We start from the raw sequence: 127,722 nt of genomic DNA, 5'->3' as shown, positions 1-127,722 counted from the left end.
CACAACATAGTGTTTCTTGTCGAATATATTTTTTTTAAAAAAATCACTTTCTTGCAACTAGCAGAAATAAAAACACAGTTTACAACCCATTGTTACCAAGTCATAGCAAAAACAATCGGTCAACATTTTTTAATTTGCGATATAAGTTTCCGTTAAAGTTTAAAAATTAAACGTGACTCCCGACTAAGAGTTTGGTGCAGATAAACCATGTCGCATAGCTTATTACACTTCAAAAAAACTTCATTTTAAATAAAAACACAGGAAACAGTCAGTTAACACCGGGCTGAGCGCTCAGTACAGGCAAACTATGTCGCACATGTGTATAGGCGTGATACACTATTCCAAAAAGACTTTTTTGCAACTTCGGTTTTAAAAAAAAACACAGGAAAACAGCCTGTTGTTACTTCGCAAAGAAAGTTTACATAAAAATAATAAAATGTGTAGCTACCTAACTGCATTTAGCATAAGATTTATTGATTAAGAATATTGTTTTAGCGAAACGGCATTTGGCTACTTTCTTCTTTAACCGGAGATAGCTAAAGAGCTAGCGAGATGTTCACAAACATAAAAATAAATATCTGCTAGGATAAAAGTTCTTATATAAAACTGAATAACACCCTTAAAAGAATAGGAATAAATAAGGCTAGCTAGCTACCCGGCCTTGGGATGTTCCCTGAAATCTACGTTCGTAGCCAAAATCTTAAAATTCGTGATTTAAGATTTATACGTGGTGAAAAAATATCTTTACCTTTTAAATGTAAAAACATAAAGTAAACAAATATTACAAAAATAAAAAGCTTTTAAAAGATAAAAAGGTCAAACAGGAAATCTAACACTGACCACCAACCTCGATCCCAGGGCCTGTAGCATTTTTTTTATATGAGGATGAAACGCGTACGCGTTTCATCTTCATATCAAAAAACGCTACAGGCATTGGGTTCGAGGTTGACTAACCACACCACTATCAATATCAAAATGACCTTTTTGGCTCTGCTTTACACGTTCCTTCGTCGGTTTGTCGAGGCCGCAAAAATCTCGGATTGGTTTTTGAAAAAAATGGGGGGTTGTGATTGGATGCTACACGCGAGCGACTAAAACAAGGTTGGTGAAAATATATCGTATTTCGTGCATATATAAAAATTTAGTGCGGCTGTGACACAACGCGTGTTTTGCAGACAGACAGACAAAATACGGCTTTTATAATAGGGATAAATTTACCCGTCGCAACAAAGTGGATAAAAATATAGCGCATTTGATATTCGTGCGTATTTTAAAAATTTCATGTTTCCTGTAACAGGATGCATCTTTCCCGGACACACGGACAAAATACGTCTATTATTAAAGAGACTAGCCGGGAGACCCGGCGTGGAAACGCTGAGTTAAGCCCAAGTAACTGTTGTTGGATACCCTGAGGAGCGCTCAATAAGAAATGGAGGTCAGGTGGAGCGCTTTAGTATGGGTATACAGTATGTCGTAAAACGAGTGAAGCGCCCACACCATTATAGTGTTTCGAGTGAAATAACTTTCTTGCAACTTTAGCTGAAAAAAATAAAAAGTTATAACCTGTTGTTACCCCATCATAGCAAAAACAATTTGCCGATACTTTTTAATTTGCGGAATAAATTTCTATGAAAGTTCAAAACTTAATCATGACAGCGGGCCGAGAACGCATAATACCCTTTTCCAAAAACTTTTTTGCAACTTCGGTTTTAATAAAAACACAGAATAAAGCGAGTCGTTACCCCATCCAGCTGAAAAAAGTCTATAATTGACGCGCGCTAGTACATTTATGCAGTATGCAGTGAAGCGCACACAACATGGTGTTTTGGGTATAATATATTTTTCAAAAAAAACTTTCTTGCACATTGACTGAAATAAAAACACAGTTTACAACCAGTTGTTACACTGTCATAGCAAAAACAGCTGGCCAAGCTTTTTTATTTTTCGAAAAATGTTGCCGGTTAGAGTTCAAAAATAAATGTTACTCTGGGCTGAGCGCTTAGTACAAGTAAACATCGTGCCATCAGGTCGCACATCCATATCCAAAAACTATATTATAACTTCAGTGTGCAGCTAACACAATCACTCAGCAATTTTATTTTGTAGAAAAGTTTCGCAAAATTTAAAAATAAAAACACAATTTACATACAACCTGTTTCCGTGTATGTTGAAAAATAAATTGTGACACTTGACTGAGCGCTTACTACATGTAAACCATGTTGTATGTCATTATAAGCGTAATACCCTTTTCCAAAACAACTTTTTCGCAACTAAATAAAAACACAGAAAACAACCTGTTATCACCGTCCAGCTAAAACAATTACATAGCAATTTTATTTTGTAGAATAAGTTTACATGACAGTAACAAAAGGTGTAGCTACCTAACTTATAGCATATAGCATAGGAATTATAAATAAGAATTTTGTTGTAGCTAGCAAAACTGCATTTGGCTACTTTCACTCTTCAGCCAGAGGTGGCTAAAATGCTACCTAGAGAGCTACAACCTTAACATAAAAATAAATAATGATATACCAAACTTCAAAAGAATAAGAAGTAAGGCTAGCTAGCTGGCTTCTTTAGCAGGATGCTTCCTTGAAATCTACGTGTGTAGCCAAAATTTATACATGGCTAGAAAACGTGATCATATATTCATTTTAACATGTAAAAACATACAGAAAAAAAATAAATATAGGTGCAACGTATTTAGAAGAGAAAAAAGTAAAGAGGAACAGACTTCAACGCCACAGCTTTCAAAATGGCCTTATATCTATTTCAAATTTCTTCGTCCGTAGAAATCGGGTTCTGCGGGGTTTTGCCAGGATTTTTCGAAAAAGCTGCGCGCAACCATTTTGAACACACGCCCGATGGCTTGAAGATTTCCGCCATCGGCAATAGTCTCAGACTATCCTCAGAGAACAAAACGTCATGCATGTTATCTGCAACCAAAGTTTACCAAGTTTAAAAACAAAAAGAAAACAATAAAATGAACCCAGCGTAAATATCTTTCGTTCTGAGGACGAAATTGATTTGAAGTAGCCCTTCTAGAAGATTCCGTAAACATCATGTTAAAGAAAGTCTGCCTGACTGCGTCATGATCATTGAAATATACATTTTTGATGGACATTTTTTCATGGACATAGATGTGGTCAATAAGTGAACCAGATATATGAGTTGGAGAGGTTACAACTTGTTTATATTCAGTGAGAAAATCATGGAAATAGTTTTCGTCACTAAATTCATACACATTAAAATCTCTGAGTATAACATCAACGATTTCGTTTCCTAAAAAATGTTTAATAAGGTATAATGACTCATCTCGATATAAAAGTAGAAAACTAAGAGCATTCTTTTGAAATGTTTTCTTCGTCATTTTAATAAATATTGTACCTGCAATTTTACAATATCAAACAATTCTATAGCTTCATTATGACCAACTAAAAGACTAGAAAACCTATCCACATTGTTGTTTGGAATTAAAGTAAAGTAATCTAGTTTTGTGTCGCAGTATGAATTAAATAGTATGTGAGTTTCTGTTAGGCATAATAAATCACTTTCCATGAGAACGCGGTCGGACTTAATATCATTTTTATGTTTGTAGTAGGATCTGTACTAAGCGAAATTACTATTATAGAATTTTCTCTAATTACGCCAGTATCTTTTGATATCAATTTTGGGTGTTCTCGCATGTAACTGTATTGCTCGGTTGCTCTTATGTCTGATTTAATAGCTGATATGGAAAATGTCCCCGTTATTTATAAACCCTCTAAGCTTGTAACTCGACTTAATGCAATACAGATTTGTCCTGAGTAAAAGGCTCGAACAAACAACAATTTTATCAAACTTTTTTCCTTGAATCTTGTGAAAAGTACAGGCCCATGACAGCATTAGTGGGAATTGCATTCGTTTCATAGTAGGTGAAGTTAGATTCTGTTTATTAAATTTAGTTTCCTTTTCTATCCTGCTTATTTGAAAAACATTTTCTTGCATAGCATATGGATCTGTTCTCATAGCTTTAACTCCTGTACTTTTGTCTTCCATTCTCAAATATATTTTTATTACTTTTCCTAATCCATCGGTTTTTATATGATGAACAGTCCCAATCTGTTCATTAATAAGTTTACCTGATATGTCGATATTTAATGTCAACATGACTCTCGCGTTAAGTTTTAAAAGAAGGTTTTAAGCTAGTCCACCTGTCTCCATTTGAGTGCGGCTATGGAGTTTTGCACCATTGACACAGGAATATTTTCGCGAATTTTGTCAATGGTCTCGATTTTTATTTCATCCGATGCTATACTGTTTAGCATCTTTTTGTTGTGTTCAGAGGCAGGTTGGTTTTCAGCAAAGATACGAATCGCATCTTTGGGGTAGTTTGGGTCATTTTAAAAAATAAATTTTGATTTTTAGTAAATCTTCGTGTTGCGTTTTTAAGTTTCCTACTCTGATATTGTTTATTAATTCAATCAAACTTTGATCACCACGCTGCCTCATAACATTCTGTTAGTGCAGCAATCTTAAAATATGTCCAGCAATGCGAGCGATTTGACAGTACATCTTTGTAGGCTGCATAAATTGGTCTTGCTTGAATTGGTGGAAGTTGGTGGAAATCCCCACATGCTATAACAGATATTCCTGAAAATGGAATGTCATCTGCGCATCCAAATATTTCAGTTAGCCGTTGATGAATGCCGTGGTCTTCCTTGACAGCCTTCCTCTGATTGCGTAGTCTCTCCAGGTCCTCCTTAGCATCCATGAGATCCTTATCCCAGATTTTTTGTTGTTCCCTGAACACTCCAGGTGTTGCTTTCTTCGCCTCCAACCTATTCAACTTCGCTTCTCTCTCGGAGATCTGAGAGTCATAAAAAATCATTTTGCTTTTTACATTCTTGAGATTGCCGTGGAGAGTCTGAAGTTCGCGATTAAGCCCCCTTCTTTCGCGTTCATCGAAGACTTCGATAAAAGAAGTATCTTCCATGAGGCTCTTAGTTTCATCAAGCACATTTTCGAGCAATGGCAGCATCTCAATATCATCCGTGTTATTATCGATTGTATCAAGATCATTCAATAGCTTTTGGGCCATCTTCCTACTACCCTTGTTTGGCGTTGCGTAATCATCAAATCGCCCTGCACCTAGCCTCCATTGTATTTCGAAAACGCTCCGCAATTCACCATTCTTTTTCGTAAGTTCTACACCATCGTGGGGAAGCTGGTTCCCGTCTACTTTAAAGCCATCGTAATGTCTTGCATTAGGCTGACCCAGCCCCTCACCAAGAGCTTCGTAAAGATCGTCTACTTTCAATCTTAGTACTTCCTCCCTTACCGTGAGAGTGGTGTCGCCGGTTTTTGAAGGCGTAGTGCTTGTATCAGGGATATCCTCGGGTCGAATGATCTCGCTAGTAAACTTTTCAGGTTCGTCTTGGATATCTTCCTCTGGTGTAAAATCATCATCTTCATATATAGGATTAATGGGCATTTATTTCAAACCAAAACCGTCCTAAATAAATGAGTGTTTTTGGAAATTTAGATCCTTTTTAGATCCACAAGGGTATAAAAACGATGTATGCAATAAAGGGCAAGAGACAGCGAGTAAAAGTCTCCCATGTCCCCAGCACGATTAATCAAAGCAAAGATCTATACGTGGATGTACCTAGCATGGGACAGAATGATACAATTTTTCCAGGCAGTTTAAAGCTCTTGTTTGACCTTGAGCTGACTGGTACAAACACCAAACGAACCATCGTTTAAATCGGAAAAGCGTTGGTACAAAACCACCGCATAAGTCTGAATGGTAACGAGATCCAAAACATTTCAGATTACAATATACTCGCGGTATATCAAGATCTCTAGCTACCGAAATTTCAACGAGATAACAATCTAATATCACAGGGTATAAATCCAAATGATGGGACAATTCGAGCCCTACAGGTAAAAGCGTCTGATCATGTTTGAACGGATGAAGAGAAAGCTATAGCCGCAGCGTACGGGAACACATTTTCCATACCACTAGGTCAGATGTTCGAGTTGACTCGGGATATACCCTTATATCAAGCTGGACTCCATGATAGACTCCAGTTTTTCATTCACTTCGCACCGTATGGTGACGTTATAAAGGATGCTGGTACAGCGGCTTCAGGGTCTACAGCAGCCAAGGCCGCGGGTTCTTCCTACAGAATTTCCAATAATCTGCATGGAATTCGACAAAATAATGAATGAAGAATTGGCGAGTGCGATGATGTTCAGAAACTCTAGGCTAGCTTTGCCGTACGAACGTGTACTCCGCAGCAAGGTTATGACAATGAAGAAAGCTGATACTAGCTACAACCTCCAAATAGATACACCAAGCAAGAGCCTGAAAGGCGCTTTACTACTATTCGTGGATCCCACCAAGGTCAAAGCTTACTCGGGTGCTAACGAGGTACTTTACAATCCCAAGATCGAAAAAATTTCTATTACTATTGAGGGCGAACCCAACGAACTATATTCGCATGCGATGCTGCCGAAAGATCATCTCGAGAAAATCTTTGAACTTTTTGGTAGCCACGACTCGGAGGTGACCATCGGCCAGTTTTTCACAGAACGGTATGCATTATTCATTGATTTCCGTAGCAGTCCTGATCACACTCTGCACTGTTCTGGCAGACCCTTGCAAAGGCTCAGCGATGGGATCACCCTGCATATTACCAAGAAAGCAGATGGAACTGGAGATATACGCTGCTATGTATACTTACTCCAAGACGCCCAGCTAAATATCCTGGATGGGAGTTTTCACTCAGTGGAGTATTGATCAATGTGCTCAGTCTTAGTACCACGCGTTATTCTATGATATATCATAGAATAAACAATGGCAACCTTAGCGATTATGGCAGGAGGTGCATTAATCAACGCTCTCGCGTTCTCAGGAAGTAACTCCCTTTTTTCAAAGCTTTCGCTGCACGGCGAAAAAGAAAGGAAGCGTCATGACAAAGCGGTTGAAGCAGCTCAGGCTGCCTGGGTCCGTGAAAGACAAGCTCGCATCGATTGGTACAATAAGAGACGAGAAGAACAGCGTGAGGCAGGGCAGAGTCTGAAAGAGCTGGACGAAGGAATGCGAGACTATTTCATCGCAACCATTGAGAAAGCACCAAAATTATCCGATTACTATGTCCCATCCAAGCAACAACAAGACGGTGAGCTGACATTCATAATCGGCTCCTTAGCTCTCCTCGGTTTTGCGGCATGTAAGTGGGCGTAACCGTTTTTTGATATGTATAATAAAAATGTCAAAAACGAAGCATATTGTTACTCAGGAAGAAGCGAAAAAACCAAGCAGCATCTATTACCAGCCTTCACATCTATGGGATGGGAGGAAAGCCATCACAGCTCGTTGAAAAATCTGGTCTCTCAAAGAAGAAAATTATACATTGGCTTAGTCGACAGCTGCTCTGGCTCAGGCATACTCGAGGGCCAAAAAGAATAGATTATCCGCATTTCAATATTACAAAGCCTAATCAAATGCACATGTTCGATCTCCTTTATATGCCCCATGATAAAGTGTATGGTAATACGTATAAGTATATCCTCACAGGCATTGACGTAGCATCTCGCTACAAAGTGGCTCGGCCATTACGTACCAAGAAAGCCAGTGAAGTTACGGAGATGCTCCGAGATATTTACAAAGCAGGGCCCCTCAAATATCCTCAGACTTTCCAATGCGATAATGGTTCGGAATTCAAGTCTGATGTGAGTAAGCTGCTTGCAAGCAAAGGTGTCGAGATAAAGCGTGCAACTACCAAGTACCATCACACCTTCACGGTTTTTGTCGAGAGCTACAACAAGGTGCTCGCACAAAAGCTTTTCAAACCTCAAGATGCGCAAGAATTGGCCAGTGACGAACAGAGTACCACCTGGGTTAAACACCTTTACACTATCATCAAGAGTTTGAACAACACCAAGACGGCTATGATCGGCATGAAACCTTTGAAGGCTATCAAACTCGATGAAGCACCGCTTGCAAAAAGTGAGAAATATCCCGATGAAAAGCCTTTACTTGACGACGGCTTATATCTGTATCTGCTGCAACCCGGAGAGGAACATGGAGATGCTCAAAGACGCGCAACTGATGCTTGGTGGAGTAAGAAAACGTATAGGCTTGATCGTATCGTTGCTGCTCCTCGTCTATTATACTACTTGGCAGGTGGACCCTCGCGTAGTTTCGTGTCAGAGGAGCTCATGCTAGTACCCGAAGGTATTGAGATACCTCCTTCACATGTGAACAATTGGTAAATTTCTCGGGTCTGAGGGCCATTTCACCGGTTCCCCCGCTACGGGGGAACCACTCAGTTGAAACTTAATGTGAACCAATGGTTCACATTAACACCTACCGAGCAAGATCCCTTTAATCATCAATAGGGGCGAAGTCGTGTATAATCAGAAGGATGTAGTGTATAGAATGGATAACCATAGACTATACCTCACATTTACTCTCTTTCACTGAGACAATATGCAGACCCCTGCAATCCTCAATATCGTATTCAGGCTCTTCCTCCTCATCCTCTTTGCACACAATTGTTGCCCAGGGCTTTTTTCCTGATTGCACTCTATCTAAAAGTAATATCCATTTCGATAACTAAAATTCTCCTTACACTGTGAACAGTAACCGGTAGTGGAGCCTGCATTGATACAGCATCGTAGAACCGGTACTTTCACATCGTAAATTTTTGTAAGTTGCCAACTCTGTAAGTACTTTTCCATTTTTTTTTCTTTAAGTGTTAAAAGATAGTTAACAGTTGAAGTGGTCACGAAAGCATCGTCTCCGGTTACTTCCTTGGACGGTGCGTCTAACGCACCCCCTGTTATGAACACACAAAACCACGCGTCTCTAATCTTCTAATGCCGGATCACCCAGGTCGTATAAGTCGTCTCTGGTAAGGTCAATAAGCCGGAAGTGGCAGATATAGACCTCCATATGTCTTTCCTCTTCAAACCGATTAAAGGCATGCATGCCATTTGCATTATCAATAACAACGATTTCTTCCGAATCAGGAAATTGAACACTGATCCATCTCCTTTTCTTTAAAATACCACGCCTTTGAACACGGGCGCAATAGTATGGAAGATGGTAATATTTATCATCGTCATGTGTTGTATGTTTGCGAAAAATCATAATAACATTATCCTTACCCGCATCATTGGCATGTGGTACATATCTCTGACGGAGTCCTGCCATTTCTAAGATCCGGAGATCAAGTTGGTTTTCTCTCTCCTGAAGATCATCACTGAGTATTGCCAGAGTCATATCCCTTTCCTCGATGGCCTCCTCTAATTTTTTAATACCTTTTAGCGCCAACCTTTTCATGACATCAAGTGCCTTTGGTTTTCTTGAACGCGCACAAATCTCAAGAGCAGCATCCAATGTTATGAAAGCATCATGAGGATTTTTAATTTTTCCAAGGGGTTGGTTTGAAACCAACCCTATTTCATCACGGAAGATGGTGGGAATATCCCGATATGACTCTGCAATCTTCTCAATCCCAAGAAACTTCACGAGATCAGTACGTTTAAAAAAAGGGTGATTTTCAATGGCTCAATGGCTCCAGGCTCCAGGCTCCAGGTGTTTAACGCAAGTGAGGACATTTTTATTATTTACATTACCCAAACCAGGCTCCATATCATTAGGATAGATATGAAAAAATACTTAGTATTCCTTTCCCTATATAGTGAATCACGAAGCTCCTCCTGAAGGGCCTCTAATTGAGATTCCAGATAAGGGATGCGATCAAGCTCTTCATGACAAGCTTTTAACTGATTTTCTAAATTATGATGTATGACACTTATATAAGAATTTTCCAAGCCCTAGGATGTTCCAACCTGATCCACGTAATGGCATGCTTGGATTTTTTGAGTTGATTTTTGATCACATCCCACTCGGTAGGTTCTATCATGTTCGTTTCCTCATCAATCAATTTGAGGTCTGACATAAAAAGCTGCTTTTTCTGTCGGCGGAGGTTCTTCGGGATTGCTGTATAGCTTTGGGTGAGAAGCCATAGGCTATGTTTTCTGTGCCGCCCGCTGATGGCGAGCTCAAGTAAGGGTTGCCTGCAATAACGTCATCTACAACGAACAATGTTTCTTCCCCCGCCAACATCGACGACAGTTTCTCGATCCAGTAATAGAGCTGGTCACCTGGTTCTACCATGAACACGTGGTCATCTCTCCAGGGACAAACGATATTATGAAAGTGCCCCCTATATTCATTCTCCAGAAGCTCGAGTACGCGCTGCGTTTTACCACACGAGGTAGGCCCTGTAAATATTGTTGTGCACGGGTCTTTAACAATGTCTAGAGTCATTTATTCAACTTGTGTATACCCTCGGGTATACACAAACCCACACATTCCCACTTACTTGGGTTTTGGAACAATAGACGCTGGTAACCAACCTTTTGAGACGGCCATTTCACGTGATCCTCGTCCTGCGGTGAAATACGATCATCTTAATAACGTCATTCGTGTCGAGTTTTGTGCTAGGGCTCGAGATTCCTAAAGATCTTTTACCGAGCATTGCGTATGCAAATGTGAAACTGAGGTCCACAACACTTTTGTACACCATGTCGATTATTTCCTTCTGTTGAGGGATAACATTCGATGTTTTTTTATAGGCTTATCGCATGTGAAAAATGTCAATATCTTTAGGCTCCTTCCTCACGCTTGGTTGCTGAGCCGCTGGTGCAGGCTGCTGGGTACCCGCGGTTTTTTTACGGAGGAGGTATATAACACCTCCCACACAAGCAAACGCGAGTAGGCTTCCACCAATGTATACTTTACTTCCCATCGACTTGGAGGTACCTTCTGCAGGTTCTTGACCATCCTGCGAAGTACTTTTGCCCACGTTCTTCATCAACTCAGCCTTGTTCTTCCTATTCCACTGGGCCAACTTTTTGCCAGCAGCAACACGACCTTCATTCTTCTTCTTAGTGATTACTTGATTAGGTTCTTCACTCATTTGTTATAGGTAATAACACCTTTAACAAATCACTTTCTTTTTAAATTAAGAACGAGGGATAGCCCCTCTTCCTCAAGGATCTTCATAGTCTCTTTTATCCCCGTGATTATAGCCTCGGGAGTATTTAAATCTCTCTCAAAATATCTCATGAATTCCCTAAACGTCATTGGTTCTTTCTTGGGTGGAGCTTTCCCAAGCCTCCTCTCCCTCATCAGTGCAGCTAGTCTGTGACCTTGCGCAACCCTTCCCGGATGTTTTTTGTTTACTTCAACAATTTTTTCAACGGTCTCGGTTTCTTGTTTTTGCTGGTTTATAATAATACTACACGCGTTACTCATCTTTTTGTTGCTCTCCATTAACCTTCTCATAAACACCTTGGACATTGAGACCCGCCGCACACATACAAATCTGATATAGGACAATAGCTGACTGTTGTTCCAACCATGATCCACGTACTGACATAGCGTAATCTCGTATTTACCATCATCGTCACCATTAAAGCGGATCGCTATTTTATAATCGGAAGAATCAAACAATATAATCCCCGGATTAGAATTTTGCACCTTTGATTTGACCCAGCTTGGGAATAACATGCCTCAATGTAAAATACACGCTTGCTATACACTCACCGTCGCTGGGGTCAATAGTAACGTCTCCAATATCCACATCCGAAATACTCAATCCAATACCTAGGATGTGGGAAGGCGTGTCTATATACATCTGTCGTAGCTGGGTATAAACATACCCTATTATTTTTTCAAGACACGAAGGTGAAATAACAATATTTTCAAAGAGCCTTGTTTCCAATTCTTCAAACATTCTTATCTATCTCTCCCTCTTCCTTTTCATCTATCTATCTGTGCGCGGCAACTAAAAGAGGCGCCAAGAATTGACCAAATGTATGAGTATCTACAACATCGAAAATTTCAGTAATATCCTGTACCATATTTATTATATGGCGATAACGGAAAAATATAATTAGTATACGGAAGAATTATTGCAAAACATAGTAGGCATATTTCGCTCGGCATGTTTTTTTTAAAAACAAAACCCTCGTAAGGGAACCCTCTGTTGTTTTTTTGTTTGTTTTTGAACCCAGAGGGTTTTTGTTTCTTCTGCGAGTATACCACTCAAAGCCTTTGGTTTCCCATATCCAAGGTGTTTTCAGTGCTTTAGACTCAGCGTACTTGCTCTTTATACTCTATGCAGATTTCCTATATTCATATTTACATATTTACATATTTACATATTTACAAGCGCGGGAGAAACCGGGGCGAGACGGCCGCTTCCAGTTAGAATTGCTCTCGCCCGCGCACTTCTAACCTTCAGCCAAGACTAGGAGTGAATTACGGTCACAGTTTTGTATCTCAAATTTTCAGCCTTCTGATTGGCTAGAGATGCAGTACGGGTTGTGGTGTACGTAACGTCCGTGAAAGTAAAAAGGCAAACAAAGATGGCAGAAAAGATGTAGCGTATCTGCAAAATTCCACTGGCATCAGGCACAAAAAACGCGAAGTAAGCCGTCTATAGCTAACACACCTGAAGATAGGAATGTAAGCCTTTGTTATTATCGCCTTTAGCTATAACTTTCGAAGTTGATGAAGCTAAATGTGTCGAGAACTGACTAGCCCAATCAACTTCCAGCACCTTCAAATGGCCCACATCCTCCACATCAGTTAGGTTAACCTATCATCATCATCATCATTCTTGGCTTAACGTCCGTTTTCCATGCTAGCATGGGTTGGACGAGGTATATTAATGACCCTCTTCCAATCTGATCTAGACTGTGTTAGATCTAAACTCAACTTCTGCTGTATCAAGTCTGTCCTTATAACCTCCTGCCAAGTCTTTCTCAGTCTGCCTCTGGGCTTTGCCCCAGGAACTATCAAGTCTCCACACTTTCTTACCCAATTATCCTCCTCCATTCTTTCCAAGAGCCCCAGCCAATTCAATCTTCTTATCTGGATAACATCTTTAATTCTACGGATACTTATCCTGCTTCTTAGCTCATCTGAACTCTTTCTGTCTCTCAGACTGGCGTTACACATCCACCTAACCATTCTTATATCATTCCTTTTTAAAAGGTCAAGATCTTCCTGCTTCACTGCCCATGCCTCACTACCATACAACATAACACTTCTTACACAGGGCAATGGTAATATTTACTTACACATATGGAATCAACGCCAATATATATCTATATCCATCGACAGCAAAAAGTAATACCAACATCTTGTGGATAGTTCATGTGTATGAAATCTGTACAATAAATGAATTTCCAAAATTACTCAAAATTTATGAATTTTTGTACACACGCTATTTAGTAGGTAAAAAAGCGAAACCACAGAGGGCTAAATGAAATGTAAATCGTAGATTTTTTAGAGGCAAGATCTAAAAGGCACTGGAATTAATCTTTTTAGTAAATAGTTTTTTTTTGATTTATTTCTATGATTACTTCAATTTTTTGCTTTTATGTGTTTATTGTGCTTAATGCGAAATCAAAATAATGAGTTGCACAGAAAGTCATTTAAACAATATATACTCTATTTAATTTTTGGACTACTTATTATTATTGAGATACAAAAGGGTAGAATCTGAACCGAATAAAGGAAAAAAAGTTTTTGGAACCTAGGGGTCATGGACCTGATCCTCACATTATATAGGATAACCTCTATTTGCACATCAATAATTTATATTTTGTTATTTTTGTTTTAGTCTAACATCAGGCACCAGTAGGTATGTGTGAATATGCAGTTCGTGATGGAATTTATTGATTACAACCCGATTGGAAGAAAAACAACCGATTAAAACGTTATGATGGAAGAACAGCAAAATAGCATATTATAAACATGAAAGTCGTTTTTGTTCTATGGTAATAGTTGTTGTGATTGTTATAAATATATATATATAAAAATGAGTAAAATTTGAAAAACCAGAAAAAGACGATTGCTGTAATAATATCTCCTATATAATTTGAAAAAAGTCCGTCTGGGTGTGAGGCAAGGTAAATTATATTTTCTACAATTTTCTTTGCCTAAAGAAACATCTTCTAAAACTATGTTCTGTATTTTGAAACTTCTTTAATTGTCTAAAACAAATCACATGATAAAAGGAAATAATTTCATTAGCTGGGAATTTTGGCAGTTTTACCCTAATTTAAATTTGCTAAAGGTTTTTTAAAATGGACTCTTATTATACGAATTTATGTTTTGCGTTTGAATGACGTTTTTATATGTCGAATATCCCAAATAGAAATTACTATCTGCAAGGAATCTTTTTACTCCTTGATGGTTACTCATGTTTCTAATCAAATATTGGTAGAGCTTAGAGATATTTTATAATTTTGTTGTTTTGTACAACCTATACTCAATTTATTTTGTTTTGTAATTATCTAAAAAATAGAAAGTAACGAGCTGTGACTATTGAAGACTGTTTACTTTTTGTTCTCATTTTCTTGTAATTTGAGTTATTGTCGTGAGTTTTGTGAAAAATAATACCTTAAAATTTTGTTTTATGGTAAAGAAATATTGTACACGAATTCGTTTTTTTATTCTTAACACCAGCAGGTTTAATGTAGTTATATTTCCGTTTATTAATTCGACCTGTTATCCCCTTTCACAGATATAGTTATTTTTTTAATTTCATAGTTAGTAAGTTAAGTATGGACGCCATAAGTACGGATGAAGTAGAATATAATGCAATGCTGACATCATTAGAAGAAGTTCCAGAGGTGTTAGTTAAAGACATGGAGGTTGCTTCCAATGTTATTATTGACAGTGGTTTAGAAGATACTAATTTCAGTATCACGTCAACAGATCTTGCCAACTCGTGTAGGTGATTAATATACTGTCAACTCCCGAAACTCTAAACAACTCGAAATTTTATGACCTCCAACACTAGCGTCGTTATCATGAGTATTCCTTAAAGATAATACTTACCCGTTAACTCTGACCTCGGGTACCTTGCAAACCGCTCTTAAGCCTACTCTTAGTTATAATGTTCAGTAAATCGAACTGTTCACTGAGGAAGGTAAAATTTACTAAAACGACGAAAAGAAATTATTGTAAACATACATAAAGTGTTAACTTTTCGGTTGGATATAATATATTACATACTTACGCAAAGTTAGTACGCTTTAAGATTATCATGCTAAACTGTATCAAGAATGCATTACCATACATAAAATTGAAGTATGTCCCACTCGACAGTAAAAAGATTAGAGTTAGAGGGAGTTGACTGTAGTTTACATTTTCTTCAAAGGAAGCAATATATATATAAATATTTTTCATATTTTCCCACTTCATATCTTGCGACTAAAAGATGGCAGATTTAAGAATGTTGATACATATTGTCAGTAATGTTAACCCATCGTTCACTACTTTGCTAACGTGATAACAGCTAAACTTTGCGTTGTCACCATATTAAAAGAATTACTGAGTATTGTGTTCTATATCATATTTACCTTGTCATATTTAGCCTATTCAGTGGAGGCAGAGACAGATAAAAAGAAAATCGCATTGGCAAATTTAAATAAATGCCACGAAGCGTTAGATTTGGAGACTTCAATAACAACGGCAATGCTTTCATCTTGTTTTAAAGCGAGCAACTCGATAATAAAAGCAGAGGACACTTGCTTGACAATGACAGCATCTGGTTATTATGATGATGTGTTTTATTGCTCTGTTTTGCAAATAGAAGTACCAGTTCGAAGAGTTTATGTGTGCCGCCTTTTTGAATCTGGTGGATTTCAAGGGTATTTTCATAACGAAGGGCAGTGTTTTATTCAGCAACGCTTAGGTTTAACGAATGACCTGTTACCCTACCATGTCTATACAATGGATGATGTCAACATGGAAAAAATCAGATCTATAAAATTATACCAAACAATGCGCAATTCTGGTAATTCGTATTAAGTAATCGTTATTATAATCTGGTAGAAGAGTGTTTTAAATTTAAGCTAGAATAAAAGAAAGTTGCAAGGCTTTTTTTATTTCCCAATCCATTTTAGAAGTTGATGTATCGCTGCAGTTTCTGCGTATCTTGGACGAATGTGCTTTTCTTAACGCATCATACTTTCCAATAACCAAGTTGCGATTGCTTTGTCAGATTATTGAAATTAGAAACAAACTTTTGCTCTCGTAAATTATAATTTAAAGAGCCGTATCTTTATTTCTTTAGAAAATTGCAACGAAAAAAAGAAGAATGTAACTTCAAGGAATATAAAAGGCAACAAAAATAGTTTTTACAATACTATGAGCTCGATTATGCCAACCATACAATCAGAAAAAGTGAAATGTCTATTTGTTTTTGGTATTACGTTGCACAACAGCCAAAAGTTTGAGGCAAATGAAAATAAAATTGAGAATCGGTACGTATGTAACCTTGCGCGCATGCGATGAAATGATTATACTGAATTATCCTTCTGTTTCCTATTATTTCTGTGTTTTTTTTTTTTGTATTTTAGTCACGTTATATGCGATAATAAAGAAATTTGTTCAACACTCCAACCTCAAATTGTCAAATATCGTTCCAAGTCAACATTTTCACAAAGCATACGGAGATGTCTCCTTCAGCAATATCCCTCTGTGATTTCTCTGAACGATCAGTTTTCTATTATTTCATCTTTATCAAACCACCATCGGTGGGACTGGCCTGCTAGTTCCTTACAATTGAAGTATGAACAACGGTTTTCCACATCTATGAAGTACTATCCCGGGTCACCAAGAAACCGGATCATACAAGCATGGTGTTACAGAAATGACCCAGGAAATATAATTGACGCGTGCCTGAACAATTTGTTCGGTTCCAAATGCGAAATTCCGTATTCAAAAAAGAGGTCTGGAGAACCTTATCGGAAACGATATCCTGTTGCAGTAAGGTCAAAACAAGCGGCAACTATAACACCAGCCATTTATCCAAACTTGGCAGATGATTGCGGAACAAATCTTTATAAATATTTCTGTGGTGAATTATTCCGTCATAACCGTCTTCACTGGAGATTAAGAAACGAAAATAAACAAGTTGTTGCTATGGGTGGTTACGACATCTACAGTGGAGACTTTATGGTAACCTTTTCTTTCTCTTAACGTTCAAATTAATTTCAATTTGTTTAAATTTAGCTGTTTTCAACTCTCTATGTAATCGCTATGTACATTTTTCAGCTTCTTGCAATCATTACATAACAATATACGCCAGACATAGACGGACGGTAACAACAGACACGGTTACGAGCTATTAATTTTTTTCCAACTTTTATTTATACTGATTTTTTGCCTTAAAATGTTCTCCATCTATAAATAACATTTTAATGTCCGTTATATTTCTCGAATTTTTAGAATTATGAATACGTTCATGTTACTGCGGTAAAAACGGAAACGACACCGATAATTACATGCCAATGTAAAATCTTTAGTACGTTGCAAGCCTCAATCGATGTTGATCATGGACATTATGCAAATGCGAGAGAGAGGGTCACGTGTTGCCATTGTCGCTTAATGAAGGAATTAATGATATTTGTAGATTTTGACGGTTTAAACGAATCAGCGATTATTCCAGAACATATTAACAAACAGGTGTGTTTTGTTATATTCATTTGTAACTACATTTGTAAGAAATACCGGACAAATTATTGGGTAGCATAAGGGGTCAAATTTTGAAAATAATCTCCTTAATTAACTATATGTGTTGTGTCAATAAGAAACTCTGACAGAAAGGGTTGTTATAAATCTGTGTAAGTCTGTTTTAATTTTTTTTATTTTAAATCTTAGATTGTTCTGGAAGCTCTTGAATGTACGAACGATCAAGTCATTTCACTTCCCGCCAAAACAGGCGTTAAACGTTTTTCTATTGTTGCAGATCAAGTTGAATTTGTTACAGTGTGTAATGTTGACAAGACTCACAAACAAATCGCAACATGTCACTCAACTCAATGTCGTTTATCAAAGAACCAATCAACAAAACGAAATGTAAGAAATTTAACTGATTGTTCATCACTTTGTCAACATCTTAAATTACTAAAAGAAAGTTTTGACGAAGTGCCAACGAGGATGGAGATGGATATCGAGGTTGATGATGGCAACTATGGTGATAGCAGTGATGAAGATGATACTTTACCCTCTGAAAAGGTTGTTAGTTTTACTTATTACAGCCAAACCTATGTACTTATAAAAGCATACTTAAAAAATAATTTTTTGAGGAAACAAAGCAACGTTAAAAATTGAGAAAAAAGTAAAAAAAAAATCCTTTAAAGTTTAAGCTTGACTTTAGAAAGTAAACATTTTTTGTCAGAATTATTTTGAATCTATGGACATTCGGCATTTTACACACATCTTTTCTTCGTAGTGGGAAGATATATTTGATGTTGCATGTGGGTTATGGACCTTTGGCAAGAATTGTCCTTCTACTCAAATTGTTGATTCCAATCCAGATTCAAACAACTTAAGTATACAATTCTATCAACGAAGTAGAATAGATATTAAAGAACCAGAAGCTTTCCCATTGTTCGTTCCTAGTGCTAATGGAACGTGTACTTGCCAGGTAAATGTTTCAACCATTTAGAAAAACTATTACTCTCTTAGAATTAGTTGATTAAGGTTAATATGTTTTGATACTTAGGCCGGATGGACGTCTGACGAAAATCCAGATGGTCTATTGGAAGAAGTCGGAAAGACTACGCTGTTTTTAAGCTTAGGTAAAAGATTATCAATTTTGAGAAGCCTTTTTCCAAAACGAAGCCATTTTCCATCAAAATAGCCAGATTTACCAATCCAATCTTTTTAGGCGCCGTAGGAGCAAAAGTCTGGAAAAGAAAATGTCTTCAAGGTACATGCATAAGATCATGGGCTGGAGAGGATGAGTGTATATTCAGGCTTTCCGCTCACACGTGTGCCGGATATGAAATTGGTTGGATGTTTGTTGATGCTGTAAATAGCGGAAAACAAACATTTTCAGGATTTACCATGTCCATGAATAAAACGTACAAGCGCCTGTTTCCGACAGGCAAATCTTTTATGTCCAGTCGATCTTTATTGCGTGGTGGTTTGCATGGGCATCGCATATGAAAATCGACTTTCGTATGTCCTGCTCTTGGTGCGGCGGAAAATGCAATTCACTTGCTTGTGATGGAACGAAAATTGGATTAAATTTTAAACAAGCATTTGTTTCACCCATTGAACGCTCCAACGAATCTGAAATTTTGGAAACGAAACTGAGACGATTGGATCGGTGCTTTATTCCCACATCCATGAATAACACTGCAGCATTTTGCAAATTGGCGCGAGACACTTTTCAACAAATGTGTCGATTTATAATTGATGGGGATTATAACCAGATTTCGTCACTTATGTTCAAAGAATATGTGCAGTTACTTGATGATCGAGTTGTACCTTTTATTTCTCGCGTTTTTAACATACAACAGGAAGGTATAGATCGAAACGAACAACTGGCCGCCGCCAAGTTGTTATAGATGCTGTTTACTGATTGTTCCGTTGATGTCATATGTCCTATCGCTTTAGCAAAAAAGCTGAACAGTTTTTTTAGCACTAGCAGTATGGACACTTTGGCGTTTGCCGAAGATGTTAAGACATATTGTCCTGAGATGGCATGGTTAATGATACAATCATTCCTCGTTCATAATGGGACGATTCCCGAGGACACGCTTAGCTTTTTCGTACACGTATGCGAGCGTGTAAAATCTATACATTCTTTTAATACTCCACCTGCACCAACTCAGAAATTAGAAGGTACTTATAACCCGGCGAAGTACGGTCGAGCGTACTACTTTACTGAGAATGGAGAGCAAATAAGAAAAATGCGAAGTTTTTCCATGGATAAAAGGGAAATAAAAGACACCGCAAATGATGACACCCCAGATGTTAGATGTCGGAAGGTGTACCCGGACGTGTCAAAAAAGGGACAACATATCTTTTTTGTGGTTTTGTCCTTATCATGGTCACTGTCTTGGGTTTCACATTATAACAGGAAGTGAAGGAAGAAAAGACGCACTGGCATCATTGTATACCCATTTGGAAAAAGGGCCCAAAACCAGTTTTTACGATTTTGCTTGTGGCTTAAGCGAGTACGCCAAAAATCGAGAATCTGGGTATTTTCAAGACACGCGTTTTTTTCATGACGTGCTCCACGGATTCAGCCATAAATGCTCTCAAGCCTACAACAGTAGCAGGTTAAGTGGAATGAACTCACCGAACACAAGTATCTGTGAACAATTTAACAGCTTTCTGCAAAGAATTAAAGCCTCGGCAAAATTAATGGGACAAGCGCATTTTACGTTTTACGTTCAATTCTTCATACACCAGTGGAACATTAAAGTTTTTAATAGTAGCCGGACTAGAATGAAGATTGGTTACTACGGTGCGTTTGAGTAGACACTGACTAAGAAGATTGTGCAAAACGATATAAAGTAACATTATCAGGTTACAAAAGTGCTAAGCCTAAAATCTATTATTAAATATGGTGCGTGATTTTATATAGAAGCCTGAATATTTACAAAAGTAAAAAGTATCCACGTATATTATAATACAATCACTGTACTGGGGCTTCTATCATTGTTTGTTTCATAATTTTGTTGACATAATATCTAACTGTCATGAAATTGTTATTGTCACTGATCTTATCGCCTTGTTCACACTAAGGAGCTAACATCGTTACGACTTTACCAAGATATGTAGTGTGTGTAGGTGTAAAAGGTGTTAATAACTTTTTCTATATATAATGTCAAAGTTCAGGTAACAAAGCTCTTGATATTTAACACAGACTTCTTACTGACTTCAATCAAAGCTGTGTTTAAATACTTAATAAATTCTATTTGAAAATCTGCCTTAGGAATAGAAAAGAAGTGCTTTCAATAAAATTATTTTATATACATAAAATAAAGCAAATATGTTTTTGGTTTACATATATACATGCTTGACTGCATTGGAACAAACATTAATTTAAGTTTTTATAAGTTTCATGTCTAGCTTTTTCATATTCAGTGTTCATGCTGCTACCGAGTATAAGATATATAACAAATAAAAAAATATATATAACTAAGGTAACATATTGTCTTCCTCTATGACCATAGAATGTGCTGCTAAATTTGTATGCCAATCTTTTCGTAGATCCATTTCATGTCTCATTATTCACATCGCAAATGTCATTTCTTCCCAAGCTATATAAATAAGGAAAATATATTATCTAATAATAAATACACAGTTTTACATTGTCAATCACCAAATATGTAAATAATTATTGTGGCGCCGTAGGTTAGTGGTTTTAACTCTCACAATTTGTGTGGGAGACTGGGGCTCAATTTCTCTTGGTAGCGATTTAATTTTGGCAAGAAAATGTTATCACAACTCAAGCCATGTGAGGGAAATTGGGGCATGGCTGCTTTTCCTAAAGTAGGAACCAGCAGTAACCAGCAGTATTTTGAAGTAACCAACAGAGAACCAGCAGTTTTTTAATTAACCACAAGAGAACGTTTAGTTAAGTAGATAAAAACGAAATGAATGCAACTACCGCTTCGAATGCGCAACATGTTAAAATGTATACAACAGTTCATGACACGTTTTTTCTGAAATGTTTATGTCTGGTGGGAGTCAGGCTTTATGCAACAGTTGATTAAAAGGGTGAAGGCTTTTTTTAAAAAAGTCTGCGTAACTCAAAATGAGCATTAAATAGATAGATAGATGTGCATATTTTACATGGCTAGCCTCACAAATATCGAGGGATATACCCTGTCTATTATTTCCAGGAGGGGCCATGGCTTAGATGGGGAGTCCTCGAGTATAGTAGTCCTCAAGCCCACGCTCTACCAGACAACTCCTGGCAACATCCAACGGCCCACACAGTGTGCCATCTCTCCAAATTCCCTCGCATGGCTTGGGTTAACCCGGGGCTATGGTAACATTCACTTGCCCATGTTGAATCGCTGTCAAGAGGAATCGAAGCCCGGTCTCCCGCACAGCTATAACCACTAATCTACGGCACCACAAATACTTTAGGACTCCGCATCTATATTACTTCCAGGCCTTTCCTGGAAGTAATAGACAGGGTATATCCCTTAAATTTGTGAGGCAAACCATGTAAAATAAGCGCATTTATCTAGTAGGATTAAGTAACACTCATACTTAATAACACCTATGTGTACAAAGTACATGTCCTTTTGAAGTGCATTAGAAAGGCTTTGGAGTACTCTACACTAGAGTGCGTATCATCAGTGAGTGCTGATATTGTAGCTGCAGAGCTACAATAGCACTGATGGCAACATAGCAGCTACATTTTTATGCAAATTGCCATTAAGCTAGCCAAAAGAAAAAGGAAAGTTGGGTTACTATACCCTGTATTGTGTCATCAGCTAGGCTAGAGTAAAGCTAGCTAGCTATAGATTTTGTGTTGTAATTACCTCAACAAAAAATGTTTAGCTACCAAAAAAGGTAAAAAGTAAAGGTACATACATCCTGTTGTATATAGTTAGCATTCCTTGTGACTCCCATAATATTCAGTTTTTTCAGCAAGAACGTTTAAAATCCGAGCCAGAACTGCCTTTACATTCTGCTGCAGCTGTCGCGCCATTATTTTTTCCTAGACGAAAACATTTGCCTTATATGGACACAATTTCACCATATATGGGACAAATCTTGAGATACGAAACTGTGACTGTAACGGTGTGTTTATTAAAAAATAAATTGGCAAGAGAAATGTTTGCTCTTTTAGCAAAATTATTTTAAGCCAGACTTTTTAAGGAATTATTTTTCTTGCTATTATATGAGAATGGAATAGTCACAGTGTTTCTGTCCCACCTGTATATTTTAAAGAATCGATCCAAAAACCAATCTCGTAAAAACTTAAATTAAGCGAAACATTTCAAATTCCACTCTCCACTTTCTGTCTGATTTAGTATAAACTGTGGAAGAGACCAGGCTGGTACTTTTTTCAAGTTTTTGACAAAATCCAGCCTAAATTTTTTTTAAATACAGGTTCTTAAGACACACTTATTTCCAATATTGCTAGCTAAATATTTTTTATGAACATAAATTTGTATTTTAATATGCTAGCTTTATGGGTGTATATAATATGTTTTTATTTTTAAATCCCTTACTTGTTTAGAAGTAACACTAACAGAATTTTTGCTACATGTAAAATCTGTGAAATTAGGATGGCAAATCCATGAAATCCTTCATCTGTATTTTTGTTTATTTATTTACGCTTACTAATAATAATAAGTAGATATACAATAGGTAAACATAGGTTATTGAGATTTATTAACCCGAGGTGATTTATATTCAACGACGCGCAGCGGAGTTGAATATAATATCACCGAGGGTTAATAAATATAATAACCTATGTTTACCTATTGTATATATGTTTTATTATATACCCAAAAGAGATTGTTATAATTAATATTACTTATTTTGTTTTGTGTTTGTTTCGTTTTCGTTTCATTTTATAGTGAATTTTTCAATTCTTGCATCATCTATGTCCCCGAAGCGATTCATTTTTGTTTCGATTTCTTTGTTTTGATGTTTTTGTAAAAAGAATTTTCTCGACAAAAAAGTTCCCGCCATTTCACGTGTTTGGAAATCGACCAATCAGAAAACGGACCACTAAGAAACAACCAATCACAGTTAATTACGATAAAAATTAATGAGGCGGAAAGGATAAAATCAAAACATGCGTTTACTGATGTTTTGTCAAAACTATTGTTACGTCACAAGCATTGAATAATACAGGTGGAATACGATTATTTATTCAATGGCTGTTTTTGCTTACGGGTATATAATAATAATAATAAAGCCATAAAAATCTGCCAAAATGTGTTCTCCAAATACTTTTCTCTTAAGCACATGTATGCACAGTGTGTGCCAGATATTTCACGGACCGAGTGGCGTATTATCTTACGCATTATTAGATGAAAAGACTGTACCAATCACGGCACGGAATAAAACCAGCCTCCTCCAGGACCTTTTTCGTCAGACCTATCAATAAGCGTAGCGCCGATGAGAGACAAAAAGCCCTGGGAACGAGGTTGGTCTATTCCACATGTTCTGAATATTTTTGTGCTGTTAAGATTTATCCTTTCCACTTTTTGAAAAAATTCTGGTCAAGTGATGATGTGCAGATTTTCTTCAGCACAAATTTGACACACTCCTTTTCCCCTTTTATAAACTATTTTAGGCGTAGATGGCAACATATACGGCGCCGTAGCTTAGTGGTTATAACTCTCGTACTTTGTGCGGGTGACCGGGGTTTCGATTCCCCTAAAGCGGCGATTCAATATGGGCGAATAAGTGTTACTATCGCCCGGGTTAACCCAAGCCATGTGAGGAAATTGCAGAGATGGCACAATGTGTGGGCTGTTGGATTTTGCAGGGAGTTGTCTGGTAGAGCGCGGACCCTCATTTACGAAGACTTTACAGGCATATGTGCCATAACATGTGTTAACATGTAGGCAAAAAACCCTGGGGACGAGAGTGGTTTCTTCTTCTTTCCTACCCTTGAACGCTGGGACGATTCGTTAATTAAAAAAAGATAAGATATAGCATCACTACCTTTAATGTGTTAGCGTTGTTGATTCAATTTATTCTCTTATATCAAAAAAGGCAAAAAAAACCTGGGGACGAGGGTGGTTTCTTCTTCTTTCCTACCCCTTGATCGCTGGGACGATTCGTTAATCATAGAAAGATAAGGTCAAATTTTCTTTGTTATAGCTGCGCAAATTCCTAGAGGAGCTAAGGAACAAGGACTTTTCAGAGAAATACGGAGAAATCTAAAAAAAAGGAAAAAAATTGACGAAAGAAAGAAAACAGGATTTCCTTAGAGCGCACCCCACGCTAACGAGGAGGCCTAATTATTGGTGCATAAATTATGAAGGACGTGGCTAGTGCACCGGTACCGGTTCTTTAAGCTCAGGATCGCTTAAAGAACCGGTAAATTTAAAAATGGCATGTGCGCAACAATATTTAAGAAATTAACATGATATTTGTTAACTGAATAAAGTATTACACCTTCTGGATCTCAACAATGCAGTTTTTTTGCTAAATAATCAACGTGAATGGCGTATAAGAGCTACCTGTGCTTTAAGCTGAAAGCGTTCTGAAGCTTAAAGTGCCGGTTTTCTTCGTAAAAATTGGAGTGCCGGTTTTTTTGCAGTGATACTTAGAGAACGGGTTTTTTTCGTAAAAATATGTGGCAAAATAAGCTGGTATAACACTACCAAATTGGCTAGCTAGCAGCATAAACTAGGTAGTTAACCAGCACAAAACTGTTTTTCTCACTAGCTACTTATCTGACATAAAACTGGCTACTTGGCTGGCATAAAATTAGCTATGTAGCTAGATTTAAATGATCCTTAAGACATATTTTCCAGTCATACACATACTGCACAATGAGTTAATTATGCTCTGATTAGGAAAGTACCATCAAATATCTACAATTATCCACAAAATATGTTGGTTCTAACAATTTTAGACAAAAAACTAAGAACCAAAAGTTTAGCCAAATCAGCAAAAGAACATTGGTATAGATATATTCTTTTTAGCAGAAGAGCCTGGACTTTTTTATAAATAAAAGAATAAATGCAACCTCCATAATGTGTTTTTTGCAACCTTGTCCATAGTATTTATTTTGAAAGATATAGTGAAAATGGAAGGTTATGTAGAGCTATCACTATTTTTCACTTTTAGGTCATTCACACCCTTAAAAAGCAAGGAGGGGCTCATTTGAAATAAAATTTGAAAATTGTTAACACAATACTTTAGCAATCTTTTTTGTAAATGAGACATAAAACACTTCTTTAGTTAGATTTATTGCTTTTATTGTTTAGTTGAGGATAAAAGTTAAAGCTATATTTGTTGTTGATTTTATTTAATATAAAACTCCCTTTAATTAGCACCCCCTTAGAAATTAATGAGAGCCGCAGCAAATACGGTACATTTGAATTTTATAAATTTGTTAATTTTTTTTAAAAGAATATTAGTCCATAAAATGTTGGCATTGCTTTTTGAGAAGTCGTTCTCTATTTCATTTTTATAGATGTCATTTATATATCTCAAAATCATAGTTCTAACGACGAAAAGAAAATTTGAGAAACTAATGATTTGAGCCTGAATCTGTTCTTATTTTTCGCAAATTTGACGGCTCATCTCTTATGAAATTGTTCTTATAAAAAAGCGTAACTTTTTCTCCAGATATATATGCCTTTTTTACTCACTAAAAACACTCAATAATTTTATGCCCTGTTGGTCTAATGGCTATGGCACTCATGCAAATGAGAGATCCGGGTTCAAATCCTGGACGGGGCTAGGAAAAACAATTATGCATCTAACAACAGCCAGGTAATCCGTGGTCACACATTATCGAGGTGATTTTTTTATCTGAATCCTTATATATGTGAGAAAACGTGCCAATTTTATAAAATCAATTACTTAGTGCATGTGTTACTTTGCACCAAGTTGGCTTTAAATCTCAAAAATATAAAAAAATCCTATTTTTAGCCTTTTTACCGTGTATTTTTGATTATATTCGACTATATTTTGTATTTTTACTCAAAACTGCCTATCATTTTTCTTTTTCTAAAACTTTGAATGAAACTAACACTTTTTGGTGAACAAGAAACCAAAATAGGCGTTTTTAAAAAATGACTCTCGTTGACTTCTGCGATCATTTCTGTATCTTGACTTTTATTGTTGTTAGAGTTATTAAAAACCAATATTGTCAAATTCATTCGAACCAAGTTGACTTTTAATCTTTAATTTAAAAAAAAGGTTTAACTTCTTGTATTGACACACAATTCTGATGATTCGCTGTATATGGACCTTATATAAATGTAATATCCTGTTTTTAGGTACTGAATTTGAAATTTGCAACTTAATATTTAGATATATTGAGAATACGTAATATTTGAGTTGTAGAGGGGAGAGTTTCTATTAAGGTCCCTGCCTGCCTTGCCATCACTCACCGTGCCTTTGCCTACCCTTCCCATGCCTTTTCTGGTGCCTGCCATGCCCTTTTCTGGTATCCTGCCTTGCTGATTCCTCTTCATGTTTCCTTGCCTGCCTATGCCGTGCCTTTTCCTTGCCTTCATTAATGCCTTTGCCTTGCCTGTGCCTTGCCTACCCCTGCCTTACTGATTCCTCTTCCTGTTTCCTTGTCTGCCTTTGCCGTGCCCTGTTTCCTTGCCTGCATATGCCGTGCCTTTTCCTTGCCGTGCTCAATGCCTTTGCCTTGCTTGTGCCTACCATGCCTTGTCTACCCCTGCCTTACTGTTTCCTTGTCTGCCTCTTTGCCGTGCCCTGTTTCCTTGCCTGCCTTTGCCGTGCCCTTTCCTTGCCGTGCTTAATGCCTTTGCCTTGGCAACCTCTCCGCAACACTTTCTATACTAGTTTATTTATTGAAATTTGGTTCAAAATATTTATTTTATCGAAAAGGAAAAAGTTTAAGATAAATTTGGTAGGTAACTACAACATTTTTTTTCTTTTCGAAATAGTGAATAGATTATTCTTCGGATTATTCCTAACATTGTTGAGAATATTTTTCACTGATTATTATTTCTTTCTTCTCCTAGTTTACCTGTGATATGGAATCTATTAGGGAAGAAAAGTCGATTGATAATATTAAAAACGAGCTCCCAAACAAGAAAGAAGAAGCTACAGGTATATTTTTACTATTATGCATAGTTGATTAGCTAAGTAGAAAAAGAAACGAAAAACATTGACATTATTAAGTGATTTCTTTTAGATTTTGAAACATTTAAGTCATATGAAGAGTTTAGAGCGGAACTAGGGAAGTATGAGTATGAACATCGTTCAAAGTTTTCCATCACAAGATGCTCCAAAGGTTTCACAGAAAAAGGTAATTTATTTTGTAAATACTTATCAGTTAGCTGAAGTTCAAAAAGCTTACTTACTGGAAGAGGTCTTTCCTGGAACAAGTGTATTCCTCTGTGATTTCCCTCGTGAGCAAGCATGGACACGATGGACGTCGAAAGCAGACAACGGTGTGGCTGCGTACGCCGACGATGTAAAAGTCCGTTTAAGACGCATTGCTCACGCATCCGAAAAAAATGAACTAGAAACAGCTTCATCGGACTTTATGCGGTGGGAACGGTACACAGGAAAATTGCGCAATTGGTTTTCGAACACGTGGCGACCAGAGATCAAAAGATGGGCTGTTTACTACAGACCAATTGACTTAATGTTAACAAATACTAACAACGGGACAGATAGATTGAATCGAGAACTGAAATCTGAACAGCTAAATGATTATAGAAAGTGTTCTTTAAGCGAAATGCTGACTGTCGTCATTGATGATTTCTTGCCAGATTTGTATAACCGATATGTGGAATTGAAAGTACGCTACTCGAATAAACACAAAAATAACGTTACTGGATTGCCGGCTTATTTAGAAAATCGGCCAAAGAATATCGTCAACCACATCTTGGCTCGTCAGGGGGCTGTGGATCATGAAATGGTCGAATCAGTACGTCATGTAAGTAACAGCGTTTTTACAGTGCGAAGCTCTGTGCAATATACTGTCGAGAAGAAAACCTATCGAGTAGATTTCGGTGACGAAAACACAACATGTAGCTGCACTTTTCCGGACTTCAAACGTAATGGCATGCTCTGCAAACATTTCTGCAGTGTTATATCCAGTAACGCAATCCAGTAACATACTTTTTGAAAACATCTTCTTTCATGCTTGGTTGAAGAAAAGTTTTCGCCGTTTCCTCGCACAGAAAAAAGGTGCAAGACCAACAGAGCGTTGGTCAGTTACCAGGATGTTTTTTGTGTTTGTCGTCGACCATTTTTCACTAGAGACGCCGAAGCTGACAGCAAGATGTTCATGGCTGTTTGCAGTAAATGCGAGGAATGGTATCACAGAAAGTGTGTGTCCATTCCTTTAAAAGTATTTAAAAACGATGACGAGGCTGTTAAATGGAAGTGTGGAAAGTGTTAATGTTCATTCAAAACAGTGTATTTCTCTTTCTTATCATTATGATTTCACTAAGCGTTTTTTATATATTGTTTTTTTATTTACATTTTACATACTTTTTTTTAAAAAAAAAAAAGATAAAATGATGATTTAATTTAAGTTTCATCTATCCGCTCGAACTTCTCCACAAAAATCATTGATGGAGGGTGACCTCCGAGATGAAGTGTATTTGAAAAAAATATGATGGTTCTGAGTCGCGCTGCATCTAGCCACTACCAATTATGAGGGTAACCCGCGAAATCAGAACAAAACATTCAAAAGGAAAAACAAACAGGCATTTTGCTGTAGGAAGAAAAGAAAAACCTTTCTCGGATAGTTTATGTCACAGATAACAGCAAGTTTTCCTTTTTAACATACAGTTTTTTCACGGGACAAGCAAAACCACGCTTCTTGATGTTGGTCCAATGAAATGAGTTCAACAACACCTGAAAAAGAAAAATACATTCAACTTGAAAGTTCTCCAGGTAACTAGCTGGCTAGCTATATCTGTATTTCTATTTTTTTTATAACTTTAAACTCTCTTTTCTTCTTCTTCTTTTTCATTTTTTGTTACTTTTTCAAGTGAGCGCTATTATTTTGTTATACACCCTTTTCGAAAAAAATTAACATACATATTTTTTTTATTAATTTCAAAGTTCAAACGGAGTTATGCCTTTCCTGAAAATTTGAGGATATAAAACTTACTAGAAATGGAAATAATGATACTTTTATAGACGTATTTCACTATGGCGCAAGTGGCTCCCAGACTTCTGCGCATTTCGACAGGCAAAAGATGGCAGCAGAAATGGTAAACAACATGCAAAAAGAGCATAAAATATTACTATGATTACTCAAAAAACTGAAAAAGGAAAGTCGTTTTGCTTATTGATCGAAGCTCTTGTTGCCATCTTATAATGTCTGCTTACTCAACAAAAAAGTCCTTACCCGTGGGGTATTTACTCGTTTATTATACATCCCTTCTGTTAGTATTTAAAAATCATGTTAATGAAAGCGAGAACAGCTGTCAATCATATTTTTTAAGCTATGGATGACTATATACAACAAAGTTAAGCCGAGCCACGGACTACGTACGTTTCCGATAAGACATAACAGTTTAAATAAACCAACATATAAACGTAGTCAAAAATGTACTGATTGTGTGAAGCACTTCCTCTTTGCTGATAAAAACAAACATTTAGAAGGCACATGCGTTTATTTATATTTCAACATGTCGAAAAATGCTGACTATTTTCAAAATCTTTTAAATGCATATAAATCCCACTGTACTGGAAAACTTACACTCGCAGATGGGACTATGCTTGCAGATCCTTACTCGCAGCAGACTAGCGACTGATGATGCTTTACTACTTCCAGATATAATTTATGTTGATCTGTATGTGTATTTGGTTCACACTCCTGGCGAGTTCACACACAAGTCGCTTAAAGTTTACCTCCCGCTAAAAATCAAGTTGAGCTCATATGAAAGATCTTTGAAAGTTGTTTAGAAATCTTTTTATTTTTTTCAAAAATCTTTATCTGTTCTCGAGATATTTGTCTTAAAAGTAGCGCTAATTATGCGAAATTGTGCCGTCATGAGTATGCATTGAGCATAATTATGGTAACTAAATAAAAAACATGTAAAATGTTCAAAACCCGTCAAAGTGAACGGCCAGAAAATATTTTTAACTCTATATGGCTTTTCAAAAATGTTAAATTAACTCCCTTGCAGAGCATACTCATGACATCATGCATAATTAGTTAATCTTCTTAGTCCAAATTCTAAAGAACCAATCAAGGATTTTTAAAAAAATATTCAAATTCCTAGACAACCTTTCAAGCTCTTTCATTTGAGCTCAACTTGATTTTTCACAGGAGGTAACCTTTAAAGCACACAAAAAAGTGAGATTTGTGAGAATATGCAAAATTAAATCCACACCAAATTTATTCTTATAAGGCAATATAAAAGATATATATAAAAAGTTAGTAAAACAAAGTCAGTAAAATATATATTAAGTTTGAATTATGTTTAAAGTTTGTAAAAAATGTTTGAAGCTAGTAAAATGTACAACTAAAGTATATGCACTACATATAATTTATACATTGCCTTTGCTTATGTTGACTAGCGCATAAACAACCACCATTACTTTATCCATTCGGTCGAATCGGAATAGTGGTATTCAGAATCATGAATTTTCTTAATCGTCCAATCACTCTCTCAATATGTATTCGAACATTTGCAATTTGCCTTGATCGATCAACATCTGCAGCAGACATTTGGTCTTCTCCCCTAGTAAATTTGGGTATCTTCAAAAATGCTCCCCTTGTGGCTAATTCTTGTTCAATAAGAAAACCTCTATCTGCCAAAACCATATCACCATACTCTACTAAGTCTAGAAAGCCACTTTTGATCGTTATTTTTTTATCTGATACTCTTCCACCCCATCCTCTAGATAAAAAACTGCCAGAACCGGATGGAGAACAAGCTATCAAATATTTTATTGTATTGGTATTTTTGTAATTGGACCAAGTCTGTGCCCTGGCATTCAAGTTTAATGGTCACTGAATAAAAATTTCTCTGCAGTCAATTATACAGCAACAGCTTTTATAGCAGCAAATTTTTTCTTAAAGCTTGTTTTTCAGGCCATATCAGTGTAAACAATAATGACTTTGCTAGTTGTGGTAACAACTGTCAATAAATACGAGAAATCACAGGTGGTTGAACTTTAAGTCTATATGCAATGTCCCTATTAAGAAGTCCAAGTTTTAATTTCACGAGGACTACAAGAACATGATCTTTTTGTGTCAACAATTTTGTTACTGGCTTAATTTTATGTTTTACAATATTGACCACCCAATTAAATCTACCTTTGTTTAAGCCAGTATAAAAATAAAACATTTCAGGAGATTGTTTCAATGAAAGTGTTTTGTTTTTGTTTCTAAGTCCATGAATTTCATTTAATCTATTTGCATTTCGCTATTCAATCCAGTCTATTTGTTTGAAATGTTCTGTTTTTCATCCACCTCATTTTTTAAATCCTTTTCTAAGCATTTAACTTTCTCCTCAAGTTCTTGTTCTTTCTGACATAATTCTGACATGGAAGGACCTTGATCTTCTGGGGGTTTAAAATCATCGTCAGATTCACTTTTAGCTACTAATTCAGATGTTAATTTCCTTCGTTTTGTGAGTCGAGAATGTCATGTTGCTTTTCAAGCTTTCTTTTTTCACTCACTTGGTTTCCACAACGTTCAAATACTGAGGGTACCCATTCTGGATGAGAAGAATCTTTGGACTTTGTTCCTAAAAAAGCAAACAATAAAAAATTTATAAACTTTTAAAAATTCCAGAGAAAAAGTTCATGTGGGTGAGGGGACACAAAACACAATATGGCTCACACTATTTTACAAAATAACTTTTAAAAATGAGTGAACAAAGTCACTTATCAGACACAAAATGTAAATGACACACTTTGGCATTCTTTATTAACTCTTCTGACCATTCAATTCTGCCAAATGCAGTCAGCCATCTCTCCCTCAACACAGGATGCTTCTTGTTAGGATTTTGTAAAATCCCCCTTCTTCACCTGTCTTCCGACGATTTGTACAATTAGGTACGCAGCAGCTATCAGGCATTGTTATGAAAATAAGTTTTTTAAAGTATTTAAAAAATAAATATATCCAAACAGTACAACACGTCTCTTCTCTTCAATAATCTCTAAGAAATGACACTGGGCGCCCCCAATGTTTTGCCTGTCCATTTTTTCGCAAGTTTGTGCATGCGCAAAAGTGCCGTAAAACATAAACATTGAAATACGTCTATATCTTTAATTTATTGTTGTTTTTTTCTAGCCGCCATAAGATCTCTTATTCCTGTCTAATAAGCAGGCCATCGCAAAATGTTTGTGTGAAACTAGGTAAACAAACAGCCTTAACTTTAAATGAGCACTGAGATGGAGTTCGATAATATCGATATTATGGTACGCCCTGTTCACGCTGTATTTTTGGCTTGTTTTTTCTTTGTAAAACATGGCATCAAAAATTGGAAAGAAATTTTATCCCAGGAGTTTCTATTGGAAAGACACAAAATAATTTTCTATTTATTCTATTCACCATTGTTTTTGGAGACCACAGACAAAAGGAAGCAGAAAGAAGAAATCGCAATATTGTCTTAATAATTATGATAATTAATGCTCTGTCTTTTTTATTAGCATGACTGGGATTATTGCATATTATAAGCAAAAAAACCAACAGGGGAGAATGCACATTGTGATAGTTGAAGATAGTTGAAGCATTATGGAGATAATTAAATTTAGAGCATAAAAGGGGAAATTCTAAAACTATAGGTATTCTAATTGTCTAGATCTGATAATTTGTCATGGCATGAATCCAGCAACCATGTGATCGATTTTGCCATGCGTTTATTTTGGCATGATTCGTGCAATGAAATGTAATGGCGGTTCTGTACGCTAAGAGAAATTAGGGTGAGTTTGCTACATTTTGAAACATTTAAACATGTTCTGGTTTTCAGTTTTCAATAAAATTTTCAGGATAATGTTTTCTCATGTATATCTTTCAATTTTTACTATAAAAGAGGTACCTCAAAAAAAGTTGCCTACAGGGTGATTACGCGCCTTTAACAATATCAAATTTTGAAAAAGAAAACAATGAACTTTTAAGAAAACTGAGTGGCATATTTGGATTTATCAGCAAAAATTATATAACAAAGGAAATTTAGAATACCAAAAGATTATTAGAACAGGATTTATTGTAATTTAAAGTTTTTAAATTTTATAAGAGTTTGACCATATATCTAACTGTAGTGAAAAATTTTTACTGAAGTTAATTTGTGTGGTCATTTCTTCATACAACATCAAAAGTTTGGCTACCAAATAGAGGCAGTTGTACTTAGTGTATAAACTTGAAAATTTGCATGTTTTCGTAAATTTTTGTTATAAATGAACAGAAAATTTCAAGAATGTTAACACGGATACGAGAATAATGTGCAAGGTTATTATTTCGTCTGCCAAACTATTTTAACATTTAGAAAGGCCTTCATTTAAATTCTTCTTTTTAATCATGGTTAAACTGTTCAATATTTAACATCTATTGTTATTGTCATGTCAACTATCTTCTTGAGATCTGCAATTTCCCCAATCTTTAGAGGCTCCCCTTCATGTTGACATTTTCTCTACTTCTACACTAAGTCCGATATTCACATTCTGAAAGGTGTTCTTAATTACTATGGTTCTGAAGCAACAACATAAAAGCAAACAACAACAATGACATAATATTAGAAGTATATTTCACTTGTTTCATGTCATAACTACACTTGAGTTAGGGGAAAGGGGGGATGTCAGGTTTGGTGTCAGGGTGGCCCAAACCAAATGTGTGTGTTTCCATCCTTATCCTTAGTAAGACGTATCACGTGGAAACGCCTGCGACTCTAGTGGAAATGCTAATTCACCTGGGGTGTATCTCATGGAAACACCAGCATATCTTGTGGAAATGCAACCCTCTCAGCGAATCTCGTGGAAATGCCTACATCTCAGCAAATCTCGTGGAAATGCCTGCATCTCAACAAATCTTGGGAAATGCCTACATCTCAGCGACTCTCATGGAATCACCTACATCTCAGCAAATCTCATGGAAATGCCTACATCTCAGTGACTCGTGGAATCACCTACATCTCAGCAAATAGCCAGTTAGTTTTTCGTAGCAAACAGCTCGACTTTCGTGTAAGGCACTGAAGTCTAAAACCAACAGCCGCTCTGCATCCCCTTTAAACTTTCACATTTTTTGTGGCCACCTATTGTTTGAAAGTAGTGACTTAAAAAAGAAAGGAAAGAATGAATATCATTCAAACTAAATTGTAACAGTCCTGAACACTTGTGAAATACATGTCAATAACACCTTGAAATACATACTGCTCTATTACCAGAAGCAAATCATTATACTATCAATATTATATCAATATACTCAATGTGATTGCAAAGATAAATAGATTAGATTAACATTCAACACAAAAGAAAAATTGATCCCCCGAATCGTATTTTAGAGAGAGTGAGGAAATCGTTATTGTTCAGATAAAATTTTAAATGTGTGTTATTTATGTTGTTTGTTAAAGAAATCGGCAATTTATATGTTCTGTTCAGTAGCATTTTTGTAATTTTGTAATTCAAGCTTTATATATTTATAATCGTTTTTTAGAGAAATAAAGTTCAAAAATAACTAAAACAAAATAAGTAAAAAATAAAAAGAATCCTTGAGAGTAAGGGATTGTCTCCACAATAGTGTCAATTCGTATAATTTTTTTTTTTGAAACGATCTCTATACGAATTTGAAACATTTGAAACAGTTAAAATTAAGTAATTTGTATCCTATTCATTATATATATTTTTAAATTTGCTTTAAAATCATTTCATTTCAATTAAAATCATATACCAATCGTTTCGCAATCGCATCGTAATCGCTTAATATAAATTCGTTTAAACTCCGTTTTAAAATTGTTACAAACTTTTTTGCAAACACTTTGTTTCGTTGGCTGTAGATCGTTTCAAAATCGTTTTTAATTTATCGCATTGCAATTATCATGTGTACTATTTGTAGCTAATTTTATAGGTTCAGCTATCATGAAGTTAATTCTAAAGTTTTTAAATAAATATGCATAGTTGCACTCAAAGTTTCAAAATTGTGCAAAGGGATTTACAAGTAACTTTTTTTTTCTTAGATAAGATTTATCTATTTATTAGACATAATATTCGCAGATCGTAAAATCGAAAGGCTCTTGGTGGTGAACGACCTACTTTTGTTTTTCGAAAATCATGGTCATCATAGCTTGGACATCTCTGTTTATGTAAAACCTACACATTTTACTTCGACGACTTGTTGCTTCACTTTATTTTTGTTGTCAACAGACAAAAAAGAGTGATTTCTTTACAAAGTGTTGCCATTTGGTTTACTTACTTAAGTAAGTGAACCAAAGACTTACTTAAGTGGAGGTGTAATAAAAATGTGATTTTTTTTTCAGCAGTGTTGTGTTTTGGTGAAACACGTGCATCAATTAACCTCTTAAAAGGGGGAAGCTTAAAGTCTGTGGACAATGTCTTTCCTTACGTCTATCCCCATTGTACTTTTAACGTGACGAACAATATCTTTTAATGTACTGTAACTCCGTTAGTTTACATTGTATCATTTCTGCGTCTAAGGTGGGTGACAGCTGAACCTTGCTCAATGAAGCTCCTGATACACAGCACAAGTTCTGGATTATTTTTGAGGACACTGCGGTTTATTGTTATTTTGCTCAGCATTTCTAAAAGTAAAACAAAAAATAGAAATACATGTTTGTCAAAACAAACTCTATGTTCAAATAAGAAAGTTTTTTTTAGAAAACATACAAAAAAATAAAGACACTAAGTTTTCATTGTCTGGATAACTTTTCAACAACCAATCTAAATCTTCCAATTCAAAGAAAAACTATAAACATATGAATAAATGATGTTGAAGTAACAGCTTCTTTAAGATTCTCCGCCTGGTTTAGAATCATTTTTAAGAATCGATTTTTATTGTGTTTTAATTTTTTTTTAATTAGGCTTAAAAAAAATTGTTTTACAATTCGTTTCAGAAGTTTGATTCTAAATCCTTCACAACTTTGTTTCTAAATCGTTTCCAAATCGTTTCCCATTCATTTCATTTTTTAACTCACAAATTTTGTTTTATTTTAAATCGTTTCTTAATTGTTTCGTAAATTAAAAATTTGTTTCATTTCAATTCATTTCAATTCGTATAAAAAGTGAAACGATTGTAGAGACATTCCTCAACGGAATATTATTTTAGTAAGGAATTTTGTGATCCGTCCTTAGTGTTGAAATGTTAAATATCGTTATTAGCCACGCTTCAACTTGTCGTAATTTCATTTACATTAAATATTGTTTGTCCCACAAGTAATTACAAAGTTTAATTAATGACTTTACTCACAATTTTTGTACCATGGGTTGAAATTCCCGGTCTGGAACTTTGTTGGAACTTGGTCTTCGCATATTCCCCACGCCAAAACAATTTTGTTCTTACTTTTGCTTCTTTAAAATTTAATTTTTTAAGATCGCATGTGCGTACAAATAATAGAGGTGCGCGTTTCATTGCACGCCTACCTAAAATCTTACAAAATGGCCTGAATATTAGTGCATAGTGATCCTTTCAAATTACGTAGTCGGTTGTTTGGGATTTGATCAAGTGAGTGCTTGTGGAATAAGCCAAGTAGAGGTTTGTAATTGTAGAATCTGGATGTGCCGCCATTGAGGGGAGAAATAATAACTATTTAAAGTGGTTAGCCCAGAAAATCACAAAAACCTATAGTTAGTGGATTGTTTCCACTGAGGCTACTGCAACAAAGAAGAAACAAAAAATGATAAACTTTATATTGCCTCAACTCAATCAAACATAAATTAAAAAGTGATTTCCATTAGAATTTGCCAAATACATTAGAGATGGAAGTCTTACACGAAAGCAGACTTCCATTACAAGTCACTTGTTCTAGAAGATTGTTCCACTCTTTTGCAGCTCTAAACGGGAAGGCTTTTTTGCCAAATTCTGTGTTGACCAAGGGAAGTGTAAACCTGTTTTTTGAAGCTTCTCTTGTTTGGTGATAGTTTTTTTGCCAAAAGGAATTTTGAGTACATGTAATCAGAAGCAATGTAATTAATGGTTTTGAAATCTGACATGACATCGTTTGTGAGTAAATTTTCAATGAATATTTCCTTTTTTCCAAGAAAGGTATGGATACATTTTAATCATTTCTCTAGTTTTCCCAATCTACCTTGGGTGGCTCAAGCCCATGCTGAGGAACAGTAGTTGAAATATGGCATGACAAGTGCATTAATTAAAAGGTTTTTTGGTGAGGTGTTAAATAAGATGCAATGGTTGAATTTCCGCGCCCGAAGGCGTGAAAATTCTTTAAAACCGTCGTTTTTTTCTTTCGTGGCATTTTTTAAGAAAAAACCGACCCTGGGATTTCACGTTCCTCTGAGAGGATAATTGGTATCACTGAATAACTAACTATCCCTGTCCCAAATGGTCAATTGCAACGTCACAGAAATAAACTTCGTACCCAAGCCCCCTATTTGTTTTCGACAAAATTTGGCACAGTTAACAAAAAAAGTATGCTGGACATAATGGTGACATCAAAATTTTGATTTTTTGTCACCTAAATGTCATTTCAGGCCAAAATTTGTTCAAAAATTAAAACTACTTTATTTTCGACAAAAATTGGCACAGTTGATAAAAAAAGTATGCTGAAAATGATATGATGGTCACATCAAAATTTTGATTTTTTGTCAACTAAATGCCGTTTAAGACCATAAACGTTTCAATCGGAAGACTTTCAACTATGAATGATAGGCTGTATTTTTTGTTAGCAATTTCTTTTAAAATGTGAGTTTATTATGACACGTTTCGTTTTGTTTGCGTTTGTTGTAAGATAAAATGTCACTTGTGTGCTTTATCTTCAGAGCTTCATGCACCAAACCCCTTTGAATGTTTGGCACGATAACACAACAAATTAGCAGGTTGTCATTAAATGTTTTGGTAGCGAGTGGAAATTCTTAGAGCCCCCAGGGCTTCTTGTTCTAATTTGAGATTATTTGGTATTTTTTATTTATATCATTAATGTGCCCTTCCCATTGCATTTTTTTTATCAAATGTTACCCTGAGATATTTAACTTATCGCTCCACATATATAGTTGGTAGTTTTGTTCTTAACTTTTTTTAACTTGCTGTGGTTGCTGAAAAAGATTGTTTCAGTTTTGTCTGTATTAATAGTCATTTTGTATTATTCAGCCAGAGGTTGACTTGCAAAAGTTCTAACTCAACCTGCGAGACAAGAGTATCCAAGTTTTTATGGGATGAAATAATTATTGTATTGCCATCAATGTACAAATGAAAAAGCAGGAGGCCCAACACAGGTCCCTGCGGCACCCCAAAAGCGTCTTCATGAAGCAGATATGATCTTGTGTTGTTTACAAGAGTCAGCTGCGTTCGGCCTGTTGATTAGGACTCGAACCAGTCAAAGGCAGCATCTCTGATGCCACAACACCATAGCCTTTGTAACAAAATTTGATCAACAGTGTCAAAAGTTCAATAAGCAAAGCACAAACAAAGATTTTTTTGGTCAAGCTCAGTAAGAATAAATTTTTTTTGTGGGAAAGACTTTTTGAAATCGGGACTGTCTGTCATTTAGGAAGTTGTGCTCGGAAATTAAATAAGAAATTTGCTCATACACTAACTTTTTAAAAAATTTCATAGGAGTTGGCAGAATAGACGAACCTGTTTTTTTTTAGCAGTTACGAACCAATTCTGTCCAAGCCTGTAGCTTTATTAAGTTTTAGTAAACTAATTAGTTTTTTGACACTTTTGGTCTCAATAGGAGCCTTCAATAGATTGTGTCTGCTAACAGCTGGATTAGTAGTGCCAGAAGAAAATTTTGAGGCTATTTAGTGTCATCCAGCTGTCTACTTCTTTTCAGTATTTTTTTTTACCATTCTAGGAGTATTTCCTTCTTCTTTCCCATAATGCTGAATTAAATCCTGCACCTCAACACTTATTTCTGAATTTATTCAACCTTTTTAAGTTAAAACAATTTGACAATCTTCACAAAGATTGTTAAAAATTATCAGCGATGAACACATTAACCTGCTGTGTATGTCCTTTCTCCTTAGCAGACTAAAGGAAGGGTGCTATCTGACCCAACTTGAACAAGACCAATCTATAGACAGGAAGAACCATCTTTAAATATGGTGACCCATATTTGACGCATTGCCTCATCTTTTGACATGCTGCCCTGACAATTGACAGGCCAGGTCTAACTTTTGTCATGGCAGTTACATGAACTTGCACATACATTAAGACCTTGTATTTAACATAAACTAACTCTAATAAAGTGGGGAAAAAATAAACTGCTGCAATTTTCTGTAGTGTATTGTTATATACAGCTAGCTGAGGTGAACTGAGTCATGCATTCTAAGTTTGTTGTGGGTATCAAAATTCAGCTTGCAAGACAAGAGCTTTAGATTTACATTTGTAACAGAGCTTACAAGGTTGTATGGCAAACGCATTTGTCAAAGTAGTTCGACTTGCTTATTGACTAATTAGAGATGCTCTTAACTGGATTGTTGTGTGCATAATAATTAAAATGATACTCTAAGATATTGAGATACAAGATGTTATAGCTAACAATCTGTGTAATATAATGTTTTATACATCCATTTGGCTAGCTAGCTATTTATAAAGCTATTTACATTTTAATATAACTTCTGACTTGCCATTTTATCAAGCCAAGTGTTCACTTGAAAAAGCATGTATTGGTGATGTGAAGAGTGTGCTTTCTATATGGAGTAATACTCTGTATAGCTGCTATGAAGAGTTTAGTTTAGCTTTACAGGGTCTGTTAGGGAATGTATTTAAAGCATAATACTGCATGACTTATTAAAAACGTTAATAAAAACCAACCAGTCATTATTCTATTTCCCATACATATTTTTCTATAAAAGTCATTAAAGCCATAAATCTTACGTACTATAATGCTTTGAATAAACACCCCCTTCTATTAAACGCCTCCTCTAATAGATGACCCTTCTTTTCAGTCATTTTTTAAATAAACGCCGTCCTTGAATAGACGCTTCTCCCTCATAAGGGGCGTTTATTCAAGGTGATAGTAAAAGTATATTTACTTTTTTCCTACATCGTTTAAGGTTGGAAATTTAGTTTTTCGCTTTTGAATTTCATTCTCTAAAACATGTGAATATCTTTTATTTTCTGTTGTGAAAATCTATATTATGGGAATCCTTAAAAACTGCATAAGAGACTTAGTGTAAAAAATTTAATAAACGCCCCCCAAAAATGTCAGAAAATTAAATAAACGCCCTGGGCGTCTACTCAAAGCATTACGGTAATAAAGTCACATGCCGCCAAAAAACACAACACCTATTTTAGAATTTTTTAATGAAGAAAATTTAAAGTTAAGGTTGAGTTGCAAGAAAAATAAATATTCAAAAAGCAATATCTGGAGTCACGTAAACTTTCATTGGAAATTTCTGATCCAAGTCTTTCAGGTAAACCCAACTTGTTGTACCTGAGGATTTAAGTAAGATCTCAGCCTGAATTCTTTCGTATTTTAAAACAAAATAATGCGAGTCTAGAATTATTAAGAAATTTTATTTTGTGGTGCGTGACCTTGTGGTTATGAAGTTCGCTTCTCAATCACAAGGTTCGTGGTTCGGTCCACAGTGTGGGCATGTTTAGCGAGTGCCTTTACCACAGCTACGGGTCAACCAATGCCATGTGAGAGAAGTTGGGTAGGTATTACCAGTGTATACTTAATGTATACATTGCGAACACAGGACTCACATTGATAACAGTGTTTCCTACACTGAAGTGGCTATATTCTGTATAAATATTTGGAATAATGATAATAATAATAATCATAAGGCATTAACTTTTTCTACATACTTTTTTGTTAGAAAATTTTTATAAGAAAACAAGTCTCAGATTTTGCCAAAATATAAAAATAAAATGAGAAATGCAGGCCCAAGTTATTGTTTTTATAACTAAGAACAACCATCCATTATAGAATCATTTTTTGCCATAAAAAGAACAACCAATGATTTAAATTCTCTTCAAGCTAATGATGGCTTGTGGTCATTTTTTTTCTCTGGCTCAATTGGCATTAAACTTAACTATACTGCTCCATATAAGGAGCACAAACACTGATTTTTATATAAAAAAATTACAAGTCTTTTTGATGTTGTGCACAGGCTGTAAGATTAAAAAATTAGAACAGATTTCAATGATTCTTATAAATAGTCATGTGTTTTTTCCAATCCTATTCATCATTATCCATAAATCTGACCATACATTTTCCTTATTTTTTAAAAGAACATTAGGGCTTGAAACAATGTGAAAAAATAAGCACATTCAACCGTAGTTGAAATTTAGATGTAGTTGGAGCTGAAAATTAAACACTAGAAAAAAAGAAGACACAGATTTTATATCTTTATTACTAGAAGAGATTAGTACAGGTCCAATGTGCACAGAAAATAAGATTTAATCTGAAAAACACTCTATTGCCAAAATTTGTTCTTGTGGTTTTTAAAACTTTTTTGTCTCGGCAAACTCTTTTCAACTCTTTACGAAAATTATTCCTTTAGAACAAAAACTTATATATTCAATAATATACAATTTGTTTGATAAATAATTGTTAATAGCCTATAAGTCACCGGAATTGATTAATTAATCCAGTTTTATTACTTGGTGTTTTTAATTTATTATTCTGTACAGTGCTGATAGCGAGCAAAGCTGTACATTTTAGGGAGTACTAGTATTAATAAATGAGTACAATGCGAGTATAATAAACAAGGGTAAATTTTTAAGTAACAAAAGTGTGCAATAGTTGAAGTACTTGCGACTACTTCTTTTATTAAAGTAAAATTCAAAACAATAATTTTAATTCACCTTTTAAATTTCTTTTTTTAATTTAGTTCTTTAATGGTTGCATCTGCTACAAAACAAAAACTTTTATATTAACTATTATTGATACACAAATAAAGAAATCGCATACTGTTTTTCAATAATATCTGAAAAATTATATAAACAATGATTTTTTAGTTGGCCATGTCAAAGCACAGCTAGATATTTTTCTAAAAAAAATTATTATGCTAAATTATGCGTTTCAAAAGTCAAACATTTTTGAAATTTTTATGAGCGCTGAAAGCATTACAGTGGATAATAACTTTATTTCATGCCTTCAACCACTAAGTTTGCTTGAATTGACACCATTTAGAGCTTGAACGCGTATTATGTAGTAGTTGTTTATTATTTTTCCACTGTGTTAATAGCCTTTTAGGTACTCAATTTCAAGAATACTTATAGAAGTGATAAATTATTTATTTGAAAGTGTCTAGCTTATAGCCGGGGCTAATTTTTTAATGTACAAAGTTACAAATTAAATTTCTTCTATATACAGTCTCTGTGTTTTCTGCTTTGATTTTGAACCTTGCCACTGACGAATGTGGAAGCATATTAGAAAAGCCTTGGTTCTGGGAGCGTAGTGTTTACAAAATGGGCAAAAAAAGTAGACACATGAGGAAGGAAGCTCTGAAAGTGTGAAAAATAACATTGCACTGTTACTTTCAATTTATTGAATTTTAACCTGAAATTTTGTCTTACGTACTATGTACGTACTATTTTTTTATTTAGAGCCCTGCTTTAATGCAGAAAGGTAGTTTTGATCATTAATTTACAAAAAAGTCCATTGAATAATTTAACCGCGTAATTTTGTAGGCAATTTGAAAATAAAATTTAATTTCTTTTAACTTACGTCTCTCCCAAAAAAATTAAATTAAACTTGTTTGTCCACAATTATGCAGTGTTTTCAGAAACACAAAGTTTAACTTAAAACTGTACATGTGAGTACACTTCCAAGTAAAAAATAATATTCCTTGAGAGTATATATGTTTAACAAAAAATATGTGTAATATAATTTTAATTGTACTCGTGTTGTACTCAGGTAAATTAGTTGCACTCTCACTGGTTAATTTCTGCACTCGTACTCTCGCAAATGTCATGCAAGTCTTTTTTTTTCTGTGGCTTTATTTGTACAAAATACCAGTATCTGCTGAAAATTAGATTACTTAAATTGTAAAGAACTTTTTAAAACAAATTGCTTGAAAATTATCCGGTAAAATCTAAAAAATAGGGAAATTGAGTATCAAGTGCTCAAAATTTACAGAATAATTGCCCTTGATGAAATAAAGTTGTGTTGTAAGTTTTCAGTTCTAAGGATAATCCTAACAAAATGTTATTATATTTTACTGATTATATGATAATAATTATATGATTATAAGATAATTTTTTATGTGGGGGCAAGGGTTAGTTTTGAGTAATAGGCAATATAGAAGCTTCTGAGAGGTACCGAACCTATAAATTTGGCATACTGGTGTCTAATAGATAAATACAAAAACACAGTAAGTATCATACCCATGCAGCATGGCAAAAAAAAGTTGACATGTAGGGGCCATTCTTGCTTCTACTTTACTTTTAAGTGATTTTTTGTAATAAAAGTATCAGCAAGACCTACAAAAAACAATTTTTACTTTACACAGATCAACAACATAATTTTTTAATTATAAAAGACAAAAAATGCTCAAAGCAGTACAATGTAAGTATATAGAGAAACTTCTCATCAACTAAATGTGCTGTTATGTATTTTTAATGCACTCGTAGGCAAAATATTGTATTTTTGTCCCACAACAGAAAACAGCTGATACAAAAGACAACAGGCAAGAGTTACAAAAATTGCAATTTTGTCATTTTTTGGACAATTGGTATCATTAAATCATGAAGTAGGGACATCAGACAAAATCTGATCAATTATTTCAATTTTTGCATTAGTTGTGGTGAGCATTACGTTTTTATGTTTTAATTTTTTAAGATGTAGATTGCAGGCATGGCCATAAATGGCATGTATGCTATAATTACCCTGGGCGTGCAGTAGAACATACACCAAAATTCTCTTGGCCTATATCCGCAACAATAAATTTTAAAAAGTGGTCTCTGAATGAAATCAACATGTAAACATTTATAAAGACTAAAGACTGCAGCCCAAGTTTGAGTGATTTTGTGCTCACATGTAAGAATCATGCTCAAAAATTCCAGAAAGTTCACTTTGGTGTTTGGTGAAATATACAGCACCGTCATAATTTTCATTTTTCTTCTCACACTCAAAAAATATAAACTTTTCATTTCTCTTTTCACATTTTAACAGGTAAAAACTTCCATTAAGACACTAAATTAAACTTACGCTGGTGCAAAAAAATGTGCAAGCAACCTCCAATTATTTTTCACATCACCACTCCAATCTTGAACCAACTTTCCATCCTCTGCTATAATAATAATTCTCTTATTTTTGTTATATATGACAATAAATACATGTTAACACTTTAGCCAGTTCAGGAATTATTGTACAATTTGTAGCTGATTATTGCTTTATATTGATTATTTGACTGATTATTTCTAATTCAATTTATTTTATGTTGCGATGTGGAATGCCATTTGCCCTGTATGTTGGCAACCTTGTGTTACACGTTGGCAACCTTGTGTTTAACATTAGCAATTTATATTCTGTTTTAAATCGCATGCTTCCACACACATGAACAGTGAAAAAAAGAAAACAAGGGCAAAAAGTTTTGTAAGTTTAGGTCACATCTAACTTAAAAGAAACCATGTTGAAAAAAAATTGCTGATAAGAATTAAGAATTGTATAACATCTGCTTTTGCCTCAGCATTTGCCTAGCACTGACTTATATTAAAAAGAATATGGTTTTTCAATTCTCAACTTCTGATTATTTTATTTATACTAGATGCATTACAAAATGAGAAGAAGGTTTGTGTTAATTTAACACAAGAATACTCACAGTATGATAATAATATGACTCTTACTGGTAATGAACAAGAAATTGCTTATAAAACAGATTTAGAACCTAATAATGTGTATGATGGTGGTAATAAGGTAAGTCAATAAATAAATTCAGCAGAACCAAATTTGTTTATCCATTTACTATTATTTGTTAACGTGCCTAAAATGTCAAATATGAAGAAATTATACAGAACATATACAGGGAGAACATATTGGGCGCAAAAAAGTCTTTTTTCTCTTCATTTTTTTGGAATTTTTCATCAATACAATTTATATTTCTCCAATTTGCCTTCAATATGTTCAGAACAAATATAATTAAATCATCAGAGACATTTCTTTTTAAAAATCCTATAAAGTTTGTTAAAAGTTGTTGTTTTTCTCTTTTTTGATGTATTTTTCGCCATAAAATGGAGGGGAGTTGTCAAAAAAATAAAAAAATCCAGGCCATTACCATAAAAATTTACTTTATAAGAAAAAGCATTTTTTTGTTCCACCTGTAAAAATGTAATAAAAACTTAGCATTTTTTTCTTAATCTCAATTCTGGAGGAAAAAGAAATAAATTTCTTATAGTAGAATTAAAATCATGGTAAACTTCTATGGCGATTGATTCTTTTTTTTTTCAAATATTTAAAAAAATGAAAATGTAAAATACATGTGTGTTGTTTTGCTCATGGAGCTCCCTGTGAAAATAACAAACAGTTTTCAGTTCTTTATTAAACAGTTCATAACATTTTTGTTTAGGGTAAATCAGGAGAAAAAATACTTTATGTTATGGATTTTGTCATAACTGGGTGCTAAGTCGGGTGCTTGCCCCTTAGGTCACCTCTAAAACATGGTTAAGCAATTTTGTTGTTTACCTTTTTGAAAATGAGAGATATGTACGTTGAGATAAAAGTTTACATCAGGTTTATCATTACAATATTACAAGACAAGGGAAGGTACAAGAGAAATATAGAACAGAAGTAAATAAAAACAATGGATTTAGTTAAAGCGTGTTGTACTATAAATTGAAAGAAGGTGATTGTGTATCAAACAAATGTAATTATTTTTGAGGAGGAGTTTGAAAAGCAAATGAACGACTTTGGTTTTGTTGATGGATTGGTATATTGACGTGTAACAGAAATGATTGATGACAACAGAGATTTTACGGTAGTATGAGACATAGACAGTCAAGCTAAGGGAAAAGGGAAACAGAAGGCCAGTACAAAGAGAAAAATATAAAAAAAAAAGAATCTGCGAAGTAAGATTCGTAAAGATTCTTATAAAGATAAGGAAGAAGAAGAAAACAAAAAGAAAAATGGAGAAACACCAAAGGGAAAGAAAAAAAGAAGATTAATAGCAGATTAAGCAATAGAGAAAAGCAACTACAAAAAATTAAAGTTAAGAAATCAGAACAAAGCGAAATTGAAAGTGAGACTGATGATAGCGTTAAAGATTACGAAAGTACTGACACAAAAGTAGATGAGAGAAAGAATAAGGTCAATAAGAAGGATTCATGGAAGAAAGAATAAAAGATGGGCGGATAGACAACGGAACTGAATGAACGTCAAGGATACAGTCCTAAGCTCAATCTGTTAGATTATCAACTTGTAGATAAGCTGAGTTATTTAATGAGGCTTATGCCTATGAAATATTTCAGAAATGCCATTCTGCCAGAGGCAAACAAATTTTGGTCCTCCAAAACAAATTTTAAGGAAATTTCATTGAGGGAACTTATGAAATTTTTAGGCCTTGCATGAATTGGGACAATTTCACAGCAAATGCAAGCATAATTACCAACATAAACTTTTCAAAAGGTCTGTCGCAACATTTTGAGGAGATTTTGTCATATTTTTCGTTTTCCTCGTGTTTCAGATAAGGATACCCGAATAATAGAATTTCTTCCTGCGGATAATGAGAAGTTGCCTTTAAAATCGATTCCAATGACACCTGTCACAATTAAACCACCTGGAGTAGCATGTGTTAGTGATTTATTTTAGATTTTGTTAGATTTAAAAATTGTCAAGTTTTTTCAGTTTTTGCAATTTTTAGGATATAAACTCAGTTGTAGTGCTCTTGTGTTTTAGAACAAGATGTATAATCTCAATTTTCTTTCTTTGTTTCCTAAAAATTAATTGTATGTTAAAAGGTTTTACACAAGAAATTAAATAGCAACTCCTAATTGCCTGATTGTGTTGTTTTGAACTATTATACCCAACATTGCTTAATATTAAGTATTACTGCTTAATATTAAGCCTTTAGGCACTTTATCATTAAACGCGTTGACACGGCTGTATGTCAGAAAGATTAACAATCAAACAAGGATAAAGACATCCATTTTCGTGGTCACAGACAGACACAGTTTTCGTATTAATATAGGCAACTAGTCGTTTAAGCCCATGGAAAAATTAGACAGAAGAACAATGAAAAAGATCATGCATTCCATATTGCATCGAACATAAGATGCTATTCAAAATAATTTATAAGATCATGTGCTTTCAGCAAAGGCCCACCAATGAATAACTTTTTTTTCAGAAATCCCTTAACCTCTTATTGCTATCATGTAAAGCTTTAAACGCTGATCAAGGATCGAGTATAGGATCATGTATTTTTGACCAACAGTTGAGGAAGTATTGGGGTTTAGAGTTTTTGATGTCGTCATCAACCCATCCATTCGGAGATGGATTCAGCCAATCAGATTTATGAAAGTTACCCAATTTGGTCCCAGGTTGTCCCTATAGTTACCCACACAGCGTAAATTGACTGACGTCACCACCTTCTTCCAAGTTTATTGGCCTCCAAGTTATAACTGCATTGCAATGGCTTCATTAACTGTGAATTAAGCTATGACGTTAAATTAATGTTATTGACGTTGTGCTGCACCATCTATGGCGTTGCTAAATAAGACATATCTTTTTCGGCTTACTTCAAACGAAAATGAACACATCCACTTTGCCTGTCACAGACGGACAGTCACAGTCTTCGTATTATATATAAAAATTAGCAGAGACCCGGCGCTGACTGTAGCACTACAGAATGAATGTCTTTCCAACATTTTTGTTTGTTATTTCCTTATCTAGTTAAATGTTCATATTGTGAAGATTGTGGGTCCCCCGGTTCATTTTGTGAGCATCAAAAATGCAATAACTTAAGTATAATTGACTTGCAAGCTGTTATTGCGTGCTACGAAACAAATGAATTTAAGCAGTTTGAGGGAGGGCGATAAGACTTGTCCATGAAAATAATGGATTTTGTTGAAAATAAGAAAAAAATAATTACAATTTATATGCTGAGAAAATTTTACACCAAAATGACCTTGTCATTCATCTTTTGAAGCCAAATGTTGATGAAGCTTGACCTGGCACATTTTCATATTCTACCACATGACTGCTAATCCTCGGCATTAAAGACGGCATTATTCAATTCATTGTGACTATTAATTTTTAAAGTAATCAGATATTATCCCTAAATACTTATGTAACTTTAATCTTAAAACTGTTTGTTTAAGATTTCTATAAGGCTAGAAAATATAAGAATATATTTATCTTAACCTATAAATACACAGCTTATCAAACATGTGACAAGTGCGTTAATCCAGTATAGTTTAAACTTTGGTTATGTTAGTTTTTACCAGGTAATGAATATTTGTTATTCAAGAGTGACTGCAAACTGTATTTAGCATTGATTGGAATAAAAACACGGGAAGTTATTCTGAACATATTTGGCAAAATGTGCAGCCATTTTTAAAACTATTTACCCACACTACCTATAAACTGCTAATGTCAATACACTCAAAATCCTGTCTAACCACATTTAGTAAAAAGCATTAGAGTCACACATCTTTGGTTTGTTGCTGGGCTTGCTATATGTTCTCCTTTAACTAGAAGATTATCGTAGCTAACTAAACATAGGAAAGTAATGAAATGTGTTAGCTAGGTTTGCTAATAAAAACAGGGTCCCACGCCTCCTCATAACTCCTCAAATCTCCTTAAATTGAAAAGGTCTCCTTAATTCTCCCCAAATGCCCTCAGTTTTTTTTAAAATTTAGGTTTTCTTCTAAAATCTCCTCAAAAAAATTTTGACATTTTGTTATTTTTTATACATGCTAGTTTTTATATTATTTATTTAAAATCACCACGATTTGTGGTTGTTGTGGCCTGAAAACATTACTTATTTTTGTTGTGCAAAGTTTCTTAGTTATCTTTTGTAAGAAAATATTGAGATGCCCGTCTGTGTGTTCTTTCATTTTTACAACTGCAAGTTTTTCTCCTCAAATCTCCTCAATTTTGTTTATAAAAGCTCCCCAAAAATCACAAAAATCCCCTCAAAAGTCCTCAAATCTTCTCAAGTTTTGTTTTGAAAAAAGAGTGGAAACCCTGAAAACGAATGTAACTCTTTGGTACCTAGCTACAAGAATAATAACATTTGAGGTTTTTATGTAGACAAATAATGTGAAGGGACGGAAAACAGACAGACAACGAGTATTTTAATATATATAATTCTCTGCTTTATTTGTACATATGTTTAGGAACATACTCCAATAAGCTCTATTCATGTTAAAGACATTAATGGAATTCGTGAAATGGAAAGATTAAGAGAACAGTTGCAGTGTATGTTAAATCCTGTCCCATTATCTAAAGGTAAAACTATCTATCAGTATCTTTTTTAAGCAAGCATGGAAAACAGACAAACTTTACCATAATGTATTTTTTTAGAGTATTCTCCCAATATTTTAAACATCTCAAGTACCTCTAGTATTGACACCATCGCTTTGCTGAGAAGCGCTTTGCCCGAAAGCTCTCCAGAGTTACAAGTATGATAAATATTTATTTTGTTAATAAAAAACTTTAAGAAGTGTGCTACAAAAATGAAATTCGAAAAATTATGAATGACGTGAATAATGGCTGTACTTGAAAAGACTTTCAGGAGAAAGTGCAAGATTACTTAATTTTTCAGTTTTATACTACCAAGGTGTTCACTGTTGTATGTTTATTTTTTATTTATAAGCGAAAGTTTTGGCCCCAATTTTTTTTATGTGGAGTGGCGTTATCACAGCAAAAAATAAAAAAATTAGCTTATATGGCTCCGGTTTTCTTAAAACTGGAACATGTCGCAATTTATTTGGCAGTTGCTGTGTCTATTATTATTTGTCGTATTACATAATTAAGTACTAGATATAGCAGGGTGCCAAGTGCGTTATGACATTTTTTTCGAATAATAATAATAATAATAATAATAATAATAATAGTAATAGTAATAATAATAATAATAATAATAATAATAATAATAATAATAATAATAATAATAACATCATGCTACGACCATTAAACACTCAATGAACTGCGGTGCAACTGCTTGTTGATACCTTATAAAACGATAACGAGGATTTTTCCCTGCGATACGACGCCATCCTAATTCTATATAAAAAGTTGAAGTTGTTAAATGCATATTATACAAATCATAAAAATTAAAATTACTAATTCCCGAAATAATATGTTCAGTTGCAAATTGTTAGTGAAAACTACACTAAGCATCTTCTGGGATTTTGTTAAAATTTATTGATGCTTATATAAAACGTAAGCTACTTCAGAAAATTATTTCACCATTTTAGCTACCTTTTGACACTGATTTTCTGACGTATTCAATGAAAACAATGTACAAAAAGCTACAGAGAATTTTACCAATATTCTAACAAAGTTTTTCCAGAGACATGCTCCAATCGTTAAAAAACGTCATAAAGGAAAAGCAACTCCCTGGATGTTGATATTAAGCGTGATATGGACCGCCGAGATAAAGTCTTAAGAAAAGCCCGAAAGTCTGGATCAGATGCAGACTGGAGACTGTATAAGAAACTTAGAAGACCATTAGGTCCATATTCCCGACCAAAACTAAAGTCAACTCGTCGCAACAAAGCAACTGCAATGCAAAATCGTTTGGTACTTTCTTCTCAACAGCAGTATCAAAATTGAAAAAAGCTCATTTTCTCCTCGTTAATCTTGTCTGGAGAATTTCGAATTACTATTCGGTTCGTACCAATTCAACATTCAATTTTCAATACGTTTCTGTAGTTTTTGTGCAAAAGGAACTTAAATCACTTAGCGGCATCGCTTCAGCACTTGCTTATATAATCAACTTATCGATCGAGACAGCTACTGTACCAACCATATGGAAAATAGCTAAAGTGACACATGTACATAAATCTGGCAATACCTGTGATGAAGCCAATTATCGACCAATATCAGTTTTGGTTATTATATCAAAAATATTGGAAAAAGCCGTCCACAACCAGTTGAAAGAATACCTTGAGCAAAACAAACTCTTGTCCAATAGACAATTTGGCTACCGTGCAAAAAGATCTACAGAAATTGCACCCATCTATTCTTATAGCATCAGGAGAGATATTGACAGAGGCAAATTGGTGGGTGCAGTCTTTATGGACCCAAGTCATGCCTTTGATACACTCAGTCATTCCACATTAATTGATAAAATTAAGAATACCTGTTTTAAATTTCGAGATTGATAGTAAATTTTTCAAATCGGGCCCAAGTTTATTCCACTCATTTACTGTGTACGGGAAAAAAGAATTAAAATATTCAGTATTGGTTTTGAAATTCCTAAATAAATTACTTCCAACCTGGTCATAAGAACTTTGCTTCAAGGGAAGCAATGAACCTAGATAGCCAGGTGAGGTACCTGATACAATATTGAAAAAGAAAACAAGTCTGTAATACCAACGCCTGTCGCTAAGGCTCTCAAGACCAAGTTCTTCATAGATTACCTGGTTTAACGATTACCTTTTTTAAAGGAAGCAGATCATTCAAATCGGAAACGAGCTTTCACCAGAATACACCGTGTCAACTGGAGTACCACAGGGGTCACTATTAGGACCTTTGATGTTTTTGATTTATTTTAATGACTTCCCTGACTGTATAACACATTCAAATGTTATTATGTCTCAACTCGGATTTCATAGCAATTTCAAAGTACCTTGAAGAATTACAACTAGTCATCAACTTAAAAAAGGGCAAAACGGAATCTATGCTCTTCGGAACATCCATCAAACTCAACAGGATATCAGAACCTCTGAAAATCAAGTATCAGGAAAGAACCATTAATAACACTAACTCGTATAAATATCTTGGCAACCATATCGACAATCCGTGAATCTGAGCCAAAACTTCGAGAAACGACGCAAAAAAGCTTCTGACCGTGCCCGGCTACTGCAAAGAGTTCGACAATACCTGACTAAAGAGGCCGCTAAAAAGGTTTTCAACTTGATAATAGCACCTTTATTAACTTATTGCTGCTTAACAAAACTTCAACTCACTCAAACTCAACAGTCTTCTCTACAATCAATCGAAAGGTGTGCTTCACGAATAATTTATGGTCCAGAAAACGATAAAAAGGTAACACCGATATATCAAAAGAGGAATGTCAAAGCATATCTTACAGTACGAAAATGTGTTGATGAAAATGTATGTAGTCCGATAAAAAGCTATTTTGAGTTGAATGAGCACAACCTTCGTACAAGAAACTAAGGCTGTCTAATGAAATTACCTAAACTAAGACTCGGGCTAGGTAAACAAACATTTGAATATTCGGGAGCAAAATGGTATAATGATCTCCCATTGAACATTAGGCAAGATGCAAATTTTTCAAAATTTAAGGAACTTTAAATTTCACATGTTTTTAACTAATTTAACTCTTGTATGAGCATCCAGGGAGGCAGTAAAGATTCAGGGGTTGTTTGGTTGTCATTTTCTCTTCTTATTCTCTCTCCTGCTAAAACTTTGCTGCACCTCTGGATGACCCCATGCCTTTTACTGTGTTATAAATAAATAAATATATGTGTATATTTTTAGTTTTTAACCATTTATTATTATTTTGTTTCTTTTTTCATTTATGTCTCTTTTTATAACAGGTCACACAATGATAGCAGTTTTTTATTTTTGTAAATACTGAAGTGTAAATACTGTTTGTAAACATTGAGATCATAATAATAATAATAATAATAGTAATAATAATAATAATAATAATAATAATAATAATAATAATAATAATAATAATAATAATAATAATAATAATAATAATAATAATAACAATAATAATAATAAAATTTAATAGTAATAGTAATAATAATAATAATAATAATAATAATAATAATAATAATAATAATAATAATAATAGTAATAATAGTAATAATAGTAATAATAATAATAATAAAATAATAATGTTCATCGCAACCACTCAACATGAGTGCATACAACATGAAACAGCATGGTCTTATTTACCAAGTGAAAACCAGTCCAACATGAAATGAAACTGATACGATATCAGTAAAGTATATGCTTTTCAATGTGTTTTGGGTTTCTGTAGAAATTTGTGCAATTTGTTAGGAAATCGATTCGTTTTTTTTCAATTTACACATTGGCTGGATTAAGCGTTTTGAAAAAGATATGTAGATATTTAAAAAAAATACCTTAGGGCAATTAATTTTTGTGGTTTTTTTGCCAAAGACGCGAAAATAAGTTTCCGCGAAAAGTCCAAATACCCCTGATCCGCGAAAATAAGTTCCCGCGAAATTTCTAGATCAGCCTGATCCGCGAAAATAAAATCCTGCGGAATTTTCTTCATTTAATCTAATTCCCGGGAAATTTTAATACAAAAGACAACGATATATATTTTTATACTTATTTAAGATTTGTTTAAATATAATCAAGTACAATAACTTTCTCTGGGACATTTTCCTTTCTCTGTTGTATGTTGAAATAAATCTTGAATGTCTTTACTCTTTCATGGTGGTTTATTCGCTTTGGGAGTTTTATTTTCCCATTCATAACACCCGCATCGAATCAACATCATCTGCATGTGCTCTTTTGATCCTCAAAAAGCATCCAATGATTATTTCGCTCTTTGATTCAAAGTAAACTCTTTCGACATGTTCTTTATGTTGGTCCAACTCCATTGAGTAAAAACTTTGTTGCACGGAAAATTTCCTTTGACAAGTGCCCCACAATTCTTTCCTCGTTTCCAATTTTGCATTTTTTATGCGGAAAAGATCATACTCGTTGCCAGGTTTATGAAGGCAATTTAATATTTCATTCTGTATTGGTTCCCATGTTCTTCGAAACACGTGGTATCCACATTTGAAAAGAATTAATGAAATCCACCTCAAGACCACTTTTGTTTTTGTGTGTCTCGTTATTTGAAGATGGCATCTAGGCATGAAACTTCTCTATGGGAGCTTGATTTTTAAGCGGTTCAAAAAAGAGGTCGCAGAGTGCAGTTCACTTTTGATTCTGCAATTAAAGCGCTTTGCCTATAACAAAGGTCTTGTGTCTAAGGTTTGTTCTCCTGCCACACCTTGCCTGGGCACCCTTCTATACCTATCACTGTAGAAAGTGAAGTGTCTTGTCGCAAGCACTACAACTTAAGGGCTGTAATCAACCACCCTGGAAATTTGGACAATGGCCATAACACTACTGTTGCCTTAAACCAAGTGCATGGTAAGACCATGGTAAGACAACCTTACAACCTTTTCCTTGAAGAGCTGTTGGACTGAGGGGATGGACTGCACAGGTCTTCTCTTTGGAGAGTGACGACTCCACTTCTTACCCTAGTCACACAAGATTGTACAGAGTAGGACAGATAAAAAGTTATGGATGAAAGAAATGTCTAATTCCTGCTGAAGACTGTTTGCAGACCTCTTTTGAGGTGACTCAGCTAGAGATTTTGGGTACCTTTGTTCAGGAATATGAGTCGAAACCCTTGTACCCTTTACAGAAGTCCTTTCCTACTCTCTCTGTTTGTTTGTTCAATTTTTGTGTCAATTATCTCCTTGGAAAAAGAAAGAATTGTGTTCTTTTATATGAGCATATTCTTTAGAGGAGCAAAACCTCTAGACTATAAATTTTAAGACTTAACTGGTCGAGTTTATCATTGTGCGTGCACTTTGTAACTTTCATTCTTCTAGTTAGGGAGGTGTCTTCAGTCAAAAGAGGAATATACATAAAGTATTCTAATGTTGATCGATATAAAAAATTAAGGAATTCGCGGCAACTGTTTAAAAATTTTCCAAAAAATTAACTACACTTAATAAAAGTACCGTTAGATCTTTTCGTCAAAAGTACAATGATAAATCCGGCATAGAAACAGGGGCTGTATTAGAAGTTATAACAAAGGATAAAAGATAGAGACCATTAATGATGTTCTCGATAAAAAAGTTTAAGATTATCTTAAGGTAAATTAAAACTTAGGTAGCAAGGTATTTTGTACCTTAAAAACTTTCTAATATTTCATCAAAATAATTTTTTTTTGTGTGTTTGGTGCTTTTTTTAATATATATACTCAAACACAAAATTACAAAACTAAAAAAGGACAAAACTAAAAAAGGACGAATACAAAACTCTTCATACCCCACTATAGAAAAACCTATCTGTGAGGTACTGCACATAAATTAGACAATAAAACTGTGAGAAAATTAAAAGAAAATACTGGTGACAAGGTTGAGGGGGTTATTTATAATAATGGAACATCAAATCTTTCAGATGACTTTAGAAAAACTGTAGTGGTTTTTAGTATAAAACAATTTTGTTCTGTATTATAAATATCATTGCCATAGAGAAGTAAATTGACTAGTGTATCATCCGAGAGGTCTGATATTGGACCTATGCTATTTTTAATATTGTCAATGAGTGTTTTTCTTATATGCGTGTAAAAAGACCAGCGCAAGAGATAGTGATTATTAGACTCGATTTCAAGACCACAACTGCAAACAGGATTTAGGGTATCGCGAAAATTATGTCTGAATTTATGCTCTCTAAGGTGACCAAAGTTTACGCGCAATCGGGTTAATAGTGTTGTCCACGAGGATCGTGGATTTTATACACAGGACGCATTTTTGGCCTAATAAAATTAAGAAGACCTGTTTTAAGTTTCGAGATTAATAGTAAATTTTTCAAATCGGGCCCAAGTTTATTCCACTCATTTACTGTGTACGGCAAAAAAGAATTAAAATATTCAGTATTGGTTTTGAAATTCCTAAATAAATTACTTCCAGCCTGGTCATAAGAACTTTGCTTCAAGGGAAGCAATGAACCTACATAGCTAGGTGAGGTACCTGATACAATATTGAAAAAGAAAACAAGTCTGCGATACCAACGCCTGTCGCTAAGGCTCTCAAGACCAAGTTCTTTATAGATTTGGTGCTGAAGGAACTACCTAGCTGTAAATGTAAAAAATTATTTTGAAACGATCACCAATTCCGTTCCAGACTCAAAGATCCCGTGTTGGCGTTTTTTTAAAAGCTGTAGCTGTTGCAACAGCCCGGGCTTTGATTAAACGTCAACCTAAATCATTTAAACTTCGAAGATTTATTATGGTCGAAAAGTCTTTTCAAGCGTATGGATAATAGAAGGCGATTATGGACAACGGGAAAAGTATCGGTACCGGGAGCCCTGGAATTAAAGAATCGTACTTGTACTTTGTTGTTAACAAGATCGGAAACAACAAAATTTTAAATTTGTTCCTGGTTGTAACAAGACTTTGGCAAGGAAAAGAAGCAAGACCGTTTCTATCGCCGGATCCACTTATAAGATAATGATTACAGCAACCTTCAAGCGGTGACTTTCTCCTGATCCAACTCTTATATGGGGGCAAAACATCAAAAAGTAATCCCATGGTGACTTTTCCACCCCAATTTTCTTGTCAGTGCTAACCTAAAGCGTTACAGTAACACAAAAGAATCTTTAGAAATCCTGGACAAAATCATCATCCCTGATGTGAAAAAAGAGCGCCGCCTTGATCTTCCAATTTTTCACCCTGCCCTATTAGTTATAGATTTCTTTAAAGGACAGATGACTGACGCAGTGAAAGAAGTTTTTAAAAAAATAACACTTCTTGAAAAGATCCCGGCAAATATAACATACTTGTTCCAACATCTCGACGTTCAAAGGTGAAAGTCGAGAGGTTGTTAAGAATGTATGTTAAGAAAATTATAAAAAAAAAAAATACTTATGGTGATGCTGATCAAATTAATCAAGACCTTGGGGAAGGAGGAATCTGGAAAGCATCGAAGTTAGTTTGAAACTATCCATAGTAAAACAATTGCACGCTAAATGGATTATGGAAGTTCACGACCGCATGAAATCAGCCGCTGGAATGTTACAGGTATCATTGGCGCTGCCAAAAAAGGGTGAGAAGGATGGCGATCCTTTTCACGATATTGATCCCTTAGACGGTCATGAAAGCGACGCTTAAAATTCTTTTCTTGATCTCAAAAGTAAATCAGATTACAAACATGACGATGGAAATATATTTTGTATTTTAGAAGATATATAAGCTAATGTACCTACAATTTACATACAATTGTTATTGTTATTGTTATTGTTATTGTTATTGTTATTATTGTTATTGTTATTGTTATTGTTATTGTTATTGTTATTGTTATTGTTATTGTTATTGTTATTATTATTATTATTATTATTATTATTATTATTATTATTATTATTATTATTATTATTATTATTATTATTATTATTATTTCGCTTGGATAACGCAGACATTGCTTGGATAATGACGACATTGCTTGGATAACGAAGACTGCTAAATATTAGTTGGATAATGAAGACATAACATTGCGTTTGGGCATTATTATGAATCTAATCGGATATTTCTGTCTCTTTTGTTATTTTTATAAAAACAATAGAGAAAAATTTAGCTTAAGCTATGTTAGTAACGTCTTCATTCTGACTTTTTGTCATATTTACCGCTGTTTTAGCTTTACACGCCGCTTTTTTTTTAACTTTAACGTCAGGAACAGGAACAAAATTCTGTTTCGACTAGAATTCTAATATATTTAAAGTAAACTATTCACTAACACATCCATAAAACTATTTAAGTAAAAGAGGTCTGGGAAAATTGTGAAAACCTTATGTAGCTCTCGTGATAAGGGTAGAATACAGTCATTTATGTTGACAAAAAAAGCCTATTAAATAAAAAAGCGAACCCACGAAACCATTTTAACTGACTATATTTTTTAAATGAAGATATAAACAAAAGTTGCTGTAGTTACGGTTTACTCTTTTCACTTCTGTTGTCTTAAATAACATTTTCTCATAATAGCTTTTGACCAATTCCCCGAAGGCTTTATCCCACGCCTTATCTGTCTTGTGGCAGTTGAGTTTCATAAAATGAACAGTACAAAAACAACAACTAAGGTTTTTTTGTGTTTTGTAAAACTTCACCATCTACATAAAGAACTTCTAAAAGAAAATCTGATATCAGATAATAAAAACCAAAGTTATACACACGTGCCTATTCTACAGACGACATGTGAAAACGCAAAAAATTTTATAAGTTTGCATATCGCTAAATAAAAATGTTGTTTCTTTAACTACGCATTACAAAATAATGTTAAATTCATGCATTATGTAGGCTAGTGTCACTAGCGACAAGTAAATCAGCTGCAGAAAACCACTTGCTCCAATCGCCCTTTTTGGTCTTCCAAGTTTTCCTAAATTTATTCTGAAGATGAAGGACAAGGAACTTCGCTTTATTTACACCCAGCTCATTTGTTTCTTTAAAATAATTCATGCCACGAAATTGTCGCAATACTTGTTTTGAGCCCAAAACCATATCTTTACAGCATGCTGTGAGAAACAAATAATATCTTCGACCATATTTTTTACCCATAATGACATCGCCTTCCTGAAATTTATCGTCGTTTACAACTATATCGTCGTCATCATCATCATACGAATCATCAGGCTAAATTACAAAAGAAATGAAAGAAGTAATTAAAAATTCACGATTTTATTTTTTCCAGTGGATCTGAACAATATACCTCGGTACTCATCTTATGCACGGAAAGATCAGAATCAGTATCATCTGCACAGAATAAATCCTAAACAAATCAAAATAACAACATACGCGCTACATTTTTGTTATCTGTGTCTGGTCCCATTGAAAAAGCCATACTCTCCTGAAAGGCATTGAGCAAATCGTCAGAGTTTTCATAAAAGATCAAAAAATAATCTTCTTCCTTAATTTTCCACTTATCACGCTCATTTTGTGATAACCGAATAGCATTAGGTGGAAGGTAGCTCTGATCGATTGTCCTTAATGGCTTTACTTTCTCAGGGGCCGATCTGCGCACAAATTCCTCTCTCTCTCCTTCTCTTGTGTCTTCGTTGACCCTTTTCTTGGTTTCCTGAATGATCAGCTTCTACCATCGAAGATTTGAAGCCAACTTTGCAACATGCTGCCCGTGATTCGCTCAAAATGCGTTTTCGCTCTTCTTTACTTAAGTTTTGATGTCTTTTGTGATGTTCTAGGTGATGATCGAAACGCAAAAACCACTCTGAGCACTCATCACAACGTAAAGGTAAAGGTGCCTTATGTTTATCCGATCTGCACCAAAGAAAAAAAACTCGAAGTTCGCTTTGCTTTAATTTGGCATCGGTTATGCTAGACTTGTGCTTCATGATTAAATGTCTACTAAGCTTGTCCTTTATAAATATTTTACAATCAGGACATTTGTACACATAATTTCTCCGCTCGCCACAACTGACTTCCTCCACCACGTCGATACCACCCAAAAATTCCTTCATTAAATCTTTAACCTTTTTTTCCTTTTTCTCAACACTTCTTTGCAGTCTCAATTTAGTAACAGACGATTTTTAAAATTTTCTTATGTTTTTCTTTGTTTTTTTACTACCGAAAATTCTCTTTCTGCTGCCATTTCAGCCTTTCGCATCATCCCTTCATTTTTAAACGAAGCCTGTAGGGAAAATTGCAATACGATCTCAAAAACTTGACAATGATTTTAAACCCTATTTGCTATGAGTAACTTAAGTGAATTAGGTCAGGAAAATCGTAAACTTCAATCAACTTTAATTTAGAAAACTTTTTATAATCTGGCTAATCGAATTCTTAACAAAATGTCTTTCCTTAAGAAAGGGTTAACGCAAAAAACACTTCTTACATTCTCGTCAAAGGTGTTTCCTGCATTATACCAGTCCAAGTCTTCTTCATCAGACGATTCTTCATCTGGTACACAGTCCTTTTCCGGTACATATCGTCGCTTTTGAGCACGGGCGTAATTCCATGCATCTCTTGCCGAAACATATCCCCTTTTTAAGCGCTTCCAGATAAAAAAAGCAATTTTGGCGTCGTTGTACAACATGGACAGTAAATTTTGTTCAACATTTACCTATGGACAAAACACTTTTTTAACTTTTAACTTATTCAATGCTTGGCCGTCAACCTTATTTGCATCGTCATCACTTTCAGATTCTACAACATTGTCACTCAAGTCAGATTGCTGTAAGTAAATTTGTATTGATACATATAAAAAGAATCAACATAAAAATGTAACTTTGGATCAAATTTTCTTAACAGTTTAAAAGGCAGCTGAAAAAGTCGCAAATTAAAAACATCAAGACCAAAAGCGATGATAAAAAAATAAAATAAAAATAAAAAAAATATGCATACTTCAATGTCAATAGAATTTTCTTTTGCAACCATCGTGTCTTTTCGCCGCAACTTCATGTTCCTGTTTAGGCGGCTATAATTGCAAAGCATGAAAATTATAGTCCGGAGTTTATAAGTATTAAGCTACCAAGTCTAAATCAGCCCCACCTTACAGTTTTAATGGAGGAAGTACTGAATAGAGAAATAAGGCTACCTTAAAGATAATAAATGGAAAATTAGAACCTACCCATTGTTTGAAAAATCCAGGCTCAGTAATATCTAAAATGTTTTTTACATATTTAAGCTTTGAATAAAACTGTTTTATAATAGGGACCAAAACGTATCAAAAAATATTGGAGGTATACATTACATACCCTCGTAATAATCGGGTTTGTTCGCATGTAACATGTCTAAAATACTGCAACAGTTTTTCTCCGAATGAGTAGGCTCTTTCTCCCAAACAGGATCCTTTTCTATCTCAAGTGAACATAACTTGCTTAAATTCCTCAATCGTACGAAACGTGACCCTGTTTAAATCGAAATAAAAGTAAAAAGAATCTTGTAAATTTTAAATTAAATAAATCTTCACCTTTCTCTATATTTGTAATTGCATCCATGTAGACAAGATAAGTTTTGAAAAATCTGTTTGGGAAAGACCATATAGTAAGCATAACTTTTCTCCTAAAATATCACTTACATTCCTGTGGAAAGGGTTCCTCTAGTTTGGAAAATTTCATTATAAGAGATTTATCTTTTAAACAACCATAACCGTCTTCTTCTTTGATGAAAAATATATTATTGATTAATATAATGTCACCAATAAAAATTTCGGCCAAGATTCTTTGGCCCATGACATCGATTTTAACTACTTCATCACTAGTTTGATCACGAAGCTTTATCATCCCCAAGCCCTGGCACTCTTCTTGAAAAGATTCTGTTTCTGAATGAAATTCTTCTGTAGTTATCTTGTCTACCACTACACCCAAAATGTTACATTTTGCATATCGTCTTTTAAAAGCCTTCTTTAAAGGTGGGACGTTTTCCTTTCTTAACATTGACACCCTGTAAGATATAATACATGTGAAAACACATAATATAATCTCTAACGTTTTTGACCATTCACATAAAATAATCAAAAAATAAATATTATGAATTAAATTTCTTTAATATATAGACCATCACTTACGTCAATTTCTTTTTCCTCGTTGGCTCCAGAGTCTTCATTTTGCGTTTGGCTTCTAGATCTATCCCCTTTGTTGTATTTACTCCCATTTAATTCTTCTGCTGTCACCTCTATACTTTCTTGTGATCTATCCAGATTTTCCTTTTCATCTCGCGATTCCATTTTGTTTGTCTATAACAGTAGAATTAATAAAAAAATGTATAACTATCCGCACTAAATTAAAAATAATCTAAAACAATTTTGAGACAATGAAAAGTTGTTTACCAAAGAATCTTTGACGCTTTTTGCAACTATTTAAAACCATTTCTTTAAATGTAGTTGCACTATCGTCTTAAACATAAGATACATATTAGATCGTAATGTGGCATCAAGCGTTATGTCAGCAGTTTGAAAAGAAAGAAAATAACAATATATTAAATATAGCATATTAGTACACACCAATTTCCTCTAAATCCCTTTTCCTAAAAAAAAAGAAGAATAAAAATAAAAATAGCAAAAAGGAAAACATACTTTTAAAACCCATACAATAAATAATATATGCTTACTCTAATTTTTCCAAATATGCAAGTAATATCTGGAATGCCTAAATGTAACTTCCATTTATTATGTAATTTACGTTTTGTAAACACATTGATAATCTATTTAAGGTAATTGAAAAATAAACTTACTTCTGAGCGAGTTATCTTTTTGACTTTGGCATACATTAATATAACTGCTTCCTTTATTAAAACCTTTGTTACATAATCAATATGCTAAAAAAGGATTATCTCATGTAACAAGTATAGTTTGCTACTTGGACATATTTGAAATCCATTCATAGTCAAACAATTAATAACTACAAAAAATGAACCTTGTTTCTCAAGCAAGAAGTCACAATGTTACATTCTTACCGTTGTATAAGTTGAACTCATGATCTTGATAATGCTTCCTATTCTTTTTTGACTTACTAAAACTTCAAAAGTTGCAACTCCCAAACTCTCTAGCATTAAAAACATGTTGGATTTGGGCGCAAATGATATTGGATACTGCTACAGTACTGTCAAAGTTTTTTGTCCATTATACATTTAATACTTGGCTTGGCCATTAAAAGTCAATCAACACTTTTAAATATTCTGAAATTTCAATGAAAATAAGACACTTGCATAATAAGCTGCATACTATTTAAGTATGAGTTTGAAAAATATTTAGTGTCTTTTATACACAGTTTGACTGTAGTCCAAACTTAAGTCTAAAGTCAAAATTATATTTACTTCTGTTGTTGCCACCTTTCTTGTACTGTTCGTGCAGTTCTGAGTATATCTAAAATTTACACAGACATACAATTAAACATTACCTCATCCAAAGGTCAGTTAATTTTGCAACTGTGGTCAAGATTTGAAAAAGCTGAATGTCAACACTATTTTTGGAAATTGATCTGTACATTTCGCAAATATAATAAGATCTTGGTTAGAAAATTGTTAATTTAGAATTACAAAACAGTAGAAATCAATTTCTGATTTATATAGCTACATTTCAAGCATCTATGAAAATGTTAGAATTTCTGGACTGTTTTTGAACTGACCCTTCCCTTACAAATTTTTTGAAACTTTTAAAGTATACACATTGATAAAAAGATTTTATATATAAGTGTTATAGAACTGCCAAAAAACGTTTTCTATATATAACTGTCCATTAAAAATTCCATTTAGTTCATTTCCTTTTACAACATCCTTAATATCCTCATAAGACACCTTGCATAAATCTAAAAATAAACAGTAATATAAAAAACACTAAAACAGAACACGTGCACATATTATTATGTCTCTTTATTTTCCAAGAACATAACGCAGGTATATATTGTAATTGTTAGCCGTAAAGAAAAAATCACAATGAGAGGATATGTGAGCTCTTTGGATGTTTTGTAAAATCATAATTAGTTTTAACTTGAACATTTTTGCAAATATTTGCTGTAAATAAACAAGAAGTTTTGCTTTTAAAAATGAAACTTTTAATAGTAGGGTTGTAGATTTAAAGGCGCGTAATCACCCTGTAGGCAACTTTTTTTGAGGCACCTATTTTATTGTAAAAATTGAAAGATATATATGAGAAAACGTTACCCAGAAAACTTTATTAAAAACTGAGAACCAGAACATGTTCAAATGTTTCATGGAAATAACAAACTCACCCCAATTTCTCTTCGCCTACAGAACCGCCATTGCATTTTATTGCACGAATCATGCGATAATAAACGCACAGCAAAATCAACCACATGGTTCCTGGATTCATGCCATTACAGAAAAAATAATGAATGAGGGAGAGCATCCGTGGCTGTGTGGCTTAAATTTTTAAAATTTCCCCTTTTATGCTCTAAATTTAATTATCTCCATAATGCTTTAACTATCTTTAACTATCACAATGTGCCTTCTCCCCCGTTGGGTTTTTTTGCTCATAATTGCAATTCTCAGTCATGCTAATAAAGAAAGACAGAGCGTGATAAACATTAATTATCATAACTATTAACCATGAGACAATGTTGTGATTTCTTCTTTCTGTTTCGTTTTGTCTCTGGGCGATAAAAACAATGGCGAATAGAATAAAGAGAAAATTTTATTTTTTTATTCTGTGTCTTTCCAATAGAAACTCCTGGGATAAAATTTCTTTCCATTTTTTGATGCCATGGTTTACAAAGAAAAAGCAAGCCAAAAATAAGGCGTGAACGAAGCCTACCATAATGGCGATATTATCGAACTCCATCTCAGTGCTCATTCAAAGTTAAGGCCGTTTGTTTAAAAGGGTGATTACGCGCCTTTAAATTACATATATATAGGTTGTCTAGTTGTGTAAGAAACCATTTACTACTAATCTAAAGTACATATATTTTGCAATTTTTTTGGATTGGATTATGTGTCTTGTGATGCATTTACATAATATGACTAACCTGCCTCAACATCTCCAAAATCTATGTCCATTGTATTGTGTTTACAGCTACTCAAAGCAATATTTGACTATATATCTATTTTATAGCTATTAGACAAGCCACTTCAATACACATAAATGTGTAAATAAAAGAAAAAAAACATAAAAGGACTAGAAGATTTGATGTCACTGACAACATTATATACATTGTATTTTGGTAAACATATTTTTCTTATGGATTGCACTGTTTCTTGAAAAATAGCTGAAAAACAAAATAACTTATATATATGTACATCTTATAAGTAATTTGATACTGTCTTTGGTTTTACAGTTCAGTATATATATGTATACTGATCTGGGGGAACTTTAGAATACTTATATATACAAAAATTATAATTTATAATAAAAAATGCGAGCAGATACACAGATAAGGAATTATAACGAATAAGAATTTTCAAACATCACATAAAATCTGTAACACTTGTAAATAATAAGACATTTAAAGGGACTACAAAACGGCTGTTGGTTTTTAACTTTAGTGATTTACACGAGACTTGAGCAAATGGTGATGAAATAATTTTATGACCACTGAGATCAAAAACATCTGATATCCAACTAGCCATAAGTATAACATTAGGTATAAGGGGTTGAGTTTTTTGTATAATTTTTGATTCAAACCTTGTTAGGATTTCCAAAGTTTGTTTTGACCTCAAAAATATTTTAAAGTCATTGTTGCTTCGACTGGCTTTATATGCAATAAACTGTATGTTTATGTAAAAGTTTGAAGGTTAGCTAGCTCACAAAGAGTTTAAAGTTTCCTATTAGAAAACCTAACCTAGCCACAATCTTACTTTCATGTTTGTCTTTCAGTTTTAGTTAGCATTGAATTATAAACCAAACTGACAGAAAGGTTTCCTACATGTAGCTAGCTAGCTAGCTGATAAAAACTTGGTAAGACGAAAAAAACAAAGTTACTTCACTCAAAAGGAGTACATAGCTATGGCTACCTTGGTGGAAGAAGCATCTCTGGTGGGGATTTCAAAATTATTTACTCCAGTCGTAGGTACCCTAATCAGAGAATAAAGTTAAACCTGGCTAATATGAAACAAAACTTTCTGATTACCCTCTACATACAGATATATTGTTGTTCTTTTGCTTGTCCAAATCGGAACATCAAACTAGATGGGTATGGTTTAAGCACATCGGCGAAAGCCAACTCGGTGGCTCTAGCTACATAATATGATTGTATAATGCAGACTTTGGTAAAAAAAAATTGCAAAAAATCGGCATTTTCTGGTCCTATGAAGAAAATATTTTTCCGTATGTTTGTCAGATATACGTTTATTCTTCAGCCTGAATAACTTGACTTAAAACCAACAACAGTTGCCGGACTTTGTATTTAGATTTTGGACCCCATTATCGCTATCCTGCGATATACCACTTTGCCTTGCATTACAAAAAGTACACTGGACCTTCTGAAGATTTGGAAAATTTTCAAATTTTATATAGTGCACACGTTCAGACATTACTAATGTAAGATTCGGTGTAAAGCCAAAATCTTAGCTTGTAAAAGCTATTAATTTATAAAAAAAACATGTATTTTCTGTGCATGGATTATGCAGACACAATGCCTACTATTTTTGAAAAATGAGAAATGGGAGCCTAAAATTATGTTTATCATTTCAAAAAGTTATCAAAATGTTGTAGTATATTAGAACATCAGTCCAAAAGAAAGCTGTTGTAAAGAAACAAGTCCCAATATTTTAAGTCTGCATTATCCAATCACAGCACTATAATTATTATTATTATTATTATTATTATTATTATTATTATTATTATTATTATTATTATTATTATTATTATTATTTATATTATTATTATTTATATTATTATTATTTATATTATTATTATTATTATTATTATTATTATTATTATTATTATTATTATTATTATTTAATATTATTATTTAATATTATTATTTACATTATTATTATTATTATTATTATTATTATTGTCTAAATAATTGCATGCCGCGAAAATAAATTCCTGCTAAATTTTCTGTAACACTAAATCTGCGAGACTAAATTCCCTTTATTCACGCGAAATTCCAGAAAAGAAGTCCGCGAAAATAAGGTCCCGCGTGAAGAACAAAAGAAACAAAGACATTCGTTTTAGTCATCTACGTACTGATTCCAACACTCTTTTTGCCGTTTTTCTTATCACCTGTTTTAGCACATATTTTTTTTCAAAGCATACGATTCATCAATAATGATATTTTTATATAAATAGTTGGACTGTTTCAAAAAATGTAAGGCAGTCATAACTACTTCTGGCCGCACAGCTTGAAAACAGATATGACCACGATATGCAAGTTTTCGTTTTTAATTTTACTAGGACAATACTATTGCTACCAGCTCCACATGGAAAAGTATTACAAACAGATTCTGCTTCAACTGGAACATTACATATAGTACCTTTCAGCTTTGGTGCTTTTCCTTTTGCCATTATTAAATAATAAACGTTTCGCAATTATAATTTTCTCAAGGCGCCTTAACTCTGAAATATCTGGAGGAAATGAAAAAAGTTCTGATTTATTACAAACAGCTTTACAAGGAATCATCACCATCATTCTCGGCTTAACGTCCGTTTTCCATGCTAGCATGGGTTGGACGGGGTATATTAATGACCCTCTTCCAATCTGATCTAGACTGTGTTAGATCTAAACTCAACTTCCTCTCTATCAAGTCTGTCCTTATAACCTCCTGCCAAGTCTTTCTCGGTCTGCCTTTGGGCTCTGCCCCAGGAACTATCAAGTCTCTACACTTTCTTACCCAATTATCCTCCTCCATTCTTTCCAAGTGCCCCAGCCAATTCAATCTTCTTATCTGGATAACATCTTTAATTCTACGGAGACTTAGCCTGCTTCTTAGCTCATCTGAACTCTTTCTGTCTCTCAGACTGGCATTACACATCCACCTAACCATTCTCATATCATTCCTATCTAAACGGGAAAGATCTTCCTTCTTCACTGCCCATGTCTCACTACCGTACAACATAACACTTCTTTTACAGGCCTCATACAACCTACCTTTTACCTCAATTAACAGGACTCTGCTAGTCAACAAAGGAAGTAACTCTCTGAACTTTTTCCAAGCAGAACCTATCCTGCAAGTAACACTTCTTCCAACACCCCCTTCACTGCCCAACATATCACCTAAGTAACAGAAGTTCTCAACTATCTCTAACGAGCCACTGTTGTACATTATTAAAGCTGGAAATACTTTATTCTCTATAGTCTAACCTTTGCAACGCTTGCATACAAACTGAATGTCAGCTCTTAACCTTCCACTAATACTACTGCACTTCTTATGTACCCAATGCTTGCAAGTGTGACAAAAAAATGAGTTGCTACCAAACCCTTTCCTGCAAACTCCACAAGGCCACTTTCCAACTACAAGGTCACACTTGGCTGCAATGCTACTAATCATGACTTTAGACTTTGCTGTGTTTACCTTTAGCCCTTTCTCTTCTAGTCCTTTCTTCCACTTCTCAAACTTTTCAACTAATTCTTCCATCGACTCTGCTATGAAAACCAAATCATCTGCATACAATAACTCCCATGGACAACCTGTTCTGAACTCCATCGACAGCGCTTCTAAGACTAGAACAAACAACAAAGGACTAAGTACAGAACCCTGATGTACACCAACATTTACACTAAATTCATCACTAAGTGAATCGTTAATCCTGACACGACTTCTAGCATTGCTGTACATAGAATGTACCATCGTAACTACCCACTCATCCACACCTAATTTTCTCATAGCCCACTAAATAACTTTACGTGGCACTCTATCAAAAGCTTTCTCTAAATCTACAAAGGCAAAATAGAGATTCTTTCTCTTTCCTAAATACTTTTCCTAAAGCTGTCTGAGTAAAAATATTGCATCTGTAGTGCCACGCCCTGGATCAAAACCAAATGCATCTTATCTATATCAATCCTTTCTCTAAGTAACTTATCAATCACTCTTTCAATAACTTTCATTACTTGATCAACCAACTTCAAACCTCTATAGTTACCCCTTTCTAATGCATCACCCTTGCCCTTGAAACAATTCACTATTACAATCGACTGCCACTCACTCGGGATAGCACCATCCTTTATAATCTGGTTAGCAAGACTTGTAATAAGCTCAACTCCAATATATCCAGATGCTTTTACCATCTCTGCAACAATACCTGATAATCCTGCAGCCTTGCCAATCTTCAATTTCCTAATAGCCTCCACTACCCATTCTGTCTTGATCTGCAAAGCTGGCCCTTATACAACATCATCATCAGACAAATTATTCTCGTCCCAATCAAACTCAGTGTTAAGCATTCTCTAATAATGATTCTTCCAAGCTACCCTTTTCTCCTCCTCTGTGCTAGCCAAAACACCTTCATCATTACGTATACACTTCTCACCTACAATATCTTGATTAGTCTTCTTCATTTGCTTTGCTATCTTGAATACCTCATTGCGCTGGTCTTCCCTTCTTAACACATCTGCAAATCTGTTTCTCTCTGCTTCTGATTTTGCCTTATACACTGCTGTACGAGCACGACGCTTAGCTTCTAAGTAAATATTTTTACTACCACCTGACTTCCACTCTTTCCAAAGTTTCCTCTTTTCCTTTATACACTGGTCAACCTCATTATTCCACCACCAGGTCTGTCTATGTCTAGCTGGTCCTTTCGTCCACCCACAGGTAACATCACAAGCTTCTAGAAGACAATTCTTTAAAGTAGTCCAAGTACTTTCAACATTGTCACTATCACATTGACCATTGTGGGCTAACTGCTGAACTTTTGCACTAAATTGTCTTGCTACAATCTCTTCCTTCAGCTTCCAGACTTTACGACGGGGCCTGTACTTTCCCTTGGCTTCTTTAACACTCTTCAAGATAATTTCACAAACCAGCAACCTATGCTGGGAAACACACTCTTCCCCCGATATAACTTTCACGTCCTTCACCACTTTCTTGTCTGACTTTCTAACCAGGAAGTAATCTATCTGTGTCTTACAACCACCTGACTCATATGTCCGTTGCCATTCCAAACTCAAGCAATCTCTCCCCTTCCTTATTTTTGCTCCCAAATCCATAGCCTCCATGCACACCTCTTGCCTTCCCAACATGACCATTAAAGTCGCCGCACACCATGACAACTTCAGTGTCTCCAAACTTTGATGTGACTGCTATTAACTCATCATAAAACTTATCTACGGCCATTAATAAAGAGTTTTGGCATTGTTTTACAGCTGGATGCCCTTCCTAGCGCCAACCGTTCACAGACCGGACTGGGTGTTTTTTAAAGTGACACCATCACTATGTGGCATTTCATGGGACTTCCACAATCGCCCTTTTAAACTAAGGTATGGTGGAGGACGTTCAACTCCTCTCTTGTCTGAGACCCTTCACCCAAACCTCACTGCCAAATGCAATCATTGATCTCCTATACAGGCATCTGTTACAACAAACACAAACATAATATGGTACTTTTCTTACTTCAACTTAAATCTTTTTACTTTAACATCAATTGGAACCAAATTTTTGAACGCTTTAGCTGCATAAGCATTCATTACTTTTTTCTTATGCTCACACTTTGAAGAATTTTTAAAGTTATGATAGTTTTCAACCATTAGCCTTTTTTTAATTTATACTTCTCGGAACTTTTGAACTTTCATAATTATCAATCATTCGTTTCTTTTTCAAACCATATTTTTCATAACACTTAAAGTTTTCATAGTTTTCCATCGTTCGTTTTCTTTTTAATTCATATTTCTTAGAACTCTTCAACCGCTGGTAATTTTTACGAGCTATTTTCTTCTGTAACATATACATTTCATTTTTTATAGCAACCATATGATCACTCTGTAGCATTTTACAAAAGTCAACATCACAAGGTGTGGTCCTACCATCTTCTGATATGAGTTTGAATGTTAAACATTGCATGTCAAACCCAACGGATGGGAAACCATTTAAATAAGTTGCCTTAATATACTTCTCAATTGCTATCAGTGATCTAAATTCTAATGTCATTGATTGGCCATTCTCGATAACCTTCCCTTCATCACTGCGACTGTGAGAATCAATTAAAAGAAATGACATTTATTCCACATGATACTGAGTGTATAACCTTCAATAATCAATAGAATCCCATTAGCTTTGGTGCTTTAATTTGCATAAAATGTGTTAAATAATCTAACATTGTCTATGGCTATTATCTTTCCTTGACAATTTTCTAATTTAACAACTTGAAGTTTATTTTCAATACAAACGAATTTTGGTAGCTCCTCTAAAGACAAAAATGGATTAGTTTCAAGACTTATCAGATTATCAGATCTTATCACCTTCAATAAAAACATTATCTAAGTAGTCCATATAATGATGCGTCTAAACATAGACCATGCAATCGGATATGAAGCATGCAAACACACTGTTGTCCAGCTGTATCACCGAATCTGATATTTTACTGCTTGAACGACCCAATAACGGATTTCATTATCTTATATTCTTGTGGGGCAGGGTTTGTTTCTACATCATTACTCAATAGTAAAATCAGTTTTAAATATGACTGCATCGTGTATTTTGAACTGGGAGTGAAAATCGATTTAAAGGATTAGCTAACTATCTAGTGTCTCAAGCATGTAGCTAGCTTGTTTGTAAACAATTTATGATAAAAAATTATATTTCTTGTATATAGCTGGCTGATTTTTGAGTGTTCACGGTCAGAATCAACAATGACAGGAGACTATGGTCAGTAAGCCGGCCTGACAAGACTAGTAGTCAGACTCAATTTGACAAGACTTTGTGGTCAGTATCAATCTGACAATTTTTGGTTAGAATAAATCTGACAAAGCTAAACAGTCAAAATCAATCCGACAACACACCAAGCAGAATGTGATCACATTTACTACATCATGGACAACCAAAATGGAGAAGACTGGCTTACCTACGCACAATTAGCTTTAGCTATATGCGAGGCAAAAATAGACAGACAAGAACAAGCTTGTTAATACTTTAGAAAATACAAAAAGCGGAAAAAAGTGAGGAAATTTGATATACTTACCTTGCTCTTTTCTTTTCTTACTGATCGAGTCGAAGAAAGAAGTTTATGCGATCAGCACAGCCAGCGTGTTGTGGCCACTTCGGCCAAGAAATAATCAATAAAGCTACTGTTGTGTTCAGTGTCGAGAGTGTGCCCATGTATCAAACCGTGAAATTTGTAAAGAAAGAAGGAAGTTATGTTGACTATTTAAATTATATGCGAACTCTGCCGCAGATAATAAAAAATAAAAATACGTATAGTGATAAAAATAAGTACGAGAAGTTTGATTGTTACTACAAGACATTATCAACGTAAATTGTTACAATTATCTTACAAGTTTTTTTAAATATAATTTTCGTATAGTGATAAAAATAAGTACGAGAAGTTTGATTGTTACTACAAGACATTATCAACGTAAATTGTTACAATTATCTTACAAGTTTTTTTAAATATAATTTTCAACAACTACATAATACACAGAGGACGTATAAAACAATACTTAACAAAACATATAACACATAACGGCAAACCCGAAATATCCGTTAAAATAAAATAAAAAAGATGTCATCATCAATCAAACTTCTCGTACTTATTTTTATTGTGAAGTCATATGCCCGAATTAATATATTTAACGTATAGTGATGTCACAAACATTTAGATAGAGTCACACACTTGATCTTAATTAATTACAATTTTCGATTTAAATTTTTGAAATGATTGAAAAAGCTAACCCCTGCCTTCCCGTAGAATTACCCCTAATTTTGATTGCAGTTTGACCTAAAATTGAGTTTTCATTTGCCGACCGATCCTTATCGTTCTTGTCGTACCACGCCTGTGATGCTTTTCTTCCAATCACAATTTTTCTGTTTACATTGTCTTGCCTAGCCAAGAAAATAATAAAAATTAAGCCCATGGACTTTACTCCCTTATAAAACGTGTGGCGACAGTGAGGTTGCAAACGGCCAGCACTTTGTCAATAATCTGTTAAAAAAATGCAAAAGATTGAAAAAGGGTAAACGACCTCCATGTTTGACAACACATTTCAGGCATGGTCATACTCTTTTCTGTTGTCATAACGTTAGGGTTCATCATGTTAAATCCCCCAAACGTACCCCGTTTGTGTGACGAGTACGAACGGCTCCCATTTAAGCTAGCTAAAGCATAGGCGTTACGCCTTACTTTACCAGCAATCGTTTTCTTTTAAAATTATTAACTAACTGGCTACCAAGCTTCTTTTTCAATCCTAGCAACCCTTTCAACCATTTGCTGTATTAAGAAAGGTATAAGGTTGTAGTAGACTGTACGAGCTATTAAAAATCAACATCATCTTGGAGAAAATGACGAAGAGCAGCCATCACCTTCTTGTGCATTGTGAGTAAGTGTAATAAGTGGCGGAGTACATCCGTGGACATTTTTACCAATGTTTTCGCTGGAGGTAATAACATCAAATTCACCAGAAGACGAAAATTCGCATTTTATGTGGTACAAAACGAAGAAAAACGTGTAAACCAATGCAATTCTTTCGCAAACTGTTCAGTTTAATTACGTCATTAAATAATAGACGGACCAGTTTAATTATCCAATGAAATAATAAACGTCGAGTGTAATTACGCCATTGAGTAATAAACGATCTAGTGTAATTATTGAATAATAAACCAAACTAATGTTATTTTTTAATTTTAATTTTGTGCTAAAGCCATATTCTAGTCTTTGCAAAAAGTTGTCGTTATCCCTTGAAAATGCCTATACAATACACTCCAGTAAAATGTGCTTTAAAGATACAGTACGTTTTCTTTTAGATGGATGAAAATGGAATATTAATTTCGTCAGCGAACAGTAACATGTTTATGAAAGTCTCGCACCATATATCTGTACTTGATTCTTCGATTGTAGCAGAAAATACGATATTGAAAGAAAATATTGAAAAAGAACGCTTCAGAAGAAAAGTATAGTAAATATTAAATTTCAGTGTGTTTTTTCTATTTGTATAGTTGCACCTAACTGCAGGTAGACCTACAGGTGTGTTTTAGAATTGAGTTGGTGTTCAAAGTTTTAGAATATTGTTATAATCATTTTTGACAACCAAAATGCTTTAATAATTATTTTAGCATTGTGAAGAACATATTCATGAGCTTCAAGATAAAGTAAGTTTTGTTCGGTTTGTGAAGCTTATGAATATTCCCTAGATTCCGAAGGTTATGCCAAAACCTTTGTCATCGTAATAATTTTTTGGAAAAAGGGTTAAAAATATTACATGTAGTATGAAACATTTCACGTTTTTACTGATATTTTTTCAGAGAAAAAAATGTTAATTTAGACAGTGATAATAATCCTAAAAATGTTATAATAGATCGGTAATTACACACAGTAATATTAAACTCCAAAAGCATCACATAATCTATATAATAATACAGAGACTGTACATTTTGGATCTTGACGGGTCCTTGCTGACGTCGTCAAAATTCAAGGCACAGTTCTCTTTTCTATTGTTCTCCTGTCTTAGTGGATTTTTTCACGGGCCATTTCGACTAGTCTTCTAATAAACCTTTTTTATTAACAAAAAATAATACATGAATGATAAGTGATATGGCGTACACATTTAGTTGTTGGAATGTCAAGAGCAACTAGCCGTTGCTATATCAGCAGAAAAAAAGAAAGAAGTAATGATCAATCAACTGGATAAGGTAGAAGATATTGCTTGTTTTATGATATACGCTAGAAATTAGTTGTTTGGATAAGGTAGAAGATATTGCTTGTTTTATGATATACGCTAGAAATTAGTTGTTACAGGGTGGTCTACCAACTGGAAATTTATGAAAGCTAATAATGTGATGAAATTTCAATGCAATTAGTTAACAAAAGTTAGGAAATTTAGTAGCAGTATAGTGGTACAGTAGAGTCTCCATAACTCGAACCTCTATTACTCGAACGTCTCCTTAACTCGAACAAATTCGTTGGCACCGTGAAAATTTCCTAATAAACTCTTATAAAAAAACCTCTACTCGAACCTCCATAACTCGAATGTTCCCTTAAGACGAACAGATTATTTTGTCCCTTGAAGGTTTTTGACTCCATAACTCGAATTTTGTGGCATTTTGAAAAAAATTGATTGTTTTCCTGATCACTAAACTCTTTATCATTTTCATATTTTAATGTTTACGTTCGAATGTTTTGTTTGTGTTTCGAACGACCATGCTTTCTCAACCAATTTTCAAAAACAGAATTTCATAGCAATCTGACAATGGCGTCTGTCGCAGGGTCAAAAAGAAGTAGAGCCGATAACAAGTCCTGTATAATAAAATGCAGTGCCCTGAAAGAGCTTGAAAAAGGAACTGCTCCAAAGGATGTTGCAAAAGCTTTCAATATTCCTTCAAGCACATTGTCGACGTGGAAAAAAAATCAGGAAGAAATCTTTAAACAGTTTAACAAAGGGTTAATCTCTAAGAGATCAAAACATGAAAAATTTGAAGATGTGAATAAGGCTGTTCATAAGTGGCTACTTGTGATGAGAAGCGAAAATATTCCGATAAGTGGAGTGATTCTGAAGGAGAAAGCTCTTGAGTTCGCAGAAGAACTGGGTGTTGAGTCGTTTCAAGCTTCACAAGGGTGGCTAGCTAAATGGAAAACCAGGTTGGTTAAACATACTTTTATATTTAAATTTATATAAATCTTATGAATATTACAATAACTTTGGTAGTTGTCTTTGCAAAATATCAATAGACTTTTTTTCTGAGATGAAGGATAACTTGCATGGAACTTTCATCCCCAAACCATCACCAGCATTTAATGACTTTCCAGTAATTGTTATTTTGCAAACATTGAAGCTGTCATTCTTAAGAAAATAAAAAATGACTTTTGCAAAACGGCCGGACTTCCCGAGGGGTAGGTGACCTATGACTTCTGCATCATTTTTCTTGACTGCAACTGCATATTTATCCATTTTATTTGTCGGTTCCATAAAACCATAAAATTCGTCTAGGGTGTCCAGTTACTTTTCTAAGCATGATAACCGATTACAAAAGCGTTTGATTTCGTAAGTAAGAAGCCGAATGATGGGAAGTTCCTTGCAGCAAATAATGTCTTTTAATTTTTTGACTTGTTTGACTTCCATGGCATCATGGATGCCATGGAATTCAAACAAGCCAAAAAATAAAAGACATACTTTTTTTAAAATTTTGTTCCGAATGCAAAGTAAACAAATTTAGAAAAGTCGAATCTTTTATATTCGAATCAAGCAAAGCTTAAAGCTCTAATCACACTTGACACAACAACGGAGATACACATTTTTCTTATCTTATATTTTCAGGTATGGCGTATCCTTCAAAACCATCGCCGTCTGTCACTGAGGAGATGACAGCACCATGGTCAGAGACAACCTTACCAACCATTTTGTCCCGCTATCCTTTGGAAAACATTTTCAATGCGGACGAATTCGGGCTCTTCTTCCAATGCCTTCCAAATAAATCTCTGCGCATGAAAGGTGAAAAGTGCTCTGGAGGAAAGCATAGTAAAGTGAGGCTTACTGGGTTAGCTGCTGGCAATGCCTTAGGAGAGCGCTTACCAATGTTTGTAATCGGAAAGTATGCCAAACCTCGTTGCTTTAAAGGTGTCAAAACACTACCCTGTCGATACCGTTCGCAAAAAAAGAGCTGGATGTCTGGAGAGCTGTTCGAAGAATGGGTACGCGAGCTTGATCGAAAATTTTCTGTCTCTAAACGAAAAATTGCTCTGATTGTTGACAATTGCACCGCTCATCCTTATGTCGAAAAGCTGGAATTGGTAGAATTAATCTTCCTTCCTCCGAATACAACGTCGCATACTCAACCTATGAACCAAGGAATCATTCGTGCACTGAATGAGAAGTATCGATCGTTAGCAGTCCGCAAGTTGATAAAAGTATTGAATGAAAAAGTCTCTATCCCGAAGTTCTCGATTCTTGCTGCTATGTTCATGCTTAGAAAAGCGTGGGACGATATTGACAACCAAACCTTTACCAACTGTTTTCGGAAATCCGGAATTTCCTAGAAGGATGCTGAAGAACTTCGTTTCTTCGTCAAGAAAGATGACGATCCATTCAAAGAACTTGCCAGTAGCGAGTTAGAAGAGGACCCAATCCCGACCCTCGATGCTGATCTTTCGTACATAAAACGAAGTTTGCCTGACCATATCGATTCTACCATGTCAGTTGAGGATTTCATTGATTTCGATAAAGTGAGCACATCCCATACAAGTCTAAAAACTGCTGACATCATTGCTGATATCACTGGAACTCAAGATGAGGAAAATGAATAGGATGAAGAAGATGACGATGATAAGGATGAGGATAATCTTTCAAGACCGACGGCTGAACAAGTGCGTTCAGCAATCACCGTCCTTGAGGACCTAAGCGTTTTCTCGAAGTTTGGGGAAGAAATGTTGGCTTCCCTTAAGGACTTGAATAAAAACATCAAACGAGATTATGATGATACTTGTAAACAATCAATTATAACTGATTTTTTTTAAAAAAATTTGAGTAAAAAGCAACTAAAACGCTCTGTTTTTGTATTTCACCAACCCAGAACCCCCAATAAGTAAGACTACGTACTTAATATACTGTTTTTGTTCATCTGGTAGGCAAATAAGGGAAAAATTTTGAAAAAACTTGAAAACCTCTACTATTCGAGCGTCTCCTTAACTCGAACGGTTTCTTTTTCCTGGCCGTTCGAGTTATGGAGACTCTACTGTACTATGACATACATGCTTGGTATCAAACTTTTATTCGCTATATTTGTCCCACTATATTCTTTACAGACTCTAGCCGGTGTTGTTGATGGATGGAAACGACAAGAAAGTGTAAAATTAAATTTAATTGCCAAATTGAATCAAGAAAGAAATGACCTTCAAACAGCCCAATGGACACATGAACAAGTACGCTTACCTAAAAGATGAATGCTTAGAATGTTAAGTGTTATCACCAGGCATATAATATTTAGCGTTTATTTTTATAAGCACACATTGACTTTATTTCTGATTTCTTTCTTAAAAGGTATTGCATACTTTCGAACAAGATCTTTCAAAAGCAGTGCAAGCCTTTGAAAAAGAACAGGAGAAAATACGCAATATGGAACTGGAGCATAAAGCATTTGTACGTCATTTCAAATCTATGCAATCATATACCTTAATTCAGTCAATTTTCGTGCATTTAATTTTCATGCAGGGCAGTTTTGCTTTTTCCTAGAACTAAGAGTCAAAAGGTAACGAAAAAATAAGATATTAATGCAATTCAAAAAGGATCACTTTCATGCTTTGTCGTTATTGTGGATATCGACCAAATATTTGACTTCCTCCAACTACCAAGACGATTTCGCTATGATTTTTTATGTAATCATAAAACGATACAACCCAATTAGCATGTAGTGGCTTCATAGTGGTTGATAAACGCATAATAATTATGCGTTTATCAACCTTTATTTCATGTGCTTGTTTACTATCCTTCAGTTGTTTTTCGATTTCTTGGGTGCCAGGATTGAGTTTCTCGTTGTAAATAAAATTTACAGCTTCTGTTGATTGATAAATCGAAAGGTTAAAAAATGTGATGTTATGAATGGCGCTTATTTTTCTGTTTGATTTGACGACAGAATCAGTCCAATGACCTTTAAATACATCTGCTATCAATAGCTATTGTTGGTCTTATAAGAAAAAAAATCCTTTTCTTTACTCGCTTGACATAAGGAATCTTAAGGACACTTGTTTCTTTGTTTGCCCAATGATTTGGTGTTTGAGTCGCATGAAATTCAGGCCGGAAAGAATACATTGGCTGGTTGCGATTGATTTTGCCTAAGTAGATCAGCTGAGTAGGCAGGAAATCTCCACCCAAGCTTACACCAAATGTGCGTGATACTTTAGGGGAAGACATTTTTGCGAGAAGAAACTTTCGCTAATTTGGCCGTAATTCGCGAAAATTTCTTCCGCGAAACTTATCAAACTAGCTGAATTGTCGTTTCTTTCGCGAATTTTCTCCGCGAATATATTTTTTTCATTGGATTTATATGTGATAACATTTTTGTTAAGCATTAAAGAAAAAAAATGTTACACAAATATTTTTGTTTGGGAAGAGATAGGTCTCAAGTTCTTGCTTTCTACACTAAAGCCACTGTAGCCAGCTTTATAATTTCTATACTTCTGAGGAAGGAAAAGAGATAATAGCTAATGGATAGAAGTAGGCTGGAATCTCCGATGCGATAGAAAATAAGGGTTTATCACTCCAGTCTTTGGATTTATTTTCAACGTTGACCCCTTAGAAAAAGAGTCAGACCTTAAAATCTTCACATTTAAACCAACGCAATACCCTACAACAGAACGCGCCGATAGCGATGACGATGATAAAGATTGGGTATTGGGATTAAACAGTGAAGAAGAAAGAAGATTTTGATATTCGATGATAAATAATTGTATTTTGTAGTTTTTAACCCTGGTGATAATGAATATAGACGAAAAAGTAAAACTTACTTAAAAATTGGCAATTAATTATTCTTTCTCTGATTTGATTCGCGAACATATCTTACGCGAAACTTTCCCTAATTATCTTAGTTCGCAAAAACAAATTCTGCGAAACTAATATTCTGGTGCAAGGAGGTTTAAAAAGGAAGAAATGTGCTTTTTCATTGCTAAAGAAGACTAAGTCACGTGATTGTATGGGTAATTATAATTGGGAGGTAAAGGGCCCCTGTAATGGTGAGATTTTATAAGTTAGGAAAACTACAGCGCCTCGGGTAAGTGAGGTAATGTACAGTTTGTGAGTAGCGAATATTGAACAAGGTAGATGACTCGTGATGGAGACATAAGAGAAGGCGCACCTAGAGGTAATCTGGATAAATAGAAAACTAGGCTGATGACCGAGCCAGCGTGTATGGACAGCGCAAACAGTCGCTATAATGTGCATGAAGGATAGAGGCTTCACTTTAATACATTTTATTTCATAATGATGCAGTCAGTATCGCAGTAGGTTAATTCGGTAAAACTTCCACAGTGCGGTTATCTTAGCATTATGTAATGTCATTCCATGTCATTCCAAGTTTGAAGGAAGTACGTACGCAGGTGCGAGTTCCACTGTGATTCCTTCAGGTGAGTCCATGGTCGAGTGTATCGTAAAGGGATTATGCAAGTGTGCGGGTGACAGCACTGGTAGCTATACTACTGAACTTTCGGTGGTAGGATTACTTGTCAAGGCAAAGTTGCTCTCCCCTAGTGTAACTGTAGGATCCCCCCCCTCAAGTGATCATTTTTCTATAATGGACTTAGAGGTGAGAGCTCGTCGGGGGTAGCAAAATAAACAGATGAACTAAGAAACAAGGGCTTGACCAGACGCACAGGCCTCGTTTCTTATATCGTTTTCTGCTCGGGCAGTGAAATTTATCCATAATAGAATCAAAACAACCCAACCTGGCGTCTGGGTCTAAGTCTGTTTAAAACGAAAAGGTTACTTCTATATAATTCTTTCTCGAATGGTTTGTTAGCCATGCTTAACAGATTTAGTAAGTGAACGATAACAAATACATTTTCGCGGCAAAAAGCGCAGAAATTAGATGTGCACGAAATTTAAGTGAATTAAGGTATTTTTTCCTTCCTGTGCTTATTTTAGCAAATCAATGAAGCCTTTCAACAAACAAAAATTGAAATAAATACGTTCTGTTCTAGTTTGAATTAAAGAGTGATAATATAAAATCGGGATTTGATATTCTCAATGAATGTTTCAAACTACAACTCACGGAGTTTAAAAGAAAGTGATCTGTCAAGGATAGTTCAGAGCCAAAGCCCATTTTAACGTAAATTTGTTAGGGTTTTTGCGGGATGTTCGGAAAGTGCAAAGGACTTTTTCTTTATCGCTAATTACCAATACTGTATTTTCGTCTTTTTGGTAGAGTGATCACGCTGAACAAGAGAAGCTGTCATTGAAAAAACAAATCGAAGAACTGCAGAATGCCAATCTAACAATGGAAAAAGAGAAAGGACAGATTTTAAAAGCTAAACAATCACTTATGGGAAAAGAATTTATTCTTCAAGAAAAAAATGATTTATTGAAAATTCTCGAAAAGGTGTAGGTTTACAAATGTATTTTAATGCACGCTGTATTTTTGTTCATTTCCTTGCCCTGTCAATTGGTGGTCAGTATAATCCCATTTACTGGATGAAATGAAGTTTCAGCAAAATTATTCCCTGGAAATTTAAATTTTGAGTTAAATCATGTTGTTGTTTTTTGTTAGAACACTGCAGAATTGAAGTTGGAAAATAAACACCTTGAAGATAAGATGGCACAAGAAGAAAGGGATTATAAAGATCGCATCGTAGATCTTAAGGTACTTAATTACTATACTACCAACCTGCATAAATCCAGAAAATTGTTTATATGTTTTTTAGGCTGGTACCTGAGCTATTTCTAAAAGTTTTCGTTAGTTTATCCGCACTCGCTGCTAACACGGCTTTCGTCTATATGTAAATAAAGAGAGTTGGAAGATAGTTACGTCACAACTGTGATAACAATTAATTAAAAAAGGCGGGGAGAGAGAAAGAGTTTAAAAAAAATTTAATAATACTAACGTATCAGTCAAAAATCGAAAATAAATTTGATCAAGCGTTATAATTGAAGAATGAACACGTTAGATATCGGATTTTGTAGCTCTTAGTAAATATAATTCTATTTTCAAAAAAAGCCCAAATAGCTTAATTCGTCACTCGCCAAAGTTTTCGTTTCCCCAACTAATTCTTTATCAATCGACCAATTAAATCAAGGCCTAATTTTTTATGCCTAAAGTAAAGTCGCCTGGCCAAAGTGACTCATTTGGGATCAACTGGGCATGCCTAAACACTAGACTAGGATGATGTTTTGCTAGGTTGAAACGCCGTACCTGTCAACCCAACTGTTCTGTGCAAGCGCTGAGTAAAGCGAATATATTTGCAGAAAAGCGTCTTTCCGATTGACCGAGACAGACTTTAAAATGCATATATTATTCTTTAGTCTTGTCTTGAGAAGGTGCAAAAGGAAATTGAGGTAATTTTTATTAATTTTTGTACCAACCCATACCTTATGTGTAGAAATTTTAAGAAGTTCCACAAAATGGCTCTTTTCAAGCAAAACGAAGTTTTAGGTTAGGCTTCTTAAACATAAAAAATAAGTAATATTGATAACTAAAAAGTGTCCATAAGTGTCCATTACATTATCCCACTAACTCGAAAAAAACTTCGCCGAGTTTTAAATTTGCGTTTATAATACTAGGAATTACAAAGTGCTCTGTCTGTGAAGGAACAAGAAAATCATCACCTCATGATAGAGTTACATACAGTTCAAAAGGAAAAGGTTCAAATAATTATTCTGTTTTATTGTAAATTTTATTTATAATTTTCTAAAAACTTGGCGTTGGTACGTTTTTTTTTATTATTATTATTATTGAAACTCTTTTCATTAAGAAAACACAAGCAATGGAGTTGACGTTGCTTAAGTCCAAATTCGACGCTTTAAAAACTACACAAGATTCAGAAACTAGGTGGTATTTAGAAAAAGAGGTAAAATTGCTAAGATAATAATATATTTGAGTGACATCATCACGAAGTAACTTGCGCTGTGTAATGTCAGCGAAACAATTGACGCGTATATAAACAAGTTCACGTGATGTTAAGCTCAACATAATATTTCACCCCTGTTTTTTTATTACATTTTGTGAAATTTGTATTAAGGGCCTGATACACTTGTATAATATCACTAAAATGTTTAAAATATGGTCATAATTTCTTATAATTTTTTATAATATAGCTATAAAATGTATAATTTCAACATCTGGCATGTGCGTCTTAGCCTCAAAATTTGCTGCATGGCTATAATATTTGAATAAAATCAAATTATTAAATGATTTTAATAATATTGATGATCTGGTTTCTAATGCCTTTTCTTTGTGTGACAATAGATCTATTATCTGCTAGCGTTGTTGTGGCAACGATTATCTATTATCTGCTAGCGTTGTTGTGGCAACGATTATATGAAATCAAATGAAATTATAACGATATTATAACAAATTTTAAGTATATTGTAGAAAAATTATAACTGTATTATGGAATATATGTAATGATATTAGACAAGTGTATGTCCTTGGCCTTTAGGTTTCAACGCGAAAAATATGCTGTCTTCATTGTTATGTGATTTTCTTATTCTCTATTAGTTCAACATGCAGATTTTCGAGATCCAGAAGCAAATAGCTTGCACTGAAAATGATCTTAGACAGGCTCAGAAGAAGAAGGTATTGATGCTACTTGCAAGGCGTGTTAAACATGCTATTAGAAAAAAATACCCGCAAAATAATAATTTTTAGATTAACGAGTTGTTGGAACAGCATAGAAAGAACTTAGAAGAACAAAAACATCGATTCCAATCGGTGGGTAGGTTCTATTGATTTACACTTTACTGGATGAAAACAAAATGCAGACTTCTTTTAAATGCTGTTTATAGGATATCAAACGAAAAGATGAGCTGTTGGTGCAGAAGCAAGTAGAATACGATAATATGTGGGTCAAAACTTGATTTACATTAAATTGTTTTACTTTTTGACTAAGATGTTGTTAAAAAAACAATATCAAATCGCCTTATAATAATGACTGTCTGCCTGCAAATTAGCACTATGTTGACGTAAATACAATAGTTTGACGTCAATAATTTAATTATGATTATGACTTATTAATACACCTTTCCTGAATTAGTTTTCTTTGATGTACCGCTGCTATTTCTTAACTATTTCAAACAAAATAAATGCGATTTTTGAAATCCTCACCTGAAATTTAATAAAATGTTACCTCTTCAGATTCATACAGCAAACAAACAACCTCTTATAACAGGTTTTTTAATTTTGTACTAATTGATCTGTGCTTGCAACCGAGGCTTTGTAGTACAAGTCAAAAATTAAGAAGACTTTGACCGTAACATTAATACCACCAAAACAGCACTTTCACATGTCGGATTATGTTAAAAATTTATTCACGCACCAATTCAATGATGCTGAATATGATTTTAAAGGCAAAACATCAAAAAAATTTCAATTTTAAAAAATATCCAATTTGAGAAACGTGATTAGTATAAAAAGCTAAGAATCGACAATTATAAAGTATACACACAAGAATTTCGCAACTTTTAACTATCAAAGCTTAAATAGTGATTTGAATAAAATTAAGTTTAGCGGGCGATTTCGTTTAATATAATTTAACAGCAATGATGATGCAAGAAACAAAAATTATGGGCAATGAACTTCATATATTAAAAGCTTCAACTGGAAGACGATACATATCTTTACAACTCAGGTCACCTTTCAAAGTTTACAAATGGAACAGCAATTATTGTATCGCCTAAGCGTAATGTAACTTTTACTCCAGTTTCTGCCAGAATTTATACCTCTGTTGGGAGAACAATACGATCAGAAAACAGCTATTGTCGGAGACGAAAGGCGATTGGATGTTTGTGTGAGAGGTGTTTAGCAAGCAGGTAAAATGGCATTCTTTGACGTGGTGTTCAATCCATTAGCTAAACGACATGCGAACCAAGAACTCACGAAATCATACTGGGCAAAATGAAAAAAAGAAGGAGGAAGCCTGTAACGATAGGGTTGTACAAATTGAACATGGTGGAAGTACAACCCTTGTATTTTCTGCTACTACGGTATGGGACGTGAGTGTCAGAAGTTTTTCTCACGCCTGTCGGAGCTAATATCTGAAAAAAGAAAAACGAATATACAAATTACGACAGCGTGGATACGAAGAAAAGTTTCGTCCGCCTTTTGCAGAGCAATTGGTATCTGCGTTCGCAACAAAAAGACACATGAAACAATTGAAAATTCCATAGACAGCAACATCACTGTCAGCGAAGTGATTGCTTCAATCGTCTAGCGCTTTAAAGTAGTTAAGTAGTACGTCATCATACATTATTCATCAAGTTGAACTGTTAAATCATTTTTCTAGTTCTCTGTTGTGTCGTGTCACTCAATGTTGTAAAAATATTAATTGAAATCTAATAAACTAAAGGGGGATCTGGGTCATCAGGCATGGATGCGGTTGGTTGGAGAAGACCACTCAAATCAAAACTTTACGGTGAAAATTAAAGAGATTTAAGAGTTGCTATGGCGAATGTTGTGAAAAGGATGTGTGCATGTTAAATTACAGACGAAACATTGAAGGGTTTCTTAGCTTGTAGACTGGTACGGTTAGATAAAAGACCAGTTGTACGATCCATTGGTGTAGGGGAAGTGTTGCGGAAAATTTGTGAATATGTCGTGATGGCAGTATTGAAGAAGGACGTAATTCAAGTATGTAGCAGAGTGCAAATGAGTTCGGGCAAGAAAGTATATTAGCCATCCATGTGATGCGTCAGATGTTTGCAAATAAAGAGTCAGAAGCCGTAATACTTGCAGATGCATCTAACGCATTCAATATCATCAACAAACAAGCTCTTCTACATAATTTTGAATATTATGCCCGATATTTGTAACATCTGTTACCAACTGCTACAGCTCACAAGGAAGGTTATTTGTAATTGGTGGAATCCAATTGAAATCAAAGGACGGAACGACAGGGAGATTCACTTGGTATAGCTATATACGCGTCAACCTTGGTATAACACCGTTGCTTGACACGATACCTTCAAAAATCACTGTACAGGATGACATGGTGGATTTTGCCGATGACAAAACAGCTGTGGTGAGATGGTGGAACTCCATAACAACCGTTGGTCCAATTATTTAAATATTATCCACACCCCAAAAAATCATGGTCGATAGTAAATAATATAACCAGGAGCTTATACATTATTAAAAAGTAACAGAGTCAAAAAAGTTTCTTTTAAAATTGATATTTCGACCTAACATTCCAAAGGCCATCATCAGAATAATGGTTTATAGTGAAAGAACAGTATCACAACGAAGCGAAAGAAGTATTTAGACGTACTAATATACAAATCTCGACAAGAGAAGAAAGTTATCTGGGAGTAGTGGAGTCAAGAGTACAAAACTGAATATTGTAAAAGCATGATGACAACTAGCTTTAATAACCTTCAAGGTAATGAGAATCCCGTTAACACAACCACAAGCAGTATATTCGTGTTTTGTTACTGGATATCAACACCGATTTTCGTATTTCATTAGAACAATAGCTGGTATGGATATTTATTTACAATCTGTTAAAGAAATGATTAGACATCAGCTTATTCCTGTCATCACTTGTGATCATCGGGTCAATGACGATGAAAGATCACTGTTGTCATTGCCACCAAGAATGGGTCTTGGACTTAAAAAGATATGTGAAATCGCTTCATTAGGATACGAAAATTCGAAGTACTTGGAAAATCAACCCCAAAGTGAAATTCTTAGAAGAGCTGACGATAAGATTGAAAAAACAATTAAATAGATAAAAAGTGAAAGACGTGGACGATAAGATTGAAAAAACAATTGAAAAAATAAAAAGTGAAAGACGTGCTGACGTTATTAAAATTCAAATGACGAATCTTTTTTGTTTCTTTTTTACCTGTCGACTAGTTTTAATATAATAATATCATATTTTTAGGTTAAATCACGCCGAGAATAGAATTTCTGAGCTAACAACAGCTGAACGATTGTGGCACTCTCAAAGGTTGTTTTCAAGTGATTATCCATCATATATTATTTTGGAGATTTTTGTCAGTCCTTTGTCATTGTAATATCAATTTACTTTTTAGAGGAGAACTGATGAATCGTATTAAATCAATGGAACAACAATGGAAGGAAACTATATCACTTTTAAACAATAAAGATATACCCGCAGTATGACTATTATTTTTTATTGTTATTAGTTTCTTTTAATAAATACGCATTTTAAACTTTTTTTCAGTTGCAGCGTAATTCAGATCAATTATCATCAACGCTTCAAAGCGAATTGCTATCTACCGATCATATTCAACACCCCCCAAAACATATTCCTGATTGGCACCAATCGACACGGTCTATCAATGCTCGCGTTCACGAAAATTATTCACAATTGGGGGCTTTTCATGATGATCATATGTTTTTAAAATCACTAATGATACCATCTGAACAAAACACTTCTATTCAGTCACATTTTGAAAACTTACTTAAATGTTTTAACAGTGACCCTGGTCGACACATAGATCGTGCTAAACTCCCTGCTCAAGATCAGCTAAAGTCAATTAGTGCTGTGTTGCCTGAAAACAATTCTCAACAAAACATACGGCAACCGAACATTCGAGATAGTGAGTCGTTCCCTACGCTACTCCAATGTTCTGTAAACGACATGCACAGTAAAAATAAATCGTTTCGTGACCCCCAAACTTACCACCAAGGTCAATTCAAGCATGTATCTGATCAATTAACCGATGACACACATTTGAAGTCTGATCGTTGCATTGATTGGTTGAAAAAGGCACCTCCAAATAACCCGTATGTTTCGCATAGACGGCCACAGGCAAAGGTGCCTTCAAAGAATAGATTTTCAGAACAAAAATTAGCACAAAATATTCAGGCAGAACATCCAATATCTCTTCTCTATCAAGACCTGGATGATTCTCAAGCAACAGGTCAAACTGCTGTACAACACAAAATTGAGCAACAAGCTGAAAAGCAAACAAGACTTACGCATTTCATCGAAAAGGTGAGGCAGATGTTTGTTTTATTTAAATTTCTTTAGGAAAGATGGCCATTTTATGTTTCTGTTGCGTTCATTTTAGCTTTTGCAACGCTCTCCAGGACAGCCTTTGGAAGATAATAAACTCATCCGAAGTAAGCAATTATTATTTATTAGACTAGCTATTATGGAATACTAGATTAATAATTATGTAAAGGAAACATCCATAACGAAAAAAAAAACTATCGCCATGAACGTCAAGGTATTCTCAAGGACGTCTTGTTTTACAAGACGCCCTTAAAAGTTGTTCTTAAAAAAACAAGATCTCGCTTGTTGCAAACGGGTTCTTGGTTAAACAGAGGACGCTCGTTTCGAGTAAATGAGATCGTGCTGGTTTACCGGTATAATTTTAGGTGATCTGTGCAAATAAATATTTTATATTAAAGCAGAGGAAAAGATAACTTTTTGTTGAGAACCAAAACAATTCGAGGATAAAATTTGCAACAAGCAAATTGTGTGTACAAGAAAAGAGATTACTTTTATTTTAAAGTCGCGTAATTGTAAATTTCCCGAACTCTGTAAACAGTGTATAACCATGTTCCAATAAATGTTGAATGGACCCACTACCCCACTGCTCATCCGACCTGGATTGTGCCAGCAACGTGCATCTTATTTTACGAACAGTTCGTCTCGTATATATTTGAGTCTAATAAATTGATGGCCTGAAGGCTGCTTTTTTAATACACATTGACGAAATACAAGGTATTTACGAATCGCCGGCATGTTTCTTGTGATTGACCGAATCAATATCGTGTAACTATGACAACCTTCATGTAAATAAATACTCGGGAGGGAGGCGTCCATTTTATTAGGACATTCTCTTTTCATATAAATACGCGCCCAGACAATAAAACTACGAGTAGGTTTCTTAAAAGATAAATGTGACATTCAATAATTTTTTGTGTTCAGTTTCTCGTATAAGTGCGGGTGTATATGAAAAAATGAATATTGCTTCTCGAATTTTACCCTGGATTGATTATGGAATTGGCCAGACATAGTAAGTCAATGCTACTAGCGGAAGTTTTGAAAGAGAGAAGATGGATGCGTGCTAAATTGTGTTGTGATATAGATAAAAAATTGTCAATTTTATTATCTTGAATTTTGAAATTGTTTCCAGAATGGCGCTACTGCAGCTTTTATTGGCCCGAATGTTTTCTTCTCTTTTAGCTTCTTTTCAACATGTAATACCTGAGGATGTAGATCATCTGTCATTGCGTAATCAAAACGCCTTTCAAAAGACAGTTGTAAAAGATTTGTTTGATTCATCGACGAATGAAGTTCGTTCAAACCCTCAACGACTGAATAGCGATCAGACAGCACAGTTGAAACCTCTGCTAAAGCAAGAACGTGGCGTTGATACAGAACATGTGTTATCTTTGCTTAAACACAATTATTCCAAGTTAGTTAGATATTTCGAAAAATGTTCTGCCTTTGCTGCGAAATTTGCGGCAACATATATACGTATTACTGTCCGTCTTTTTCTTAGGACTGAACAAAGTTGTCCTGTATCACTTGAGAAACTGGAAAAGGTTTACGGCGGACACTGCAGAAAGTCAACAAAAAGTTCCGAAGCCAAACAGGTAATTTCAAACTGTACGTTTTTTGTTTGGCCAATTCCCCGTTCCCTCTATACGGCTAATTCGCAATGCATTATGGTAGTTGTATTCTACAGTTTTCCCTCCCAGAAGCGAGAGTTTGTAAATAAATAACAGCATTCTTTTTATTGTGGCGATAATAACAAAAAGCCGTTATTGTTTGTGATAATTTTCAAATCTCCTCAAGAAAATCATTATCTCCCTTATCCAAAACCCGTGTTATTGATGTAAACATTTAAATATTGTTAGTTAGTGAGGTTTTAGGAGTGAAAGAAGTCGAAATGGAAGTAATAAATAAGGATACAGATTTAGATATAATTTTAAGCTCTACAGATCTTGGGCCTAGCTTTTCTCAAAGCTCTTGTGTGGTACCAAGACCTGTTTTTAAAGAATTAACAAATGCCGAGAGGGACGAAGAAGTGGAGGAAAGAACACACGAAGATATAAGTCAATGGTCAACTGATCTTGCAGCTATGCCTTCGATCACCCAGGAGAAAATTCACCAATATTTAGTTCTTGGAAATAGCTGTGATAGCAAGCCGAAGGGTGCTACAAAGCATAAAATTCTTGGATACCAACTATTCAAGGAGAGCTACGTGAAGAAAGTGAGAGTTAAAAGTAATGTTATGGCTGAAAAATTAACTTTTCTTGTGAAATGTTTTGTAGCTGCTTCCATGAAAAGAGAAAAATATTCTGTTTATGTCCACCTGTGTCAAAGAAGTGGTGATATTTTGTATGCGAAATGTTTATGTAAAGCTGGAGCAGGAGGATGCTGTAAGCATGTCGCAGCAGTTCTATTTCAATTGGTTGAATACAAACAGTTGGACTTAAAAATTGTCCCTGATGACAAGACATGCACAGATTTGTTACAAAAATGGCATGTACCTGGAGAAAGTGCAAATTCTGCACCAATAAAATTTTCTGCAATGGCATTCGAGAAAGCAGACCTTACGAAAGACACAAATGAAAGTCGCAAAAGACCGTTGGTCACAGGAAATAGAAAATTTTGTTCTACACCACTGTTTGCACATGAGCCCTCAACCGAAAAAGTCAAAAAATTAGCGACAGACTTATTTGAAATAGGGCAAGGAACTTCAATGGCATATTTATTACAAGGAAATGACTATAAACCATCATCATTTTATGACACATCTATAAAAGAATTTAATTTTGAACAGACAAACAGTGAAACAGTTGAATTACGTCCGACAGTTAATTTATTTTTGCAGGCTCTTGACTTTGAACCAGAAATAGCAGAGTTATCAGATGAGCAAAAGTCATTTGTAAACAATTTCATTCATGTCAATGCCGAACAAGTTCGAGACATAGAAAAATCCACATGTACTCAGTATAAATGTGATATGTGGTACACAGAAAGAAAGAAACGCATAACATCATCCAATTTTGGATCTATTATAAATAGAAGAAAAAATATACATCCAAAAAGCATATTACAAAAATGTCTAAATAAAAATAAAAACTTTACATCAGAGGCCTGCAAATGGGGCTTAGAAAATGAAGTTAATGCTCTAAACTGGTATCAAACCGAGAAAAATATTGAAGTCGAAAAATGTGGTTTCGTTATTAATCCAAAATGGCCGTGGTTAGGTGCAAGTCCTGATGGCGCAACAACTTTGAATGGGAATGCTCGATTGATTGAGGTGAAGTGCCCATATTCAAAAAAGGATTGCTCTATTTCTGACGCATGCAAAGATAAAAATTTTTTTTTACAAATATCGAATGGCAAGCCAAAACTCAAAGAAAGACATAATTATTTTCACCAATGTCAAGGTGTGATGGCAGTAACACAAGTCAATGAAATTGATTTTATTGTTTATACAAAAGTTGACCGACATGTGGAAACAATAGTTTTTCAAAAGGAAAAATGGAACAGAATTACTTTGCCTGAGCTAACACACTTTTATTTCACTTTCATGCACAGCAACATTACAGAACAACAGTGTGAGTAAATAAAATTGTTTCCTCACAATATTGTTTTGTCTTTATATTTCATGATCTAGTATATATATATATAGTGTACGAAAGTTTATAATTTTTAGTCATTCGTATTTACATCTGGTACCAACTGTGGTAAAAAATTAACTAAATAACAACAAATAACCCATATCTTATTGAGTTCAGCAGCCATTGATAGTTTGAAAACTGTTTGTAAAATTCGGTAATTTTTTATACGTTCGATTGCTCGTTCGACATGTACACGTACAGATGCTATTCTTCTAGTTTCGTTTTCCTCTAATAAACTTAGCTGAGGTTTTCCATCTAAAAATGGTGGAATATTTAATGTTACTCCATCAGGTAAATCTTCCTCGAGCTCAAATCCTCTATCAGCCATCACAGAATCCCCAGGCTCTAGCAAATCGTATATACCACTATCTTTTGTTATTCGTTTATCCGAAAAGCGTCCACCATACAAATCAGAGACAAATGTCACTGATCCATCAGGAGCTATTCCGACTAATCCTTTTGCTGTATTATGGTGTTTGTAATTTGAAAAGGTACTGGACTGTGTGCGATATGACGTAGGCATTTCCACAAATACTTCTGTACAATCTAATATGACACGGGTATTTGGGTAACTTTTTTGAAAACATTTCGGCATTCTATTTTGTACTGTTTCTTTTGAAGCCCATATTGGAAGCATACGGAATTGTGAATGTAAAAAATCTGTCCATGTAATCAATATTCTGCTTATGTGACTTGTCGACATATTAAATCGAACAGCCATATCTTCTAACAAAAGTCCACATCGAATTCGAACCAGTATCATAAAGAATTCTTCTTCTGCGCTCAATGATCGTGATCGGCCTCGTTTTGTAGAGTTTATATTTTTTGTATTTTCAGTGTTAGTATTTGAACCCCAATATATTAGTTTATTTGCAGCTGGTTGTAAATATTCTAAAACTGCTTTGAATAATTTATAAGATTCGAATCCGGTATAAAACTTAAAGTGTGCTTCATTGTGTTTAAACCGGTCAATTGAAAATGCTATGTCACTTATAGTGGCTTGTTGTTTTTCAATAGTTTGATCAAGTTCCTTTTCATGAATTCTCATACAACTAATTTCGGCTCTCAATTTTTCCAACTCTTGTTTTAACTCTTCCTCCACAGATAATTCTGCAGCAATGTCATTTGTCGTAGCCCTCACAGGAGAAAATAGTTGCAATTTACAGTTTGTACTGTTGAGAGTTTTTCTTGGTTTGCTAGCTGTTGGTTTGATAGTTTTTGGGACTATTGTGGGAACATTGTTCATATATGTCTTCTTTCCACCAGTGAAATGAACAGAGCAAACTCTATGCGATGTAGAAGGTACAAAATCCTTTCTACTGATCATAAAAAGCCATTTCTTTCGAAGCTCTGAGTCTTTAGGAATGACATAAAAAGATAAGTCTGGATTCTTCTTTGAGTTGTTTTGACAGAGAGGTACACAGCAAGTTATCCCTCCTCCTTTACTTTTAGCTTGCAATAAAAAGCTTGAACTTGATGAAAAGTTTGAGCCAATGCTTGCAGGAGAGCCCAAGTTTTGAAAAAAACTGTTGTCTTGATTAGAATTTTGTATATCGCTTTGGTTTTGAGTAGAATTAAGGATGAAGTGTACTTGTTCGGCCATTTTTGTTACTACGAATGGTTTGTTTACGTTTTCGCGGAATACAACTACCATAATGCATTGCGAATTAGCCGTATAGAGGGAACGGGGAATTACATTTCATAATATTACAAAAGTGGTCGGTAAACATTTTAGTTACACCTTACAGAATTCAGTCACTGTTTTCCGACTGATGTTATGAAAAATTACGAAAAACTATTTTTTTCCAAAGCAAGTACTATCTGAAATAACAAGACCCTTTCGTTAGAAGGCATATGTTTAAACCTAGACCCGAGACTGGATACCCAAGACCCGGGACCCTGTAGGCGAGACATTGCCATTTTTTCCATCCAAATTAACCCCGGACGACAATAGAAAAGCTAAATTAACACCAAATAAACCACAACAGTAATCTAGCTGATGTATTTTCGGTTATTAAAGGTGTACGGCCTTCAATAAATATCGAAATCATGAAAGACGCAAAAATATAGTAAATATGATAATGAAAGGATTTAAACATCGTACCTCGCGAGAAACAAGAATGAAGAAAGAAATCCTTACACGGTGCAACTTACGAGAAAAACAATGTAATTAAATGTTCATTGAATTGTTTCCGTTTCAAAGCATTTCACATATGTTCGGACGCACACTATTGCGATTGCTTTACAACTTGACATTGTGAAAGCTTTCTGCAGTATTCTTAGAAGAGACACCGTGATCCATTGTAAATGGTTAATTTCAATAAGGAGAAGGAGCTGAAACGAAAAAAACAAAAGCTACGCAGAAGAGGAAATGTAGACAAATAAAAGAAGGGTCCCATAAACAACCATAGTTACACCATCGGATAACACTGGAATGACTTCCCCATTGCCTCATCCATCTGCACTAAACTCTCCCGACAATGCATACACACTTCATATGCTATTCTGTTTTCACCGCAATGTGACATGCTGTCACGATTGCGAAGTTGCATTCGACAAAACGAAAATACAATATTTTGGTAAAAATCAAGGAAAAGTCTTGTTTATTATCACTTTTTGTTTAACGCGTCACAATTCTATGTACAATGTTGCAATAACTATACTTCATCACGCTACTACTTCGTAACACTTTCAGTTATTTTTTACACACGAAGAAAAAATAACATTTTAATTTCTGACTTACTTTTGCATAATTAAGAAGCCTTCGTGACGTAAATAATTACTAAATAAGTAAGAGCATGCGCTGCATGCTCTTACTTATGTAAAAGAGTGAAATAACAAAATTAAAAGTAATTTTTAAAAACAACTGTAGGGTCTCGGGTCTTGCCTACATAGTCTCGGGTCTTGGGTCTCGATTCCCTCATCTTAGCACACGGTTTGCTAATATGCTAACAATTTCAACTCAAAATACAAATTACAAATAACCAAGGGTGGCCGTTCATAAAAAATAAATTTCTCTGATTTTAGTTTTGTTTTAGTCCGTTCTTTTAGTCGTTAGGTTATGGAAACCAATAAGTTTCTTTCTGATGGAAATTTTTGAGGGTTTTTTTTAGCCAGGTTGCTTTTAGAAAACGGCAAGAAAACTTATTGACTTTTCTTTTTTACATTGAGTGGCCACCATGCCAGTATCATCAGATATTAGCATTCTTAGTTGTCAAAAAGATAAATTTATTTTCTAGGTTCGTAAAAAAAGTTTTAAAAGTCCAAAATTGAACAAAAACGTGGCAAGCAAAGAATATCGTCGTGTTTCGAAAGCTCAACAACAAAGTGTTGCATCAACGTCAAGTAATGCGTGGAAATAACTGTGATGATGTAAATTTTAGGACGCCAAATGTTTTCTTATCATAAAATCAAAATTATATTTGTCTGTGGACGTTGCTTTCTTAAAAATTTCGTTTTTGTATAAACTTTACATAAGCGCCTAAATCACTAAGATTTAGGCGTTTATGTAGCACACGACACTTTTACTAATACCTTTCAAACAGTACATTATTATCTTGAATATATTTATAATATAATATAATATAATAATATTCCGGGAAGGGTGCCTACCTATCATTTTGGAATAGCTGAGTGGGAATTTGTTTTAGAAAAATTTCACGCGGGTATCATGCCACAGCCATTTTCAAAGGCACTGTATGTATGCAATGTAATGTAATGTAATGTATGTTCCTGTGAAAAAAATTGAAACTGTGTAAGAGATACCAAACAAATAAACATACAACACAGTAGTTTGAATTTTTAAAAGTCAATCTGCAATATTCTATATTTATAACGGCTGAAATAAAACATCTAAAAATATAAGCAGGTGCAACAAAAGAAAAAATAATGAAGTAAAAATGCAAAATGTCCAACAAAATCAAAGGTGTCTAACAACTGTTACGTAAAAGCCTAAATCTACTAAAACTATGTACTTGCTTTGCCCATGCCAGAAGTACACCAGGAAAAAAATTATACCAGACATTAAAAAGCTGCAACATCGTTAAGTCATACAAAAAATCATTACAAAATTTTGATTGTCTACAGTTTGTGATACATTATACCAAAATCAGTTATTCAGTCTATTGCATACAACAACCCTTTTTACACACAATATAAGAAGTCAACAGTTAACGAAACATAGAATAAACACATAAATAAACATGTAATAGACACACATAAAACCGTGAATCATTTTAGTATATTGCATGCCGCCCTATACCGCAATATTTCAATCGAAAATATTAAAAAGAACGGTTTACCCAAATCGACAAAATCAAGTATTTTGTCATAGAACATAAAATCTTACAGAAAATGTCAAAAATGGAAAAATCTCCCATAAAAGTTTATTGAAATAACAAAAGCACCTTGCTGGGTTAAAATCCAACAGCCATGCGGCTTAAAGATATCCGCTATTAGCAATCATTGAATATTCTAAAATTTTAAAATTCAATTCTTGATTATTATATAACTTAAATTACATAAACTTCATTTCTCTATAAGAATAATTTTAAAAGAACAATTATAACCTGAAAATTGATAAACATAACAAAATAGGAACAACGGCAAGGCTGAAAAATTATCGAATTTCTCTTTTTTTTCTGAAAAACAACTTGGAAAATATCTTTTAACGTAGAATTTTTCACAGAATCAATAACATATAAAAATGACTTTTCTGTTTCGATTTTTACTGGATGTTTTTTATTACGTTGATAAACAAACTCATGGTTGTATATGGTTGCTCATATGTAGCAATATTCTACACGCATATATTATATGCATGCTAGCTTTTTTTTATATACATGCTAACCTATATATATGCATCCTAGTTTGTATTATACATATGCTAGAAATCTTATATTCCTTCTAGCTAAAATATTGTTATGCTATATATTCCAAATGCAAACAAGATAAAAAGATAGTATGCAAGAAAAACATTATTTTTATGGTAGGGATTTTTTTATGCAAGGTAAAAATTTTTATGCAAGGTTTGTCGTGTTCAAATCTGGTCTGCGTTTTAAAAGAGCATACAATGTCTGCTTTGCTCTTCATTGTTTCACAAACACCGCGCAGGAACTTTAAACAAGATGGCGGATGCTATTTGCGCTGGTGATATCAATTTACGACAGTTTTTTAACGATCTCCACAATGTTGTGACGGCTGTAGAGAACAGGAATGTGGAGAACAACGATGAAATAGAACTTCTGAATAGCAGAATAAGGTTTTGTTTACAAAATCTTTATTATTTAAACGACCGAGCGACTAACAGCCAGCCCATTATTTACCAACTTATCGAGACATTGCAGGTGCTTGCGCAAAAACTTCAAGGAGAAATCAATGGCTATAGGGGTCGAGAGAGAGAAGCATGATGGACCTGGCCGACCGAAATTTGTCTTATCCGAAGAAGTTTTATTGTATTTTCGTGACCTGGGCTATTGCTGGCAAGAGATTGCAACTATGTTGTGTGTATCTCGATGGACGGTTAGTAGACGAGTTGCCGAGCTGGGCTTGAAAAATATAACTGGATACACAAATATAAATAAAGAGGAGCTGGAAAGAGTCATCATTGAAATAAAAAGGAGTCATGGTGCTTTTCTGGGGAGGTCAATGGTTATCGGACTTCTTAAATCACGTGGTATACGTGTTCAGCAGAGAAGAGTCACAGAAATTCTCCACAAAATTGATCCAGAGAACTCTCGGATTCGATGGGCTGCACTAATACGTAGAAGAAAGTACAGTGTACCTGGACCAAACAGCCTTTGGCATATTGACGGACACCATAGCTTGATAACTTGGAAATTTGTAATTCATGGTGCTATTGATGGTCACTCGCGTCTCATAACGTATTTAAATTGCAGTACAAATAATCGGAAAGAAACCGTACTGGATTTGTTTAATGCTGCGATTTGTGAACTTGGTATTCCTTCACGTGTACGCTCGGATAAGGGTGGTGAAAATGTCCTAGTATGGGAAAAAATGACACAGCTCAGAGGAGAAGGCAGAGGCAGTTTTTTGGCAGGCTCTTCGGTACACAACCAAAGAATCGAAAGATTGTGGCGCGATGTATGGACATATGTCACCTATCAGTTTTATTATACGTTTCAAGCAATGGAAGATCAAGGTAATCGAAGTTACTCGTTGATTTCTACACGGTTGCACGTGATAAGTAAAAAGTGGGCGTGGGAACATCTTTAATCACGATATGACATGCCGGGCTTCTTTTTTTTAATTTGGTGTTAACGGTTTACATTTTAGGTATACTCAATATGGAAAACGATGTTCATGTATTTGTATTACATCGTATTTTCCAACCCAGGATCAATCGAGTAATCACGTCTTTCATAAGCGGTTGGAACAATCACCCTTTGAGAACAGAGCGAAACTGGTCTCCGAGGAAGATTTGGAATAATGGTATGAGGAACATGGAATTGAATGAGGGGGGACCCGTGGAGGATTTGGTTTGGTTCGGAATAGATTGGACTGCCCTCTCACCATTAGACAATGGGCTGCCAACCGTAGAATTAGAAGATGTACGATGTCCACACTCTCAAAATATAGAGGAAGCGATCAACGTAGTCGACATAATGCGCGATTCCTGCTATTTTGGTATAGATATATTCTTAGAAGTGTTATCATACATTGAAGGTTCCACTTAAAATTCATGGCTTTGAAATGCACACCAAAGGCACACAAGCAACTATCAACTTTTCGCTTTTATACTATATATTTAAGTTTTAATGGTATGTACAAGGTTGATAAAAATGTTATTCCAATAGCTGAAAAATATGAAATACGAATCAGAGAAGGTGCATATGTGAGCAAAGTTATTTACTCTCATTCCAAAATGTCGTAGTTTTGCGGTGGTTACTGCTAAAATTTTGGTCTGGTCCGAAACATAACTAATATTATCAATATTTCTATAGCTTTTAGAGTAATGTAGGCTTAAAAAGAATCACAAAAATGACATATGTCAACAAAACGCTGTTTTCATAACAAGTTATTATTCTTCCGTGCTTAATTACAGGGGGAGGTGGGAACACGGAAGAGTACTGATATAAAAAAGTCATTTAGACCACTGTGAAGGATTTGGTTTGTCCTTTATTGCCAATGACACTGTGTATAGCTGACACAAGTTTTTCAAATGTATCTGCTTGTTTTGGTAATACTAGTTGCAACAGACAAGTTGAAGCGAACACACCATCAGCTTCATCAACTTTGATGGTGATTCTTTTTCTCGGTAACACACGACTTGCTGATATGAAGTGGATGAAGTTAACAAGGTCACTTTTGGTAATTTCCGTAACACATTTTAATAAGTTCTCCTTGGTTTGTTCAGAACATGATGTATCAAAAAGTAAAATTTCCTTCACAGTTTCACATGATACATTTTCTTCTTCATACATAAACAGTGGCATACACAACATAGGATTGTTGGACAAACAATCTATAACATCAAGGGTTTTCAAGCCTTCTCTCAATTGTTCCATTGCAGCTGTACGTTTTCCAATTACCTCTTGAAAGAGAATTGCAGTGTAAATATCATGTCTGTTTTCATCCTATAAAAAAGCATATAAAATGGGATGAACTGTGGCACGACTTTGTAATCCAGGATAAAAAACTCTCCCAAGGAGAAAAGCTCTGTTTTAATGACTGCTTTTTAAGTTAGACATTCAGACATTTGGTGTTACTGTCCGTACCTGTATTTACACTATTTTTCTTTTATTAAAACAACTTTATAAGAACACCAGCCTCATTTTTTACTAAAATTAACAGTATTATAAGTCATGAATGAAAAATTAATACTTACACTAATAAGTTGTGTTGATCCACAATCAGAAAGCAGGTTTACGAAATCCGTGTCTTGATTAAACGTTTTCACGTCAAAATTCTTATCCATGATCTGAAGTTGATAAATAAGTAATGTAATAAATTTGAAAAATGAGTGCAATGAAATACTGGAAAAAATAATAAACAAAGAAAAAATCTCATCGACATGTACAATGATTCTTTTGAAATTGACTAGCTCAATGAAAGGTAAAGTAGAAGTAGGCTTATACCTTTTCTAAGTAAGATCTGACGTACACATTTGTCACGTCTGTTATTGTTGCATCTTATATATTAATTCCCTTGCGTGAGCAAAACTGTGAGTCCACGACACGGAAATCACGGGTCACTTTCTTATGACGTGGCCGTACGCTAAAATTTAACTAAAAAAATTAGGGATGTACTGCATAGAAATCGCACATAAGATGTAAATATATAACCCGCTGCTAATAACGATATAAATATATATACCCTTATGCCAAAAAACTCTATGTTAGCATATATATATATAGGTATCGCTACATATGAAACGGTATTAGATATTCACAAAGCATACGGACTGTTAAATGAAGTTCCTAGCATAAAACGGAAATTGTGTTTACGAAAAAGATGGCTGTTCTTTTTGAGTATTCTCTACTCTTTCATTCAAAATAAGTCTTTAAAAAAACATTTGAAGAAGAGCATGGTTTTATAAATTAATCATAGCAAGGTTCTGTAAGGTTTTTTCATGTTTTATTTTCAGTTTTGATTATATTATTGTTGCCAGACATGTTTTATAGCTAGCATCATAAAAAGCCAACCACCACCAACAACTAGTAGCTAGCTAGCTAGGAATATATATATATATATGTAGCCATGTTCTTTATACCTAGCTAAGTCTCCAGTTTATATTTAAGTGACTAGCTATTAGCTGCTGTAGCTAGCTAATGCTAGCTTTAAACTAAAGATTCCCAGTATATATATATTCCCACAAAACAAATTTAAAACGTTATTAACCCTGAAAATTTTAAACATTTTCCTGGGTTTTTTTTGGTTTGCGAAGTTCTTTTCCTCCAAATATTCTGAAAATAAAGTTCAGAAATTACTTATTTTTAAAATGTAAATTTAATTTGTTTCAAATTGTGGTTTTGACATTTTCATGTAAGAATTTGTGGGCAAAAACCTTAATCAGCATGCTAAAAGAACTGACTTTTCTTAATTTAGAATTACTAAACACAACCATTTTCTTACAATTAGTGTAAACTTTTGTGCGTATGGCTTATATTTAATACACCAAAAGAGCTACTTTGTTGATTTCAATTTTATACTCTTTGTAAGCTATTTTTTTCTTCTTTTTGACATTTCTGTTTTACCACTCAATTTTTACATTTTATAAGTTATTTGGAACAGAATGGTATGAAATAGACCAAAATACCTGATCTTAGTTGTTTTTAATTTACAGGCTGTGTCTGTGAAACTTTAAGGGGAACATTTGGTGGATGACAATGGCATGACATATACTGATAGAACTGATTTTTGTTGTGTTAGATGTTATATCTGAACCTTTTTGACATTTTATGTTAATTTTGCGAGGAAGGACCATATATATATACACAGAAGAAGAATTCAATTTTACACCTTGCAAGCTTTGTTTTTCTATATTTTGTATAAATTCTTACTGGGGAGGACTCCGTGCAATATATCGAAATGACTGATCCTTCTCGATTTAAATTTGATGTGTTCTAAATCGTATATAGTTTTGGAAATTTTGTGTAAGATTTAATGGGTAAGGGCTAGATGCAATATGTTAAAAAAACTTTTTTTGTTGAATCAGAAGCACTCCCTACAACCATTCTTTTTTTTACAGTTTGTGAAGCTTTTGTGAGGAAAGAGTGTATGCAATATTATCGAAATAACTGATTTTTGTTGCAAACTGTTTTTCTTTGGCATTTTGGATTAAAATATTGTTTTAGAGGGCATATGCAGTAGATATATGTACTGAAATAGTTAAATTTTGCAAACTTTGATTTTGTCGTTACCTCTCATTTTTTACATTTTGATTAAACTTTTGTGGGAGACCGTCGGTATGCGAAGGACCAAAATAAGAGATTTTAGTATTATTTAGAATTTGTATTTTGTGTTGCAAAATTGGTGCAAAAATTGACATAAAATGAACTTATATACAGATTGATTGCTGTTGTTTAACATGACTCATTATGACTGATATATATATTTTATGAAAATTTGTGACAGAATACTATGTGAGATTTGAAATTTTGTTTACTTTATTGATGGTAAAACAGCATGCAAATTGCTAAAAGGACTTTATTAATTTTAGGTTTAAACACCGTTATTTTGTTGGCATTTTGTCTAAAGTTTGGTGAGGAGGGACTGTATGCAATATATCAAATAATGTTTTATTGCATTATAATTTGTCCTTGCAAATCCCTTTTTTTACACCTTAGATAAAAAATTCTGTCAGAGGCACAATTTATTGTTTATTTTTCACATTGTGTGTCAACCTTTGGCAGGGTTTGCAATAAACTAACTGATTTTAACATATACAATGAGAGAGATTTGTGTTTGACATTGATCAGCTTTTTTGTATATATGTGGCGTTTTAAGTGATTTAAATTTTATGGGTGAGATGTATGTTGAAATGCTTTTGGAAACTTCTTTCCGAATAATTTTCGCATTTGTCAGATGGTCAGAGCAAGTAATTTTAGTAGATTTAGATTTTAAATGTCACATAAATACTGCAGTTGTTGGACACCTTTAATTTTTTTGGTCATTTATATAATAATGCTGATGTAAGATGCGCACTGCTTATGTTTTTTGATGGACATATATCTGCTACATAAATTAAATGGAATACAGTGGATTCTTCCACGGGAAACAGCTAGTATTTATTTACAACTGTCACATCACCTGTACAAATATACCAGTATACAGATGGAGCCAGACAACTGAATCCAATTCCAACTTGACATATTGAATAAGCAAACATTCTTCCAACAAATTTGATCATTCCAGACATAACCACACCGGCATTGAAGCAAGGCAGCTTTCGATTCTCCTCTCCTTCAAATAATGGAGGAATTCCATCTGCACCTTCTAACAGTTGCTGAGTGCAATCAGAATAAAATTGTCTCAAGACACCTCCAGTGTCTGCAGCCGGTTGTTTCGCATATCGGACTTGTAATTTATGATTTGGATTGAAATCCGAACTTTTATAGAAACTGAGTGCATCAGATAAGCAATCATCTGGATCAACTTTAAGTTTTTCGACTTCTGATGTTGATATCTTTTTCTTTAAATCATGCAAAATGCTCTCCAAGTCATTATAAAGTCTTTTTTTCGGAGAAGCTTCTAAAACCTCATTCAGCAAACTTTTATAACTCTCCAGTTCACCTGAATAAACATTAAAAATATAATGTACTGTGTGTGTTCATTTGCAACAACCCATACCAGGGTATAGACACTTAAAAAGGGCAGACTCAAACACCTTGTTGGAGGTGATCACAACCACAAATGTATAAAACAAAGCTGACTCAAGTATAACTCAAGTATGACAACTCTTCTGTATGAAGCATGATGGGGAAGGGACAAAATAAATATATATCAAAACTAACCTGAGCCTGATGGTAGCTCATCATCACTAACAACTGTAGAACTTTTATGTTTCTTATTCACTATACTTGAAGCTGGAAATGATGGAGAATCATCACAACTTCTTGTAATTTCTTCATCATTAACATCCACAGGTGAAGGTTGATCAACCAACTTTTTGTAAGACTCTTTGATGTAGCAGTAAAGTTTACCCTGGCCTGCCAATACTTTCAAATTTTCGAAATTCCAAACAAAGCCATCTCCTGTTTTCGGCAGGGACAATTTGTTACGTTCACGTTTTAAGTATCCAAAATCGTCTGGACCAATGTTAGTAAATCTCTGCTGAAATAAATCACACAAAATCATTTTGATTGGAAATTCATCCTTTTCCAAGGGATTCATCATCACATAACCTTTCATGATAACCATGTCTTCATCGAAAAGAATATCATCACATTTTTCAAAAGGACATTTTCCATCATCGTCCTCAATAAATACATCTAACAACCAACATTCACAGACTTGTGTGGCTTTTCAACATCCTTTTTTGTTGTCCTGCTTTTCGATGAATAGCGATATGGATGTCCTGGAGAAGAGCGTGAACGACCACGACCAGCACCTCTTCGTGATGCATTAAATCCATACGAGGGAGATGGGGAAATTGCTGAAGCTGACACAAGGGCTGCTGTCCGAGATGCAGTGGACTGAGCAGCAGCAGTGAAGGAAAAATCATTGACAGCAGCTTCAGCAGTTCTATCTATTAGTTCATGAGCTCGGCTAAATATTTGATTAGCTGCTGGAGGTCCTCTGGTATTTTTATCTCTCGCTATTTCTTCTCTTATTATTCTGCGAAGCCACAAACCATCATCCTGCCGTCCAGCCATTTTTATTTCATTGAATGTTTACATCCGATTTGCTTTTTTCGATAATACGCAGACCAGATACGACTGGTCCAGGGTCTGCGGTATGTTTTTTTTCGGGAGAATGTAGAATGTGAAAAAAAGAGCGACTCATAAATTAGATACTTTTACCATGAAAATCTCGAATGACATATCTACCTCATCATGCATAATTTTTCTACCATGAACATACTCATAGCTAGCATGGATGTAGTATAACTCACAATGTATATAATATGAGCTAGCATGCATATATGATACGGTAGCATGCATATATGATACGGTAGCATGCAAAAATAATAGCCGTTGAATATTGCTACATATAAGCAACCATAGTTGTATCCTGATTTCGTCAATGCTTCTTTATAAATAGGCACGGATGCGTTGAATACCTCCTCATTAGAAGATAGGTTTGAGAGTCTTGATTTAATTGATAGGGGTAATTGTTTAATGATGGTTTGCGGGTGATTGGATTCTTTGTTTATATAGAGAATTTCATTATCAGGTTTACAGTACGGCCGGTACGTGGCATCATTAAGGTTCAAAGTTACATCTAAATAATTTACTATTTTAACATTACATTGTATGACGAGTTCTAAACCATGTTTTTTAAATATACTTTGCATGTGCTTCTTGATTTGTTCAGATTGTGGTCCACTTTTGTTTTTAAAACAGCCAAACCGTCATCCCTATAGATTCCAATATCTTTGCTGTTGTAATACTGGGAAATCTGGTACAGTAAAAAAATACCAACGAGCTCCATCATACGCACCCATAGTTACATCAAATAATCCCCCTTTACTTTTTATCCATACTTGTCCATTATTAAACAATAAAGACTTTCTAGCATGAAAAATAACGTTTTTATCTTTGTTAGTAATATTTATGTACATCTCCGCAAATCCAATCGATTCCACGAGAAGCCTTTCATTAATGGATGGGTAAAAATCTTTGATATCAAAAACCATAAACTTGCAGGCATCTTTATTTTTAATGTTTGTGAACCAACTTATCACATCCATGGTATTTTTCCATTGATGTTAAGATAATTGCGTAGATTTTTATAAATTTTATCAAGGATCACTTTACTTATTCTTCCAAGCTCATTTTTTGCAGGATTTATCAAACGCACAGTTGGGTTGTTGATAAAGTTTTCTTTGTGATCTTTGAGAGTTATAAAACAATTACTGTCATTATTTGTTTCCATGCGTTTTATTACACTTGTATTTTCATTATTTCTTTGCCTTTTAGGTTTATATTATTTTTAATTTTATCGTTGGTTATTGCATCCACTAGTAACTTATCACAATTCTCTTTAGCAAGTCTGTACATGTTGTTCGTTTTGTCTGCCGGTGTCAATGTTTTGTTTGATGATTTGATTTCTTTTATGTCTTTATTCATTTTACTTTGTAATTTATTGTTAACCTTTCGGAATTTAACTTTTCTAACCAATTCGAAAAGATCATCTTCAAAAGCAGAAAGTTCTTTAACTGGTTTTGGAGTGCGGCATGATTTTAATCCATAATTTTCAAATGTACTACTTTCGTCATTGTTGTTGTAAAATTATTGATTAACGCTTCGATTTTTTCAATCAATAACATGATATAAGTTCTTTCCGATGGTATGGTAATGTTTTTAGTCGAATAAATGAACTTTTTTTTCTCCATATTTTTGCGATTAAGATAAGAGTGCTCAACTTTTCAGGAGCGATAATAGAATAGAATATTTTTATATAATCGTTTTCGTCACAGAGTGCTCAATGTATAATTCCAATACGGAGCGTATATAGTATGTGTTGTTGAGAAGAAAAAACTACTTTGTTTTGTATTTAAGTTTCATGCCGTTAACACGACAATCCTCAGCAAAACAAGTGTTTACAATAAAGTTCGTTATAAAATCCGTTAAAAAATGCGTACTGGCCAGTGCAGTGCAATGCAACGTTCTCCTCAGTATGAGCTCAAATTAATCTTTTGAATCGTATGTAGAAAGATTAAATTTGTTTTTATGCCGGCATTTAGAAATTAATTCGCTTTTTTTGTTTAAAAAGGTTGTCTCCCTGATAACGTATCACTTCAAACTTTTCGCTTGTACAAAGAATGCATCGTTTTGTGGCTTGCTTATATGTTGTGCAATGTTTGAGTATAGACCAATTTATAGTTGGTTCGCCACCTTTTTCTTTAATGTTCCAGAGTGCTTTTGACAATTCCGTATCATTTCTACTTTAAACAACTTGAAATATTGTTAAATTCAACATTCCTAACATGACCTACAAACATCGATTGTGGCCTTCTTTGCAACCTTTTTCTGAAATACTTTTTTTGCATAGTCCCTGAGACAGATAGTGGTGATGTCTGGAAAGTATTAGAAGGAATTCATCCAGCCTAATTCTAACTCCTCAGGAAAAGGAATTTTGATATAATCTACACATAATTTGGAAGCTCTTCGATCCTGTATCTCTGCTTTTCTCCTCCAAGGCAGGTAACACTGGAAGTTCAAGTAACTGAGCAGCTAGGACTTTCTTAATTAAATCAGCTTTTCTACTCCCTTCCCCAGATAAAGATATGCCTCGGGAAGACATATTTCTTGAGTGCCTCTACATTCCATTTTATTAATTCTTTTTCAGTAAAAACCATGACAAATACAATCCAACGCAATCCAACAAATTCTTCTGTTGACACTAAAATACCCCAGTCGTCCGGAGATGCATTACGAAAGCGGCAAATTCAAAATAGTGTCGCCATCGACGAAAAGGTCTATTGATGTCCTTGAGGCTGCCATAAAAAATGTATGTTCGCATCCTCCAATCGACTCGCTTGAGATTAATAAAAACCTGAGTCCACATGTCATGAAAACCCCAGAAAGAAATTCCAATCTTAATACAATTTTCTCACAAATGTTTTCTTCATTTTAGATGCAGTGATAATCTTTATATCTGTCGAATCACATTTAACATAGTAAAATGATATAGCCCTGTGCTAGGATAATATGACCGACATCTTTCCCATAAAATCTCTGGCAAAAATCGGGCTGACTGACCAACCAACTTATTTTTGCATGGCTTCAGGATGCGAACGTAACATATTTTTCATGGCAGCCTAATGTATTCTGCAAAATACTAGGATGAGCCAGATAAACAGGTCATTTTATTCCTAGCAACTCCAGTTATTTCCAGGGTATTTCGAACATATTATGACTGGAGGCGGATTCCCCCCCCCCCCCCCCCCCCACCTACAACTTTAGACAGGCTTGGCCAAATTAAATCAAACTTTGCACACTTATAGTACGTCATAAAAGTAACAGAATGGGTTGGTTACTGTTTTCTATCTGATAATGGATAATACACTGCAAAGAGTCCACGAGCTTTTGTCGCCAAAACACAAAAGAAGGCATGGATGGATGAGTTGATGAAAGTTTAGGTTAAAGGCATTTTCCTGAAGCACATTCGAGCGAAATGTAAAGAATAAACTTGCAGTTTAGCTCCATCTTGAAATTGAACCATTGACAGAGACTGATGAACTTTTGCAGGAAATATACGAACGTAAAAATGCGGCTGAACGTTTACACACATCTGAGAGTGCAGCAAAAACTAAGAAAATTGATGAAGAAAAAAAAGGCTAAAACAGAAAAAACGAAAACAAGAGGGATATTCTCAAGATGAACCCCTAAGAAACGCTCTTCTGGCAGTGATACTATTGCATATTTACGCGAGAAGTCTGAAAAAGACTTCTAAATGAGAAAAGACGAATTGGAATTACGAAAAGAGGAGTTGAAAGTTACCAAAGCTAGGGAGGAAGCTTTAATTTCCCAATCTAATGCAACGATCAATTTAGTTTCATAGTTGGCAGATAAACTTTCTTAACCTTGCAAATTCTTAAATGGACTAAAAGTGAAAAAAATAATATGTTGTTACATTATGTTGTATTTTGTTATATATCTTGTTATATATGTCTTATATCTGTATTTTGTTATTATATAAAATATTGTTCCAAAGGTGGATCAAGGTTTGATTTCTATACAAACACCCATGTGCATTTATTAGAAGAACACTGACTTTGTACATTTTTCCTACACTACTCAGGCCAACTTTCATATTCTTCTTAAAGTCTGTATGTTTGAAAGTATTTATAATTCTACCAAACACCCACTCAACAGACACCCTAACAGCACTCATATTTTTGTTGAAGTCTTTTGTTGTTGATTCAAATTTGCTCCGGCATAGGGACTGAGCAGGTGTCTTCTAAGAGGATAGGCAAGATCGCCATATATAGAGTATTTTTCCATTAGGAGCATGTGAGATTTGTTGAAGTGTCTGTAACAAACCTGACATTGCAAGAAGGGCACAATCATGTCTCTTTCCCTCCACTGGACCATAAAAATTAGCAACCAATTTGTTAGAAGTACTGACAGCCTGATATTTTAAAGCATGATGCCTTTTGTGTCCATTGTGTAACATTCTTTGTGCAACTTGTGGTCGACAACAGGCTCTCACAGTCCCATATATAAATCCCCAAACGTCAAGTGCAGCACCCCTTATATGTATTGGATTTGCAAATAACATTAAATTTCCTTGTGTTCCTTGTGCCAGGGTTGATTCATGTTATGCAGTAAATGCTCCCAGTTGCTATCTATGAAATCGATTGTTTGGTTAAAAATCATGCTTAGCTGCGGTTCAGCCCTACCAAATCGCGCAATCATATCGAAGTATCTACAGAGGTAGGCTAGTCTCAAAACCACACACAGTGCTTCCAACGAATCAACCTTTCTGTCATTATAAAAGTAGCATGTTATGTCATTTGGCATATCAAGAGCACGGACAAGGCGTAAAATTTCATTCTTCATAAATCTGAACTCAGCAACCACATCATCGTCCCTCATTTCGTTTAAGTCAAACTTGTTATAACATGTGTAGTCAAAATTAGGGTTCTTAGATGTATTCAAGTCATAGAGTACACAAAACTCTTTATCAGTTAATAAATTTTCAGAATAACAATATAGCAAAGTTTCCATAGCTTCCCTGAAGTTCGGCATACTTTCACTTTCTGAAATGTTTTTTTACATAATTCGCGCCATATTTCTAAGGTCGTTGTGGTGGGATTTCGTAACTTCGGCAAATTTAAACACGACGGACGTTGAAATGATGCGGAAGCGTCGTCTTTTAAACGTCGCAATTTCCGTAATCGAGGTTGAAGAAGCTAGTTTAAGGGGTCATAATATACCGTTATTTTGTCTCATAAAAAATTTTCATACAGAATTTGGCTTGTGACGTCACAACTTTTTGTCACGCCTCATTGCACAAAAATCTATTGATATGCATGAAAAATCCCTAATAAGCGGTGTTGAGTCATGCATATCAAAGGGTAAATCCCTATCATACAAAAAATGAGTAGGGAAATTCCTTAAAAATTAACGCATGCGCTGTAAAGACACACTAGGTCGAGCAGAAATGTAATCTTATGATCTCATTGGGATGTATATAAAATGGTAATCTGTTACTGGTGCTCTGTAGAACTGTGCGACATCGTCGGGTGCCCCATGAGATACAACCCTCCACAGGTGAGTACAACAAAATCCGGCTTTTTTCGTGTGATGGAAAACATGGATGCTCATATGAGGGATGGTGGTGAGTACATATGCGTGCTGCCTTGTTTACGTGGAGGAACGGAAACATTGATTGCATTTATGGCTGGCGTAGGTATCTCCTTACCTCTTATGGCTCTGGCATTAGTACAAGAATCAGAGAAGGAGGGGTCCAATGAACGGAGGATTAAAGACCTGGAGGATATCTTGATATCTTAATAAAGGAATGAGCATTGTAATGACTGTGAGCGTATATTGGATGCGTATGATAGATGCACCTGTGGTTGGAGGTTCGTGGTAGACGGTAAAATATTATGCTGGTACTGTTATCACGAATATATCACATATAATGGGGGTGGTTACGTATGTACGATGACATGCAATTCTCTGCAGTCATTCGAAATATACAATAAACAAGATGCTAAAATTTGAGAATGAGCTCGTCAGCCGAAAACTATTCTACTCATTTGCTGCTACCTTCACAGATATTGATGATATCAATGTAGATTACATAACGGTGTCAGATGCCATACCTGCTAATGGATGTAAGGATAATCGGTACATTGTAGGGTACCATACACAAGATCTCGTGGTGGCCCTAGGGGTGAAAACACCTAAAATCTGGTCCGCACATGGGGTCACCCGGTACAACGCCAATGCAGTACCAGCAATGAGTCTCGATTTTAAAGAGTACCCCGATTGGGTTGCAAAGTATTGACAAATATGGCAAAAAATCCAAGAGTTAATATCCGAAAAATTTACGACAGGCTCTGTGAAAAAGGACCGCTACGTAAACGCCAAACTCAAATACTACAAGGATGCCATTACCACTAAATTTTATGGTACGCCGGTACCCTATGATGAACCCTGCCAAGCTAGTACAGTTCTAGCCATTTCATCGGTATATGTACAAGGTAAAAACTACTACCCTCAGGTACATATCACGGAATGTCGGTACAAGGACTGTAGGAAGGATGGTTGCTAAGCGAGGATTAAAAAACCATATTATTTTATAGGTGTAGACCTATAAAATATTAAGGCCTATATTCGGGTGGGGACTCTACATAGTGCTTGCATACTGTACAGATTGTAGTTTTTTTAAAATTTCGTCCTTGCCTTCTCCTCCGCCCTTGGCAACCAACTGGGCCCTCTCCTGTTCATTAATAGCATTTACGATCCTAATAAAGCGCTGCCGCATTTGTTCCTTTAACAACATGTATCTTTCTTTATCACGGCTAATCAGGCTATACTCGTGGTCGCTGATTATACCATTCTCCATTGCTTTGCTGATTAGGTCAATGATGGAGTTTAATTTCGCCTCCACAGCCTTATACCCTCATGTTTTTTGATTTAACAAGTAGACGATTTGAAGCGTTCCGAAGACCGGCTTGCCCTATTCCAGCGGCAATCGCGAGTCCCCCCCATGGCACAAACTAAGGATACCCCCAAACCCGAGGCCATAGCTCCTATCCCCAGCCCCGACGTAATAACACTCACGCCAAGCAATCCATGGTCGCACATCCTGACCCACGTGTTGTGATCTTGAATTTTTCGCCAATCTACTCCGCTCCTTTATTTCATCCCGGAGAAATTGTTCTATTTCTTCAATCTTCTTGAGCCTAAAAACGTGTCCCTCATCCTGATCGGAGCCTTGCGCGGGTGCACTAGGCAAACTCGGGTAAAGTTTGCTAATATCGCTCATCTTTATTCTATCAGAATGCACATGGTTATATTGAAAAACGTGACGTTCTTCTCGTGATGGTAGACGTCTGTTAGCATAAACTCGAGATGGTCCGTGGAGCCTTTTAGTGGAAGGTAAACAAGGGTATCAAAGTTCCAGGTTAACATATCTCCCCAAGCGTTCAATTCTTTGGTAGGAAGCAAGGCCAGTACCTTAGATTTTCTACCATCCAAAAGGCAGTCGTCTTCATCCAATTGTTGGCAAATAAGTCTCAATCTCTGATTTGTATCGGTCCTGTATAAGGCATCAAAGTCACCCTTCATATAATACTTTTTTGCGGGGTCATAGGGTAGGCCCAGGAGCTCCTGCAATGGTCAATGAATCACCACCCAGTACCCATCGCTGACACGGAGCCTGCAGTAGCCGTTTTTCAATACGAAAAGCCGGATCTTGTCCTCCGCCTTGTTGTTGACAATAGCCGCAATGTCCTCGATTCTATAAAAACTCTTCATAATTTCGATACGAGTCACCCTCTGATCAGGTACCACTTTCCTGATCGTAATGTCATTGTCGCTGTATAGATTCAACCATCCCGGTCTGATACTTATCGATTTCAGAGCTATACGAGTGAGCTATTCGAGTTTCCTGTCCCAGGTAGTCCTCAAATATAGTAGATATCAGTGATATAAAGTTGCTTCATTCCCTTTTGTTTTAGCAAATGACATCTATCAATACAACCACTCTGCAACCACGTCCCTAGGTATATGGGCCAAGCACATGACAGGCTCCGTACCACTCATCAACTCCATCTTTAAATTCCGTGCCTATTACCACATGCGCCGTATTTTATCAAGGATGAAAGTCCCCATGCCATATTACGATGGCTTCTCACAATACAAAATCCATACTCGAGTTCCGGGTATGCACAGGTATGCCGCGAGTATGGTGCAGATCTGGATGCGTTGTATAAATTCAAGGCTGTCATGTCGTCATTGACAGATGGTAGATGGTGGCCGCAGGTTGATGGGGACTGGGCCAAGTTTATTATGCCTACAAGCCAATGCCTAACATCTGAAGGGTTGACCAAGCTGAGTGAGAGTATTCGCGTCTACGTGGTCCTATTGCTGGGGTCCCAAGCTGGTGCCAAAGCATCCCTGATTGGCTCCAATGCCAACAACTACACGGCAAGGCAAATTCTAGTACAGAAATTTGACGCCATGGTTCAAAGAATTTAAGCCATGACATTACGGAGTTCCAGAAGGTATTGCAATATGCCCGGACTCCGGTGAACTTCGTTGTCATGCATCACGTGTATATGCTGCCCTTCGATATGAATCTGCGCATAGGCAAAATTGTAGGGTATAACAACAACATTTTCATTGCCCCCGCAAGTGCGATGATTGGTTCCAGCTTCAACTTAATAACAAGCTTATTGCAAGGCATGCCGCACCTCCTATACATACCCTACCCCGAAGCATACCACGCCACCCGTGCATACTATACCTCCAAAACATACTATGCCACCCAAACATATAACACCTATTACATCTCCTATGCATACTCCCGATCATACTATACAGACAATACCACCCCCCGGGCCTACTACAACATCGTCTTCCATGCCCGAACCACCCCCACAAAATCATCACCCGTTGCGGCACCTGCTGCTGCACCTCCCCATCCTGTAACGGAGAGTACAATGGTGCTTATCAATAGACCAATAGCAGACACGATACTCGCTATGGTTATCTCCTGCTCCCTGAAGAGAATACGAAGCTTCTCCAGCAGAGATGTGTTATCTCCAGCGATTTTTAATAGCGTGTCCTTAATATGTCTCAGCTGGGGGTATATGTCAGTTGAGAGTATACCGTGTGCTTCTCCTATGGCCTTCTTTTTATCATTCAAGTCCTTAATCTCTTTCTTCGCCTTTTCTATCTCCTTCCCAAGGTTGGCCTTCTGTCTTTCGTTTGCCCCGACCTTCTGCTTCTCAAATTCTTTCACCCTACCCTCCGCCTTATTAATCTCGCTGTGGTATAGGATGATCTTATTTTTCAGGCTTTTCAGGTTACCCCTAAGCGTCTGAAGCTCGAGGTCAAGTCCCCTTCTTTCACGTGGGGTGATGCCACCTTCATCAGGCCCAACAAACGAAGTGTCTTGTATAAGACTTTCCGTGGCATCTACAAATTCATCATTCTCCTCCAATGATTCCATCTCAATATGTTCGGCCTACTCCTCTATTTTATTATATCTTTTTAGAAGGTTCTGGGCCCTAAATTTACCACCTTTATTGGGCGTAACATAATCTACAAACCCTAGGGCTTGCAGGCGATTACTACCCAGGAGCGTTTGTATCGGACCCACGGTTTTTAGGCTACCATCTTGATTCGTAAGTACTATTTCCTTGAAAGATTTTTTTACCTTTCATTATTTCCTTTACAATAAGTTGATTTTCCTTCTCTTTTCCCTTATTTACAAGTACATTAACATCACCCATAAGTGCCCGGGCCGCTGCCTTACCACCCTTGTTTGGGGTAACATAGTCGTCGAACGCCAGGGCCTGTAGACGGTTCAGGCCTAGCAACGTTTCTAACTGTCCAATGGTTGGTAGGTCACCATCTTGATTCGTAATCACTTTTTCCTTGAAGATTCTTTTACCTTTCACTATCTTCTTAATAATAAGTTGACCCTCTTCATCCTCCCTAAACATGTCGTGATGTCTATCTTTTAACTTTACCCCCAGCCCCTCCTCAAGAGCTTTGTAAAGTCTATCAACCCTCAAATTTCGCAGCTTTCCCTCTGTATCCAGCGTAGTGTCTGGAAAACCCGTAGTGCTGGACCCCTACAACCCTCAGGCCTACTGAACCCCTCGGGCCTCAGGATCTCGGATGAGAATTCTTTGGAATGCCCCTGAAGGTCTTCCTCTGACGTGAAGTCGTCTCCTTCGTATATCGGGTTAATAGGCACTTATTGAACGAAAATCAGCTACTAATAAACATGTACGGAACAAAACTTGATCCTCACAAGGAAGTCAAGACGATGCTTGCCATAAAGGCTAAAAAGCAGCGCGTCAACGTCGCCCACGTCTCCAGTACAATCCACCAGAATGAAGACTTGTCCGTTGACGTACCAAATATGGGTTAGAACGATGTAATTTTCCCGGGCTTTCTCAAGCTCCTCTTCAACCTTGAAATCACTGGAACAAATACGAAGCGCACAATCGTCAGCAACATTGGCAAAGCCTTGATGCAAGATCTTCGAATCTCTCTGAATGGCAACGAGTTACAGAAAATCAGCGATTACAACGTGTTCGCCACTTATAGAGACTCCCAATGCGCGATCGCATATAGTAGATATCGCTTAACTTTTCTGCTTCTTCTGCCGTAACCATTGATTGTGACATCTTTATTACATGTCAAAATATGTTTTTACATATACTTGTAAGCCACGAAACCCAAAAGAGCCAGGGATCCTACGATGAACGTCAACTCCCCGTCTTGTTGTTGCTTCGAAGGCGTGTAGTAGTCTGAGAGTTTGGGAGCCTTTTTAATCGTCGTGATATAATACTCTCACATGCCTTCGTCAAGTTCTTTGATACTTTGACCCGCTTGGCGCTTGATCTCCCGCTGACGGGCGTACCAATCAATCTTTGCCTGCCTGTCTCTCACCCACTGTGCTTAAGCAGCTTGTAGTTGTTCAAGAGCTTTATCGTGCCTTTTACGCTCGGCTTGACCATGCCCCGACAGTTTACTGAACAGGTAACTGCTTCCGCTAAATGCCAACGCGTTAATTGCGGCACCTGCAGCAAGAACACCGATAGTTGCCATGTTTATTCTAGTACTCCGTAGAATACCACCGCCCGTCTAGAACATTCACTTGCGCATCTTGGAGCAAGTACACCTAGCACTTGAAATCCCCGCTCTCGTCGGACTTCTTTGTCATCTGGAGAGTGATCCCGTCCGACAGCTTTTGTAGTGGTCTGCAACTTCCATGTAGCCCGTTGTTGGGAGAGCTTCTAAAGTCAATGAACAGCGCGTACCTCTCGTTGAAGAATTGACCGAAGTTGACGCCCGAATGCACACCACCAAAAAGCTGCTCTATTTGCTCGAGATGGTCTTTCGGTAACATTGCGCGAGTAGAGTTCATTTGGTTCACCTTCCACCGTGATTTAGATCTTTTCGATTCCCGGATTGTAGAATACTTCGCTGGCTGCGGTATAATCCTTGACTTTGGTGGGATCTTGAAACAGTAATAGCACGCCTTTCAAAGACTTGGATGGTGTATCAATCTGGAGGTTGTAGTCGGTGTCAGCATTTTTCATGTTCACTATCTTGCTGCGGTGTACGCGTTCGTTAGGTAGCGCCAGCCTCGAATATGTAAACATCATGGCATTAGCCAGGCCTTCGTGGGTTACTTTGTCAAACTCGAGACAAATGTTGGTAATTTTGTAGTTCGCATCCGCTGGTTTAGCAGCCGTTGAGCCTGAAGCTGCGCCCCCGCGTCTTTAATCACGCCTGCATAGCGAAATGCAGCACGAACTGCAGCATGTCGCGCAGCCCCGCTTGATAAAATGGCAAGTCTCTCGTCAGCTCAAACATTTTTCCCAGGGGAATGCAAAAGGTTGAACCGTAGGCTTCTGCGATCGCCTTCTCTTCAACATTCCCCGTAACATCACTGACTTTGACTTGTAGGGTTCTGATGGTACCGTCGTTGGAATATAGTAGTATAGTGCTATTACTGTTTCAAGATCCCACCAAAGTCAAGGATTATACCGCAGCCAGCGAGGTATTCTACAATCCGGGAATCGAAAAGATCTAAATCACGGTGGAAGGTGAACCAAATGAACTCTACTCGCGCAATGTTACCGAAAGACCATCTCGAGCAAATAGAGCAGCTTTTTGGTGTTGTGCATTCGGGCGTCAACTTCGGTCAATTCTTCAACGAGAGGTACGCGCTGTTCATTGACTTTAGAAGCTCTCCCAACAACGGGCTACATGGAAGTTGCAGACCACTACAAAAGCTGTCGGACGGGATCACTCTCCAGATGACAAAGAAGTCCGACGAGAGCGGGGATTTCAAGTGCTAGGTGTACTTGCTCCAAGATGCGCAAGTGAATGTTCTAGACGGGCGGTGGTATTCTACGGAGTACTAGAATAAACATGGCAACTATCGGTGTTCTTGCTGCAGGTGCCGCAATTAACGCGTTGGCATTTAGCGGAAGCAGTTACCTGTTCAGTAAACTGTCGGGGCATGGTCAAGCCGAGCGTAAAAGGCACGATAAAGCTCTTGAACAACTACAAGCTGCTTAAGCACAGTGGGTGATAGACAGGCAGGCAAAGATTGATTGGTACGCCCGTCAGCGCGAGATCAAGCGCCAAGCGGGTCAAAGTATCAAAGAACTTGACGAAGGCATGTGAGAGTATTATATCGCGACGATTGAAAAGGCTCCCAAACTCTCAGACTACTACACGCCTTCGAAGCAACAACAAGACGGGGAGTTGACGTTCATCGTAGGATCCCTGGCTCTTTTGGATTTCGTGGCTTACAAGTATATGTAAAAACATATTTTGACATGTAATAAAGATGTCACAATCAATGGTTACGGCAGAAGAAGCAGAAAAGTTAAGCGATATCTACTATATTCCGGAGCACCTCTGGACTGGTAGGAAAGAAATCAAATTGCTTGCGGAGAAGAGTGATCTAACCAAGAAGAAAGTTACTCATTGGCTGACTCGTCAACTTGCTTGGCTCCGACATATTCGAGGCCCCAAGCGCATCAACTACCCTCATTTCACCATCACGAAACCTAACGAAATGCACCAGTTTGACCTCCTTCACATACCGCATGACAAGTTATATGGAAGCACCTACAAATACATTTTGACGGGTATCGATGTAGCTTCGCGCTACAAGGTAGGTAGACCATTGAGAACGAAGAAAGCCTGCGATGTCGCTGACATGATTAAGGACATTTACAAAGGAGGACCTCTCCGCTATCCGAAGACATTCTAGTGCGACAACGGTAGTGAGTTCAAGTCTGATGTTACGAAGCTGCTAGAAAGCAAAGGTGTCGAACTCAAGCGCGCAACTACGAATACCACCATACTTTTACAGCTTTCGTGGAAAGCTACAACAACGTACTCGCGCAGAAACTGTTCAAGCCCCAGGATTCCCAAGAGCTTGCCTCGGTCGAAACTAGTACAACGTGGGTCAAACACTTGTACACTATTGTCAAAAGCATGAACAACACCAAAACCACTATGATCAGGATGAAACCTTTGAAGGCTATCAAGCTGGATGAAGTCCCGCTTACGAAAAGCGAAGAATATCCTATAGAAAAGCCCCTACCCGAGGATGGTCTCTACCTCTATCTGCTGCAGCCTGGGGAGGAGGATGGTGATGCGGAAATACGGGCCACTGACGCATGGTGGAGCAAGAAAACGTATACACTCGATCATATCGTGACAGGTACCCGTCTGCTGTACTATCTGGCAGATAGGCCTGATCGAAGCTTCGTCTCGGAGGAGCTCATGCTGATCCCGGAGGATGTTGAAGTACCTCTAGAGCATGTAAAAGAATGGTAAAAGTTTTTTTGTGGCTCGCAAGAGCTACAAAACTGTGACTTACTCTTCTAATGCCGGGACACCCAGGTCGTACAGGTCGTCTATACCGGGATCGATAATCTTGAAGTGTTTTTTTTTGCACCGCTCCACATGCCCTTCCTCTTCTAATCAGTTAAATCCGTGTACACCGTTGGGATTATCGATGACAACAATCTCCTCACCGTTTGGGTAGTTCTCCTTGAACCAACTCCTTGTGCTGGGGTTATTACGTCTTTGAACACTCCGGAGCATATATGGAAAATGACAATACTCATCATCATCCTGCGTGCTATGCTTCCGGTAAATTAAGATCACATTGTCTTCCCTCGCATCTTGCGCGCGCGCGGTACGAACCTTTTTTCGAAGGCTCTTAATTTCCAGGTACTGCACTGTAATGTATTGGTCCATATCTTCGAGCTCACCCTCCTGCAGCGCGATGGTCGCGTCCTTTTCTTTGATTAGCTTACCCTGCTCCCCAATCTCCTTTTGTAATTTTTCGACACAGGACTGCATTTTATCTTACAGATTTGGGGTCGGACGGGACCCTCTTTTATACTGAACCTCAATAGGAAGCAATAAAGGCTTGGTTCCGTCAGTAAAACCGTGTCTGGATGAAGGGGGTATCCCCAAATCCGCCATAGAGTCCTTGATAATCGGATCTTCCTCCATGTCTTTTTTCAGACCCTCAGCACTATGGAGCTGAACTGCATTGCCCACGGCCTTGACGTACATGCTAATCGCGTGCGAGGACAGTGATTTGGCGGTCTTTTCTCCCTTCTCGTGAATTTCACGTTGAACGAAGTCGTATACACTTTTTCAATGGCCTCATCTGAGGCTTTGTCAACAAAACCTTCTGTACATTTCTTCACCAAGAGATGCTGTTTGGCTTTGCGTATAGCATCTTTAAAAGCTTGGCGCTTGTCGATAGGTTTGTCGCGATGCTCGAAAGCTTCTGCTGGCATGTCGGCTTCATGGAATATTTCTGAGATTGCAGACATCTTTATTAGAAGCCTTCTATAGCGCAAAAAGCAAAGCACGATCAAGACGTACGGAAGAATTATTGTGAGACATAGGCATGTTTCGCTCAGCATGTTTATTTTTCAAAACAAAACCATCCTATTTTTTAAAACAAAACCTTTAATTACTTATAGTAGTGCATTGAGAATACCTATCACAAATACACAGCTCAACAAATTAAAATCGCTTGAGAACCGTGCTAGATCGATTGTCCGGAGTGATAATATTCAATCCATCACAGGACTCGTCAACCGTAATATTTGTGTACTCGTTAAAAAGTGTCTACTAAATGATCTAACATCTGAACATTTTGACAATTATTTTGTCAGCCAACAACATGACAATAACACACGAAATAACGGCTGCATTGTCAGGTTACCTCGGGTCAAACCAGAAATCGCCCGGCAGAGTTTCTATTTTGCAGGGGGCAAACTGTATAATTCACTGCCACTTGAAATTCGAAAAATCAATAAAATGTCTCTTTTTATGAAGGCGCTCAGAGGGTACTTCTCTTAATAGACGATGCCAGCTATTGGGCGATGTGCACTCTCAGCGGCTATCTTAGTCACTGTGCCGTCCAGTCTGCTTCAAGTTTAGCTAAGTGGGATTAATGTTTTGAACTATACCTATGTCTTATTTAGCTCCCACATGAAGTCACTTCACACCTTGTATGCATACTGTTGCATTTCTAGTTGATCAATTTTTGTTTGTTTTTATCGTTTTTACTATTTTTACTGTTTTTACTGCTTTTTTCCATTTTTATTCTCAGACAGGACGGACATTGATAGCAGTTTTTTTGTATTTATGTATATATTTGCAAATTACTGAAGTCCTCATCCTGTATAAATATTTTTAAATAAATAAATAAATAAATAAAATAAGGAAACCCTCAGTGTGTTTTGTTGTTTTTGTTGTTGTTTGGACCCAGAGGGTTTTTTGATTCTGTGAGTATACCACTCGGAACCTTTGGTTTACCATATCCGAGGTGTTTTTCAGTGCTGTCCTGCTTTGCAGGCTTAGCGTACTTGGTCTTTATACTCTATACAGAATGTCGTGCTTGTACTACGCATTAACGAACCCACCTGTTAAGTGAGCACTTTCAGTGGCCGTTCCTAGCACTGACATTTAACCGGCATTTGGCACAATTTTTCCCGACTGGCACAATTTTTCCCGTCGTGGCACAGCGTGGGAGTAACCGGGGCGAGACGGCCGCTACCAGCTAGGACGTGCTATCGCCCGCGCACGCCCTATCCTTCAGCCAGGAACTAAGCCTGCTCCCACAATTTTTCTATATATCGAGCTTCGTATACATCTATTCGGTATCACCTTGAGTCATACAGAAAACCTCTTGATCATTCAGAAATGATAAACATTTTTGAATGGATGAGGCAAACGAGTTTGATCTTGTTGCTACCGCTTCATACTGAAGTGGAGTGACTCAAAGTTGTCGATAGCGTAAGAAGCAAGCAATAAACCAAGACATAAGGCAGTACTATGGTGATACATAGGCACAATTGCATTTGTTTAGATGGTTGGTGTACAACCACCTAACGAGCATTCTAATTGGAGATGAATCTAGGACCCTTCGTCTGGTTCTCCGCGACCCACATTGGTTGAACGTTGGTGTAATGGAGCCGCGCTAATTGTACCTCATCGCTAGGGTACTTGCCATTCTGTCTGTATTTAATGGGGGTTTTATGATCGAATTGCCACTGACCTCGGTTTCCCCAGTTCATACCATCTTTGAACTGTGACTGGATATGCTGCCTTCGCAGCCTAAGTACTCCGTGTGGAATATCTCCCTGTCATATTTTAGAGCATTGTGAATCTTAGTAAAAATAAGATACATATACCAGGGCAAATCACATATGGCGCACTGTCCTGGTCGCTTTTCATGTGGGCATCTGTTACGTTCCGACCACGCCCTCTAGGCATCGAGGCATTTTATGCACTGCTTAGTTCGCAGGCCGTTCTTCTTTAACTCGAAGTTATCGAGTTTTCTGGGTTGTTTGCAGTGTGAGCATTGTTTAAACTCCATTTGTTGTTGGTTTTTGTAAAGCATCGCCGTACAGAATCTGGACAGGTAAACCTCGCTATTCTTACAACATAAGCGGGGAGGTGTGCACGCCGTCCTCGTGCACGACTCGCTTATCGTAAAACGCCGATAGTCCTAGCTTGTTTTGCTCATAAGTCACCATGCCCTGGTTGTGAACCCTGAAACCTATGTTTTTGGCAGTGTCTAAACTACCCTTTAACGTACTCAGGTACCTAGCCCAAGTCACATCATTCTGTCTTTTTGACATGCCTTTACACGAGAACTTTGTGCCTTTTTGACCCTCGACGAAGTAGCACTTCGCCGTTAAAGCAATCATCCGGGATCTGATGAATTCGGGTTTGAACAACCATCCCGTTCGACACGAGTGTCGGTGACAAGCCATGTTTTCACATCCTCATCGTACTGCTCGAGGACTGTCAAGCGAACGACATCTCGTAGCTCTTCCCCGGAGATGGCGAAATAGGCACTGTCTGTGTCCATGTACACATACTCAAAAATCTCGACTATCCACGTACTGATACAGAAAATCATAATAGAACTCGAGCATGCGCATTTTCGCCATCTGGTAGACGGCAATAATGCACTGGTAAGCTTTATCGATGCTAACCCCATGCCTGCCCTTTCTTACTTCGTACGCTTCTCCGATCTCTTCAAGGTCTTCGAGGTACGGGGATCTCATCGCTGCATCAACCTCCTTTAAATCTCTGGTAAACGTAGTGTTCGCGTGATGGGAAGTCCTGTAGCAGGGTACTCGGGTAGAGCATGTTAGCGTCATAACCTAGAATGGTCTTGCACTTGCGGGGTTCGTTATTGATGTGAGATCTTATGGCTGTCACATTTCGCTCATGGTACCTGCAAGAGACGATCGCGGGGCCTCCAACCATGCCTGTTTGCAAGAGCTCGTAAACCTAATTTCTCGTGCAATCGCCGCAGGTTTTTTAAACATCAACGCAAGCCTTGCAGCGGGTTTTGAAGCAGGCTTCGTTGCATTTATGCTTGCATGGTTCTCCTGGCGCATAGAGCTCTAACTCGGGGTTCAAGAGCAGAGACTTGTTCAAGACGTATCTCATCGATACACCCGGAATGCTAACGGCGCCCTTCAAAATGTCAATCTCATCCCCGTAGTATGTAGTTCGCGTCTTGTCAACAGCATCGACGAAGGGCAGCGCGTCTGCTAGGTTGTATTCAGCCAGCCAATCCAGCATAGTGATGCAACCGCGCTTGTAAAACTCTCCACAGAATGTTTGGTACTCTTCAGGGGATAGGGTATTTTTCTCCGCAAAGACTACTATAGAAGTCCTCGTGCTCGACGGAGCCGACATGGTTCAGCTTGTCGTAGTCCAACAGCCATCCGTAAGGAAACACGAGCTTTTCGATCCCGCATTCCAGAGACTTGCACCAGCCGGCGTAACTCATCCCGGGGGCGAGAAAGTTCTTAATGTCAAGAAATTTGAACCTCGAAGTTGTGAGGAACATGTAGGCGTTGTCTTTCTTTGCCACGTTGATCTTCTCATCGTTTTCGGCAATTCGCTCGACAAAATACCGCTTGATTAGGTAGATGTCATACTTTCCGCTGTTGAAGCCTATCACCGTCACTTGGTTTAACCACTCGTTCCAAGCGGTTTGGGCTCTGTCTGATAGCATGTCAAAATCATCGGGCTTGGGGTGTAGTCTTTCGAATTCTTCGACGATAAGAGCTTGCCTCTGCTCGAGTTGCTCAACGAATTTCCGCACCAACACCTTGGGATACTCGTGCATGATGAACGTTGGATGTTCATTAAGACTATCGTGAATGGCCACACTCAAGGGGACATGATCCGAGATGTATGTTAGATTGTCTGTTTGCCGCTGGTGTAAAGGTGCTAGGAGAGTTTCAAAGTCAAAGACGATGAAGTGGGGATATGGCCGAAATTCTTTCTTGGGGAGCCTCTTTATTTTTGGCGGGTTTTCACACTCCCAAGTGGTGACCAGGTTGTAGCCGCGTTTTCGGATGTAGTCTTTCTTGAACCCGGTGAGAACGTACCGATTTTTATCCGCGTTGGTTCTTTGCGGTTGACATGGGTATTCATGCCACTTGCAGCCGTGCTACTCATAGACTGTTTTGGTCTGAGGTTCATAACCGTCTACTTTGTAGACCTCCTTATTACCTTCACGTATAACACGTTCTCCACCGTGCCCGCAGAGTGCGTGATGTATATGTCTCTCCGTCTTCTCCGACATTGCTTCTATCCATTGACACGCCGCGTAGCTGCAACCCTCTTCGTCGTAAAAGACTTTCTCCGACTTGCTCGGCATGCGCTTGACTTTTTTGCCTTTGCAAATGATCGTCGTCTTGACGCCCTCGCACTCGTTCTTTTTATGCCGCGTGAGGTTTTCAGATCTGGTGAAGATTTGGGTGCAAGCCTCGCATTCCAAGCTCTGAGTCAAAACATCCATCTTCTTGATGAAGAAACAGTGGCCATCCAGCATGCCGAGGCTGATCGTGTCTAACCCCTCCTTGTACTGATTCTGATTCATGATTCCTTGTGTGAGTTCGTCTTGGGCTCAAAGACACTGATGTTGATCTTGAAGTGCTTGGCGATACCCTCGAACTCCACCAGCTTCGTGGCACGTAATCCTTCCCGCTTCAGCTTGGTGTCATCGTAGTACTCTCGTGCTAGGGTAAGAGTTTCCTGCGTGATGTATTTTTCGCGCTGCTTTCGCTCTCCTTGATAGTGGACCGCGAGGCATCTCCAGAAGCACAGGCTGTCGGTTCTTTCGTCCTCTTTGTCAAAGCTGTAGATGCACCTTTTGCGCCGCAGCCTGTCCGGCAAAGGTCCACATCCAAGTAAGGGCTCCCTCGCGGAGATGATCTTGACCTGTACATGCTTGAAGACTATTTTGCCTTCGTAAGCTCTGGGGGTCTCGATGGTTCTGTCAGGTGGTAAGTAGGCTTTGGTCCAGAACTCCGCATCTTCCAGATCCAGACGTTTCATCTTGCATTCTTCCATGAAGGCTTCGATTTCCGCCATGCTTGAGAGTGACTTGGAGCTCTTGGTCTTGTGGTAATCAGCTACATTGCCACCACCTCGGTAAATATCACAGCTAAATCTGTAGGCTACCTTGGCGCGCATGTCTACGTGAGGCGTGATTTTTCGTATGATAGCCTCCGTCAATGGTTGATTAAGGTTCTTGTTGAACCGCCACGTTTTGATGCGGTTTCCATCTTCCAAAAATTGAGTGTCATTCTTGTCAAATATGTACTGGATAACTTCGATCCCCTCCGGGTTCGTGGTCGGCTTCTCCTCCCTCCCGAACATGTGTTTGAGGTCTGTGATTCCCTGATATTCGTCTTGGATGGTGATGTGTTGGACCTCGTCGTGGAGCGTTGTCGCTCCTGAGATTTTCTCCTTCGTCTTGTTATAGTAGTAGGTAACGGTATCCCTCACGCTTCGTAGTTGATCGGCGAGAGCGTCTCGTGTTGCCGCTACTGGTGCCGACACGGTATAGTTTGCTGATAGCGTTCTTGAACCAACTCATCTTTATTATAGGTAGAGTTCAACTTTAAAACAGGTCCTTCGTCTACCATGCTTGCAAATTTCACTCCCCTTGCAGTCTCTGCATCGGGATCTCCTTTTTTCATGAGGGCAATACTGACTCCCCTGCAGTCTCTACAATAGCCCCTAACCCTTTGATGCAGGCACCTATTACGATCGTTAACGCCTTCGCTTTATCCAGGCATTTGATACATGTCTTTGTAGTTTAACCATTACGCTTGATTCTAAACTTGTCCAAGGATAAAAAATGTTTACATTCTTAACAGCTCTTGCTTCATTCCATATTAACTCGTTTTTGCCCCTAGGGACAGACACGAATTATTACTGGACACTTATTTAGGCTTCGGTACGATGGTTGAGGGCAGCCACCCTTTTTTCACCGCAATCTCGCAACTCGCCCGGCCTGCTGCAAGATAGGCTACCATCTTGAGAACGTCATTTGTGTCCATTTTTATCGATGGCCTTGTTATGCCCAGGAACTTTTTACCTGCCATGGCATTGTCAAAGGTGAAACTAAGGTCCACGACTGTTTCATAGGGCATATCCAAAATCTCCTTTTCCTTCGGTGTTACGTTGCTTGCACTCATTTTATATTTAATGCATTTTGAAAAAATTGATATTTGGTTGGTTTTTGTCCTGTTTCCCCTGTTGGGGCTCTGGTGTGGGGTTTTGGGGTTTGTTTTTACCCTTGCTAAACAAATACCAAGCCCCGACGCCTATGGCAAGCACGGCCAATGTTCCAACCCCATAGATGTGAGCCGACTGTATGAAACTATCTCCAGAAGAGGCTTTGAGTACAGGCTCTGCAGTGCCCTTTTGTTGCTTCATTTCTTCTTTCCTCTTCTTCATCAGTGCCGAATTTGTGTCCCTGTGCAACCCTTCCCGGATGCTTCGGTGGCTTAGTAATGACTCTTTCTTCTTGTTTCTCATCTTCACTCATTTTATTATAGCACCGTCTCTGCCGTATCTGCCTCCTTCTCCGCGTTCTCTTTCTTTTTGCTCATATGCCGGGCTGTGTGAGACAGGACCAGGAGCGTGCTAAACATTTACCCAACGTGCAGTACACGAGAATGCCCAGGTCTGCTATGGCATCCCGGATAACAGGGTCCTCGTTGATGTCCCTGCAAAGATCCTCGATATTGTCGATGTCCACAAAATTGGCTACCAGATTAGTATATACATGGACCACGTGGGTACTTAACGCTTTCGCTGTTTTTCACCCTTTTCGTGGAGTTTACGCTGCACATACTCGGCATATACCTTTTCTACCGCCTCTTCTGGGACCTTGTCAACAAACTCTTCTGTACACTTCTTTGGTAAAAGGTGCCCTTTGCCCTTACGTGGGGGCTCTTTCAGCACCCGACGCTTATCGATTGGCTTTTCAATATTTTCATATTCTGCGGAGGCATTGTCAAAGACTTGTGCAACATCAGACATCTTATTTATTATATGTCTGTATCTGAGGAAGCAAAATGCGATCAGAGCATAGCGTAGAATTACCGCAACATACAAACACACCTCCATTTTTATTCCTTTAAACCATAAACGGGGAGGTATGTACCCCGTCATCGTTCACGACTCTATTGTCGTTGAAGGCCGAGAGCCCGAGCTTGTTTTGTCATGTACCCGAAAACCTACGTTTTTGGCCATGCCCAAACCGCCCTTCAGCGCACTCAGGTATCTACCCCAGGTCACAGCATATTGTCTCTTTGACATGCCCTTACATGAGAATTTGGTGCCGTCCTTACCTTCAACAAAGTAGCATTTGGCTGTCACGGCAATCATCCGAAACCCAATAAATTCCGCCTTAAATAACCCCCTGTTCGACTCGAGTACTTGTCGGTGACGAGCCAGTTTTTTACGTCTTTATCGTACTATCTTTATCGGACGAACGACATCCCTCGACTCTTTTCCAGAAATGGCAAAATACGCACTGTCGGTGTCCATGTAAATATACTCAAAGTCCCGACGATCCACGTACCTATCCAGAAAATCATAGTAAAATTCCAACATCCGAAGCTTGGCTAGTTGATATACCGCGATACCACACTGGTAAGCTCTATCGATAGTACATTTGTGCTTGCCCCTTCTTACCTGATACGCATTCCCAATCTCTTCAAGGTCCTCCAGGTACGGGCTCCGCAGGGCTGCATCAACCTCCTTTTCATCCCTTGTAAATGTAGTATTTTCATGCCTTGCCAAATCTTTAATCATCTTCACGTAGAACGAGTTGTCTTTCAACTTTGCCGTATCCCCCGCAATACGTTTGTCGGAGTCTTTATCAGCATGTCGTCGTGCATCGGCAATCTCCTCTGGGAACCAGGCAGAGGGCCTACCTCGAGCGTACTTGAGGAATTGGTGAAAGGCAGTAACCCTTAGCCCATGGCTAAGGTACCATTTTAGCACAGGGGTATACAGTAGGATTTTTTCGGCTCCCATCAAACCCAAAGCTTACGTGTATCCGGAAAACGCTTGCAGCCCGTAGTTTCTAAGTATTCGTGCATGTGCCCGCGGATTTGATCATCAGGTAACCCCTTGACGACAAACAGGGAGCCATTTCACTAAACCTTTCGCGCAGATTTTCAGGTACCTCGATATCAACCTTGGCAAACCCAAACAACGATCCATCCATCACACACCGCGCCAGTAGCTCTAAGTTATGTGCCGATGTCGGTGTGGCCACCTTGATTAACTGTTCCTTCCCACAAGGAAATTCCGGCATAAGGGTACTTGGATACAGCATGTTTGCATCATACCCTAGAATAGTCTTGCACTTGTGGGATTCGCCTTACATGTGAGATCTGATACCCGTCACGTCTCATTCGTGGTATCTACAGAATATGATCGCGGGAACGCCCACCATCCCTGTCCGCAAAAGGTCGTAGGCCTCATTCCTCGTACATTTTTCACATGTTTTCCGTACCTCATTGCAGGCCCTACAAGTCTTGCCATAGCAAGAGTCTATACACCTATGCCTGCATGGGTCTCCCGGAGCGTATAGCTCTAGCTTTGGGTTCCGCCGTAGAGACATGTTCAATACGTAGCGCATCGAAACGACCGGAATACTGACTGCGTCCTTCAAAATATCGATTTCATCATCGTAATATTGCAACCTCGTCTTGTTCACAGCTTCAATGAAAGGTTCCACATCGGCTAAGTTGTACTCACGCAACCAGTCCATCATGGTGCAACAGCCTCGCCTGTAAAACTCGGAGCGGAATGTCTCGTACTCATTGCCGGATAGTGTGTTTCTCCCACTTGGACGGCTATAAAAGTCCTCGTGAGCCACAGGCCCAAAGTGGTTCAGCTTCTCCAGGCTCGCCAACCATTCATACGAAAACATGAGCTTTTCGAGCTTACATTCCAACGACTTGCACCAACCGTAATAGTTTAGGCCGGGGGCAAGGGAATTTTTAATATCTAGAATTTAAATCTTGAGATAGTGAGAAACATGTAGTCCTTATACTTTTTTGCCACCTTGATCTTATCGCCCTGCGCGATCTCTTCAACAAAATACCGCTTGATTAGGTTGATGCCGTACCTACCGGAATTAAATCCTATTACAGCTACTTGATT

The 127,722-nt window shown here is 36.2% G+C and overlaps 8 protein-coding genes and 1 long non-coding RNA gene across 20 annotated transcripts; 6 read left to right on the top strand and 3 right to left on the bottom strand.

Annotated features, from left to right (window-relative positions):
* Positions 1–12,031: 12,031 nt before the first annotated feature.
* Positions 12,032–14,511, top strand: LOC130636103 (uncharacterized). Its single transcript, XR_008982219.1, has 2 exons — positions 12,032–12,532; positions 13,695–14,511. It is a non-coding gene; the product is annotated as an uncharacterized LOC130636103 (long non-coding RNA).
* Positions 14,512–15,593: 1,082 nt separating this feature from the next.
* On the top strand, positions 15,594–17,317 carry LOC130636098 (uncharacterized). Its single transcript, XM_057445706.1, has 3 exons — positions 15,594–15,878; positions 16,158–16,347; positions 16,444–17,317. The coding sequence occupies exons 1-3, from the start codon at positions 15,620–15,622 to the stop codon at positions 17,063–17,065; spliced, it is 1,071 nt and encodes a 356-aa protein (XP_057301689.1). The 5' UTR covers positions 15,594–15,619; the 3' UTR covers positions 17,066–17,317.
* Positions 17,126–18,536, top strand: LOC130636912 (uncharacterized). The gene is made up of 4 exons (XM_057446762.1): positions 17,126–17,146; positions 17,315–17,551; positions 17,747–18,103; positions 18,321–18,536. The coding sequence occupies exons 1-4, from the start codon at positions 17,126–17,128 to the stop codon at positions 18,534–18,536; spliced, it is 831 nt and encodes a 276-aa protein (XP_057302745.1).
* An 8,889-nt stretch (positions 18,537–27,425) lies between these two features.
* Positions 27,426–28,895, top strand: LOC130636100 (uncharacterized). Its single transcript, XM_057445711.1, has 2 exons — positions 27,426–27,631; positions 27,717–28,895. The coding sequence occupies exon 2, from the start codon at positions 27,768–27,770 to the stop codon at positions 28,644–28,646; it is 879 nt and encodes a 292-aa protein (XP_057301694.1). The 5' UTR covers positions 27,426–27,631; positions 27,717–27,767; the 3' UTR covers positions 28,647–28,895.
* Positions 28,896–29,155: 260 nt separating this feature from the next.
* On the top strand, positions 29,156–94,751 carry LOC130636096 (restin homolog). 5 transcript variants are annotated; one of them, XM_057445699.1, is made up of 24 exons: positions 29,156–29,434; positions 45,353–45,501; positions 49,917–50,028; positions 50,104–50,201; positions 73,829–73,975; positions 74,138–74,173; positions 74,633–74,713; positions 77,820–77,936; positions 78,055–78,153; positions 80,930–81,103; positions 81,272–81,364; positions 82,024–82,056; positions 82,282–82,362; positions 82,473–82,568; positions 83,219–83,296; positions 83,369–83,431; positions 83,506–83,561; positions 86,598–86,663; positions 86,749–86,833; positions 86,901–87,677; positions 87,754–87,805; positions 88,878–89,109; positions 89,197–89,290; positions 94,570–94,751. In XM_057445699.1, exons 1-24 carry the CDS (start codon positions 29,380–29,382, stop codon positions 94,690–94,692), a joined length of 2,997 nt encoding a protein of 998 aa, XP_057301682.1. In that variant the 5' UTR covers positions 29,156–29,379; the 3' UTR covers positions 94,693–94,751. The 5 variants fall into 5 exon arrangements, with proteins under 5 accessions (XP_057301682.1, XP_057301687.1, XP_057301684.1 ...); XM_057445704.1 differs by lacking the exon at positions 45,353–45,501; XM_057445701.1 differs by lacking the exon at positions 82,473–82,568.
* On the bottom strand, positions 58,319–62,168 carry LOC130636101 (uncharacterized). Of its 4 annotated transcripts, XM_057445713.1 has the most exons (7): positions 61,557–61,697; positions 61,234–61,386; positions 61,107–61,138; positions 60,881–60,953; positions 60,372–60,599; positions 59,232–59,291; positions 58,319–59,155 (listed from the first exon to the last, which is right to left on the bottom strand). In XM_057445713.1, exons 2-7 carry the CDS (start codon positions 61,258–61,260, stop codon positions 58,808–58,810), a joined length of 768 nt encoding a protein of 255 aa, XP_057301696.1. In that variant the 5' UTR covers positions 61,261–61,386; positions 61,557–61,697; the 3' UTR covers positions 58,319–58,807. The 4 variants fall into 4 exon arrangements, with proteins under 4 accessions (XP_057301696.1, XP_057301695.1, XP_057301698.1 ...); XM_057445712.1 differs by having other exon boundaries at positions 61,234–61,698; XM_057445715.1 differs by lacking the exons at positions 61,107–61,138; positions 61,234–61,386 and having other exon boundaries at positions 61,557–61,687.
* Positions 61,855–64,963, bottom strand: LOC130636102 (uncharacterized). Of its 2 annotated transcripts, XM_057445717.1 has the most exons (8): positions 64,207–64,963; positions 63,293–63,341; positions 62,933–63,021; positions 62,711–62,794; positions 62,588–62,625; positions 62,481–62,503; positions 62,307–62,372; positions 61,855–62,213 (listed from the first exon to the last, which is right to left on the bottom strand). In XM_057445717.1, the coding sequence occupies exons 1-8, from the start codon at positions 64,240–64,242 to the stop codon at positions 62,188–62,190; spliced, it is 411 nt and encodes a 136-aa protein (XP_057301700.1). In that variant the 5' UTR covers positions 64,243–64,963; the 3' UTR covers positions 61,855–62,187. The 2 variants fall into 2 exon arrangements, with proteins under 2 accessions (XP_057301700.1, XP_057301699.1); XM_057445716.1 differs by having other exon boundaries at positions 61,855–62,372.
* Positions 94,752–94,895: 144 nt separating the features above from the next.
* On the top strand, positions 94,896–101,929 carry LOC130636097 (uncharacterized). The gene is made up of 2 exons (XM_057445705.1): positions 94,896–97,490; positions 97,625–101,929. The coding sequence occupies exons 1-2, from the start codon at positions 96,707–96,709 to the stop codon at positions 98,023–98,025; spliced, it is 1,185 nt and encodes a 394-aa protein (XP_057301688.1). The 5' UTR covers positions 94,896–96,706; the 3' UTR covers positions 98,026–101,929.
* LOC130636099 (uncharacterized) lies at positions 98,783–103,216 on the bottom strand. Of its 4 annotated transcripts, XR_008982218.1 has the most exons (4): positions 102,805–103,216; positions 102,101–102,583; positions 99,177–99,269; positions 98,783–98,925 (listed from the first exon to the last, which is right to left on the bottom strand). XR_008982218.1 is itself a non-coding variant. In XM_057445708.1 (3 exons), exons 1-3 carry the CDS (start codon positions 103,208–103,210, stop codon positions 99,540–99,542), a joined length of 915 nt encoding a protein of 304 aa, XP_057301691.1. In that variant the 5' UTR covers positions 103,211–103,216; the 3' UTR covers positions 99,432–99,539. The 4 variants fall into 4 exon arrangements, 3 of the variants coding, with proteins under 3 accessions (XP_057301691.1, XP_057301692.1, XP_057301690.1); XM_057445708.1 differs by lacking the exons at positions 98,783–98,925; positions 99,177–99,269 and adding an exon at positions 99,432–99,565; XM_057445709.1 differs by lacking the exons at positions 98,783–98,925; positions 99,177–99,269 and adding an exon at positions 99,450–99,576.
* Positions 103,217–127,722: the final 24,506 nt, after the last annotated feature.

Source organism: Hydractinia symbiolongicarpus, chromosome 3 (assembly GCF_029227915.1).
Source record: "Hydractinia symbiolongicarpus strain clone_291-10 chromosome 3, HSymV2.1, whole genome shotgun sequence".
Lineage (NCBI taxonomy): Eukaryota > Metazoa > Cnidaria > Hydrozoa > Anthoathecata > Hydractiniidae > Hydractinia > Hydractinia symbiolongicarpus.
Note: the sequence above shows the minus strand (reverse complement) of the source record. Positions and strands in the feature narration are given on the sequence as shown.

What these genes read in the sequence shown, in the direction of transcription:
- LOC130636097 (XM_057445705.1), top strand. Translation starts at nt 96,707, where the DNA reads ATGGCTATAGGGGTCGAGAGAGAGAAGCATGATGGACCTGGCCGACCG. An exon ending in TCAAGCAATGGAAGATCAAG is followed by an intron (nt 97,491 to 97,624) that starts GTAATCGAAGTT and finishes TTTACATTTTAG; the next exon opens with GTATACTCAATATGGAAAAC.
- LOC130636101 (XM_057445712.1), bottom strand. Translation starts at nt 61,260, where the DNA reads ATGCGAACAAACCCGATTATTACGAGG. An exon ending in CTGGATTTTTCAAACAATGG is followed by an intron (nt 60,954 to 61,106) that starts GTAGGTTCTAAT and finishes TTGCAATTATAG; the next exon opens with CCGCCTAAACAGGAACATGA. An exon ending in GAAACACCTTTGACGAGAAT is followed by an intron (nt 59,292 to 60,371) that starts GTAAGAAGTGTT and finishes TGATTTGTTTAG; the next exon opens with GATTTATTCTGTGCAGATGA.
- LOC130636102 (XM_057445716.1), bottom strand. Translation starts at nt 64,242, where the DNA reads ATGCAATGGCGGTTCTGTAGGCGAAGAGAAATTGGG. An exon ending in TGAGTTCAACTTATACAACG is followed by an intron (nt 62,795 to 62,932) that starts GTAAGAATGTAA and finishes ATCCTTTTTTAG; the next exon opens with CATATTGATTATGTAACAAA. An exon ending in AAGGGATTTAGAGGAAATTG is followed by an intron (nt 62,373 to 62,480) that starts GTGTGTACTAAT and finishes CTTATGTTTAAG; the next exon opens with ACGATAGTGCAACTACATTT.
- LOC130636096 (XM_057445699.1), top strand. Translation starts at nt 29,380, where the DNA reads ATGAGTTCAACAACACCTGAAAAAGAAAAATACATTCAACTTGAAAGT. An exon ending in CGATTGTGGCACTCTCAAAG is followed by an intron (nt 86,664 to 86,748) that starts GTTGTTTTCAAG and finishes TTTACTTTTTAG; the next exon opens with AGGAGAACTGATGAATCGTA. An exon ending in AGATAATAAACTCATCCGAA is followed by an intron (nt 87,806 to 88,877) that starts GTAAGCAATTAT and finishes CTTCTCTTTTAG; the next exon opens with CTTCTTTTCAACATGTAATA.
- LOC130636098 (XM_057445706.1), top strand. Translation starts at nt 15,620, where the DNA reads ATGACAGCATCTGGTTATTATGATGATGTGTTTTATTGCTCTGTTTTG. An exon ending in CCAAACAATGCGCAATTCTG is followed by an intron (nt 15,879 to 16,157) that starts GTAATTCGTATT and finishes TTATTTCTTTAG; the next exon opens with AAAATTGCAACGAAAAAAAG. An exon ending in GAAAATAAAATTGAGAATCG is followed by an intron (nt 16,348 to 16,443) that starts GTACGTATGTAA and finishes TTTGTATTTTAG; the next exon opens with TCACGTTATATGCGATAATA.
- LOC130636100 (XM_057445711.1), top strand. Translation starts at nt 27,768, where the DNA reads ATGAGTATGAACATCGTTCAAAGTTTTCCATCACAAGATGCTCCAAAG.
- LOC130636912 (XM_057446762.1), top strand. Translation starts at nt 17,126, where the DNA reads ATGTACATTTTTCAGCTTCTT. An exon ending in TGTACATTTTTCAGCTTCTT is followed by an intron (nt 17,147 to 17,314) that starts GCAATCATTACA and finishes TCGAATTTTTAG; the next exon opens with AATTATGAATACGTTCATGT. An exon ending in CAGAACATATTAACAAACAG is followed by an intron (nt 17,552 to 17,746) that starts GTGTGTTTTGTT and finishes TTTAAATCTTAG; the next exon opens with ATTGTTCTGGAAGCTCTTGA.
- LOC130636099 (XM_057445707.1), bottom strand. Translation starts at nt 103,210, where the DNA reads ATGGTTATCATGAAAGGTTATGTGATGATGAATCCCTTGGAAAAGGAT. An exon ending in TGAGCTACCATCAGGCTCAG is followed by an intron (nt 102,584 to 102,804) that starts GTTAGTTTTGAT and finishes ATGTTTATTCAG; the next exon opens with GTGAACTGGAGAGTTATAAA.